Genomic DNA, 144,179 nt, shown 5'->3' on the forward strand with positions numbered 1-144,179 from the left:
GCCAGATGACCTGGCCTCCACAGTCACCGGACCTGAACCCAATCGAGATGGTTTGGGGTGAGCTGGACCGCAGAGTGAAGGCAAAAGGGCCAACAAGTGCTAAGCATCTCTGGGAACTCCTTCAAGACTGTTGGAAGACCATTTCAGGGGACGCCCTCTTGAAGCTCATCAAGAGAATGCCAAGAGTGTGCAAAGCAGTAATCAAAGCAAAAGGTGGCTACTTTGAAGAACCTAGAATATGACATATTTTCAGTTGTTTCACACTTGTTTGTTATGTATATAATTCCACGTGTTAATTCATAGTTTTGATGCCTTCATAGTCATGAAAATAAAGAAAACTCTTTGAATGAGAAGGTGTGTCCAAACTTTTGGTCTGTACTGTATGTATCAAATATGTTTTTTTTACACAATAAAAGCACACAGAGCTATGGGGACTGGATATTGCGGATGTGCTAGTGGCCATCTAGCAGCCCATGTCCTCAGCTCTATACACATAATCCCGGTGACAGGTTCCCTTTAAAGGGGTTGTCTCCCTAAAGCAAGTGGCATTTATCATGTAGATGCAGTTACTACGAGGCACTTACTATTGTATTGTAATTCTCCATATTGTCTCTTTTGCTGGCTGGATTCATTTTTCCATCACATTATACACGGCTCCTTTCCAGGGGTTATGACGAGGGATGTCCGAACCCGAAGTTTACAGGTTCGGGTTCGGTGTTCGGGCAGTGGAGGAAATCCGTTATGGATTCACTTATAACGGAATATAACAGAATTCTAAACGGAAGCCTTTAAGAAGTCTATGGGCAGCATGACGGATCCGTCCTGGTTTCCGTTATACAAGGCAGGAAACAATGTCCTGCATAACAGAAACCGGACGGATCTGTTATCCTTGGCCATGGATCATATTATGATGGTATCAAAATGGAATGCCTCTTAAAGGCCTCCCTTTTGAATGCCGTCTATGAATTTCGTTATATATTTTGTTATGCTGGAATCCATAACGGAATTCCTACACCTGTAAAGTTCGGGTTCGCTCATCCCTGCGGCACAGATACAAGGTGGCCACGGCAGGAGCTGCTGAGCATGCAGGTCTATGCACGCTCCCGGCCACCAGAGCGGGCGGCGCTTTATCCTATGATGTGTAAGCACGACCACTGCTGCTGGATTGCAGAGTGGTCGTAACTAGAGATGAACAAAGCTATGGAAAATTCAATTTGGCTGCTTTGCCGAACTTCACAAAGAAATTTGCCTCGTGATGAATTACTTCACCACGAAGTGCATTTCTTTGCATGTAGCAGGTACAATGACGGGGAATGACGATCGTGTTGCGCCCCCCCCCCCCCCCCCATCATTGAACCTCTCAGATGCTGCGTTCATAGCTGATTGTGGCATCTGAGGCCCCTTTCACATGGGTGAGTTTTCCGCGCGGATGCGATGCGTGAGATGAACGCATTGCACCCGCACTGAATCCCGAGACCCATTCATTTCTATGGGGCTGTGCACACGAGCGGTGATTTTCACGCATCACTTGTGCGTTGCGTGAAAATCGCAGCATGCTCTATATTGTGCGTTTTTCACGTAACCAGGCCCTATAGAAGTGAATGGGGTTGCGTGAAAATCGCAAGCATCCGCAAGCAAGTGTGAATGCGGTGCGATTTTCACGCACGGTTGCTAGGAGACGATCGGGATGGGGCCCCGATCATTATTATTTTCCCTTATAACATGGTTATAAGGGAAAATAATAGCATTTTGAATACAGAATGCATAGTAAAATAGCGCTGGAGGGGTTAATTTTTTTTTTTATAATTTAACTCCCCTTAATCCACTTGATCGCGCAGCCGGCATCGCTTCTGTCTTCTTTCTTTGCTGTGTGCAGGAAAAGGACCTGTGGTGACGTCACTCCGGTCATCACATGGTCCGTCACATGATCTTTTACCATGGTGATGGATCATGTGATGGACCATGTGATGACCGGAGTGACGTCACCACAGGTCCTTTTCCTGCACACAGCAAAGAAAGAAAACAGAAGCGATGCCGGGCCGCGATCAACTGGACTAAGGTGAGTTACATTTTATTTATTTTTTTTAACCCCTCCAGCGATGTTTTACTATGCATTCTGTATTCAGAATGCTATTATTTTCCCTTATAACCATGTTATAAGGGAAAATAATACAGAACACCGATCCCAAGCCCGAACTTCTGTGAAGAAGTTCGTGTTTGGGTACCAAACATGCGCGATTTTTCTCACGCGCGTGCAAAACACATTACAATGTTTTGCACTGGCGCGGAAAAATCGTGCATGTTCCCGCAACGTACCCGCACCTTTTCCCGCAACACCCGTCTGAAAGAGGCCTGAGGCTACCATTTAGGCCTTTCAGGGATTAATCAGGGTAAAAAAAAAAAAACTTATCTATTTAATCCCGTAGATGCCCTTGCGGACATCTTGATTGAAGACACCGCGTGAAATCTTGCGCAGTGACGTGAAGACGCCATCACGCTGGCTGGCGTGGTGACGTCATACGTCACCGTGCGTGAGATTTCACACTGTATTTTCAATCACGATGGCCGCAACGGCCTATTTGCGCATAAATGGACGAGGTGAGTTTGAACGTTTTTTGTTTTTTTCTGCCATTTCAGGGAAAATTTATTAATTACCACGAAGCCCAAGGAAATTTGGCTTTGCAGCAAATAACATTTTTCTTGAAATTCGGATCTAAGTCAATTAAGTTCGACTTCGATTCGCTCAACACTAGTCATAGCTCTTGGATACGAGCAGTGTATAATGTGATGGAAAAAATGAATCAGGCCAGTAAAGGAAGCAATATGGAGAATCACAATACATTAGTGAGCGCCTTGTAGTAACTGCATCTACATGATAAATGCCATTCCCTGAAGTGACACAAGCCCTTTAATCCTTCATTATCTAAGAGAACGGTTCTAACGTTAAATCATACAGTCTACACTTTCTTAATATACTTTGTGCTTCACTTCCTCACCACTTTCAAGATCTCTCTTTGCTGTCAGTGAATGATTCCTGTTTCCATTCTCCGGCAGTAATCCTGTCCATAGCTAGTCCTGCTTTCAGCTGAGAAGTGGATACAATTGTATCAGGTGTAGACAATGCTCTGTGACTCCAGACTGATACGTGGTAAGGCCTCATGCACTCCACCGTTGTGTGTTTTGCGGTCCAGCAAATTGCGGCTCCGCAAAACACGGATGGCGTCCGCGTGCGTTCGGCAATTTCAGCCATTGATATAACTGCCTATTCTTGTCCGCAAAACGGACAAGACTAGGACAGGTTATTTATTTTTTTGCGGACCACGGAACGGAGCAACGGTTGCGGACAGCACACGGATTGGCTGATGTCTTCAGCTCACAGAGCATTGTCCAGACCGGATACAGCTGAGAGCAGGACTAGTTACAGATGTAGCCAACGTTAACTGGCTACTCGATTAGGCCTCTGTTCACATTCCGCTTTTTGCGTTCTGTATACGGAACCATTCATTTCAATGGATCCGCAAAAAAATTGGAAGGTACTCCGTATGCCTTCCGTTTCCGTATTTCCGTTTTTCCGTTCAAAGATAGAACTTGTCCTATTATTGTCCACATAACGGACAAGGATAGTACTGTTCTATCAGGGACCAGCTGTTCCGTTCCGCAAAAAACAGAATGCACACGGACGTCATCCGTATTTTTTGCGGATCCGTTTTTTGCGGACTGCAAAATACTGAAAAAGCCATACGGTCGTGTGCAAGAGGCCTAACACACACAAAGTCCCATTGGGGTAATATAAAACATAAGTGACCATCCTGGTTCCCCTGGAGTCACGGTAGCGTTGGCTACATCTGTACGCACAGGTTTTCTGCCTCTGAATGTAAAGACGAGCGGTGCTCCTTTACTGACAGCAAGCAGAGATCTTGAAAATAGCGAGCAAAATTCTTGTGGGAGAACTTATTTAAACTGGAAAACTTCCAAAAGTACAAACTACCATGTTGTAGTCATAGTACCGGTAAAGGAACTTTAAGCATCAGGGCTGAGGTGTGACTGTTACTTCCAGGAGAGGACAGGGGCCCCTGTGCAAGAAGAGTATATGGGCTCCTAATTTCTACTTTGATGATGTATATGATATGCCCACCCTGAGTTTACCTGCCTCACCCCTAGTTGTGATGTCACAGTCGCCCACCCAACTAAATCCCACAATGCTTCCCTGGCTAAAACTAGCTCTGATGTCACAGTAGCAGCTCTATCTAAAACCTGATTGTGATGTCACAGCAGATGACCTGATGATTAATACACAGTTGTGATGTCACAGCGAATTACCTGATTAATACACAGTTGTGATGTCACAGCGAATGACCTGATTAATACACAGTTGTGATGTCACAGCGAATGACCTGATTAATACACAGTTGTGATGTCACAGCAGATGACCTGATTATTAATACACAGTTGTGATGTCACAGCAGATGACCTGATTAATACACAGTTGTGATGTCACAGCGAATAACCTGATTAATAAACAGTTGTGATGTCACAGCGATTAACCTGATTAATAAACAGTTGTGATGTCACAGCAGATGACCTGATAATTAATACACAGTTGTGATGTCACAGCGAATGACCTGATTAATACACAGTTGTGATGTCACAGCAGATGACCTGATGATTAATACACAGTTGTGATGTCACAGCAGATGACCTGATTATTAATACACAGTTGTGATGTCACAGCAGATGACCTGATTAATACACAGTTGTGATGTCACAGCGAATAACCTGATTAATAAACAGTTGTGATGTCACAGCGATTAACCTGATTAATAAACAGTTGTGATGTCACAGCAGATGACCTGATAATTAATACACAGTTGTGATGTCACAGCGAATGACCTGATTAATACACAGTTGTGATGTCACAGCAGATGACCTGATGATTAATACACAGTTGTGATGTCACAGCAGATGACCTGATTATTAATACACAGTTGTGATGTCACAGCAGATGACCTGATTAATACACAGTTGTGATGTCACAGCGAATAACCTGATTAATAAACAGTTGTGATGTCACAGCGATTAACCTGATTAATAAACAGTTGTGATGTCACAGCAGATGACCTGATAATTAATACACAGTTGTGATGTCACAGCGAATGACCTGATTAATACACAGTTGTGATGTCACAGCAGATGACCTGATGATTAATACACAGTTGTGATGTCACAGCGAATGACCTGATTAATACACAGTTGTGATGTCACAGCGAATGACCTGATGATTAATACACAGTTGTGATGTCACAGCGAATGACCTGATGATTAATACACAGTTGTGATGTCACAGCGAATGACCTGATGATTAATACACAGTTGTGATGTCACAGCGAATGACCTGATGATTAATACACAGTTGTGATGTCACAGCGAATGACCTGATGATTAATACACAGTTGTGATGTCACAGCGAATGACCTGATTAATACACACTTGTGATGTCACAGCAGTTGACCTAATTGAAACCACTTATGATGTCACAGCAGCTTATCTGTCAAAAAGGCTCTTGTGATATCACACTGGGTTCCCCAGGGGCAGATGCCAACAGCAGAGGGCAAGGGCAGCCCAACTTCTGGAGCAGTGGCACAACTTCAGTGGAGGCAAACCACCCAACTGCTATGGGGTCCAGGGGGGGAGAGGGGACTCGGTGATGAAGTCCTTCTTCTGGTCCCAACATGAAAACACTTCAGCTACCACTAGGTGGAGCACAGTGCAAAAGGATTATTGCAGCTTCCATTTCAGTCAATGGTAACTGTATACATTCCTATGCACTGAGCTCCTCCTAGTGGTGGCTTCAGACAGCCAGTTTTGAGTTTTGTAATTTATTACTGGTATGGGGGGCATAAAGCACATGGCAGCCTATTGATTTGAATCTGACATATAGTAATTATCTTTTCTTGCCCAAAGGCAGACACTGGGGTTGCCCTTACACCCCTTGGAGCGTTATCTGGTCCTCTTGATATCAGTGGAATCTAACAGTAGTTATCTAATGGTTATATCCAGGGAACGGCCTCATGCACATGACCGTTCCATTTTTTGCGGTCCGCAAACCGCGGATTCGCAAAAAACGGAAGCCGCCCGTGTGCCTTCTGCAATTTACGGAACGGGCGGCCCATTGTAGAAATGCCTATTCTTGTCCGCAAAACGGATAAGAATAGGACATGTTATATTTTTTTTGGTGGGGCCACGGAAACGGAGTTACGGATGCGGACAGCACACTTTGAAGTGAAGGTCCGCATCCGAGCCGCAAAAACGGCGGTCGTGTGCATGAGGCCTAAGTTAACCCAACATTAGCCAACCATGCTACTTCCCACCTACCATATCCATAGATTCACTGGCTCCATATTCATTATAAAATAAAATAAAAAAAACGGAAGAATTTAGGTTAAACGTTTATGGGAATGAAAGAGTTAACGCGACACAGGCAGAAACGCCTTTTCTAAAAGTTCAACTTTGTCAGCAACAGATAAAGCGAATATAATTTTAATTTCTCACTTTTGCGGAAATCTTACATATGGCAAAATATGCTTTGCCTCATTAGTTCATGCAGGGTAAACTATCCATATGTTAATTAACGTATTTGTGTTAATTGCTAATTTTAATATCTTCTTTTTTTTTTTTTTACAACAAAAGTGTAAATTGCGGCATCATCTGACCTCCGCTGCACGCGTGATAATACTTCGTTGCTACCAAGTTGTACAGCAGCTTCAATTAATTGCACCCCAGGGCTATCATATTCTGCATGAGCGGCTCTCCAAAGGAACGGCGATGTTAAACGGAGACAATATGGAAGAAAAAAGGCATTCAGATGCGCTCCCCTTCGATGCCGCCAGCTACATGACAATTGACATGATACCCAATTACCAGATCGCTAATTAGGGCTATCAAGCATGTCACCATTCTTAGCTTGTCAAACGATTATTAAGAATCTGGTTCAAAGAGCATCTTCAAAAGATTAGAAGAACATTCCCCGAGTGACCCTCGCCACGCATCAGTCAGCCGCAGTGGAAAGTTTGTATCTTTTTTTAAGAATCAATTTTGCAACAAATACTCCAAATAGGTAAATATATTATAGGGCTCGTTCACACGACCGTATGGCTCTTTCAGTGTTTTGCGGACCGTTTTTAACGGATCCGTTTCTCAGTTTTTTGTGTGTTTCCTGTTCCGTTCTGTTTTTCGGTATCGCATATACAGTATACAGTAATTACATAGAAACAATTGGGCTGGGCATAAAATCTTCAATAGATGGTTCATCAAAAACGGATACGGAGTACACTCTGTATGTCTTCCGTTTTTTTTGCGGACCCATTGACTTGAATGGAGCCACGGAATATTATTTGCGGGCAATAATAGGACATGTTCAATCTTTCAACGGAACGGAAATACGGAAACGGAATGCATACGGAGTACATTCCGATTTTTTTGCGGAACCATTGAAATAAATGGTTCCGTATACGGACCGTATATGGAACGCAAAAAACGGCCCGTATACGGAACGCAGAAAACGTTCGTGTGAACGAGCCCTAAGGCTCCATTCACACGTCCGTGTGTATTTTGCGGATCCACAGATCCGCGCACCCGCAAAACACGGACACCGGCAATGTGCGTTCCGCATTTTGCGGACCGCACATCGCCGGCGCTCAATAGAAAATGCCTATTCTTGTATACAAGAACAGGACATGTTCTATTTTTTTTCGGGATCAGAATTGCGGAAATGAATGGGTCCGCAATTCAGTTCCGCAAAATGCGGAACGGAATTGCGGACGTGTGAATGGAGGCTTAGCCTCATGCACGCAACCGTGGTTTTGGTTCACATCCATTCTGCATTTTTTGCGGATCGGATTCGCACGTCCGTACCGCGGCCCCGCAATTAAAATAGAACATGCCCTATTCTTTTCTGTTTTCCAGAAAGAATAGGCAGTTCTAACAGAGGGCAGGACCTATCGATCCACAAAATGAGGAACACGCATGGTCGGCATCCGTATTTTGAAGATCCGCAATTTGCAGACCACAAAAACAGCAATGGTGCATTAGGCCTTAATCTTAATCGGACCGTGCTAAAACACTAATGTCTGAATAGACACATTAAAATGAATGGGGATGTGCGCTGTCCGTGGAGAACGCATACAGCAATCGTCCGTGGAACACTGACATGTGAATGAGGCTTTAGAGAACATAGGCACATGTCCCTTTGACAAAGGGGAATGGTAAGACCCAGTTGGCAATTTATTCAAAAACTTCTAGTGGAATAACAGAGGGACAGAAGCAAAATGGTTTAGAACTAGTGTTGGGCGAGCATGCTCGGCCGAACACTTTTTTACTCGAGCATCGCGATGCTCGGCACATCGATGTGTTCGGCCGAGCACCATGTGTGTTCGAACACGTTGCTCGAGTCTCCTGCCCGCACGTTTGTTGGCTGCTACGCAGTGTTGGTTACTGGTAGGGTTGAGCGAACCCGAACTGTAAAGTTTGGGTTCGTATCGAACTTTAGGATTTTTGGACCCCGGACCCAAACTTTTCACCTAAATTTTGGGTTCGGTGTTCGGCGAGTTAATGGCGCTTTTTAAAAGGCTGTAGAGCAGCCAATCAACAAGCGTTTTACTCGTGTGCCCTTAGAAGCCATCACAGCCATGCCTACTAATAGCATGGCTGTGATTGGCCAGTGCAGCGTGTGACCCAGGCTCTATATAAGCTGGAGTCACGCAGCGCTGCACGTCACTCTGCTCTGATTAGTGTAGGGAGAGGATGCTGCTGCTGTGAGGGAGAGAATAGGACAGAATCTGTAATCAAAACTGGAATCTAACTCAGCGATCTACATAGATTTAGTTTTGTGGGTGAAGTGCACAATCTTTTTACCCTGCCCTGAGCCCAGCGACACAGAAAAATAACTTTTATCCGTCTGTTAGTTAGGTGGGCGGCGGGGGCCATTTTATGCAAGTTCAGTGCACCAGCACAGCATATGTGCATTTGTGACTGTGAAATACAAGCTTGAAATACTGCAATAATATTCTGGGTTAAAAAAAACCACCCATTTTTGGCAATACCCTACATCAGGGGGCTTTTCAGCATTTGTCAGTGTGAAATACAAGCTTGAAATACGGCCATAATATTATATTAAAAAAACACAAATTTTGGGCAAAATACTAAATTTGCGGCCTTTGCTTCATCTGTCAGTGTGAAATATACGCGTTAGATACTGCGGTTATATTCTGTAATTAAAAAAACACCCATTTTGGGCAAGATCCTACATTTGCAGAGAATGAGGAAAGCGTCAAATATGGGACGTGGCCCAGGTCGTGGTGCTGCTGGTGAAGCTCCTGTTGCAGGGAGAGGACGTGGTCGATCTGTGCCAGCTACACGCACAAGTGAAACCCCTTCCTCAGGTGAGAGTAGGCGACAAAACCTGCAGCGGTATTTGGTCGGGCCTAATGCTGCTCTACGAATGGTGAGGCCTGAACAAGTATAGACAATAGTAGATTGGGTTGCTGACAGTGGATCCAGTTCCTTCACATTGTCTCCCACCCAGTCTCCTGCTGAAAGATCAGAGTTGGCACCTGCAGCCGATGTCCATCAGACTTTCACCTCACCCCCTTGCAAATCAGCCAAGTAGTCTGAGCCCCAAGTCATGCAGCAGTCTCTTCTGCTTTTTGATGACTCTGTTAGCAGGGTTTCCCAGGGCCATCCACCTAGCCCTGCCCCAGAAGTGGAAGAGATTGAGTGCACCAATGCCCAACCACTTATGTTTCAAGATGAGTACATGGGAGGACCACCGCAGCACGACTCGGATAATGACGAAACACAGGTGCCATTTGCTGGGGCTTTCTGCAGTGTGCAGACCAACAAGGAGGGCAGGGGTGAAGACTGGGTGGAAGATGATGTGGAGGCTGATGAGGTCCTCGACCCCACATGGAATCAAGGTCATGCGAGTGACATGTGCAGTTTGGAGGAAGAGGCGGTGGTCGCACAGAGCCACCAGCACAGCAGAAGAGGGAGCAAGGTGCAAAAGCAGAGAGGCTGTCCCCTAGACAGTACGCCTGCTACTGCACACCGTAACAAGGGACCGAGCACACCAAAGCCAGCTCCAACGAGTTCCTTGGCGTGGCAGTTCTTCAGAAAATGTGCTGACGACAAGACACGAGTGGTTTGCATGCTGTGCAATCAGAACCTAAAGCGAGGCATAAACGTTCTCGGCCTGAGCACAACCTGCATGACCAGGCATCTAAGTGCAAAGCACGAGCTGCAGTGGAGTAGACACCTCAAAAACCAAGAAAGGTCTCTGGCTCCTCCTGCTTCCTCTTCTGCTGCAGACTCGGCCTCTTCATCCACCTCTGGAGTGACAGTGGCACCTGCCACCCGACAGAGGATCTGCCAGCAACACCACCACCTGGGTCACCAAGCATCTCCACAATGTCCCACGGAAGCGTTCAGCTCTCCATCTCCCAAACACTGGAGCGGAAGAGGAAGTAACCCCCTATCTACCCGCGATCCCTGGCCCTGAATGCCAGCATTTCAATTACTGGCTGTCACGGCTGAGGGTGGGGGAAACCCTCAGCCGTGCGGTGTCAATAATAAGTAGGCTGCTTGACCAGGACAACAGAATTAGGGAGCAGGTCACCTCCTAACGCATCCCTAAATCTGACCCTGACTCCTAGCTGTATGAGCCAACCCTGAAGGTAGGAGGACTCATACTCAGGAACCTCGGGTCCCTACTAGCCCTCAAGGGATCCCTGAACTAGGAGCTGGGTAAGACAACCTGTTCCTCCTTGACACGGACGAACAGGAGTCTAAACAGGCCAAACTGCAAGGAAGGGGAAACAAACAGCCTGTGGATATGGCAGGTAAGTAAAACCACTTCTACCTGTACCTGCCACAGACACACTGACTTGATCCTGTGCTTAAATGCTGATGTCCACACCAAACATAGAAAGGACACAGCACACACACACAAACACACAGGAACCCAGATCCATAGCTGCAGTAAGAATAGACACCACACACTCATAAAGTGACATTGTGACATAATATTTTTGACCACAAGGGTGGCCCTCACTGGCAGATGGTACAAGAGACCAGGAGGATGACTCCAGCTTGCAGCAAGGCTGGAGTACCCCTCAGCTACAGGTCTCAGCAGAGGCTAAATAGCCCAAGTGGCCACACCCACACAAACACACACTGGAAAGGGAATTAACCCTTCCAAGGCCAGACAGGGTAGTGAAGCCACTTAAAGGGAGAAGGACAAACAAGCATTCAACTGCACCTGTTACCACCGGCAACGGCATGGGTGGCAACCATGTCCTGGGGAACAGCCAGCAGGCCGAGACACTGCCACCACATGCATACAACACCACACGTTGCCGCGGACAACCGCAAGTGAAGGGAAGTGTCACAGTGCACACATACATAGACAGATTGTCAGGAGGAAACCGCATGCCCATAACAGCAAGCTGCCCAGCAACAGCTCAGGCCGCTATACTGCGAATAACATGATGTTGCCAGCGGCAACCACACGTGAGGCCACATACTTCAGCCCTCACCTGTGATTGATAAGAAGACCAGACCGCGGCAACAGCATGCGGGTCCAGGAGTCACGACCATGACCATGGTCGTGACACTGGCCTTTGAAATACTGTCATTCCGTCTGGTGGAGACGGAGAGTTTTAAAAGCCTTATGGCGGTGGCTGTCCCACAGTACATCGTGCCTGGCCTCCACTACTTTTCCAGGCGAGGCATCCCTTCCCTGCACAACCAAGTGGGGGAAAAAATCAGGTGTGCACTGCGCAATGCCATCTGTGGCAAGGTGCACCTGACTACGGATACCTGGACCAGTAAGCACGGTCAGGAACGTTATATCTCCCTAACAGCACACTGGGTAAATGCAGTGGCGGCTGGGCCTGAGGCTGATAGCAGTTTGGCGCACGTCCTTCCACCACCGAGGATTGCAGGGCACTTCAGTTTGCCTCCTGTTGCTTCCTCCTCCTACTCCGCTTCCTCATTCTCTACCGCCTCCTCATCCGGTCAGCGTAACACCTTCACCGCCAACTTCAGCACAGCCAGGGGGGAACGACAGCAGGCAGTTTTAAAACTTATCTGTTTGGGGGACAAACCCCACACCGCGCAGGAGCTGTGGACAGGCATGGAACAACAGACCGATGTGTCAGCGCTGCAGCGTAACTTCGGCCTTCCCGCTCACCGCCTCGTATTCGACATGCCCACCAGGTGGAACTCCACCTTGCACATGTTGGAGAGACTGTGCGAGCAGCAGCAGGTGATAGTGGAGTTTCAGCTGTTCTCAGCGTTACTATCCCACTTCTATGCCTCCTTGAAAAAACGCTTCGGGCGATGATGGAAGAGGATGTGGCACAGGAGGAGGAGGAGGAAGAGGGATCATTTCATAGGGTTTCAGGCCAGTCAGTCACAAGTGGTTCCTGCACCCACAAACGCAAGGTACACAATTGTCCAGCCAGGGCACAGTTCTGGAGGATGACGAAGTGGAGGATGAGGAGGAAGAGGAGATGGAGGAGAAGGAACTCTGCAGTGTCTCCGCAAAGACCGCCGAGTTGTCCACATTCTAATTTGTGCTGATTACTGGGTGGCCACGCTGCTGGATCCCCGTTACAAGGACAACGTACCGTCCTTAATTCTGTCACTGGAGCGTGATCGTAAGATGCGCGAGTACAAGCCCACGCTGGTAGACGCGCTGCTGGTGACATTCCCACCTGACAGCGAGGGCACAGTGGAAGCACAAGGCGAAGGCAGAGGAGGAGGAAGAGGTCGCCAACGCAGCTGGGGCACCACCAGCACCTCAGAAGGCAGGGTTAGCATCGCTGAAATGTGGAAAAGCTTTGTCAGCACGCCACAACCAGCACCACCAGCTGATATGGAATGTCTTAGCAGGAGGCAGCATTTCAGCAACATGGTGGAGCAGTATGTGTGCACACGCCTACACGTACTGAATGATGGGTCTGCCCCCTTAAACTTCTGGGTCTCGAAATTGGGCACATTGCCTGAGCTTGCCCTTTACCCCTTGGAGGTGCTGGCCTGCCCTGCAGCCAGTGTACTCTCTGAACGTGTATTTAGCACGGCAGGAGGCGTCATTACAGACAGACGCAGCCGCCTGTCCACAGCCAACATGGACAAGCTCACGTACATTAAAATGAACCAGGCATGGATCCCACAGGACTTGTCCGTACCTTGTGCAGCATAGACATGTATACCGGCCTTACCCAGCCATTGTTATACTACAGCGCAATTGCTCATTGTTGTATTTTTGATATTTCCCACTCTTTTGGGGTGTACCCTAATTTAAAATTTTTTAATTAAAATTAAAACCAGTGTTGGCTATCTCGTCCTCCTCTACCGCCGCTTCCACCTACACCGCTACATCCACCGCCTCATCAACCTCCTACTCTATATGGACCTCCACCTCATACATCAAGATTATTTTTTAAAATTTTTACGTTATTTTATTTTATGTAATTTCACTAATTTGTCTGTTACATTTTCGGTTGAAATTCACAAATTTTTGGCTGGGATATACCCCTGCTCTACCTAGTGGACAGGTTAATAAATTTCACAAATTTTTTTGTTACATAGTTGGGTGACATTCACCAATTTTTGGCTGTGATATACACCTGCTCTATCTAGTGGACAGGTTAATACATTTCATAAATTTTTCTGTTACATTGTCGGGTGACATTCAACAATTTTTGGCTGTGATATACCCCTGCTCTATCTAGTGGACAAGGAAATACATTTCACTAATTTCGTCTTTTACATTCTTGGGTGACATTTTACCATTTTTGCCGTGAATAAAGCCCTGCTCTGCATAGGTGACAGGGACCTAAATTTTTAAAAATCGTCTGTTCCATTGGTGGGTGACATTAACCCATTTTTGGTGATGAAAAACCCCTGCTCTGCATAGGTGACAGGGAATGAAATTTCAAAAATTCATCTTTAATTGACGTGCGCCCCCTCCTTTCATTCGATGCTTTAACTTTAACATCTTGTCCCACATTTCCGCTCGATCACATTGCAGCCATTGACCTCCTTTGGATGTGGTATCTCTTTCTCACGCTCCCTCTCCGGCGTGGAACCCTAATTCGCCATTAGCTATGATCAACATGGTAGGCGCAGAAAAGAACGTTAATAGAGAAGATATCCAAATGGATCGTGGACAACACGGGGACGTGCGATCAGGCAGAAGTTATCTAGAGTCAACAAAGCTGCAGCAGGGCCTCTCCTGTCTAACGTTTCCAAATCCAAAATACCCCAGTGACATTCCCTATAATTTTTTATTAATTATTCCAATAACATGGCATCTTAAAAGTCCTGTATTGTTATTTATCATCACTACCTCCCCGGGTCGGGAGTGGGAAATTGCTGCGCGCGCCCTCCTATACTTGTAAGCTTCAGCTTCAATAATTTGTCCCACATTTCTGCTCGATCACATTTAATTTCATACATTGACCTCCCTTGGATGTGGTCTCCCTTTCTAACGCTCCCTCTCCGGCGTGGAACCCTGATTCGCGGCTAACTGTCATCAACATCGTAGGCTCAGAAAAGAACATCAAAATTTGATAGAGCAGATATCCAATTGGATCGTTTACATCACAGGAGGAGCAGTATGTTTGCACACGCCTACACGTACTGACTGATGGGTCTGCCCCCTTCAACTTCTGGGTCTCCAAATTGGGCACATGGCCTGAGCTTGCCCTTTAACCCTTGGAGGTGCCCGTCTGCCCTGCAGCCAGTGTATTGCCTGAACATTTGTTTAGCACGGCTGGATGAGGTAATCACAGGTTATATTTCCCAATGTTTTCGGGTGTACCCTAATTTAAACCCCCAAAAAATAAAAAAATAAATTAAAACCAAAAACCAGTGTTGGCTACCCTCTCCTTCTCCACCGCCGCTTCCACCTACACCGCCACATCCACCACCTCCTTAACCTCCTACTCCATATGGGCCTCGTCCTCCTAGATCAAGATTATTATATTTCCCTATCCACATTTGTTTGCAGAACAGTTGTCATGCTCTTAACCACATTTGCCATTTGCAGCCCTCTATTCCTTTCCATGATTTTTTTAGAGCCATTTTAGTGCTTCAAAGTTCGAATCCCCATTGACTTCAATGGGGTTCGGGTCCGGGGACAAGTTCGGGTCAAGTTTGGGTCCCGAACTCAAACCTTTTTTGTGAAGTTCGGCCGAACCCGAACATCTAGATATCAGCTCAAGTAAGACTGTGCCTGTTGCCAGAGCACAAGATACACACTCATCCACGATACCCAGTATGCATGGCGGCGCAGGACACCACTCTCGAAGTCACACCAGTGCGACCAGGTGGTCGGTTGGATTGCAGCAGATAATGCTTCCAGTCGGTTAAGCACAACCCTGTCTTCCACAAAGTCCAGTCTCAGTAGCCAAGAGTCTGGTCAGCATAATCCTTACCCTGATACTCCCTCCCCCCACCATGGAGAGTCTTGGCAAACAAGTAATCCCACACTCGGATATTCCAAGGAGCTCTTTTCATCGCCATTCCTTATCCTTGATTTGGGCCACTCACCAAGCTCGCTTGAAGAGGGACATGAGGAGATCGTGTGCAATGATGCCCAAACACTTGAGCATCCACAGTCAAAAGAAGATGATGGTGGGGAATGGCACCCCCTTGGGGCAATCTCCCTTGCCAAGGGCTAGGTGTTCGGCAGTCTAGCGCTTTTTTGAGGAAAGTGCGGACGATAAAAGAATTGTCATTTGCAACCTGTGCCATACCAAAATAAGAAGGAGCAAGAACACTAGCAACCACACCACCACCAGCATGATCCGTCACATGGCATCAAAGCACCCTAATAGGTGGGATGAACGCCTGGGTCCACAATGAGTGTCTGCGGGTCACACCACTGCCTCCTCTTCCCCTGTGTTACGTGCTGGCCAATCCCCTGTCCAAGACGCAGGCCCGGATGCCTCCCGCCATGCACCTGGACCTTCGCAAGCACCATCAGCGACCACATCCACTTCCGTGTTACAGCGCAGCGTACAGATGTCCATACCCCAGGCCTTTGAACGAAAGCGCAAATACACAGCCACCCACAGGCCATAGCACTAAATGTGCACCTTTCCAAATTGCTGGCTCTGGAATTGTTGTCATGTAGGCTTGCGGACACCGAGGCTTTCCACAGCCTGATGGCGGCAGCCGTCCCTCGTTACTCAGACCCCAGCCGCCACTATTTTTCCCGGTGTGCCGTCCCCGCCTTACACCAGCATGTGTCCCGTAACATCACCCGTGCCATGACCAACGCAGTTATTGGGAAAGTCCACTTAACGACTGACACATGGACAAGTGCTTTTGGCCAGGTATGCTACATTTCCCTGACAGCACACTGGGTGAAAGTTGTGGAGGCCGGGAGCGAGTCGTACCCTGGGATGGCACAGGTGCTACTGACGCCAAGGATTGCGGGCCATACTTCCATCAGGATTTCCGCCACCACCTACATTAGTGGCTGCAACCCCCCTTCTCCTCCTCCACCTCCTCCTCCACTTCCACCTCTGAATTTTCCTCTTGCAGCACCAGTCAGACATCAGTCAGTAGCTGGAAGCAGTGTAGCACTGCAGTGGGGAAGCGGCAACAGGCCGTGCTGAAACTAATTTGCTTAGGTGACAAACAGCACACCGCCGCAGAGCTGTGACAGGGTATAAGGGACCAGACTGAGCTGTGGCTCTCGCCACTCAACCTAGAACCAGGCATGATTGTGTCTAATAATGACCGTAACTTGGTGGCGGTTTTGGAGCTTGGCAAGCTTACACACATACCATGCCTAGCCCACGTGTTCAACTTAGTAGTTCGGCGGTTTCTCAAAACCTACCACAATTTGCCTGAGCTACTGGTGAAGGTGCGCCGCGTGTGTGCCCATTTCCAAAAATTATCTACAGCTGCCACCGGTCTGGCAACGCTGCAGCAGTGCTTGCAATTGCCAGATCACTGACTGTTGTGCAACGTGAGCACGCGCTGGAAGTTCACTTTCCAGATGTTTTAGAGGTTCACCAGCAGGCCCTTGCCCATATTGTTTTAGAAGGTCAGATCAGCAGCAGGCCCTCGTCCCTTAATTTTTTAGATGGACAGTTCAGCAGCAGACCCTCACCCCTAATGTTTTAGAGAGTCACCAGCAGGCCCTCGCCCATTATGTTTTAGATGGACAGCTCAGCAGCAGACCCTCGCTCCTAATGTTTTAGAGGGTCATCTCTGCAGCAGACCCTCATCCCTTATGTTTTAGGGGGTCATCACAGCAGCAGGCCCTCGTCCCTAATCTTTTAGATGGTCAGCTCAGCAGTAGACCCTCACCCCTAATATTTTAGAGGGTCACCAGCAGGCCCACGCCCATAATGTTTTAGAGGGTCAGCTCAGCAGCAGACCCTCACCGCTAATGTTTTAGAGGGTCACCAGCATGCCCTCGCCCATAATGTTTTAGATGGTCAGATCAACAGCAGGCCCTCACCCCTAATGTTTTAGATGGTCAGAATAGCAGCAGGCCCTCGCCCCTAATCTTTTAGAGGGTCAACTCGGCAGCAGACCCTCACCCCTAATGTTTTTGAGGGTCACCAGCAGGCCATGAATCATAATTTTTCAAGGCTGTGTATGATGCCCTCCTTTATGTGTAATAAAGGGTGTATTGTAGTGCCGGTTCCTTGCAATTTTTGGCAGCCCTCTCCCTTAGTGCATAGTCTTTATGAGTGTAGGAGTCCCACTACCTGAACAATTGTACCACAATGTGAATAAGGCCCTCCTTTATGTGATATACAGGTTGTATCAGAGTGCCTCTTCCTTGTAATTTTTGGCAGCACTTGCACTTTATATACAAGTAAATGTACAGAAATGAATGTTTCCTAACAATTTTTTCTCTAAAATCGATTTTATCTTCAGTTTTGTGCGTATTATTGTCAGTCTGTAAAAGTGGCGTACTATTTGGACAACATCGCTCCCAGCAGCGACCTGGGAGTCCAAGATGCATCCAGACATCCTCCTCATGCTGTTTCTGAACCATTCAGTGGTGTCTCCATCAATTTCTGACCTTTTTATGTGAACCAGATACCCCCCCCCCCCTCTTCAGAGCAGTGGGTGCCTGGTTTAATGCTCGGGTTCTCCCATTGACTTCTATTGTGCCCGGGTGGTTGGTAGAGACCTGAGTATCCCAAAGTGTTCTACTCGAGCACCCGAGCACTTTGGTGCTCGATCAACACTATTCAGAACTGCTTGGAGAATACAAGTGTTTACTGAAACAGACATGATAGGAAAAGTGACAGATCTTCTTTAAAAGGGTATTCCCACTTTAGGCATTTACATCAGTAAGTACCAGTCTCATACAGAAGGTAGATCAAGATCAGCGGTGGATTATAATAGGGACGTTAGGGTCGGCAGCCCAGGGCCTGGCAATGCTGGGGGGTCCAACGCTCACATACTGCAGCGGTCCGAATGCTCACATACTGCAGCGGGGCACGGGAGCACATAGTTCCCTGCCCCACCGCCTATCACCACCATAGGCTTAAGGCTTAGTAGGCCTTATGACTATGTGGTAGTAAAAGCCTGGCGCAGGCATGTGTGATGATGTCATCACGTGCGATGGCGTCATTGCGCGCCTGTGCCGGGGAGCAGGGCTTTGATGTACGCGAGCTTGCCTTACCATCACCGACACAGATAAGTATTAGCCTTTAAGCAAATGATTACATGGGGGCAAATTACTTAATGGGGGCAGTGTGTTGGCAAAATACTTAATGAGGCAGTGTGGGGGAAAATTACTTAATGGGGAAAATCACTTAATGGGGACAGTGTGGGAGCAAATTACTTCATGGGGCAGTGTGGGGGACAAATTACTATGTGGGGGCAGTGTGAGAGAAATTACTATATGAGGCAGTGTGGGGGAAATTACTATGTGGTGTGGGGACATTGCTATTGGGGAGGCACTGTAGGGTCCATTCTATTACAGGACATATTGGGGGACATTATTTTTGGGGACACCATTCAGGCATTATTACCTGGAGTACAATATAGGATATTATTATTACTGGGGGCACTCTAGGGGACATTATAATTGCTGTAGACACTATAGGGATCTTTGGGATAGTTTATCAAACTGGTGTAAAATAGAACTGGCTTAGTTACCCATAGCAGCCAATCAGATCTCACCTTTCATTTTTGACAGCTCATTTGGAAAATGAAAGGTGGAATCTGATTGGCTGCTATGGGTAACTAATTTTAGTTCTACTTTACACCAGTTTGATAAATGACCACAATTATGTCTACTGGGGTCACTATTTTTTCAGCAGTATAGTACCTGGGACGTTGGGGAGCACAACAGGCACAGTATTGGGGGTGGCAGCAGGATGACACTGTGGGGACACCAGGATGAGGAGGTTGATGGAAAAACTGAGAAATCTAACGTGTCTGTGTAAGAAACTCTGTGGAGACGAGATGTGGCTGAAAGAATGTCTCATGATGGTCTGGGTCAAATGGAGGAGAAGAGGAAAGAGAAGGTCTACATGGCAGGAGATGTCCCTGGATGTAAGAAGTATGTGGTGCTGTATTCTCCTCCTTCAAGTCTTTTTTATTATAATCATATGTATTTTAAATTTGGCAAATTTGTAAAAGCCCAGATAACAGTGATAACTTTTTGTGTACAGATAACGTAGTAGATCTTCTCTGCAGTCCTATGTAACACCACACATAACACAATAATTCACTGTGTTATGTTGGGTGTTTATGCAGCACGCCAGACCTGCAGGGTATAGCAACAGTGAGGTCACGGTATGGGCAATCGAGGGTTACTCACTTTTCTGAGGAGAACCCTGGGCAGGCATGCAGCAGTGAAGGAGAGGTAGACACTAGTTCCTCTGGGGCACACTCGGTAGATGGGGACCAGACCTGATGATATGTGAGGTGCCCTGGATGTTGTAGGTGTTTTGAGTGCCTTAGGTAAGGTCCCTTTTAAGATTTGTGACGCCAGTGCCTGTAACGGTGGCACACCGATTTGTAGGAGGATTAATAGAGTACGCAGTTGGTGAACCAAACGTTGCTTTACTTGGTGAAACAGTCCAACTTTGTACATGTAGTTACAGTAGATGATAATGCAGTCCTTTACAGTACAAAATGCACAGCAGGTTTACTTCACAGCAGGTTTCAATCTTGCAAGATACTTGGAGGACACAACGGTTAATGCTTTGCAGTGCAATGCTGCTCTATCCCCACAGCTATTCTAGCTGGCTGGATCCCAAGGCCCGGATGCCTAAGTGCTGGCTTAAATCCTTGGTATAAAAATCCTTCCTCCAGTATTGGCACTTGCTTAAGGTTACAATACCTTCTTTTCCTAGCTGTCTTCAGTGCTGTACTTTCAAAGGTGGCTGCAGGTTTCTCCCAGGAGGTGCTGTCCTACTACTGGGGTATCTCAACTGAGCTATTCCTAGCCTCAGGCGCTTCAGGTAGACGAAGTGACTCCTCTAGTCCCCTGGAATGCACTGCCTCTCCCCTGTCTGGGCCGTCTTATATATAACTAGGGCTCTCTAGCTCCCTCTAACGTCTGGGAGGCTAAACTTCACCCTGATAGGCCTGCAATGCATAATACAGGGGAAACATTGCATGTAAAAACACATAGAAAAATACATAAAATGCATAGTTAAATATAATATTTCTGTCCCTTGTGAGCAGGAGTAACACGTCACCCAATTGACCCTTGTGTAGTGCCCACGCCTACCTAGTGGGACACTACATTACATAGGACACAAGGTAACATCTATGACATCTGTACTCATAGAGTTATGAGATGGTCGGGGTCCGACTCCCGGCACCCCCGACAATCAGCTGTTTGAGGAGACCGCGATGTTCCAGTGAGCGCCGCAGCCTCTTTGCTCCTTACCAAGCACAGCGCTGTCCATTTGATAGTACTGCGCTTGGTATTACAGATCAGACCCAATCACTCAGATGGGACAGAGCTGCACCAAGATCACGTGAACGATGTTATATGGCCTAGGAAGAGACTGTGGCGCTCATGAAGCACCGCAGCCTCTTCATACAGTTGGGTAGACAGCCCTGGGACTATCATGCACTTGATCCGCCCCTGATCAAGATGCACAGTCACTAGCTAATATGGCCGACCAGGGTGTCAGAAAGCTAATCCCTGCTTTAGAAACTGAAGGCAGGAGGAGTTTACGGACCCATTAAATACATCACATAAGGAGTAAGCAGCAGAGGCAACTTTTTTCTTTGACTGGAGATTACTTAACAGACGTAGTAAGGGGGTGATGGGGGGGCACCCAGAGTGCTTGCACCAGGCTCTGTTAGGTGAAGATGTGGAGCAAACACAGAACATGGATGTCTGCAAGTCCTGCCGGTCCCATTTCTCTTCTGTCTGTACTGGAGTAAGTTACAGCAGCCAGAGCTTCTTACCAGCTGTTGTAACTTGATCAAGACATCAGTTCTATCCAGACTGACAGAAGAGGGAGGGGAAGGGAGACTGTGGAGTCCAGCGCAGGCTCTGCTCACTACAGCTCATGTCCGCTGAAGGGATGTGACAGCTCTACAGGAAAAATAAGTTTGTTTATTGTGTGTAATGTGTATATAGGTGGACAATGTGTAATGTACATATTGTTTATATATGTGAGTGTAATGTACTGTATGTGTGTGGAATATGTATATGTTTAAAGTTTGTATGTACAGTACAGACCAAAAGTTTGGACACACCTTCTCATTCAAAGAGTTTCTTTATTTTCATGACTATGAAGGCATCAAAACTATGAATTAACACATGTGGAATTATATACATAACAAACAAGTGTGAAACAACTGAAAATATGTCATATTCTAGGTTCTTCAAAGTAGCCACCTTTTGCTTTGATTACTGCTTTGCACACTCTTGGCATTCTCTTGATGAGCTTCATAAGGTACTGCCCTGAAATGGTCTTCCAACAGTCTTGAAGGAGTTCCCAGAGATGCTTAGCACTTGTTGGCCCTTTTGCCTTCACTCTGCGGTCCAGCTCACCCCAAACCATCTTGATTTGGTTCAGGTCCGGTGACTGTGGAGGCCAGGTCATTCAGCTGACTGACTGACCTTCATTTCTTAAAGTAATGATGGCCACTAGTTTTTCTTTACTTAGCTGCTTTTTTCTTGCCATAATACAAATTCTAACAGTCTATTCAGTAGGACTATCAGCTGTGTATCCACCTGACTTCTCCTCAACGCAACTGATGGTCCCAACCCCATTTATAAGGCAAGAAATCCCACTTAATAAACCTGACAGGGCACACCTGTGAAGTGAAAACTATTTCAGGGGACTACCTCTTGAAGCTCATCAAGAGAATGCCAAGAGTGTGCAAAGCAATAATCAAAGCAAAAGGTGGTTACTTTGAAGAACCTAGAATATGACATATTTTCAGTTGTTTCACACTTGTTTGTTATGTATATAATTCCACATGTGTTAATTCATAGTTTTGATGCCTTCAGTGTGAATCTACAATTTTCATAGTCATGAAAATAAAGAAAACTCTTTGAATGAGAAGGTGTGTTCAAACTTTTGGTCTGTACTGTATGTATGTAATATGTGCCTACACTGTGTACAGTCGTGGCCAAAAGTTTTGAGAATGACACAAATATTCGTTTTCACAAAGTTTGCTGCTAAACTGCTTTTAGATCTTTGTTTCAGTTGTTTCTGTGATGTAGTGAAATATAATTCCACTTTCAAAGGCTTTTATCAACAATTACATGACATTTATGCAAAGAGTCAGTATTTTCAGTGTTGGCCCTTCTTTTTCAGGACCTCTGCAATCCGACTGGGCATGCTCTCAATCAACTTCTGGGCCAATTCCTGACTGATAACAACCCATTCTTTCATAATTACTTCTTGGAGTTTGTCAGAATTAGTGGGTTTTTGTTTGTCCACCCGCCTCTTGAGGATTGACCACAAGTTCTCAATGGGATTAAGATCTGGGGAGTTTCCAGGCCATGGACCCAAAATGTCAACGTTATGGTCCCCGAGCCACTTAGTTATCACTTTTGCCTTATGGCACGGTCAGGGCCGCTGATAGGCCAGTACAGCTGGCCCAGTTGTATACCGGGCCCGGCTGGCAGGGGGGCCCGGGCAGCCTCGACAATTAATGTTTTTTTAAAAAAAAAAAAAAAACCTCCACAGCCCTGACCGCTAGTCAACGTACCGCCCCCCCCCCCCCCCCCCCCCCCCCCCCCCGCTTTCTACGTTTTTTTTTTTTTTTTTTAAACCGCCGCTCAGTACTACCTGCCTGCTTGCTGTGCCAGTAGGGACTATTTCCTCTGTTTCGGGCGCGGAAGAGTATCTCTTCTCTTCTCTCTCCCGCGCCCGCTCCTCTGCTCTGCTCAGTCCCGGAATCAAGTCCCGGCCAGCTTGTCGGCTTTTTTTTTTACCGCCGCTTCCGGGTAGGTCTTCTGCGGGACTGGGCGTTCCTATTTGATTGACAGGCTTCCGACCGTCGCATACTGCGCGTCACGAGTTGCCAAAAGAAGCCGAAGACCGTGCAACATCGACTGTGTCAGGTGGGGGTCAGCGTCTGTGTCAGGTGAGGTGGCCAGGTGGGGTCAGCGTCTGTGTCAGGTGGGGGTCAGCGTCTGTGTCAGGTGGGGGTCAGCGTCTGTGTCAGGTGGGGGTCAGCGTCTGTGTCAGGTGGGGGTCAGCGTCTGTGTCAGGTGGGGGTCAGCGTCTGTGTCAGGTGGGGGTCAGCGTCTGTGTCAGGTGGGGCCCCCTGATCACCCCCCTGTCATTGATTACCCCCCTGTCATTGATCAACCCCCTGTAAAGCTCCATTCAGACGTCCGCATGATTTTTACGGATCCACTGATAGATGGATCGGATCCGCAAAACGCATCCGGACGTCTGAATGAAGCCTTACAGGGGCGTGATCAATGACTGTGGTGATCACCCCATATAGACTCCCTGATCACCCCCCTGTCATTGATTACCCCCCTGTCATTGATCAACCCCCTGTAAAGCTCCATTCAGACGTCCGCATGATTTTTACGGATCCACTGATAGATGGATCGGATCCGCAAAACGCATCCGGACGTCTGAATGAAGCCTTACAGGGGCATGATCAATGACTGTGGTGATCACCCCATATAGACTCCCTGATCACCCCCCTGTCATTGATTACCCCCCTGTCATTGATCAACCCCCTGTAAAGCTCCATTCAGACGTCCGCATGATTTTTACGGATCCACTGATAGATGGATCGGATCCGCAAAACGCATCCGGACGTCTGAATGAAGCCTTACAGTGGCGTGATCAATGACTGTGGTGATCACCCCATATAGACTCCCTGATCACCCCCCTGTCATTGATTACCCCCCTGTCATTGATCAACCCCCTGTAAAGCTCCATTCAGACGTCCGCATGATTTTTACGGATCCACTGATAGATGGATCGGATCCGCAAAACGCATCCGGACGTCTGAATGAAGCCTTACAGGGGCGTGATCAATGACTGTGGTGATCACCCCATATAGACTCCCTGATCACCCCCCTGTCATTGATTACCCCCCTGTCATTGATCAACCCCCTGTAAAGCTCCATTCAGACGTCCGCATGATTTTTACGGATCCACTGATAGATGGATCGGATCCGCAAAACGCATCCGGACGTCTGAATGAAGCCTTACAGGGGCGTGATCAATGACTGTGGTGATCACCCCATATAGACTCCCTGATCACCCCCCTGTCATTGATTACCCCCCTGTCATTGATCAACCCCCTGTAAAGCTCCATTCAGACGTCCGCATGATTTTTACGGATCCACTGATAGATGGATCGGATCCGCAAAACGCATCCGGACGTCTGAATGAAGCCTTACAGGGCTTACAGAAGGCGGCGTCTGGGGAGGGGCCAAGGGCGGGGCCAGGGGTGTGGCTGAAGGAGGGATCAGGGGGTGGAGCTGAAGGGGGCCCCGTCATGTATGCCGTACGGGGCCCCATGATTTCTATCAGCGGCCCTGGGCACGGTGCTCCATCGTGCTGGAAAATGCATTGTTCTTCACCAAACTGTTGTTGGATTGTTGGAAGAAGTTGCTGTTGGAGGGTGTTTTGGTACCATTCTTTATTCATGGCTGTGTTTTTGGGCAAAATTGTGAGTGAGCCCACTCCCTTGGATGAGAAGCAACCCCACACATGAATGGTCTCAGGATGCTTTACTGTTGGCATGACACAGGACTGATGGTAGCGCTCACCTTTTCTTCTCCGGACAAGCCTTTTTCCAGATGCCCCAAACAATCGGAAAGAGGCTTCACCTGAGAATATGACTTTGCCCCAGTCCTCAGCAGTCCATTCACCATACTTTCTGCAGAAGATCAATCTGTCCCTGATGTTTTTTTTGGAGAGAAGTGGCTTCTTTGCTGGCCTTCTTGACACCAGGCCATCTTCCAAAAGTCTTCGCCTCACTGTGCGTGCAGATGCGCTCACACCTGCCTGCTTCCATTCCTGAGCAAGCTCTGCACTGGTGGCACTCCGATCCCGCAGCTGAATCCTCTTTAGGAGACGATCCTGGCGCTTGCTGGACTTTCTTGGACGCCCTGAAGCCTTCTTAACAAGAATTGAACCTCTTTCCTTGAAGTTCTTGATGATCCTATAAATTGTTGATTGAGATGCATTCTTAGTAGCCACAATATCCTTGCCTGTGAAGTCATTTTTATGCAATGCAATGATGGCTGCACGCGTTTCTTTGCAGGTCACCATGGTTAACAATGGAAGAACAATGATTTCAAGCATCACCCTCCTTTTAACATGTCAAGTCTGCCATTTTAACCCAATCAGCCTGACATAATGATCTCCAAGCCTTGTGCTCGTCAACATTCTCACCTGAGTTAACAAGACGATTACTGAAATGATCTCAGTAGGTCCTTTAATGACAGCAATGAAATGCAGTGGAAAGGTTTTTTTTGGGATTAAGTTAATTTTCATGGCAAAGAAGGACTATGCAATTCATCTGATCACTCTTCATAACATTCTGGAGTATATGCAAATTGCTATTATAAAAACTTAAGTACCAACTTTTCCAATTTCCAATATTTATCTAATTCTCAAAACTTTTGGCCACGACTGTATGTATGTGTGTGTGTGATGAATTAATGTACCTGTGTGTCATTTAGTGCTACTATATATCTATACAATATCGCAATGTGTGCAGTATAGCAGTATGATGTATCTACGCAGTATAGTTGTACGACATATGCGTTACGTTATAACTACAGCTCTGCTTCTTCATCACCCCCAAAAACACTTACCAAAGTATAAAATCTATCCTGCAACATCTCAATATATGGATCTGCAAAATATTTACCGAAAATATTTTTACTTTACATAAGAAGTGCTAAAATTATTTATGGAAAAAGCTGTTTTTGGAGACAAATAAAGATACGACTAAGAACATTCACATGACGACGATGAGCTGAAACAGAGATGGTGGTGGGAAGGGGGGGGGGTGTTGCGGAAGGGGAGCGACCTGGTCTGTATCAATCCTCAGAGAAATCTCTGCATATTTCATAAAAGTCACTTGTCGTCACATGTGTACTGTGAAAAAAATATATATAAAATTAAAGAAAAAATCAGCTTTCTCAGCTGCTTGTATCTCAGCCATTGTGTGAATATGAATATTCTGATGAAAATCGGAGCGCTTGCTTCCTTACTGTTGATGTCTGCTACTTGGTGTTTCCAATCCTGGGATAACAGATGGTGCACCAACTGACTTTGAACAGTCTAATGTAACATTCATTGTGCTTCACAGGAAATCAGTGATCAAACCAAGTTGGAGAAGGTGAAACAGCACTTCATCAGCCAACAAAACAGTATGAGATAGTCAAGCATCGGAGAAGAAAGAGAACTCATGTGTATGATGGAAAATAGACAGTTCGAGTGGAGGCAACTTGTTAGAGCGAGCAGGACACACTATTTCCTACCTGTCATTCTGGGTTAAATCAACGTAGATTGATTTAAAAAAAAAAAAGAAAATCCTAATCATTTGGTGGATCTATCCCATTACAGGGTTTAATAATACTGACCTCATGCATTTTAATGAGAGCATGTGGGGGAGGGGGGAGGGTACAGAAACCAAGGCAGCGTAATTGATTTACCTTGTTAGATTAAGATCATTTATGTTAGGTTATGACTTGTATTTGTCTTGAGATGGAGAAATGTTTAATTCAATTAGGACTCAACTTTTTTTAAGCATTTTACGTTACCCTTCTCTACTGAAATTAAAAATTGTATTTTAGGGTGAAGTTTAAATATCCTTTTTTATTTATTTTTAATTTCCCTTAATTTTTCTAGCATTTAAAAAAATTGTTTGAAAATTAACACTTATGTATCGTTAAAGGAAATCTGTGTTTAATTTGTTTCATAAATAAGTATCTGCATCGTTTTTATATTCTTTTATTTTATTTATTTGTTTGTTTTTACCCCTTTCCCCTGTAGGCATTTTAGGGCTTATTGACCAAGCAATTTAATTTAAAATTTTATTTTGATCGTCCCCTTCCAAGAGCTATAACTTTTTTATTTTTTCATCGATGCAACCATATGAGGGCTCATTTTATGTGGGACAAGGTTTTTGAAGACCCCATTTGTGGAGTACACATAACTTACTGATTAAGGGATCATGCACACGACCGTATGTATTTTGCGGTCCGCAAAAAATGGATCCGCCAAAAATACGTCCATGGGCATTCCGTATTTTGCGGAACGGAACAGCTGGCCCCTAATAGAACAGTACTATCCTTGTCCGTAATGCGGACAACAGTGATGGTCAGTTCGCAGTGTTCGCCAGCGAACACATGCGGGCTGCCATCTTGACTCACCCGTCCGGCGATGCACAGATAAGCCCTTACCTGTGCCTGTGCCGGGAGCCGGTCTGAAATCAAATGCGGTCACCGGGTGCGGGCAGTTCCCAGAACAGCCCGATGAAGGCCCCCGGCGGCTGTTCTCGGAACTGCCTGCTCCTGGTGACCGCATTTGATTTCAGATCGGCTCCCGGAACAGGCACAGGTAAGGGCTTATCTGTGCATCGAGTCAAGATGGCAGCCCGCATGTGTTCATTGGCGAACACTGCGAACTGACCATCACTGGCGGACAATAATAGAACATGTTAAATTTTTTCGCAGAATGGAAATAAGGACATACGGAAACGGAATGCACACAGAGTAACTTCTGTTTTTTTTTGCGGACCCGTTGAAATGAATGGTTCTGCATACGGTCCGCAAAACGGAACAGACACTGAAAGAAAATACGTTTGTGTGCATGAGCCCTAAGGCCTCGTCCAGGTTTCTGTTTTTCACTGACGTGTGTTGTCCGCATTTTCCACGGACAGCACACGTACCCATTGATTTAAATGTGTCCGTTCACATTTCAGTATTTTTTTAATGACTGTGGGTCAGTAAAAACATCACGGAGACATGCACTACTTTGATCCGTGATGCGTACCAAGCACTCCCATTGAAGTCTATGGGTCCCTGAAAATCACTGACACACATCCGTGTTGTGTCTGCGTCGTTGCGTCCGCTTTTCATTGAAGACTATTAGGAGATTGTTTGGAAATAAATTTTCCGCTGAGCAACGTCAGTGAATTACGGATGAAACACAGGTAAAAAAAAACAGACACAAGAACCAACCACGGATCCTTCACGGACATCTTCACGGATGAAACACGTATGCTATTTTTCACGGACGTGTCACTGACACGGAAATGTGAACGACTTACTGTTATTAACTCTTTCTGGGAGGGCAGATGGTAAAAAACAGCAATACTGCTTCTGAGTTTTTATGTTGTAAATATTACGGCGTTCATTTTTCGGAATAAATAACATGATAACTTTATTCTCTGGGTCAGTATGATTACAGTGATACCAAATACATATAGTTTTTTTTGACTGTTTTAACTTTTACACAATAAAACTCCCATTTGTAAAAAAGTTTTTGCATTGATGGATCCCAAGACCCATAACTTTTTTATTTTTCTTTCCATGGAGCTGTGTGTACAATGGTAGTTTTCATTGGTATCATTTTGGGGTACATAACACTTTTTAATTGCTTTTTATTTCATTTTTTAGGGTGGCAAAAAACTGCATTTCTGGCAGTTTTTATTTTTGTTTTTTTTTATGGCGTTCACTGTACAGGATAATTTGCATAATAATTGTGCAGTGCGGGTTGTTACGGATGCAGCGATACCAAAAATGTGGAGGGAATTTTTTTTCCCGTGAAAAGCTTTTTTGCAAAAAAAAAAAAGTGTATATTTTTTTCAATATAATAAAACTTTAACTTTTTTAACCATTAACTAGTCCCACAAGGGGACTTTAATAAGATAATTTTTGAGTGCTTCTATAATACACTGGTAATCCTTGCAGTACAGTGTATTTTACTGTCAGTGCAGTACTGACAGGAACCATCAGGGTGTGCAAGAGACGTGCAGCCTGATGGGCATATACTTCAGGCAGACCTTTATTAGGCCCCAAGTTGCCATGTGAAGACATTGGCGCCCCCCAATCTTATTTGCAGGGTGCCGATGGGAGACAGAAGAAGCTCCCTCCCTCTAAACCACTTAAATGCCACATCAAAGGGGGTTAAACTGCCCAAATCCACACTTCTGCTGGTCCAGGCATTACAGCAGGCACCTGGCTGTCATGTGAGAGTTGAGCCCCTGATCTCTACTGCACGGGGAGATCAGTGTAGCTCCCCCCGCGAGCTGAAAAATAAAGTATAATAAAAATCTGAAAATCTGATTTAAATAATGTGTTTATATATTGTGACACAGTGAGGGGTTTTGTCTGGCAAGGCAGGTATTTTCCTCCCAGCATGTGCGGCTGGGCTGGTTTCCAGCCAGGTGAGGTCAAATACTTGACCGGAATTTGTGCCGGTCCCGGTTTTGGCAGCACCTGGCTGTCCTTAAATAGGCAGCTGGGCTCAGCAGAGATATCTCTGCTTTTGGGATCTGAGGCTTTGTGCCGTGCTGCAGGGCTGAGAGCCACATGCTGGGGAAACAGACCCCCTAAAGCCTGCTATGGACTACTGGAGGCAGAACTGCCAGCAAGGTGACTTGTGTTATATGAACTTTCCATTGTGTGTGACTTAGCACCAAGACTGCAAAGTTTACACGCTGTTTTGTGGAATTGCCTCAAGTGTGAATAAACACTGACATTTTGAGTTAAGAACTTGTATTTTGCCTCTGTACTGCGCCCGCGTTCCCTATCTACCAGAGCAAAACCCCACAATATGAAGATTAAATTCATATATTTTTCACGCCACAATACGCACTTTTTTCCCCCAAAAGTGGGAGGAAAATGGCAATGCGTTTTATGGGGTAAATAATAGAGTGAGGGAGTGGTGAATAAAGTGATCCTGGTACTGCCTGTACTTACCGCTCCCTGGTTTCCGGACGTTGCACTGTCCTGGGGTCTGTTCTGAGGTCTGATGGGGGTTTGAGGTCTAATAATAAATGGGGGTCTGATTTGGGGTTCTGATCTGAGGTTTGATCTGAGGTCTGATGTGGGTCTGAAATCTAATAATCAATAGGGATAGGATTTGGGTGTCCATCTGAGGTCTTATGGGGTCTGATCTCAGGTCTAATGAGGAATAGGGGTCTGATCTGAAATCTGATGGGGGTCTGATAAGGAATTGGGGGTCTGATAAGGAATGGGGGTCCTATCTGAGATCTGATGAGGTCCGATAAAGATTGGGGGTTTGATCCGAGGTCTCATGAAGATTGGACATGTGATTTGAGGTCTGATGAAGATTGGAGGTCTAATCTAAGGTCTGATGAATTTTTTTTTTTTTTAATTTTCATCCTCTAAACCCTAGACCTAGTGTGTTTTACGGAGCAAAAAATATGATAATTGCATTTACATATATACAAAATATTTGACAGTCTAATTGTAGGACCTTCATGGGGTTGTCCACCTGGTCAATAAAAAAAAAGTAGGGAAAAGTAATGCTAGCTTTATTCATCCTCTTCTTCCTCCATTCCAATACTTTCTGGATCGCCCACCAGTGTCTACTTCCTGGTGCCTCTTGACACAGATATGTGTGACTAAGGTGGGTCACCTGTGTTGAGTGGGCCCAGGAAGTAGAAACCACTAGGGATCTGGGAGCAGGAGCAGATTGGTGTGTTGATCAGAGGTGACCCTTTTCATTTTTTTTTTTCCACCTGGCCAAACAACTCCTTTAAATATATTGTATAAAGCCAAAGTCATACTGTAGAGGACTTTACAGGACAGTATAAAAAGGGACCTATAGCTCTGCTCATACTGAGCCCCTGATTAGTGTTGAGCGAACTTCTGTTTTAAGTTCGGCGTCTAAAGTTCGGCTTCCGGTTAGCGGAGAATCCCGATATGGATTCCGAATTCCGTTGTGGTCCGTGGTAGCGGAATCAATAATCGGCCATTATTGATTCCGCTACCACGGACCACAACGGAATTCGGAATCTATATCGGGATTCTCCGCTAACCGGAAGCCGAACTTTAGACGCCGAACTTAAAACAGAAGTTCGCTCAACACTACCCCTGATTCATGAAACAGTCCAATTAATAACCAGATTTAATGATTATGTATTTATTTATTTTTATACATTTTTACTTTTCATGATGGGAAGGGTGTTAAAGATACATCGGATAGCCTTATCTGTCATAGCAGGTGTTTGACATTTTACCAGTTGGTTTTAGTGTCTCTTTGTAATGTAATACACCGGTACTACAAGTGGAATAAACTCAAATACAAAAATCATAACCCGCAGCCACCCCTTCCCTTATAGCATTGAATAAAAACAGACTCAGGAACATTTATCCTTGGATGAAGTATTTCGCTCGTTTATGTTTATAGTTGATCATTTTTCATTTTGTTGTAAGTTTCCTCTCGAGTCTGTAAATGGAGCTGTTCCCAGTGAACATGTGTCATAATAACAAAAGCTCAGATATTACTGTGATTTATATCGATTTGACCGGCTTAAAAAACGCAACCAAAGAGCAGGGTTAAATATCCACATCACAAAACAGACAGACACAAAAATACTAGTACAGATGTAGTGGTGCTGTCCGCATCTTTTACGGCCCCATTGAAGTGAATGGACCCACATCTGAACCACACAAAAAAATGCGGCTCGGATGCAGAACCAAATAACGGTATCGTATGCATGAGGCCTTATGCATTATCTTAAAGGGTTTTTCTCATTTACATACTGTAATCATAGGATACATTTAAAAGTTCTGGAACTTTCTAATATAGTTATGGAATCAATTCTTCACTATGTTCAAGATATTTGCTTGCTGACACTGAATGAGAACACTCTTCAGAGACAGTTAAAATGTACATAGTTGTGTTGAGCGAATGTAAATTTCAGGGAAAATTCGATTCGCCGCAACGCCTAATTTCCTCATGCTTTGTGGGCCATGCAAGATTTCGTGTTAGATCTTCAATCAAGGCGGCGGCGGCCGGCTTATGATCAAATGGATGAGGTAAGTATGATCTTTTGTATATTTTTTTAAATTTTACACTGCGTTATTACTGTCAGATGCCGCGATCATGTATGAATGCGGCATCTGAGGAGTACAATGACAATCGCCACTGCCTGTCATTACACCCACCACTTACAAAGCAATACGCCTCGTGACAAAGTAATTTGTCACGAAGTACAAACCGGATTCCAAAAAAGTTGGGACACTATACAAATCGTGAAAAAAAACTGAATGCAATGATGTGGAGGTGCCAACTTCTAATATTTTATTCAGAATAGAACATAAATCACGGAACAAAAGTTTAAACTGAGAAAATTTACCATTTTAAGGGAAAAATATGTTGAATCAGAATTTCATGGTGTCAACAAATCCCCAAAAAGTTGGGACAAGGCCATTTTCACCACTGTGTGGCATCTCCCCTTCTTACAACACTCAACAGACGTCTGGGGACCGAGGAGACCAGTTTCTCAAGTTTAGAAATAGGAATTCTCTCCCATTCTTGTCTAATACAGGCCTCTAACTGTTCAATCGTCTTGGGCCTTCTTTGTTGCACCTTCCTCTTTATGATGCGCCAAATGTTCTCTATAGGTGAAAGATCTGGACTGCAGACTGGCCATTTCAGTACCCGGATCCTTCTCCTACGCAGCCATGATGTTGTGATTGATGCAGAATGTGGTCTGGCATTATCTTGTTGAAAAATGCAGGGTCTTCCCTGAAAGAGATGACGTCTGGATGGGAGCATATGTTGTTCTAGAACCTGAATATATTTTTCTGCATTGATGGTGCCTTTCCAGACATGCAAGCTGCCCATGCCACACGCACTCATGCAACCCCATACCATCAGAGATGCAGACTTCTGAACTGAGCGTTGATAAGAACTTGGGTTGTCTTAGTCCTCTTTGGTCCGGATGACATGGCGTCCCAGATTTCCAAAAAGAACTTTGAATCGTGACTCGTCTGACCACAGAACAGTCTTCCATTTTGCCACACTCCATTTTAAATGATCCCTGGCCCAGTGAAAACGCCTGAGCTTGTGGATCTTGCTTAGAAATGGCTTCTTCTTTGCACTGTAGAGTTTCAGCTGGCAACGGCGGATGGCACGGTGGATTGTGTTCACTGACAATGGTTTCTGGAAGTATTCCTGAGCCCATTCTGTGATTTCCTTTACAGTAGCATTCCTGTTTGTGGTGCAGTGTCGTTTAAGGGCCCGGAGATCACGGGCATCCAGTATGGTTTTACGGCCTTGACCCTTACGCACAGAGATTGTTCCAGATTCTCGGAATCTTCGGATGATGTTATGCACAGTTGATGATGATAGATGCAAAGTCTTTGCAATTTTTCGCTGGGTAACACCTTTCTGATATTGCTCCACTATCTTTCTGCGCAACATTGTGGGAATTGGTGATCCTCTACCCATCTTGGCTTCTGAGAGACACTGCCACTCTGAGAAGCTCTTTTTATACCCAATCATGTTGCCAATTGACCTAATTAGTGTTAATTGGTCTTCCAGCTCTTCGTTATGCTCAAATTTACTTTTTCCAGCCTCTTATTGCTACTTGTCCCAACTTTTTGGGGATTTGTTGACACTGTGAAAATTGGAATCAACGTATTTTTTCTTTAAAATGATACATTTACTCGGATTAAACGTTTGATCTGTCATCTACGTTCTATTACAAATAAAATATTGACATTTGCCATCTCCACATCATTGCATTCAGTTTTTATTCACAATTTGTTTAGTGTCCCAACTTTTTTGGAATCCGGTTTGTAAATTTTTATGTAAAATTCAGCAAAGCAGTCAAATAGAATTTCACTATATTTTTCTCTTCAATAATAACTAGTCCTGCTCTGAGCTGAGAAGTGGAGACAACTATATCCAGTGGATGCAACGTTCTGTGAGCGCAACACATCAGCAGCAAGGACCTATTCTCCAGCATGCGACTCCCAGCGTGCACACTTTCTTGGCTGTTCACAGACCTCCCATAGAAGTGAATGTAGCATGCTGGGAGTTATAGTCTAACAACAGCTGGAGTGCCGGAGGTTGCTGACCCCTGATCTAGTAGCTGCTACAATGTATCAATCTTGGGCCACACTGCTTACCTCACAGAGCATTGTCTAGGCTGGATACAAATGTTTCTACTTTTCAGCTGAGAGAAAGACTAAGGCTACATGCACACGACCGCATGCGTTTTGCGGTCCGCATAAAAAAAAAACGATGACATCCGTATGCCATCCGTTTTTTTTGCAGATCCATTATAACTATGCCTAAAATGGACAAGAATAGGACATGTTGTATTTTTTTTTTTTGCGAGGCTACGGAACAGACATACTGATGCGGACAGCACACGGTGTGCTGTCCGCATTTTTGTGGAACCCATTGAAATTAAAGGGGTCCGCATCCTATCCGCAAAAAAAAACGGAAACGGCCACGGAGACAAACAACGGTCGTGTGCATGTAGCCTAAGGCTAATTTTATTCCGGCCGCCTCTCAGCATGTTTGCCGTTCTGCCGCCGGAACTCCGTCCCGTCCCTATTATAGTTAATGGGGCCGGAGCGTACCTCTGGCGGCACACGTGCACTAGCGGCAGCACGGATCCGGCAGGCTGTTGACCCGCCGGAAAAGTCTGCTGGAGAAGTCTGCCGCTAGTGTGAAAGTAGCCTAAGGCCACTTTCGCATCTGCGCTTTCCCTTTCCGCTATTGAGATCCATCATAGGATCTCAAGAGCGGGCGAAAACGCTTCTGTTTTGTCCCCATTCGTTGTCAAAGGGGACAAAACTGAACTGAACGAAATGGAGTGCACCAGAATGCATTCTGTTCCTTTTGGTTGCGTCCCCATACCGGACAGAAGCAACGTTTTTCTGTCCGCGATGTGGTGCAGAGCAAGACGGATACGTCCTGACGCACAATGTAAGTCAATGGAGACGGATCAGTTTTCTCTGACACAAAAGAAAACGGATCCGTCCCCAATTGACTTACAATGTCAGGCTACTTTTACAGTGTGAAAGTAGCCTATGTACTGGTAGCCAAGAGTGCTCCCATTCACTGACAGAAAGCATTGAACTTTAAAATGGTCAGACATTAAAATACAAAGGGGGAGATTTACTAAGCTAAATGTGTTAGTATTCTGACATAATTAGCTTACACGTATTAGGTATTTTAGACATAGGTCACGCCCCTTCAATAAACGAGTTTGACTTAGGGCTCAGATGGCCACAATTTTGCGGAACGGGTGCGGACTCCTTCATTTCAATGAATGAAGATAGGTCATCAATATAAATTTCCGCACAACCTTTTTAAGTCTGGTACTTGGGGGGTGGTGCGTGACGCAGGGATTCAAGGAACACCCAAGACAGAATTCATGTGTTATGCTCCTCCCCAGAGGATTCTTCAAAAAAGGAGATCAAGAAAAACATACAGAGAAATAGAAAACCAGCATTAGGGACCACACACCAGCTATTACCTAGCACAAGAAATGTTTGTAGTCCTTGTTACACCAGTGTTGGTGTCATGTTACTATGTCTTAATCTGAAAATGAAAATAAACTATTTTAAAACTTAAAAAAAAAAAATGTTTGTAGTCCCAAGCAATGGCCTGAACATATAGCCAAAGGCAAACATATTTACACATGAAAAAAATCATTCTATGATAGAATAACTCCATCAATAGGGACTAAATAGACCTGAGCCATAGAGACTCCTATGGGTCATACATGCTACATGCATACAACTCTGAAATGTATGAGACTGTAAGGTCAGAAAGGTAATAAAAAGGTAACTAAAATTGTTATGAGAAGCACATTTTTTAAGTTTTTTATGTGTTTTTTCCCCTAATTTGACAACTGATCCTCAAAATAGTCAGACACTTCCCATTCTATAGAGATCACTTCTCAGCAGTCATCTCATTATCATAACAGGCTGTGGTTACAATGACAGGTAAAACCTCTATTATTAAACTGGAGATAAAGAAAAAATTATCCGTCATTGACAATAGATTATACAGCTCACCTTATTCTCTTCCCTGCACAATGACCTTTGCACAGGTCAAAGAGCATGCCCACAGCACTCTCCCATAGAAGACAATAACTCATCTCCAGACACATGTTTTCTATGGTCCATATGGCTGCTTTAAAGCATATACCTGATTGCTGTAAACGCATAGCAATATCTGGGTGTTAATTAATATGAAACATTAGTTGATTACATAATTACAATTAGAGATGAGCGAAGTTCTGAAAACTTTGATTCGGCTGCTTTGCCGAATTGCACAAAGAAATTTGCTTTCTGACGAATTAATGAAGCGCATTTCATTGGAAATAGTGTGTGCAATGAACGGTGATTATGCCGCATTCCCCTCCTTCCTCGTCATTGAACCCCTCAGATGCTGCGTTCATCGTTGATCGCGGCATCTGAGGTCTTTCAGGTGTTAAAAAAATATATAATACTCACCTCTTCCATTTAAGGCCTCATGCACACGACCGTTGTGTGCATCTGTGGCCGTTGTTCCGTTTTCCGTGATTTTCTGCGGACCCATTGACTTTCAATCAGTCTGTTGAAAGCTCTGAAAATGCACCGTTGTTCATCCGCGGCCGTGATCCGTGTTTCCTGTCCGTCAATAAAATAGGACCTGTCCTATTTTTTTGACGGACAACGGTTTACTGACCCACTCAAGTCAATGGGTCCGTGAAAAAACACGGATGCACACAAGAGTGGCATCCGCGTCCGTGGTCCGTGGCCGTAGGCTACTTTCACACAGGCGGATCCGCAGATCCGTCTGCATAAAAGCTTTTTCAGAGCTTAGTTTTCACTTTGTGAAAACTCAGATCCGACAGTATATTCTAACACAGAGGGTTCCCATAGTGACGGGGAGGCTTCAAGTTAGAATATACTACGAACTGTGTACATGACTGCCCCCTGCTGCCTGGCAGCACCCGATCTCTTACAGGGGGCTGTGATCCGCACAATCAACCCCTCAGGTGCCGCACCACAGGGGTTAATTGTGCATATCATAGCCCCCTGTAAGAGATCAGGTGCTGCCAGGCAGCACCTGATCTGTATTACTGTACATTCATTGGTGGCCAGTGGGCCCCCCTCCCTCCCCTGTATTACTGTACATTCATTGGTGGCCAGTGGGCCCCCCCTCCCTCCACTGTATTACTGTACATTCATTGGTGGCCAGTGGGGCCCCCCCTCCCTCCCCTGTATTACTGTAGATTCATTGGTGGCCAGTGCGGCCCCCCCTGCCTCCCCCTCCTAATTAAAATCCCCCCCATCATTGGTGGCAGCGGAGAGTTCCGATCGGAGTCCCAGTTTAATCGCTGGGGCTCCGATCGGTAACCATGGCAACCAGGAAGCTACTGCAGTCCTGGTTGCCATGGTTACTTAGCAAGTTTTAGAAGCATTATATTTACCTGCGAGCTGCGATGTCTGTGACCGGCCGGGCGCTCCTCCTACTGGTAAGTGACAGGTCTGTGCTATAAGCAATGCGCCGCACAGACCTTTCACTTACCAGTAGGAGGAGCGCCCAGCCGGTCACAGACATCACAGCTCGCAGGTAAGTATAATGCTTCTAAAAATTGCTAAGTAACCATAGCAACCAGGACTGCAGTAGCGTCCTGGTTGCCATGGTTACCGATCAGAGTCCCAGCGATTAAACTGGGACTCCGATCGGAACTCTCCGCTGCCACCAATGATGGGGGGAGGGATTTTAATAAGGAGGGGGAGGGAGGGGGGCCCACTGGCCACCAATGAATGTACAGTAATACAGGGGAGGGAGGGGGGCCAACTGGTCACCAATGAATGTACAGTAATACAGGGGAGGGAGGGGGGGCAGCACTGGCCACCAATGAATTTAAAACTGGGGAGGGAGGAGGGTGTGCCCCCTCCTGCCTGGCAGCACCTGATCTCTTACAGGGGGCTATGATACGCACAATTAACCCCTCAGGTGCGGCACCTGAGGGGTTAATTGTGCGGATCACACCCCCTGTAAGAGATCGGGTGCTGCCAGGCAGCAGGGGGCAGTCATGTACACAGTTCGTAGTATATTCTAACCTGAAGCGTCCCCATCACCATGGGAACGCCTCTGTGTTAGAATATACTGTCGGATATGAGTTTTCACGATCTAACTCAAATCCGATGGTATATTCTAACATAGAGGCGTTCCCATGGTGATGGGGACGCTTCAAGTTAAAATATACCATCGGATTGGAGAAAACTCTGATCCGATGGTATAAAAGGGACTCCTGACTTTACATTGAAAGTCAACGGGGGACGGATCCGTTTGCAATTGCACCATATTGTGAAACGGATCCGTCCCCATTGATCCGTCCCCATTGACTTGCATTGTAAGTCAGGGCGGATCCGTTTGGCTCCGCACGGCCAGGCGGACACCAAAATACATTTGATTCGTCTCAAAGCCAAATTTCCTTATGTTTTGTGTAAGCAAATTGATTTAACCTTAATGTATAAAAAAAACAAAAAAGTTAATTCTTACCTCCTCCATTTGCGCGCGATGGGACTCCATCTTGATTGAAGATCACGGCCGAAATCCCGTGCGTGGTGATGTATGACGTAACCACGTCAGCTGCTGTGATGATGTAATCTCATGCCGCGCGAGATTTCGCGCTAGATCTTCAAGCAAGATGGCGGCAGCCGGCCCGTCGCGAGCAAATGGATGCGGTAAGTTTGATAAAAAAAAAAATTCTGTTCATTTAACACTGTTTTTCCACTCAGATGCCGCGATCATGTATGAACGCGGCATCTGAGGGGTACAATGACGGGGGCGGCGCTATCGCAGCTCCCTGTCATTGCACCAACTACTTACAAAAAAATGTGCTTCATGATAATTAGTCACAAAGCTAATTTTTTTGTAAAATTCGGCGAATCGGCCGAATCGAACATTTGAAAAATTCGCTCATCTCTAATGATAACATCATCACGCTGGCCGACGAATGAGGTGGATGAGTATGTATTTTTCTTTTCATTACCACAAAGCACGAGGAAATTCAACTTTGCGTCAAATCACATTTTCCCTGAAATTCGGACCGAAGTCCACTTCGGATACGTTGATTCACTCAATACTAATTACAATGATAAACCTCATCTTTTATAAGAGCTTCCCATTTATGACGCTGTCCATACACGTCGGTAAGGTGATCCCAGCAGCATAAACAGTCAATTGTTCATACTGAACTTACAACCTGAGACGATTCTCCTCCAGACATTTTCCCAGTAGCTTTTATAAACACGCTCAGTACATCACCTCACATTCACAATGTAGAGTCAGGACATAATACCTGGCCCGGCCAACATCACTAAGTCTGTTTTACGTTGTTGATATTTGACTGTCCATTTCAGCTATAATAAACGGTTATTAGCGCTTCTTGCTTTTGTCAAAATCACAATTTTCACATAAATCGTAATGTTTCAGGTTTTTATAATTATGGATGTAATGGGAAAGAACAACTCTGCGTACAGAGCTATTTTATGTACTGACACTGCAAGTGCAAGCCTACGGTCACAGATTTAAAGGGGTTGTCTGGTTTTGAAAATTCAAGCTCATATACCGTATCTGAAAATTCTTAGTTACTGTAGGATGGTTTCTAAGCCAGAATCCTCATCTACAAACTAGAATAAAGAGAGGCCAGAAGGAGTATGTTTCAATCTGGAGGACCCAACACACCCTTGCATTACATGAAAAGAACACTGATTTACAGTACAGACCAAAAGTTTGGACACACCTTCTCATTCAAAGAGTTTTCTTTATTTTCATGACTATGAAAATTGTAGATTCACACTGAAGGCATCAAAACTATGAATTAACACATGTGGAATTATATACATAACAAACAAGTGTGAAACAACTGAAAATATGTCATATTCTAGGTTCTTCAAAGTAGCCACCTTTTGCTTTGACTACTGCTTTGCACACTCTTGGCATTCTCTTGATGAGCTTCAAGAGGTAGTCCCCTGAAATGGTTTTCACTTCACAGGTGTGCCCTGTCAGGTTTAATAAGTGGGATTTCTTGCCTGCCTTATAAATGGGGTTGGGACCATCAGTTGCGTTGAGGAGAAGTCAGGTGGATACACAGCTGATAGTCCTACTGAATAGACTGTTAGAATTTGTATTATGGCAAGAAAAAAGCAGCTAAGTAAAGAAAAACGAGTGGCCATCATTACTTTACTTACTTTGAAAGTAAGGGCTATTTGACCATGAAGGAGAGTGATGGGGTGCTGCGCCAGATGACCTGGCCTCCACAGTCACCGGACCTGAACCCAATCGAGATGGTTTGGGGTGAGCTGGACCGCAGAGTGAAGGCAAAAGGGCCAACAAGTGCTAAGCATCTCTGGGAACTCCTTCAAGACTGTTGGAAGACAATTTCAGGGGACTACCTCTTGAAGCTGATCAAGAGAATGCCAAGAGTGTGCAAAGCAGTAATCAAAGCAAAAGGTGGCTACTTTGAAGAACCTAGAATATGACATATTTTCAGTTGTTTCACACTTGTTTGTTATGTATGTAATTCCACATGTGTTAATTCATAGTTTTGATGCCTTCATAGTCATGAAAATAAAGAAAACTCTTTGAATGAGAAGGTGTGTCCAAACTTTTGGTCTGTACTGTACATGGAAGCTGTGAAATCTTCATTTTCGCTGTAGTGGTGCTGCAGGGAAATCGAACACTTTCTGCCCACTAGGATGGGACAGTGAAGACAGAGATGATGCAAGTGAAAGCCTTCTCTGGGGTTGCAAGGAGGAGCAGCAGGAGGGATGCTGTAACCCCTGGCTCCAAGACACAGTGTCAGACTCAGAGGGGACCTCCCCATTATTCTGCTCTGACTGAGATGACAATTGAGCCATCCAGTCTACAATCACATCTTCTTTAGCCTCAAAAATAATGTGACACCTACAGGAAGCCAGGGAGAGCTGTGGCCTACTCCTACTAGCTGGATGGCTGGTGCTACTTGCACTACAATTCACATTCTGACTCTTGGATGACAAGGCCGGGATCTTTTGTTTTCCACTTTTCTGTTTGCCAGACATTTTACTATGAGGACTATCTATGTAAAGTACCTGGATTGGTACACAGGTTATTAAATGGTGCTAGCAAAACTGCAAGTGTTTTTTTGTAATCTACAGACCAAGGCGCAATTAAATGTCTCTCTCTTTCTACAAACACACTGCACACTGGTATTGACAAGTTACAATGGTAATATAATGCACTGAATGAAGCTACTATACTACTATATGCAGTACAGTAAGTTTGCCATTATCACACATTACATTGATCTAATACAACACGTCCACTAAAGCAGGTATACTAATGCAGTTTTTCAAGTAAAATGCTTTTGCTGTAACTGAACGGTATCTTGAAGTAATGCAATATGTTCACTAAAACGAGTATATACATGCACTTCAGTGCACTTAAAATGTCCAATTACAAATTGTAATTTGAAGTTTTTTTTTTTTTTTTTTAAAGGGGTCAATTTCTGAGTGTTTGCAGAAGAATGTATGCTATTGGGGTGCTGCCAATAAGCCTGTGAACTGTAGAAAAAATAAAGTTTTGTTTTAATAAAAAAGCTGACTGACTGTCCTGGATTTTATAATGCAGAACTTGTCAGCAGCTATATGAAACACACAACTCTGAATAACCAGTCCCTCACTCTCTATGCTTTCCCTGATAAAACCCTAAATCTAACCAATTATATTCCTACACTCTCCTTATCATACTTTGATTACTGGCTTGGGTCTGCAACAGTTTTTTGGCAAAAACACATGCTTTCAGATTGCAAGCTGCACACAGAATGGCATTTTGCTCATTATGAGCAAAAAGACCTGCCTGAATCCTGGCTGATTGGCTGATCAGGATATCTGTCAACCTCTGAGCCACTCAGAGCAAGCCCCCACCTTTCCATTGTCTTGTGATCCTTCATCTTGATCCTCCCTCTTGTTTCCCCTGGCAAATTTACCAGTAAAATAGTACTTATGCTGTTTTTGTCTGAAATTTCAAATTCGTTTGGCAGACAAATTTTTGGGAACTTTATATTGAATTCAATTGGTTTAGAATCGTTTCCCTCATCTCTATTTCCTATCTTAGATTTTTACATAAGTATAAGCCATAAATGGCTGATAGACGCGAATCACACCTTTGGGACTTGCATCTATCACTATAGTATCCCACCAGTGAGATGGTCACTTGCCACGGCATCCAGGGTGAGAACAAATGGAGAGATGTGAGCAGCTCTTTCTATTTATGTCTATGGGAGTTGTGGGAACAGTCAAGAACAGCTGAGCTGGGTCTCCCATAGTGGTGAACTGGAGACACAGCTCTATTCACGTGGTGGGATCCACATCTATGGCATATCCTATGGATATACAACAAAAAGTCTGAGTTGGCACTATCCTTAAGATTTATTTTAACACAGTTTTATCATTGGGCTTAATAGGAGCCCTAGACATCTGTCTGTTTTGAGCTCACTCTAGTGGTGGCTGCAGGCAACTATAATTGTATATTTTCATTATAGATGTCTGAAGGTAGGCAGGAGATTTTGAGCTCTGTAACAAAAAATGGAGCACAGCTACCACCAGTAGATAAGTCCATGTTGACAGCTATATATCCATTAGGTTCTGTATCAATGTGCTAGGACAGGTGAACAGAATGCTATTCACGTTGGGCATTTTTATGTATTCCATTGTATTTGTTCTTTTTTGTTTTTTCTTTTTTGTAAGTAAGAAAAATAAACAGGAAATATAGAAGAAGGCATGGAAGTATTAGAAGTTGGCTACCATGTCAAGGCATATGGCTCAGAACGGCACTTGCTAGAGGTCAAGATTGGCCATGGTATTCCTCATACCCTATTTTATGGATGTATAAGCTGGTCTATAAAGAAGGTGGACAAGAAAGGTATTCATGCTTTGACCTCTATTTCTAGAGGAGACCTATCAGGGCTTCAGTTGGTAAACCGTCCACTTGAATGAGGACAAGACTGAAGCCTATGGTGATTCTCAATATATCATGAGACACAGCTCATTGGAACAAACTCATTATGTCACCCAGGCTCAAAATTGACTTGCTAGCAACAAAACCCTTAGGGTAACCCTATACTTTTGAGCCTGGTGCCCTGGTTTTCCAGGCTCACAGATGCCATTTTCTTTCTGTATCCTCAGCATGCCGATAGAATTAAATATCAGGGTGTGGAGTATTCTGTGCCCCAGTGAATCGACTTTTACAATCTCCATCTTCCAAACAATAATGTTTTTAGAATTTAAAGGGATTTTCTGTGAGTTTGATATTGATGACCTGTCCTCGGGGTATATCATCAATATCAGATAGGTCTAACTGCCCGCACCCCCACTGATCAGCTGTTTGAAGAAGCCACAATGCTCCAGTGAGCGCTGTGGGCTCTTCCTAGACTGGTGACATCATGTTCATTGGTCATATGGCCTACACACAGCTCAGTCTTATTTAATGGGCCTGGGCTGCTATACGTACCAAGCATAGGCACTATACAATGTGCAGCACTGTGCTTGGTATGCTTTGAGGAGTGCCACAACCTCTTTATGCAGTTGATCGGCAGGTGTCCTGGGAGTTGGACCCCCATTAATCTGATACTGGTGATCTTTCTCGAAGATAGGTCATCAGTAGGGATGAGCGAACCCGAACTGCAAGTCCGGGTTCGGTGTTTTGGTGATTTTATTATTTTCCGTTATAGCATGGTTATAGTGGAAAATAATAGTATTCTTAAGACAGAATGCAAAGAATATGGCCATTTAGGGGTAAAAACAAAATAAACTCACCTCATCCACTTGATCGCGCTACCACAGTGTCTTTTATCTTCTTTCAGCAGGACCTGCAAAAGGACCTGCGATGATGTCACCGCGCTCACCACATGGAGCGTGGTGACATCATCACATGTTCTTCTATCTTCATTCAGCAGGACCTGCCAAAGGACCTGTGATGACATCACCGCGCTCAGTACACGGTGAGCGCGGTGATGTCATCGCAGGTCCTTTGGCAGGTCCTGCTGAAAGAAGATAGAAGACACTGTGGCAGCGCAATCAAGTGGATGAGGTGAGTTGTTGATTTATTTATTTTTTTACGCCTAAATGACCATATTCTTTTGGATTCTGTCTTAAGAATTCTATTATTTTCAGCTATAACGGAAAATAATAAAGTGAAGTTTGGATCCCCATTGACTGGAATGGGATTCGGGGTCAAGTTCGCATCCTGAACCCGAACTTTGACCTGAAATTCGGCCGAACTCGGCGAACTTCCACGGGTTCGCTCATCCCTAGTCATCAGTATCAAACTGCTGGGAAACCCCTTTAACAAAATAATAAATCAATTTTTTTTTATTTTTATTTTAACAAATAAGGTGTCCCTGCCCTTCTCTACTTCCTGTTCCCTCTCATACAGGAAATGACCGTTCAGTCACCGATTGGCTGAGAAGTCATACACAGAAAGTAGAGACTAGTGTGAAACCGGGGAAAATCTAAATGGGAGGGGTATGAGATTAGTGAGGTAAAAGACACTTATTTTATTATTTTTCACCATTCTGGGCCTGTTTTAAAATATTTTAATCAGCAGAACGACCCCTTTTAAAGCATTTTTGCATTTCTATTTTTCCCAGCATGTGACCAGTTAATGTAACCTGTGTCTGGAGTTGCTCTTTAACTCACACAGTCACATCTCTGATATGGACAGAAAGGACCTCGGCCAACAGACAACCTTAAGAACATTTGTTCTCCATATTAGATCCAGCTGATCAACCTTGACCAAAGTGGGAAACTTTTTACAGTCCTTTTAAATACTGAAGGTGATTCACAATTGAGCGCTCTGACCTTTCGAAAGAAACACTGTACTTAATGCAAGCTATTTTGTGTTTCCCTTTTCAGGGCAAAGAAAAAAAAATTAAACAGCATAGAAAAAATAAATTCTATCGAGCCATACCACTTTAAAAATTGTTATTCAAATTACACAGGGAAAAACTACTTTGCAAATCATAATTTGGGAACTTGCAAGATGCTGGTCAATCACAAGCTACCTGCTGCTCTAGAAGGGAACCGAAAAAAAAGAAAATTGTTAAAAAGCATCTCAGCTAGCATGGTGCAAATTGTCAGCGAATGCAGGAACATTGTACGGCTGGAAAATGCAATGATTGTTTTTAAAGCTCCGTTCTCATATATGCTGATTAACGTCACGGGAAGACAAATTGTTCATATGATGAAAGGTATCTATTCATAAAGAGCACAAAAATAAGCATTTTAGTATTCTGAAAAGAAATTTTCTTCAGTTAAATGACTTTGCTAACTACTGCAAGGTTTGGAATAATGTATCCATTTAGTGCATTTAAAAAAAAAAATCTTTATTTTTTTCCCTTTTTTTTTTTACCATTACTTAAATATGAAATCCGAGCATGCAACATAATGAATTTGATAACAACTGCTTTAGATGTTGAAACTCTTTAAGTGTTGTTCTTCACTGCTTCAAAAAACTTGTTTTGCGCCCTCGTGGCAAATGATATTGGCCCGATATTTTAAAATATTACAAAAGGAAAAAAATAAATTTAAAAATATATATCATATTATTTAGGCCACAGTGTACTTTATTTTATTTTATTTTTTATTTTGTTGACTTTTTTTATTGTATTTTGTAGTCATGTTTCTAAAAATGAAAACAAAACCTGTGCTGAACTTTTGTGTTCATTTCTAGGCAGATGAAAATTCAGAGCAAAACTGAAAAATACAGTACATCCCTCAGTGGAACTGTGTATAGATTAACCCCTTCCTGGCAATTTTTTATTATTTTTTTCTCTTTTGTTCCCAAGATAAATAACTTTTATTTTTATTTTCCAATTGACACAGCCAGGCTTTGTTTTCTGCAGGACAAGTTGCACTCTTTAATAGCACCATGTTTCATAACTATAACTAAATTATTTGGGGGATTTAAAGGGGGAAAAAATTGCAATTCTGCCATGGTTTTCTTTTTACGGCGTTTGGTAAAAATGACATGTTAAGTTTGGCCTCTTTGGGTTATGTTGGCTATTTTTGAAAAATGATTTGTGTGTATATCCTGACATTTATAACTGTTTTATTTTTCCATCAAGGTGTGGTAATTTATGAAGTTATTGCGCAAAGTCTCACGAGACTTCGCAAAGCAATAACTTCGGCTCATCGGAGCCAATACATTCTAATACTGTACAGAGCTCCTGCTCCGTACAGTATTAGAACGAAGTTTTATGCGAATCGACTTCAGATGTTTCATCCGATGTCGATTTGCTCATCCCTATTTACTATGTTATATGTTATTTTGGAAAACTGATTGACTCTTGATTTTGAAAAGAATACAAATAATTATAAATTAAAAAATAAATGGGTTGACATTCACATTGTATGGCGTCACATGGTGTTCAAGATGTATAGCAATAGTCAGGTACATCTATTGAGCTGATCACGCTCATGATCACTCTACTCATGGCCACATCTCTGCATAGTGATCCTCAATAGCGTAGTACCTTCCCCTCAGGGATGGGGCAATGCCTCTGCATCAGTATGGCAGTATAGCTGAGAAGACTTCTTCTACAGGTGAAGTAAGAAAGGACTATATTGTCAACTGCCAGATAGGGAAGGAGGTTGATTTTGTTCAGTAGTACACATTAGTACCAACACCAAGGGGGACACATAAACAAATGATGAAAAATGTATATTTTTATGCAAAAAAAAAACTGGAATGTAGTTTAAAACATCTATTAAAAGCATCTTAGGACTATATTAAAATGATTCACGTGAAGGTGAACATTTGTAAATATCATTTGAAATGAGAAACGATTTAAAAATGGTGTTTTATAAAAACGTTTGCACCCAGCATGGCCCTTTTTCATGTATCCCTTAATTTTGTTGTTGTTTTTTTCCATTGTATTAGTGAGTTTTGTATATTACAAGGACAGTGACTTTAAAAGCAGGTGTATGGGAATAACATCATATTTGAAAGGTCATTTTTTATTTATTTTTTACAAATCAAATTAATGTCATTTTAAGAGGTCAGGAAAATCCTTTAGACTAGATCCTCCATATACAATGGGGGTGATGTATCATAACTGGTACAAAGGAAGAGTAATTGCCCATGACAACCAATCAGGACCCACCTCTCATTTTGTAGACGCCCTTGGGGAAATGAAAGCAGTAATGTGAATGGCTTCCATGGGCAACTGCTCCACTTTTTCTATGCACCAGTTTTGACACATCTTCTTCATTGTGTGGCATTTAGTGACATTTTACACCTATAGACCTCATTTTGACAACATTTTTACTAAAACTATTAGAAATGCATAAAAAAATAAAAAGAAGTCCTGCTCACCCCACCTATCCCCTGTCATCCCTTTTATAAGGCTTCCTGGGACCCCCAATGGTTTCTTCTTCTTACCCTTCTTAATACAAAGGAAATAACTACTCAGTCAGTCATCAAGGTGTGTCACCGCTGTGGCCATGATTGGTTGAGCACCAGGAAATAGACCAGGAATGGGCAGAATGGGAACAGCAGGGGATTGCTAAGATGAGTGCCACGTCTTGTATTTTTAATGCCATTCTGACCCTTTAAGGAAATGATGAACAACCCATTTAACCCCTTCCTGACATCTACAGGACATGTACAGTGGATGTTGGGTCTTTGAAGATGGCATCCGCTCAGGAGCTGAGTGGGGACCACAAGGTGCCTGCAATTATAAACCAACTATACTGATCAACCATCACTGATCAACGATAATGCTGATTGTGGACTTTTAACACTTCAGATGCCGCGATTCACAGCATCTGATCAGTCTTCTCCCAGTAAAATGGCTCCCCTGCAACAATATTGAGGGAGCTGTTTGACTGCTATAGCAGCTTCAGGCCTTCAGAAGGTTTTAAGACCTTTCATAGTGAAGTTTGTATCAGGTCCTTTGGAATCTATGAGAGAAGAGATCAGCTAATCGCATGTTAAAGTCCCCTAGGGGGACTTAAAGTAAGTGTACAAAAAACTTTAAAAAAATATATAAAATATAAAAATACAACTCACCCCCTTTAACCATTTTAAAAATAAAAATAAACAAAAAAAAATACAGATCATTGGTATTGCCGCATCTCAAAACACCCAAACTATAAAAATATACAGCAAAAGTATTTATCCTGTACAGTGAATAGCATAACGGTAAAAGAAATCAGTCTCCAATTTGCAGTTTTTTCATTGCTTCACATCCCAAAAAATTTAATAAAATAAAAATGAGCTCTCACACAGCTATCTATATATAAAAAAGTTTAAAGTTTATTTATTTGAAGTATTAAAACACAAGAAAATCTATAAAAACGTGGTATCTCTCTAATTGTACTAACCCAAAAAATGAAAGTAACAGGTCTGTTTTACCATATAGGAAACGCTGTTACTACAACTTGTCCAACAAGATACGAAGCTATGTGAACTGAAAAATCAAATGAAAATATGGCTCCCCGAAGGCAGAGAGCAAAAATTTAAAACAAAACAAAACAAAAAAAAACTGAAGGAAAGGGTTAAAGTGAGTCTTTACACTTTATCTACACTTTTTCTGATACAGAATTCCAAATCCCCTGCCCAGACACATATTGGAATGATAACATTTTGTCTGTCTGCACCCACCACTAGAGGGAGCTCAGGAACTTACTGCATACTGTTTATGCATTGAACTCATTAACAACTCAGTATACAGTGAGCCTCCCCTGGTGGTGGCTGCAGGGGTTCAACATTTTATCACTGTAATGTATATCTATGCAGGGGATTTGGAGCTTTGTATCAAAAGAACTGATCTCCAATGTTTATCAAGATATATTAAGAAATTAATCAGCACAGAATTTTACAGCAGGTGGAGCAGTAATACCACTACAAAGTCTTATTTCTGGAGTTTAGCCTGTTGCTCAGATGATTTTTAAAGCATGCTATTGCGAACCTCATCATATCCATAAAATAAAATGTAAAAGATCGGATCACATTTACAGCTCCTGCTCTTCATTACTGTCATGTTGCCACTTAATGAAAAGTATTATTTAAGATAAGCATGTGAGTTGCACGCAAGGAAATGTCTTTGAAGTTGTAGAGGGGATGGCACGCTCTATCTGTTCGTTTGTGGCATTGATGGACCATGTGTATAAAGCAGGACACTTCAAAGGAAACCTCCGATCATTTCTCTTCTTATTAATCCAATTTATGAACTAATATCTGGAAACTTTTGGAAATTCTGCACAACATCACGTCCTCGGTTGTGAGTTTAGATAATTATTTCATCAGAAGACATTGTCATGGAACGAGGGAATTCCTTCTGGAAGCTTCTTGAGCCTTTATCTCTTTCTGTCCTGTTCCAAAACCAATTGATTACAGAGGTTTTCCAGGACTGTAATATTGATATCTTGAGAATAGGTCATCAATAAATCATTGAAAGAATCAATTTTCGGTTCATCCTACTGATTAGCTTAATGAAGGAGCTGTAGAGAACCCCATCTTCTTCATTGATTTCCTAGGCACAGTGCTGTACATATGGTTGCAGCTGAGCTTAGTACTACAGCTCATAACAGCTCAGCTCACATTCAAGTTAAAAAGACTATGTTCTATAAGCGGCCTGTGATCACCACCTCCCAGCTTTTTCTGCCACTCTGCTCCCCTGTCTCTCCACTCCCGTGCTCCAGTGGTCCAGACCCCCCAGCTTTCCTTTAATCATTCTCAATGGGCCCAGCCACTGGAGCTCCTTAGCTGTTCTTTCTTGCAGGTCACTGCCTTCTTCTTGCCGGCAGTGCCTCACACTGCTTGTTCTTAAGGGGCCAGCCTATGGCCAACTACACAGAGGTATTAAAGTCACTTTCCCCTATGGCAGGATGCCTGAGCAATAGGTTCTAATCTACTAGTGTTCTGCAAAGCTGTGCTGTTGTACAGGGTGGGCCATTTATATGGATACACCTTAATAAAATGGGAATGGTTGGTGATATTAACTTCCTGTTTGTGGCACATTAGTATATGTGAGGGGGGAAACTTTTCAAGATGGGTGGTGACTATGGCGGCCATTTTGAAGTTGGCCATTTTGAATCCAACTTTAGTTATTTCAATAGGAAGAGGGTCATGTGACACATCAAACTTATTGGGAATTTCACAAGAAAAACAATGGTGTGCTTGGTTTTAACGTAACTTTATTCTTTCATGAGTTATTTACAAGTTTCTGACCACTTATAAAATGTGTTCAATGTGCTGCCCATTGTGTTGGATTGTCAATGCAACCCTCTTCTCCCACTCTTCACACACTGATAGCAACACCACAGGAGAAATGCTAGCACAGGCTTCCAGTATCCGTAGTTTCAGGTGCTGCACATCTCGTATCTTCACAGCATAGACGATTGCCTTCAGATACGAGATGTGCAGCACCTGAAACTACGGATACTGGAAGCCTGTGCTAGCATTTCTCCTGTGGTGTTGCTATCAGTGTGTGAAGAGTGGGAGAAGAGGGTTGCATTGACAATCCAACACAATGGGCAGCACATTGAACACATTTTATAAGTGGTCAGAAACTTGTAAATAACTCATGAAAGAATAAAGTTACGTTAAAACCAAGCACACCATTGTTTTTCTTGTGATATTTCCAATAAGTTTGATGTGTCACATGACCCTCTTCCTATTGAAAAAACTAACGTTGGATTCAAAATGGCCGACTTCAAAATGGCCGCCATGGTCACCACCCATCTTGAAAAGTTTCCCCCCTCACATATACTAATGTGCCACAAACAGGAAGTTAATATCACCAACCATTCCCATTTTATTAAGGTGTATCCATATAAATGGCCCACCCTGTATACTTGTTTGCTTATGTACCGACTTCTGTCTGTTTTCTGGGTTCAACCCTTTACTGCCGGACCTGACCTTTGCTGGATCTCTATAGAAACCCTGACTTGTTCTCCTTGATTTCAGACTGTTTGTCAGATTACCCTGCCTCTTCTGACCTTGGCCTGTCCCTGAGTAAAGTTCTGCCTCCCCTCGATGATCCACATCAATGTCTCTTGACCCCAGTGGGACAGTTGTTACTTGAACAGAGACTACTCCAAGAGGTATTAGCAGCCTGGTGGTTCCCCTGCATCAAAGTTAAAATACCTATATAGTGTTCACTCTTTAACCTCTATTTGCCTATATAGGGGTTAAAGGGTGAACACTGGGGGGGGGGGGGCACTAATTAGCCCCAAGCCAAATCTACTCGAGGGGCACATCAGATCCACATCTGCTTCACAACAGTGTGTAACACCAAAAAATGCTGCTGTAACATCTAACAGGACTAGTGAAGGAGATATAGCCTGAACTGAAAGTCGACAGGGTATATCTCTCCAGTGTGTACACGTTTGTGCAGAGACCAGGTGTTCAGCATAGTCAAAGCTGCAGCCTCTGTACCAGATAAGCCAGCTTGGAGAATAGGAGCCATGAGAGAAGTTACAGCCTTCTTGTCCTGTGCAGAGTACTGGTAGCAGAATGTCAGTTACCCCGGTACCGGAGCAGCAAGTAAAGTTTAAAGTAGTCTAGGAGTGTAGAAGAACTATCCTGGAGGGCACTGTTCCAGCACATATGACCACTGAGGCCAGTAATTGGCTGCACTGGTGACAAGATAAAGCCACTTACAGTCTGGTGGAATCAATGGCAGCAGGAAACAGGGGTCCCGGCACGAGAATAGCAGGACTGCATACGGGTGACTTTTTTGGGGGTTGGCCAGCCCCTAGTGAGGATAACACCTTTAAGTCTGTTTACCTCATTCTCTTCAGTAAAGCATTTTGGAAAGAGTTAATCACAACTCAATTTTAGATTGTTTGTTGCCCATTCAGTTGTACCTTATAGGTATGAGCTATAGTACTAGGCACTGCCATAACAACATGTATGGCACTGTGCATGGGTGAACAAGACAGAGCCAACGCTTCTTCAAGTAAAAGTACGGGACTGAAGGAGTCAGATTCTCACCAGTCAGATACTTGAGACCTCTCCTAAAGAACCCCATTAAAGGGTAGGGAGAACATTTACCAAAATTCACAATCTGGTTAATGATATAGTCTGGAGATATAATGTTTGATATGCAGAAAATAGCTGTTGGCCACATGCTGGCTAGGATGGACTTCTACCACCCTGTGAAAAACATCCCCAAGGGTTTGCAAAATATATTTAACCTATCTTCACACCATAAGAATAACTCTCCGAGCCCTTCATAAAAATTATTATATAGCAAGAAAATGTACCAAACATACTTCTGATATCTGGACCGTTAAAAAAAGGACTGAGGGGTGGAGCATGGCAAAAAGGCAACACAAATTAGTTTCAGACTGGCTCGTCAAAATACCAAAGGATCCTCTGGCGGGTCAAGGCTCTGACCCCATAGTGAGCCCCAAAGGTCCAAGAGAGCTGTCTTTGGAGGCAATAACTTGCCACTAGGGTCGATTTCTTTGAATCAAAACGTCTGAGACTTTATTGATGATATGGAGCTTGGGCCCTGAGGATAATTTCCTCCGATGGGTACAATGATCTCCAGTCTGACCCTGCCAAAGATAGTTGCTCATTCCCCATTAGGCTTAGCACCTGGTGTAACACAGTGTGCCATTTTTTTTCTGGTGTGGCCCTTTTAGCGTTTGTTGGTCTTGAACCTATGACATTGGATTTTTAAAATTTTACACCAATCTTATCTCAGTATAAAAAAAAATTACAAAAAGTTTTTTTTCATTATCAACTCATTTTGTAAGTTATTTAAGTAACTTTATATTATTTTATGTCCTAAAGGTGAGAGCATCAACACCAGCCCCGAGCATCTCTTCTCTTCAATATCTAATTTCACAGATTTCTTAACACAAAACACCAGCGATTTATCATATGTCACATCATATGGTGGCACATTATGCATTCCATGAGCCTTCTTAATAGTTTATCTGGATAACCATCAATCAAACATCCAAAACATAGCTAAAGCAGATCACAGAGGAGAGAAGACGTCTTTCTGACCTAATTGATTGTGTAACAGACATCGGCATCTTGAAACTGCACCTTCTGAATGAAAGCAGTAGGTTGGATAGACAAACAAACAATTAATGTTTCTTTCATGTGGCAAATGTGTATATTGCATATTCTATGCAAGAAATCTATATATCTCAATTAAATTCCTATTTCAAGGATGAAACTTTTACCACTTCGCTAGATGACAGTAAGCAAGCACAAAACCACTATAAGGCCTCTTTCACACGGGCGTTACGGATTGGTGCCGGACTGGATGCGGGTGCGTGGCAGGGAAATCGTGCGAGTAAGCAGACAATTTCAGTCAGTTTTAACTGCGATTGCGTTGCATGGTTCAGTTTTTTCCACGCGAGTGCAATGCGTTTTGCACGCACGTGAGAAAAAACTGAATGTGGTACCCAGACCCGGACTTCTTCAATGAAGTTCGGGTTTGGGTTAGTTGTAGTGTACATTTTATTATTTTCCCTTATAACATGGTTACAAGGGGAAATAATAGCATTCTTTAATACAGAATGCTTAGTAGAAAGTCAATTGAGGGTTAAAAAAAAGTAAAATAATTAACTCACCACCATAGCTGCCGGTCTCTGCTCTTTCTTCAGGACCTGTGGTGACGTCACTGAGCTCATCAAACGGTCCAATCACATGGTCCATCACCACGGTGATGGACCATGTGATAGGACCATGTGATGTGACGTCACCACAGGTCCTTTAGCCGGCAGCTCATGATTAAAGAATTAAGGAGAGATCGGCAACTACACGATCAAGAGGAGGAGGTGAGTTATTTTTATTTATTTTTATTCCCTCAATTCACATTTTACTAAGCATTCTGTATTGAGAATGCTATTATTTTCCCTTATAACAATGTTATAAGGGAAAATAATAAAGATCGGGTCCCCATCCCGATCGTCTCCTAGCAACCATGTGTGAAAATCGCACCGCATCCGCCTTGCTTGCGATTTTCACGCAGCCCCATTCACTTCTATGGGGCCTGCGTTGCGTGAAAAATGCACAAAATATAGCATGCTGCGATTTTCATGCAACGCACAAGTGATGCATGAAAATCACCGCTCATGTGCACAGCCCCTTAGAAATGAATGGATCTGGATTCAGTGCGGGTGCAATGCGTTCACCTCACGCATTGCACCCGCGTGGAAATCTCGCCCGTGGGAAAGAGGCCTAAAAGTGGTGACAAACTTATGGCACAGGTGCCAGAGGTGGCACTCATAGCCCTCCCTGTAGGCAGCTACGCCCTGGAAAAAGTCTACAGTGTACCAATATGCCTTAGACTTTTTCCTGCCATACATCAGCACAGGGAGCACTATGAACAGCACAGGCAGCGCATTGAATGTAGGCAGGATATTATAGCTAAATGATAAAGTAAACATGGACTATAAAGAATACACCACCGGTGCTAATTACACAAAATGAGCAGCAGTGTCCAAACAGCTCCGCAATGACTGTTTTCAGGGGCTAAACAAATCACTTGTATAAAAGTAAAAAGACACCACGCTCAGCCTATTAATCCTGACCCTCACTAACCTCTGGCTCTGACTGTGTAGAACCTGTCCACCTCAGTTTCAAACATCAAGATTACCTTGTTTCTGATATGTGGAATCAGGGGACCACCTTCTCCGGCGTTCCAATATACACAAATTCTTCTGCACAGCGTTAATAGCAGGTAAAACAGGCTGTATGGAGTTCACCCCGGCCGGTAGCGAGACTCCGCTTGTACTTACGCTCACGCTCGCAATGGGAGCTGGTGACGTCACCTCTTGAGCTACGGGCTGCTGTAAGCACCAAAACACCTTCCAATGCGTTACGAGCAGTACGCTGCTCTTCGTCAGGGAAGGTGTTTTGGTGCTTACAGCAGCCCGTAGCTCAAGAGGTGACGTCACCAGCTCCCATTGTGAGCGTGAACGTAATGAGGCTCAGTAGTGTGTGTGGCCTCCACGTGCCTGTATGACCTCCCTACAACGCCTGTGCATGCTCCTGATGAGGTGGCGGACGGTCTCCTGAGGGATCTCCTCCCAGACCTGGACTAAAGCATCTGCCAGCTCCTGGACAGTCTGTGGTGCAACGTGACGTTGGTGGATAGAGCGAGACATGATGTCCCAGATGTGCTCAATTTGATTCAGGTCTGGGGAACGGGCGGGCCAGTCCATAGCATCAATGCCTTCGTCTTGCAGGAACTGCTGACACACGCCAGTCTAGCATTGTCTTGCATTAGGGGGAACTCAGGGCCAACCGCACCAGCATATGGTCTCACAAGGGGTCTGAGGATCTCATCTCGGTACCTAATGGCAGTCAGGCTACCTCTGGTGAGCACATGGAGGGCTGTGCGGCCCTCCAAAGAAATGCCACCCCACACCATTACTTACCCAATGCCAAACCGGTCATGCTGGAGGATTTTGCAGGCAGCAGAACGTTCTCCACGGCGTCTCCAGACTCTGTCATGTCTGTCACATGTGCTCAGTGTGAACCTGCTATCATCTGTGAAGAGCACAGGGCGCCAGTGGCGAATTTGCCAATCTTGGTGTTCTCTGGCAAATGCCAAACGTCCTGCCCGGTGTTGGGCTGTAAGCACTACCCCCACCTGTGGACATCGGGCCCTCATATCACCCTCATGGAGTCTGTTTCTGACCGTTTGAGCAGACACATGCACATTTGTGGCCTGCTGGAGGTCATTTTGCAGGGCTCTGTTGGTGCTCCTGTTCCTCCTTGCACAAAGGCGGAGGTAGCGGTCCTGCTGCTAGGTTGTTGCCCTCCTACGGCCTCCTCAGTGTCTCCTGATGTACTGGCCTGTCTCCTGGTAGCGCCTCCATGCTCTGGACACTACGCTGACAGACACAGCAAACCTTCTTGCCACAGCTCGCATTGATGTGGCATCCTGGATAAGCTGCACTACCTGAGCCACTTGTGTGGGTTGTAGACTCCGTCTCATGCTACCATTAGAGTGAAAGCACCGCCAGCATTCAAAAGTGACCAAAACATCAGCCAGGCAGCATAGGAACTGAGAAGTGGTCGGTGGTCACCACCTGCAGAACCACTCCTTTATTGGGGGTGTCTTGCTAATTGCCTATAATTTCCACCTTTTGTCTATCCCATTTGCACAACAACATGTGAAATTGATTGTCACTCAGTGTTGCTTCCTAAGTGGACAGTTTGATTTCACCGAAGTGTGATTGACTTGGAGTTACATTGTGTTGTTTAAGTGTTCCCTTTATTTTTTTGAGCAGTGTACTATAATACTGCCCCTATGTACAAGAATATAACTACTATAATACTGCCTCCTATGTACAAGAATAAAACTACTATAATTCTATAAAAACTTCTATAATACTACACTTCTCTAATTGTAATATCAGACCAGAGTTACTCATTTAGTCATGTGAAGTGTAATCTTTGCCAGTGAATACCTCGTTCCTCTGCAGTTATATACCTCATCACAGCTGGATGGGCTTTATAACATCATACTGACATAGATCAATTACCAAACTAACTCAACAGTGTGACCTTAAGTAGGATTAGTCACCGGCATCAGCTCAGAATAGATATCCGCTCTTAGTTGATAATAGTCATTGGGTAAATTGTCCAGTGGTTGAAAATAGTACAGGACATAATAGTTTGTTGTGTATTATAACCGAGGAAATTAGAAATTACGTCAACCAACCACGCCAAGATCCTCATTATGCTCTGTTCACGTAACAAGTACAGTTGATACCAATGTAAAGTATACAAGCCAGCACGGTGACATTTCTTGGTTGTTTTTTTGAAGTTGCCAGATATCATCTGACCTGCCCTGGAATAATGGGGGGGTCTATACTGATCAATGGCCTATGGGCATTGATTGTCAGCTTGTTGTATGGCCCTCTGCCATATCCTACAACATGGTTTCCCAGCCTTGTGGTTGCTGTTCTTTGTTGTTATGGTCTTGTCCTAGGTGATGGTTAATACATTTTACCATTGCTGTGTTTAATGTTGAGGTATTTGGCTGGCCTCCTGTCCTTATGTGTCCTTGGCTGGTACCATGATTGATTCTTTGGATTACATTCAATGGGAGTCGAACCCAATACAATGGAGGATGGATGTACAGTCAAAGCCAAAAGTTCTGAGACTGACACAAATCTTATTTTTCACAAAGCTTCCTGCTTCAGTGTTTTTAGATTTTTTTGTTAGATGTTTCTTTGGTATATTGAAGTACAAGTATAAGTATTTCATAAGGTTCTTTTTAACTTTTAAATATATTCTAGAGAAGCTCCACCAGCAAACTACTGGAGCCCAGCCTATCAGTTACCAGCTGATCAAGGAGAAATAAATCAATAATAAATCAGAATGTGACCCAGCTTTCTGTGCGTTTTTTCCAATACTGCAAAAAGGACCATGCGATTATTCTATCGAATTTATTTTATCGAGGGTGGTGAGTCCAATACCGGCACTAAGGGACATCAGGTCAAAATACCACCACAGTCGATCTGCTTATGTCGGCATGTTCTATGTATCGTATTGATTTTGTTGCATGGAATTGAACTCTATACCAATCGAACTCTGCTTCATCGGCTTCCGTTATATCGATCAAACCAATCGGATTCTGCTATACTGGTTACATCACACAAAAGTGAACTTCGTATCCTATTTCGATCAGCAAATCCTTTCCCTGGCTAATCACGTGGGACGCCACGTAGATCGACACGAGGGAACGAGGCGGCAGTGAACAAGCACGGGCCGAAAGCGAGGTATCCACCATCTGGAAGCGCTGTTTGAGCGCGAATTTACACCATTTAAAATCGCAACAAGGACATTCCTTCGAACCATCTAGGTTCCAACCACTGGTAAAATCGCACAAAGCTATACGATTATTTTAGTAGTCAAATTTTTGCAGACAGGTAAAAATTGTTAATATTTGAAAGCAAAGAGGTCACATTTATTGGAGTACTCCAGTTATATAGATGTATGCGTGAGCTCTGCATTATATTTATCTATATGCAGGGCTTTTTTTCTCAGAAAAAAGGTGGTGGAACTCACCCCCCCTCCCCTGACCACGCCCCTACCCACCCCTAGGACCGCCCCCTAAAACCGCCCCTTTAGAGAACAGGGATGCAAGTAAAATTGCCAGTGACGGTCGTGACAGCCAGGCTGCCAGTGCCCGCGGCAGTGGCGACTCTAGGAACAATATATAGGGGGGAAGGGGGCACAAAGATACCACAGTCAAAAATGGGGGGGTAAAAACAAAATAAGTATATATAAATAAGATTACAAAATACGAGAGAATTGCGGTATGCAGGGATACATTTATAATAAAACAATTTACTTACAAAAGAAGCTATTCAGTCGTCTCCTGTGCCGTCCTCTGCTTGCTTCCGCTGATTATTTCCCCTTCTTTCTGTCTCTCGTCAGTGCCCAGGCGTACTGTTATGGGGGATCTGTGGAAGACACACTGTTATGGGGGCATCTGTGGATGACACATTATGCCTCTCATTAGCCCTCATTATGCCTCTCATCACTCCCATATCAGCCCCCATGCCTCTCATTAGCCCCCATATCAGCCCTTATGCCTTTATTAGCCCACATTATAAGCAATTATGCCTCATTAGCCCATATTATGCCTCTTATTAGCCCCCATTATAAGCCATTATGCCTCATTAGTCCACATTATGCCTCTTATTAGCCCCCATTATGTCTCTAATTAGCCCCCATTATGCCTCATTAGCCCCCATATGCCTCACTAGCCCCCATATGCCTCTAATAGTCTAATTAGCCCCCATTGTGTCTCTAATTAGCCCCCATGATGCCTCTCATTAGCCCCTATATGCCTCATTAGCCCCCATAGGCCTCCAATTAGCCCCCATATGCCTCGAATTAGCCCCATATGCCTCCAATTAGCCCCCATAGCCCCCATATGCCTCCAATTAGCCCCCATATGCCTCCAATTAGCCCCCATAGCCCCCATATGCCTCCAATTAGCCCCCATATGCCTCCAATTAGCCTTCCGTTCCGCCAGAAAAAAAGCCCTGTCTATATGTATATATGCTGATATGGAATAAGGTTATGTTTCAACATTTTAACATTTTTATGATCTTTTTAACTTTTATTGAAAAAACCATCATGTTTAAGCAAAGGCTCAATATTTCTAGTGTTCCCCCTTCTTTTTCAACACCTCTGCTGTTCACCCTGGCATGTTGGATATCAGCTTCTGGGCCAAATCCTGACGTATGGCAACCCATTCTTGTCTAATCAGTGCTTGGAGTTTATCACAATTTGTGTATTTTTGTTTGTCCACCTGCTTTTTGAGGATTAACCACAGGTTCTCAATGGGATTGAGATCTGGGGAGTTTCCTGGGCATGGACTCATGTTTTGTACACTGAGCCACTTAGTTCTCACTTTTACCTTGTGAGTCATGACAATATGCTCCATCATGCTGGAGACATCATTGTTCATCACCATATTGTTCCTGGATGGTTGGGAGAAGTTGCTCTTGGAGGTTTAACTCCATTCTTTATTTCATGGCAGTGTTCTTATATAAAAATGTGAGAGAGCCTACTCCCTTGGATGAGAAGCAATCCCACACATGATGGTCAGGACCAGGATGTGGTACAGCAAAGAATCCAAATAAAAATTAGTCAAGAAAGCCAGATAATAACAAAAAGGTGGAGCATGGGCAGGAACCATTTTAAGAAACTGCAAAGCCATCAGTGTTACTGGGAGGACTTCTACATTCCACAAGAACATGTCACCAATTTCTTTGATTATTTTCTTGCGTCACGTGTAGATGTGTCTTTCCTTATCTTTCTTCTCGGCTGGACATGTCCTGATATGTATTACAAGATTGCCAGCTTTTCAAAACAACATGAATTTGCAATATTTTGTCATGAATAGAGATGAGTTAATGAATTCTACACAAATTGAATCTTAGAATTAGCAAAAAATTTGTCTTCAGAGCAAATATAAAATTGTTGCAATTCGATTTGGGCGAATCTCTCTAAATGGCCTTTGCCATTTCACAGATCAGAAGACAGCAGAGCAGAGCAGGGAAGATGACGAAGGACCCATATGAGCTTGGCCATAATTTGTTGCAGTCAGCCTCAACCAATCAGGGGGAATGATATATGTGTCATAGGAAAAGCCCAAGCAGTGAATCCATGTGTATTCTGAGCTTATACATTGATGTGACAGGACATCTGTCAGAGAGACAGCAAAGAAAGCTTTATCTATAGACGCTAAAAGGTTCCTTTACACAGGACCAGGGGCGTTACTAGGTTAAAAAATGTGGGGCCTGGGCCCCTGATGTTTTGTCCCAGGCCCCAAATGTCCTGCCTGCCAGCTAGATACAACTGTATTGCTGTCCTCAGGACGGCAAGACAATTGAATCTAATGCACTGGAAGAGCTGAAGGACCTGTGATGACATCACAATCCATGGATCAGTACTAAAGGCAGTGGTTGAGAAGGACCTGCGATGATGTCACCATCATGTGACCAGTGCAGAAGAGGACGACAGTAAAGAGGAGAAGTCCTGGGGGAAGATGCTGTGATAAAGTCTGCTACATGAGGAGAGGTAAGTGAAGGGAGAGGCAGAGCAATGGTGGGAGTTATGGTTATTTAACTGGGACTGTATGTTGTTAGGGCTCAAGGGAGGGGTGTTATTTACATGGAACTGTGTATTTGGAGGTGGCTATGGCAGGGTGATGTTATTTACATAGGACTGTATGTTGAAGGTGGCTAGTGGGGGGGAATTGTTTATTACATGAGACTGAATGTTGAGGGGGTGATGTTCACATGGGACTGAATGTTGAAGGCGGCTGTGGAGGAGGTGATGTTATTTACATGGGACTGTAATTTGGAGGGGGCTGTAGATAGAGAGGGAAGTTATTTACATGAGACTGTATATTGGAGGGGGCTGGAGAGATGGTGTGATGTTATTTACATGGGACTGTATGTTAGAGGGGCTGAAGGAAAAGGAGTGATGTTATTTACATTGGACTGTATTTTGGAGGGGGCAGGAGAAATAGTGTGATGTTATTTACATGGGACTGTGTGGTGGAGGGAGGAATATAACTAAAGGGGGCACTGCAGGGGGCATTATGGGTTAATGTGTTATCTGGTAGGACAGGGGTAGAACTAGGGTTTCGCTGGCTGTATATAATTCTGGGGGGAGGAGGCACCTCCCACCGGCGTACAGTTTTATTCTGTCAAGTTTGCAGGTCAGTCGCATCATGGCATCTCTGGATGATTTATTGATGGCCGTGAGGGCAGCAGCAGAACGCCGAATCGGCGATGGTTCCGAATCGCTGCAGGATAGTCTGCGGGTGGCTTTGGCGGGTCCAGCCGGGCTTCCATCGGTGCCTGCAGTCAGAACTAGGGCCAGGAGATCGGTGCCACCCGAACGTTTGAGCCCAGAGGCGACCCCCCAGGTCCGGCGGCGCTTAAGGAGCCCCGTTCGGGACCCTCCGCTGCCGTCAGCTGGGGCCGAACCAGTTAACCCCTGGCGGCGCAGCGGCACCTGTTGACATGCCAGGGTGAACGTAGAGCTATCTTGCGTCCTTCGTCTTCAGCTCTACGTAGGGGGATGAATTCTAGGGCGGTGTTCCCCTCGCCAGTGCTTTCTGGTGTGGAGCGAGCCGGCGGACGGACCTTACCTGTTCAGCTGGCGGGTAGCGTCCGGTCCAGCAGAGCGGGGGAGCGTGCCGCCTCATCTGTGGACGGTGGGGTCCTTCCTGGGAGTGCAGCTGCGGTGGGGGAGCGTGTCGCGTCGTGGCCTGTATCCTCGGGCCGGCGGCGGTCTTCATCTGTTCGGCGAGGGAGCACGAAGCGTGGAACAGCGACGCCGGTGGAGAGAGGCGGTACTGCAGGTCAAGGTGCTTCAGTTCGTGCACTGGCTGTGGATGCAGGCTTGGCTGCACCGCTGTCTCCACACCCACAGTGCAGCGGGGGGGGAAGACAGCAGTGCCGGAGATTAATGCGGCTATCGGTTTCCAGGCCGAGGAGCCAGTGATTACGTGGATGTTTGAGGAAGGCAGGGGTGCGCAAGGTCAGCGGACATCTGGAGGTGGGCCTAGCTTCTTTGACAATTGTGATTTGCAACCGGGCCCGGATGACGCTGGCCGGGGTTCCCAGTACTACCAGGCCTTGGAAGAAGGTGAAGTGAGTCAAAATTAAGGGGAGGCGGACGGCGGCATTGAGGACGCGGCGGGAGCTGGTCCTTCCACATCATCGGCGCAGAGCGGATAGTGGACAGGAGTACTTACGGGGCGGTCGGCGGCTGCTGGGAGGACACCCCAGGGACAGCCAGGAGAGCGATCTTCGTGTCAGATTTGTGTTGGGTCGGGGTTGGGGGGTGACTTGGGGGGGCTGTCTGGGTCTGAAGGGTTAGCGCGGGAGTTTTTGTCGGGTATGCAGTCACTGTTGGCGCGTTTAGGTTCTGGTTCTGGGGCGTCCCCGGCGGTAGTGTGGGCACCTGCGCCAGTGGTGGGCACGCCGGCTGTCACGGCGGGCGCTTTGGCGGGTGAGGCGGCAGCATGTGAGGGTACCAGAGTCAGGACGGGGGAGGACGTCAGGCTGGCGGACTCTGCGAAAGGGGAGGTTTATGTCTGTTTTAAAGGGCTTTGGGGGTGCATTTGAAGGTTGAGGTCAGGGAAAGGATTTGGAGGGACGAGTATGTTGAGATATTCTCGTTGCTTCTGCTTGAAAAGTTTAATTTGGATAGTGAGAAGCCAGACAAAAGCAAAAAGGAGGAGGAGAAGAAGCGGCGGTATAGATTGATTCCGCTGTCATTTTTGAACTGGCTTCAGGCTTTCGCGATTTTTGCGAGTGTGGTGGGTGAGAAGGCGCCGGAGAATTGTTCTGCCTTATTTTGTTATATGAATGCGATTGGGAAAGCTTATAGGACTTATGGTGGGGTAGCATGACTCCGGTATGACGAACAGTTTAGACAGAGGAAAGCGGTGCGGTCGAGTATCAGGTGGGACCACAAGGACATCTGCTTATGGATGTGGCTGATGTCAGCTCCGAAGGGTGTTAGCCAGCCCTTTCGGTCTGGGGCCATGGGTTCCTCGGCGTCAGAGTTCAATAGCAGGAATAAAAAGGGGTGCTGTTGGCAGTATAACGAGGGTTACTGTAAATACCTTGCCGGTTCAAGCATGAATGTTGTGGGGGGTCCCACAGCTTGTCGCAGTGTTTTAAGCACGGAAAAGGCAGAGGGTTGGAGGCTGCGCACAAAGGGGGCGACTCTCGTGATGGTGAAAGAGATGGTACGTGACTAAAGACATACTGAAATAGGGAGGCTGCGGAGTTGTTGAGGGGTTTTAGGGACGGTTTTGTGATCCCATGTGTGTCAGTTCAGGTGGAGGTCGCTGCTCTCAATCTGGCTTCCGCCTTGCGACGGCCTGAAGTGGTTGCGGAGAAGATTGGAAAACAGGTTAATGCGGGGAGGATAGCGGGCCCGTTTGTTGAATGTCCTTTGCAGGATTTGTGGGTTTCCCCTCTGGGGCTGGTTCCTAAAAAGGAGCCGGTCAAGTTCAGGCTTATTTATCACCTGTCTTTTCCCGCGGGGTGTTCGGTTAATGATGGTATTAGCGATGAGTTATGTTCTGTGTCTTACACGTCTTTTGATGTGGCGGTCCGTTGGGTGCGTCGTTTTGGCCAGGGGGACTTGTTGGCAAAAACGGATATTGAGACAGCGTTCCGTTTACTGCCCATTCATCCGGATAGTTTTAATTTACTGGGTTTTAAGTGGGAGGGGCAGTATTATGTTGATTGTTGCTTACCGATGGGATGCGCTATTTTGTGTTCATTGTTTGAAACGTTTAGTTCTTTTTTGGAGTGGGTCGTGAAGCAGGAAGCGGGTTGGAATTCAGTGTTGAATTATTTTGATTATTTTTTTGTTTTTGGGACCGGCTGGATCAAGGGTTTGCTCGGTTTTGTTGTGAATGATGGAAAGGGTGGCGGCCAGGTTCCGATTAGATGGTTTAGTGAGGTCCTCGGATCGGGTGCGTTTTTGTTGCGATAATCTGGGGGTGGTGCAAGCAGTTAATAGTCAGTCTGCTAATTCCCCTCCAGTGTTGCGCCTGCTGCTTTGAGGTTGAACGCTTGTTTTGTGGCGGTTCATGTTTCTGGTGTTGACAATTCTATTGCTGACTCACTTTCTCGATTTCAGTGAGATCGTTTTTGCAGGCTGGTGCCGGACGTGGAGGTGAAGGGTCTGCCTTGTCCTCAGTGGCTCTGGAGCGTGGCCTTGGGGTCTCCTCAGATCTGATCGGGCAATCTGTGAGTAGGGGTACGTGGTCGGCTTATGCATCTGTGGGGACTCAGTGGGAGCAGTTAATTGAGCAGGTTATTGTATTATGTGGGGGTATCTTTCAGTTCGGGTGTGTCCTTTTCGGTAGCCTCCAAAAGGGTAGCGGCGGTAGCTTCTTGGTTGCAGTTGCGGGGTCTAAGAGTTTTTTGGTGTGCCAGGCCTTAAAAGGCTATCGTCGTAGTGTTATAAGGTGGGACTCTCGCCGGCCGGTCTCGTTTGCTGTGTTGCAGAAATTGTGGGAGCAAGCTAGTGTGGTGTGTTCGTCTGGGTTTGAGGTGAGTCTTAGAGCCGCTTTTTCTTTGGCCTTTTTTGGTGCCTTTCGGGTCTCGAAGTTGGTGGCTAGTAGTCGGTTTGGCGGGTGCGGATTGTTACGTGAGGACATTTCCTTTGGTGACGGGGGGGTGCGGTGTGTGTTGCGCAGGTCGAAGACTGACCAGGATGGCAAGGGGGTGAGTATTGTGTTGCGCGCTTTGAGTGGGTCGGTCTTGTGTCCAATCAGGAGTGTGGAGGAATTTTTGAGGGTTCGGCCTAATGTTCCAGGCTCGTTATTGATGCATCGGGATGGATCGGCGTTGTCCCGTTTTCAATTGGTGGCAGTATTTAGAAAATGCCTGTCTCCCGCAGGATACCCGGCTCAGGAGTTTGCGTCTCATTCTTTTAGGATTGGCGCTGCGACTGAGGCGGCTAGATGGGGTTTGGGCGAGCAAGCCATCAAGCGGATAGGGCATTGGGAATCAGCGTGTTATCGCTCGTACATTTGTCCTCACATGCTGTAATTCTGGGTTGTGATCGGTATTGCACTGTTCCCGTTGTTGGTAATATGCAGTTCAGCAGCTGTAATTGTTTGTTTTAGGTTCATCACCATGCTTGGCGTGGATTCTTGGACATTCCTACGTTCATTGGGGAGCTTTGCGTGCGGACGTGCGGAGAAACGGAAGGCAATTGGGTTTCCGACCCGATGAATTGCAAGTGCGATGGATTGGTTTGCGGGGGCTCTTATGGGAACGGGTGCTTCAGGAATTTCATGCCTCGGTTTCTTTTGACAGGGCACCGGATATTTTGGTGTTGCATGTAGGTGGTAACGATTTAGGGGTTTGTAGTTCTAGATAGGTGATTCGGGATATTAAACTGGACTTGTTGCGGTTATGGTGTGATTTTCCTGGGTTGTTGGTGGTGTGGTCGGAGGTGGTTGCTCGGAGAGCTTGGCGTTTCGCGTGGTCGGTGGACCGGATTAATAGGGCGAGGGCAAAGCTAAATAAGGAAGTGGGGCGCTTTGTGTGGCGTCATGGTGGAATAGTGGTGCGCCCTAGGGAATTGGAGGCTGCTTCGCATCAGTTCCTGAGGGATGACGGGGTTCATCTTAACGATGTGGGTACTGACATGTGGGCTTTGGGGCTTCAAGAGGGTTTGGAGACGGATCTGAGGGTGTGGCAGGACGCCCATAGGTAAGGTGTCACCTCTGGTCGTTGGTGGCATGTTAATAGAGGGTCCTGGAAGGCAATGCAAGGCTTAATAGGTGCATGACAATTTGGAGCGTGCATCGCATGAGGTTCGGTAAGCTGGTGGATGGGGCCCCTGTTTGGGCAAAATGGGCCCACAGGGGTAGATGGAACTATAATTTGGCGGATTTGGTGCCCTTGGGTCAGTGACCGCAGCCAAGGGTAAGGTGGTAAGACAAGTGGAAGGGAAGAGTGAAGAGAATGGCTTGCCTCGTTGCCTTCTAGGATCCTATTATTCTATTACTAGGTTCGAATGTTGTTACATTTTGATATGTTTTTGTGTTCATTATTATTATTGGAAAAGTTGGTGAATATGTACTGTTTAATAAATTGGGCCGTGAAGGCCTCTTTCTCCAAGAAAGTATCCTTGTGTCTTAATTTGGGTAGAAGGGTGGGGTAAGTAGGAAGGTACTGCGGATGACTTAAGGGATCTTCCATCCTAGTAAGTCATGAGAGCAACGGAGCGGGGCGCAGCATAGCGTAGTGTAGCCTGACTTAGGGGGAAGTTGAAGGCAGGAAGGGGTTAATGTGTTATCTGGTAGGACAGGGGTGGGACTAGGGTTTCGCGGGCTGTATATAATCCTGGGGGAAGGAGGCACCTCCCAGCGGCGTACAGTTTTATTCTGTCAAGTTTCCCACCCACCCTCTCTGTCAGTATGTTTTGAGGAGGGTATGTTCACGGGCATGTTAATGGAGGGTCCTGGAAGGCAATGCAAGGCTTAATAGGTGCATGACAAGTTGGAGCGTGCATTGCATGAGGTTCAGTAAGATGGTGGATGAGGCCCCTGTTTGGGCAAAATGGGCCCACAGGGGTAGATGGAACTATAATTTGGCGGATTTGGTGCCCTTGGGTCGGTTACCGCGGCCAAGGGTAAGGTGTTATGACAAGTGGAGGGGAAGAGTGAAGAGAATGGCTTGCCTCGTTGCCTTCTAGGATACTATTATTCTATTACTAGGTTCGAATGTTGTTACATTTTGATATGTTTCTGTGTTCATTATTATTATTGGAAAAGTTGGTGAATATGTACTGTTTAATAAATTGGGCCGTAAGGCCTCTTTCTCCAAGAAAGTATCCTTGTGTCTAAATTTGGGTAGAAGGGTGGGGTAAGTAGGAAGGTACTGTGGATGACTGAAGGGATCTTCCATCCTAGTAAGTCAGAAGCGCTCTCCTTTTACACCGTTGTCAGCTGATTACACATAGATGTCTACAAAACCTGTTCTATTAAACACTTATACAAGTAGAGCCCCCCTGACAGCGTTGAGAGGGTGTCAGCAGTAAGTTTGTGTTAAAGTCACTGATTATTTTGCCCATCCTCTGATCGGTCAGAACAATAACCCCCAAAAAAGGATCCTGTCTGTTTAGCATCCGCATTCACCCGCTCAGCATTTTGTCAGTAATCCATCAGTATTGGTAAAGCCCAAAAAAACAGGAGTGGATCCAAAAGAAAGATGACACATGAATGGAATATTTGCATGTCTTCTGTGTTTTGTACCCACTCCTGATTTTGGCTACCAAATCATAAGCCAATTCTGATGAGACCATATAGGCCTTACAGCTGCTACACAGACAGGACCCATTGTGCATCTAATTTATCCTTCCTTCTGACAGATCAGAAGAAGGATCAAATAAATGATGATGTCAACCAGGCCAAAAAGGCAAAATAGTGGCCCAGTCATGAAGTGAGGAGGGTCGAAACAGCATGAGAAGTCCACAAAGTGGCCCAATAACCTATTGGTGAGGTGACATCAGAATGAGGAGACCACAGAGTGGCCCAGTGACATAGTGGTGATGTGGCAGCAGCATGAGGAGACCACAGAGTGGTGAAGTGGCAGCAGCATGAGGAGACTGCAAAGTAGCCCAGAGACATAGTGGGTAGGTGGGGGGCAACACCAGTACCAGCTGAAGATGGTGCCTGATAGTAGGAGCACCTGGCAGCAGGTGTGCCATCAGGCGGATGGCAGCATCAGAATAGTAGCTGAAGCAGGTAGCCAGAAGAAACAGGTCTCTTTTGTCAAAGTGTTGGTGTGGCACCATGGATGATCTGGTCTGATGCATCAGGCATTGGTGTTTGAAAATCCAGGCTGATCCACGCCTGATTTATTTTCACAAAGGTCAGTTTCTCTACATTTTGCGTGGACTGGTGAGTTCTCCTTGGGGTAACTATGGCCCCCGCCGCACTAAACTCCTGCTCTGATGCCACACTGCTGGCTGGGCAGGAAAGCTTGTCCAGGGCAACCTCGGACAGTTGCGGCCACAAATCGAGTTTGGCTGCCTGTAGCCCAGGGGATCTTTGATGTGGGGTGGCAGGGTGCACTCCAAGTATGCCACAACCTGCTGGTTCAGGTTCTGCTCTATGTCTACCTGCTGCTGCTGGTGAATAGTTTCTTCAGTAGGCGGGTGAAGCGACTCTAGACTTAAGTTGATGCTGATGGAGCTGGTACTGCTCCTGCCCCCCCCCCACCCCCATCAGCCATGGCAGTGGAATGTCAGCGCAGATGGCCCCCCCCCGGTCAGACCTGCGTGAGGATGGGTGATGGCACACATAGGCAGCGGCCAACTGACTACATAGGATGTCTTGATAGTAGTTCAGTTCGTCCTCCCTCTCAGCGGGTGTGAAAAAGGCCCGCATTTTAGACAGGTAGCGAGGGTCTAACATGGTGGAGAGCCAGTAGTCATTCCTGTGGTGAATGGTGACAATTCGGCTGTCACTACATAAGCAAGTGAGCATGCATCAGGCCATTTGCGTAAGTGACTCGGAGGGACTCCCTGCCTCCATCTCCAATGCATACTGCCACTATGTGTCTGGGTCTCTGTCTTGTCTTGTCTTCCTCATCGTCCTATAGCTCCTATGGCTGCTCCTGCTCCTCCTCTCCTATCACCTGTGTAGAAAAACCACCCATTTCTCTATGCATTGCTTGTGCTCGAATGTCCTCCTCCTCCTCCTCCTCTAGGTCAGCCCCCACAGGGCTCTTGTGGCCGTGAGATGTAGTCACCACGTCTCCTGTCCTCTGGTCAGCCAGGTTTAGCAGCATCTGTTCCAGGACATGAATCAGTGGAATGACGTTGTTCATCTCGTAGTCCTGGAGACTGACAAATAGAGTGGCCTGCTCAAAGGGCCCGAGCAAACAGCAGGTGTCACGCATGACCTGCCACTGGCTAACATCGAAGTTACACAGGGGAGTACCTCTGTCCACCTGTATCATCAAGAAATCTTTTATGGCTTTTCTCTGTTTGTATAGTCGGTCCAACATATGGAGGGTGGAATTCCAACGGGTGGAAACGTCGCATATCAGCCTTTGTTGGGGGATGCCGTTCTGCCACTGTAGCTCAAGGAGGGTCTGCTTTGCTATGTACGAGTGGCTAAAGTGCATGCAAAGTTTCCTGGCCATTTTCAGGATGTCTTTCGGATGGGCAGAAGACTTCATGAACCACTTTACAACCAGATTGAACAAGTGCACCATGCAGAGTGCATGGCTCAGCCCTCCTTGACGCAGTGCTGACACCATGTTCTTCCCATTGTCGGTCACCGTGGTTCCGATTTTGAGTTGTCGAGGAGAAAGTCAAGATTCGATTTCTTGCTGAAGGACGCGTAGCAGTTCCTTCCCTGTGTGACTCCGTTCACCCAGGCAAACTAGATGCAGAACAGCGTGACACCGCCGTGCCCTGCACATGTGGTATGCTGGAGAGGCACTGTGAATTGTCCCTGCAGTGGAGTCTGAGGATACAGTGGAGGATGAGGAGGCAGAGGCAGACATTGTCGCAGGACCAACGGCATGAGAACGTGGAGGCGGAAGCGGCGTCATCTGGCCAAGTTGCTGATGTGGAACCACATTCACCCAGTGGACCGTAAAGGACATGTATTCTCCCTGACCGTAGTTACAGCTCTACACGTCGGCGCTGTCGTGCACTTTGGCAGAAACCGACAGGCTGAAGGACTGGCCCACCTTCTGTTCTAAATATGTGTGCAGGGCTGGTACTGCCTTTTTGGCAAATAAATGATGGCTTGGGACTCTCCACCTCAGCTCGGCACAAGTCATCAGTTCTCTTTAAGGTGCAGAGACCACCACTTGGAAAGGGAGGAACTGCAGCACCAGCAACTTGGCCAGAAGCACGTTCAGCTTCTGCGCCGTTGGATGAGTGCACGCATACTGTTGTTTCTTGGCAATCGCTTCAGTGATCTATTGATGATGGAATGACTGATGAGGAGTAGAAGGAGTAGAGGAGCAGGGCAGCCAATCAACAGGCGTTTAACTAGTGTGCCCTTAGAAGCCATCACAGTCATGTTTACTAATGGCATGGCTGTGATTGGCCAAGTGCAGCATGTGACCCAGCCTCTATATAAGCCTGAGTCACGTAGCGCCACGCGACACTCTGCTCTTACTAGTTGTAGGGATAGGATGCTGCTGCTGTGAGGGAGAGATTAGGAAAAACTCTGATATCTGCACTTGGTGTGAAGTCAGCAATCTACAGCGTTTTTTTGTTTTGGGGATGCAGTGCAACATTTTTTTACCCTGCCCTGAGCCCAGTGAGACTGAAAAAAAAGTTTTAATCCGTCTGTTAGTTAGGTGGGCGTCGGTGGACATTTTGTGCAACAGCAGTGCACCAGCACTGCATATGTGCCAGGGACAATCCTTTAATCCTGTTCTTGTAGTTCAGTGGACAACATATACCCATTTTTAAAGTGCACCTGCATTGCATACTGTATGTGCCAGGGGAAGGAAAAATAATACCGTCTGCGAGTTCAGGGACCCAGGGGGTGACATATTCCAATTTCTTTCTGTAATGTACCCCTGTGCTGCATTTCTGAGAGTGAAATATAATCAGTTAAATCCATCTGTTCCATTGTGGGGTGACATATTTACATTTTTTGTTGTAAAGTACCTCTGAGGCCTGCACTGCATATGTGACAGGCAGGCACATAAATTCAGCAAATCCATCTGTTCCATTGTAGGGCTGACATATCCACAATTTTTTAAGTAAAAATCCCATGTGCTTCGTCTGTGAGAGTGAAAGATAATCTCAGTTAAATCCATCTGTTTCATTTAGGGTTAAAAAAGTACCTTTTTGGGCAATAAAGGGCAATAAAGTACCTTTTTGTTGTGCTGCATTTCTAATAGTCCAATAAAACCACCAAATACTGCAGTTACATTTTTTGCTGAAAAATTCAAATTTTTGTTTGCTATAAAGTACATTTGCGGCCTACGCTGCGTTCCTGTCAATCAAATAAAACCAATAAATACCGCTGTTACATTTTTGGGTATCAAATTCCCATTTTTGGGTGTAAAGGCCTGCACATGTGACAGGCAGGCACATAAATTCAGCAAATCCATCTGTTACATTGTAGGGGTCACATATCCACCATTTTTATGTAAAAAACCCCTGTGCTTCATCTGTGAGAGTGAAATATAATCTCAGTTAAATCCATCTGTTAATTTTTTTTTGGGAGCAATAAAGTACCGTTTTGCCTTGTGCTGCATTTTTTTGGTAGTTGAGGAAATACAGTTAAATCCATCTGTTTCATTGTGTGTGAGAAAAAAACATTTTTTTTGGCAATAAAGTACTTTTGCTGCCTGCACTGCATAGCAACCGGGCAATAAGTTTAAAAAAAACTCGTCTGTTCCATTGTTGGGTGACATAAACCCATTTTGGCCGTCAAAAAAACCCTGCTCTGCATTGTTCACAAGGAACTTAATTTAGCAAAAATGTCTGTTACTTCGGTGGGTGGCCGCAAAAAATGAGGAGAGCGTCAAACAAGAAACGTGGCCCTAGTCATGGTGCTGCTGGTGTTGGTAGAGCTTCTGTTGCAGGTAGAGGACGTGGTCGATCTGTGCCAGCTACACGCCCAAGTGAAACACCTTCCTCAGGTGCGAGTAGGCGACAGACCCTTCAGCGTTATTTTGTAGGGGCGAATGCGGCTCTACGAATGGTGAGGCCAGAACAAGTACAGGTGATAGTAGATTGGGTTGCTGACAGTGGATCCAGTTCCTTCACATTTTCACCCACCCAGTTCCCTGCTGAAAGTTTAGAGTTGGCACTTGCAGCCCATGGCCATCAGCCTTTCAACTCACCCCCTTGCAAATCAGGCAAGCAGTCTAAACCCCAAGTCATGCAGCAGTCTCTTATGATTTTTGATGACTCTGCTGGCAGGGTTTCCGTGGGCCATCCACATAGCCCTGCCCCAGAAGTGGAAGAGATTGAGTGCACTGATGCCCAACCACTTATGTTTCAGGATGAGGACATGGGAAGACCACCGCAGCACGTCTCTGATGATGACGAAACACAGGTGCCAACTGCTGCGGCTTTCTGCAGTCTGCAGACCGACAAAGAGGCCAGGGGTTAAGACTGGGTAGAAGATTATGTGGAGGATGATGAGGTACTAGACCCCACATGGAATCAAGGTCATGCGAGTGACGTGTGCAGTTTGGAGGAAGAGGCGGTGGTCGCACAGAGGCACCAGCACAGCAAAAGAGGGAGCAGGGTGCAAAAACGTCTGTTACATTCTCGGGTGACATTTTACCATATACAAACCCCTGCTCTGCATAGGTGACAGGGACCTAAATTTCTAAAATTCCTCTGTTACATTGATGGTTGACATTAACCCATTTTTGCCGTATACAAACCCCTGCTCTGCACAGGTGACAGGGACCTAAATTTCTAAAATTCGTCTGTTACATTGATGGTTGACATTAACCCATTTTAGCCGGTGAAAAACCCCTGCTCTGCATCGCTGACAGGGAACTAGATTTAGTAAAAATGTCTGTTACTGATCGGAAGATGTGTGACTACCAGCACACGCTGGTAGACGCGCTGCTGATGGCATTCCCACCTGACAGCAAGGTCTCAGTGGAAGCACAAGGCGAAGGCTGAAGAGGAGGAAGAGGTAACCAATGCAGCTGGGGCACCGCCAGCACCTCAGAATGTAGTGAAGGCATTGCCGAAATGTAGAAAAGTTTGGTCAGCATGCCACAACAACCAGCACCACCAGCTGATATGGAACGTCTTAGCAGGAGGCAGCATTTCAGCAACATGGTGGAGCAGTATGTGTGCACACACCAACGCGTACTGAATGACGGGTCTTCCCCCTTTAACTTCTGGGTCTCCAAATTGGGCACATGGCCTGAGCTTGCCCTTTATGCCTTGGAGGTGCTGGCCTGCCCTGCAGCCAGTGTATTGTCTGAACATTTGTTTAGCACGGCAGGGGGTGTTATCACAGACAAGCGCTGTCGGCTGTCCACAGCCAATGTGGACAAGTTCACGTTCATTAAAATGAACCAGGCATGGATCCCACAGGACTTGTCTGTACCTTGTGCAGAATAGACATGAATACCGGGTTCACCCAGCCATTGTTGTACTCCAGCGCACTTTCTCTTTGTTTTATTTTTTATATTTCCCAATGTTTTGGGGTCTACCCAAATTTACAAAAAAATTATGAATAAATAAAATAAAATAAAAAAACAAAAAAACTGTGTTGGCTACCTCCTCCACCGCTTCCACCTACACCGTTATATCCACCGCCTCCTCAACCTCCTACTCCATATGGACCTCATCCTCCTAGATCAAGATTATTATTTTTTTCTTTTTATGTATTTTATGTTATTTTAAGTTTTTTCCCTTAGGGGGAACCACAATCTCAAGTGTGACTTCCTTCGCTAGCAGAAGTGCCACCCACATATCAGAGTCCTCAAGTACTTCAGCCAAAAGAAAGGAATTAGCTGAACAACTTGCTGTCAAGAGAGCAGAAATTGAGATGGATGCTGAAATTGAGGCCCAGCGCTATCAAATGGAGGCACAGAGCCATCAAATGGAAGCTGAAATGGAGGCATAGTGCCAACAGATGAAAAGTCTGCAAAGGCAGAAAGAAGTTAAGATCATAGAAGCCAGACTCAGAGTACACGAAGAGGATATGAATCAGAGTAGTCATAGGTTCAAATCTGTACCAAGTGAAGAAACAGACTCCTACTTTCCTTCATACGCCCAGGAGGATGGAAGGGAATCTCTAGAATGTAGTGAAGACATATATTATTATACTTCCATCCCTGCTCAGAAAAACATAGAGAGGCCTAGTCCAGTGTCAGGAAAAAGATAAAGATAGGGACTTACCTAATTCAGAACTAAGTGAGAAAATAGAACAGGATGCTTCTATTCCTAGATGTCACGGAAATGCTCAGGAGAGTGTTACAACCTCTGTCCCAGCAAGACAACAGAGAACAGTCCTAGCTAGACTTCTCTTTCTGGAACCTGCTGTATTTTCTGGAGACGTACTGAAGTTCATAGAGTGGAAGGCAAGTTTTGAAATGATCATTGAGTATCATTGCTTCAGTCCAGTTTACAAGTTATTCTAGCTTCAGAGATATGTTGGTGGGGAAGCAAAGGAAGTTCTTGAAGGTAACTTCTATAGAAGAGACGAAGAAGCCTACAAACAAGCTTGAGAAAAATTTAATGCAAGATATGGTCATCCTTTCTTAGTACAAAGAGCCTTTAGAAAGAAACTGAATAACTGGCCTAAAATAGGTCCTAAAGAACTCTTCAGACTCCAAAAGTATGGTGACTTCCTGCAAGCATGCAGCAATGCTATCCCACATGTTCAAGGACTGGAAGTACTGAACGACTATCTAGAAAACCACAGGATACTAAGCTACCTGAAGAAGTGGCTTCTAGATGGAATCGCTATGTGACTAAACAGTTAGATCTAGGTAAGAACTTCCCAAGTTTTAAAGAGTTCTCTGAGTTCGTCAATGAGGAAGCATGGATAGCATGTAATCCAGTAACATCATCTTATGTCTTAAAATTCTTAGAAGAAAGGTCTGCAAGAGAGAAAAGACGTGCAAGAGCAACTAGCTTTGCAACCAACACAGCAGCTAAAGGTCCAGATACCTACGAGAGCAAGTCCAAAGTCCCTACTGGGATCAGTAGAGAGACAAAACCGACAAATCTTCAGACTACCTTCAAGTGTATGTTCTGTGAAGAGAACCACTCCATACACAAGTGCCAACAATTGAAGCAGAAGTCACCAAAAGAAAAGAAAAAAAATGTACTGGATAACCAACTATGTTTCAGATGTCTAAGAAAGTGTCATGTTACTAAGGAGTGTAAGAAAAAGTCTACATGCAGCGTTTGCAAAGGACGCCATCCTACACCACTACATGAAGTACGTCCAAAGAAAGATAAATCCTCAATACCTAAAGATACTGAGGAAGGAAAGAAAGTATTGGTATTCTCTTGCAGAGTGAGGGAAGGACAAAGCGACGGCACATCAATGGTTGTACCAGTGGGCATTTCAAATCATAAAAGGAGAAACAAGAAAGTATATGCCTATGTGCTACTGGATGCCCAAGGTGATGTCACCTTCATTGATCAAGAAATCTGCAAGAAATTACAAGTGGCTACAGAACCTGTGAAGAACCAGTGAAGCTCAAGCTCACCACAATGACGGGGAGAGACACATTAGTAAACAGTCAAAGGGTCAAAGGACTGAGAGTTAGAGGACTTCATTCAAACTGCACATTAGATCTACCTCCAGCTTATACAAAAGATGATATACCTCTAGATCGAAATCGCATACCTACCTGTGAAACAGCCAATAAATGGGAGGACCTATCTGTCATATTTCATGAAATGTCCCCGCTGAAGGAGTTTGGTGTTGGACTGTTGATAGGTAACGATGGTCCCAAAGCCTTGGTACCACGAAAGGTAATAACAAGAGGAAAGGGTGAACCCTATGCTGTTCTAACTGATCTAGGATGGGGAGTTGTTGGAGGAAAACAGCAGATTGCAAACTGAAGACAGGTGACAGGATTGTATCATCGAATATCTGTTCCAGAGTTACTAACAAAAGTAATCAAGATCCTTGAATCCGACTTTGCAGATATAAGTTCTAAAGAAAAGAGTGTATTCCAAGAAGACATAAAGTTCGTACACACTCTGGAAGAAAGTATTCAGCAGAATCAACAAGGTAATCTTGAAATGCCCTTACCTTTTAGAAAATGACCTTGTCTGCCAAATAACAGAAATCTAGCCCTAGCAAGATTGAAATGTTTGAAGAAAAGGATGGGAAGAGATCCCAAACTCAAGAATGATTATTTGAATTTCATGGAAAGCATCCTCGAAGAAGGACATGCAGAGAAAGTAAATAACCAACCAAGGAGAAGTGTGGTACATCCCACATCAAGGTGTAGATAAGATTAGAGTGATGTTTGATTGCTCAGCAAAGTACGATGGTGTTGCATTGAACGATCATCTACTAAAAGGACCAGATCTTACAAACACTCTGCCAGGAGTACAGTCATGTGTGATGTTGAAAAGATGTTCCACCGGTTTCATGTGAAGAATGAAGATAGAGACTTCCTGAGGTTCCTATGGTGGGAGTACGGAGATACAGATTCAGAACCAGCAGAATACAGAATGAAAGTACACTTGTTTGGAGCAACATCATCTCCAGGTTGCGCCAATTATTGTATGAAGTACCTGGCCAATCAGAATGAAAAGGATTGCCCATCAGCAGCAAATTTTCTGAAGAAAAACTTTTATGTACAGTGCCTTGAAAAAGTATTCACCCCCTTGACTTTTTTCGTATTTTGTTACATTACAGCCTTAAGTTCAATGTTTTGTTAATCTGAATTGAATATGATTGATCAGAACACAATAGTCTAAGTTGGTGAAGTGAAATGAGGAAAATATATAAATAAAACTATTCTTTAGAAATAGAAAACAGAAAATTGGCATGTGCGTATGTATTCACCCCGTTTGTTAGGAAGCCCATAAAAAGCTTTGGTTCAACCAATTACCTTCAGAAGTCACATAATTAGTAAAATGATATCCACCTGTGTGCAATCTAAGTGTCACATGATCTGTCAATACATATACACACCTTTTTTGAAAAGCCCCAGAGGCTGCAACACCTAAGCAAGAGGCATCACTAACCAAACACTGCCATGAAGACCAAGGAACTCTCCAAACAAGTAAGGGACAATGTTGTTGAGAAATTCAAGTCAGGGTTAAGTTATAAAAAAATATCCAAATCTTTGATGATCCCCAGGAGCACCATCAAATCTATCATAACCAAATTGAAAGAACATGGCACAACAGCAAACCTGCCAAGAGACGGCCACCCACCAAAACCGGGCAAGGAGGGTATTATTCAGAGAGACAGCATAGAGACCTAAGGTAACCCTGGAGGAGCTGCAGAGTTCCACAGCAGTGACTGGAGAATCTGTACATAGGACGAAAATAAGCAATAAAATTGAACTTTTCGGCCATCAAAGAAAACGCTATGTCTGGCACAAAACCAATACATCACATCACCCAAAGAACACCATCTCCACAGTTAAACATGGTGGTGGCAGCATCATGCTGTGGGGATGTTTTTCAGCAGCCAGGACTGGGAAACTGATCAGAGTTGAGGCAAAGATGGATGGTGCTAAATACAGGGATATTCTTGAGCAAAACCTGTACCACTCTGTGCGTGATTTGAGGCTAGGACGGAGGTTCACCTTCCAGCAGGATAATGACCCCAAACACACGGCTAAAGCAACACTTGAATGGTTTAAGGGGAAACATGTAAATGTGTTGGAATGGCCTAGTCACAGCCCAGATCTCAATCCAATAGAAAATCTGTGGTCAGACTTAAAGATTGCTGTTCACAAGCGCAAACCATCCAACTTGAAGGAGCTGGGGCAATTTTGCAAGAAGGAATGGGCCAAAATCCCAGTGGTAAGATGTGGCAAGCTCATAGAGACTTATCCAAAGTGACTTTTAGCTGTGATTGCCGCAAAAGGTGGCTTTACAAAGTATTGACTTTAGGGGGTGAACAGTTATGCACATTGACTTTTTCTGTTATTTGTCCTATTTGTTGTTTGCTTCACAATAAAAAAAATAAATAAAATCTTCAAAGTTGTGGGCATGTTCTGTATATTAAATGATGCCAATCCTGAAACAATCCATGTTATATCCAGGTTGTGAGGCACCAAAATACGAAAAAAGTCAAGGGGGGTGAATACTTTTGCAAGGCACTGTAGATGATGGTCTTAAAAGTCCACAGAATCTGCAATTGAACTAGTGAAAGAAAGCCAAGAGTTATGCGCAAGAGGAAACCTGCGCCTTCACAAATTCATCTCAAACAACAGAGAGGTACTGGAATCCATTGGTGACTCTGAACGTGCATCAACAATGAAGAATGTAGATCTCAATTATGATCATTTTCCAGTTCAGAATGTACTTGGATTGGGATGGAATATAGAGAATGACAAGTTCTTCATTGAAGTATCTATCAAAGAGAAAGTTGCAACTAGATGCACCATTCTTTCCGCAAGGGCTTCTATATATGATCCTTCGGATTCTTGGCCCCAGTAATCCTCAGAGCAAAATAAATACTACAAGAATTATGCAGACAGAAGTTGGGATGGGACGAGCCCATACCTGAAAATTTCAGGCCAAGGTGGGAGAGTTAGATAAGACTTACAAAACTTGAGAGAAGTTTTTATACCCAGACATTTTTGTACCTCATGATTTTGGAAAGTACAAGAAAATAGAATTTCATCACTTTTCAGATGCCAGTACTTATGGTCATGGTCAGTGCTCCTACATCAGAGTGATAGGAGAAGAAAGGATACACTGTTCCCTGGTTATGGGAAAGTCCATAGTTGCTCCTACCAGTATTCAGAAAATACCACGACTTGAACTGACAGCAGGTGTAGGTTCAGCATCAGTAAGCAAGTTTCTGAGAGAAGAATTGGAATTAAAAATAGATGAAGAATATTTTTGGACAGACTCACAAGTTGTCCTAGGATAAATAAACAACGAAGCTCGAAGATTCCATATCTTTGTCGCCCACAGAGTTGAGAAAATTCGGAAAATAACAAATCCAGAACATTGGCATCACATTGACACAAAGCATAACCCAGCAGATCATGCTTCAAGAGGCCTGAATGTAACAGAATTGAAAAATTAAAACTGGTTCACCGGTCCAGAGTTCCTTTGGGAAAAGGAAATCACGCCCAGTAAAGGTTACACAGAATTGTCTATGGGTGATCCAGAAGTAAAAGTTGTACAAACATTGAGCACTTCTGCCAAGTGTCAAGATGACATACTTGAAAGACTAGCCAGATGTTCAAAATGGAATACAGTCATAAACGTAGTAGCTCGAATTCAATGTTTGGCAAAGGGACTCAAAAATAAGGAATTGTTGAATGTAGAAGAAATAATGAAAGCTGAAGAAACAGCTTCAAGTCATGACTCATTCAACAGAGATTTTACAGTGAAGAGTTGAAGAGACTTAGTCAAGAACCGAAAAGGCTTCCAAACAACCACCCATTGTACATGCTTAATCCTGTTCTGCAGGATGGTATACTGAAGGTGGGAGGGAGACTGGAAAATGCATCGTTACCTAGCAGAGTGAAGCATCCAGCAATTCTACCCAAAAATTCTACCTTCACAAGATTGATTATTGATCACTACCACAACAAATATTTGCATCAAGGAAGAAGTTTTACCCAAAGCTGTTTGAGAGAAGGTGGTTACTGGGTTGTGAAAGGAAGCAAAGTTATAGCAAAGTATATAAGTAAATGTGTAGTCTGCAGAAAGGCACGTAGACCTACTGAAGAACAAAGAATGGCATATTTACCGGCAGATCGTGTAAATCCATCACCACCATTTCTTTATAGCGGAATGGATTGTTTTGGCCCATTCATCACCAAACAGAACTGCAAGGAGTACAAAAGATATGGACTAATATTTACATGTCTAAGTGTAACATCCTGAAGTATGTCACTACACTTCTTTCACCCTGCTTCATAATGTTAAGTGTGAATGTATTGTCATCTAGTGTAACATAACTGTGGATTTGCCTTTATATGTATTTCTATGCCTGTTTTATATATATGCTGTAATTCTTAATGTGCACCAGCAGGTGGCAGCAGTATGCAGCAGGTGTCACGGCTGTATGTGAGCAACAATAGAAATACACAGTACAGAGCAACTGACTGGACCCGGAACTAGGGAGGATAAAGGGTGACCCCTGTCCGACCCTCAACGCTCTCCCTATTCTGCTAAAGCACATGCCCGGATCCCAATGGCGGAACGAGGCATGCCCACGTGCCTAAGACTAATGACCACTGTAACCCCTACAATAGTGGAAGGGGCACGGCCACCAGTGCCCTACTCAGTATATGGAGGGAACCGTGGCCACCTCAGATCCAGTCAGAAAACAAACAGGAACACAACAATGTCTGCAGACTTAGCTGAAGGTGTTGCAGCCACAGAGAAGACGGATCCAAGGACAGGCTTGCAATATCCGGAGTGCTAGCTGCAGCAGAACACAGGTCCAGTGAACTGATAGCTACAAGTGAAGAAACTAAAGCAAGAGCTACAACTGAAGTGAGAACTATAATCCACATCCTATCATAGGAGGAGGGGTGATATAAAGAGAGGGAAATCAAACACATGAAGAACAGCTGTGGTGAAAGAAACCAAAAGTAAACAGAGTGGTGAGAACTCCTCCCAGCTCTAGTAGTGACATCATCACAGGGGTGGAGAAACAGAGCTGTGAGAACGTCCCAAAGCTCTGGTAGTGACAGTACCCCCCCCCTCTACGGGTGGACTCCGGACACCCAGGACCCACCTTCTCAGGATGAGCCTTATGAAATGCCCTGATGAGGCGAGTGGCTTTAATGTCCGACACCGGAACCCACATGCTCTCCTCAGGACCATAACCCTTCCAATGAACGAGGTACTGAAGAGAACCGCGGACAATGCGAGAGTCCACAATTCTGGAAACCTCAAACTCCAGATTGCCATCAACCAAAATCGGAGGAGGAGGCAAAGAGGAGGGTACCGTGGGCTGGACATATGGTTTTAAGAGAGATCTGTGAAATACATTATGTATCTTCCAAACCCGTGGAAGATCAAGACGGAAGGCAACAGGATTGATGACTGACAAGATTTTATAAGGCCCAATAAACTTGGGACCCAATTTCCAGGAGGGAACCTTCAACTTAATGTTTCTAGTAGACAACCACACCAGATCACCCACATTCAGGTCCGGACCAGGCACACGTCTCTTATCAGCCACACGCTTATACTTCTCACTCATTTTTTTAAGATTACTCTGAATCTTTTGCCAAATGGTAGACAAAGACGAGGAAAATCTCTCCTCCTCAGGTAAACCAGAAAGAGCCCCTCCCGAGAATGTCCCAAACTGCGGATGGAACCCATATGCACCAAAGAATGGTGACTTATCAGAAGATTCCTGACGACGGTTGTTCAGAGCAAACTCAGCAAGAGGGAGAAATGAACACCAATCCTCCTGGTTCTCTGCCATAAAACAGCGCAAATATGTCTCCAGATTCTGATTGAGGCGCTCAGTCTGACCATTCGACTGCGGATGAAAAGCAGAAGAGAAGGACAGCCGAACCCCCAGGCGAGAACAGAAAGCCTTCCAGAACCTGGACACAAACTGCGTGCCTCTATCGGAAACAATATCAGAGGGAATGCCGTGCAATTTAACAATATGGTCGACAAAAGCTTGCGCCAACGTTTTAGCATTGGGTAAACCAGGGAAAGGTACGAAATGAGCCATCTTGCTAAAACGGTCCACCACCACCAGGATCACCGACTTCCCCGAGGAACGAGGAAGATCCGTGATAAAGTCCATGGACAGGTGTGTCCAAGGACGGGAAGGAATGGGTAACGGGAGAAGGGAACCTGAAGGCCGTGAACGAGGGACCTTAGCGCGAGCGCACGTCTCACAAGCAGCCACAAAACCCTCCACCGACTTACGAAGAGCCGGCCACCAAAATCTCCGAGCAATGAGATCTACCGTGGCTCTACTCCCGGGGTGACCAGCAAGAACCGTATCATGATGCTCCTTAAAGAGTTTGTGACGTAGCTCAGGAGGCACGAACAACTTCCCAGAAGGACAACGGGCAGGTGTCTCAGTCTGGGCAGCCTGGACCTCGGCCTCCAAATCGGAATAAAGAGCAGAAACAACTACCCCCTCCGCCAAAATGGGACCCGGGTCCTCGGAGTTTCCTCCTCCCGGAAAACAGCGAGAGAGAGCATCAGCCTTCACATTTTTTATCCCAGGTCGGAATGTAACAACAAAATTGAATCTGGAGAAGAACAGAGACCATCTGGCCTGTCTCGGATTCATACGCCTGGCCGACTCCAAGTATGCCAGATTCTTATGGTCGGTAAAAACGGTGATAGGGTGCCTGCCCCCCTCCAACCAATGGCGCCATTCCTCGAAAGCCAACTTGATGGCCAACAACTCCCTATCTCCCACATCATAGTTTCTCTCTGCCGGGGAGAGTTTTTTTAGAGAAAAAGGCACAGGGTCGCCACTTGGCAGGGGAAGGGCCCTGGGACAAAACCGCACCCACACCCACCTCGGAAGCATCCACCTCAACAATAAAAGGTAAGGAAACATCGGGATGCACCAAGACGGGAGCAGACGCAAAATTCTCTTTAATCTTAGAAAAGGCTGTAAGCGCCTCCTCCGACCAAGAGGAAAAATCCGCCCCCTTTTTTGTCATGTCAGTGAGGGGTTTGACAACAGAGGAATAATTCAAAATGAACTTTCTGTAATAGTTCGCAAAACCCAGAAAGCGCATCAATGCCTTCTGATTCTCAGGAAGCTCCCACTCAAGTACAGCACTGACCTTCTCGGGATCCATGCGAAAACCAGAAGCAGAGAGGAGAAAACCCAGAAATTGAATCTCCGATACCAAAAAAAGACATTTCTCCAGCTTGGCGTACAATTTATTTTCCCGCAGAATCTGCAGAACCTGAAAAAGATGATCCTGATGGGTCTGAACATCAGGGGAAAAAATCAAAATATCATCAAGATACACCAATACAAATTTCCCCATTAAATGATAGAAAATACTATTAACAAAATGCTGAAAGACGGCCGGAGCATTCATCAGGCCGAAAGGCATAACGAGATTCTCGAAATGCCCGTCAGGGGTATTAAAGGCCGTTTTCCATTCATCCCCCTCTCTGACCCTGACCAGGTTGTACGCGCCTCTCAAATCCAATTTGGAAAACACCTTGGCCCCAACAATTTGATTGAAGAGGTCCGGGATCAGAGGAAGGGGATAGGGATCGCGAATCGTGATACGGTTCAGCTCCCTAAAATCTAGGCAAGGTCTCAGAGAGCCATCTTTCTTTTTAACAAAAAAAAACCAGCGGCCACAGGTGACTTTGAGGGACGAATATGCCCCTTTTCGAGACTCTCGGAGATGTAAGTTCGCATAGCGATTCTTTCCGGTTGTGAGAGATTGTAGAGGCGTGCTTTTGGCAGCTTGGCGCCGGGAATGAGGTTAATGGGACAGTCAAACTCCCGGTGAGGAGGTAGCTCCTGAACACCGCTCTCGGAAAACACGTCCGAGAAATCAGAAAGAAATGATGGCACCGTTTTAGTAGACACCTCTGCAAAAGTCGCTGTGAGACAATTCTCTCTACAAAAATCACTCCACTCATTTATTTGCCTTCCTTGCCAATCAATAGTGGGGTTATGTCTAGTGAGCCAGGGTAACCCCAAAACTAGAGGAGACGGCAATCCATTAAGGACAAAACAAGATATATCCTCCACATGAGTGTCACCTACAGCTAGCCGGATATTGTGAACAATGCCCTTCAGAGATCTCTGTGAGAGTGGAGCAGAGTCAATAGCAAAAACAGGTATATCTTTATCTAATGTGCAAACCTGAAAACCATGCATGGCTACAAATTGAGTGTCAATAAGATTGACGGCCGCTCCACTATCGACAAAAATCTCACAAGAAATGACTTTGCTCTCTAGCGCCACCCTGGCAGACAGGAGAAAACGGGAACTGCAGGTCAGAGGAAAAGCATCAAATCCTACATCAACTTTGCCCAAAGTAGCAGATGAAGCAGAACCTGATGATTTACCTTTTGAGATTTTTCTCTTATTATCGCTCTTAGTACGGTTCAAGAATCTCCTAGACGGACAAACATTTGCCAAATGACCTATGCCCCCACAACAAAAACAGACCATACTCTGAGGACTAAATCCTCTTTTATCAGGGGCAAGTCGAGCTAGCTGCATGGGCTCCTCCTCAGAGGGGAGCGAGACAGGATGAGGCCCCTGCACACTGAATGAGTCCGCACCACTGCCCCTAGACTGACAATGGTTGGACAGAGAGGTCTCGTTTCTTTCTCTTAGACGCCTGTCAAGGCGTACCGCCAATGACATGGCAGACTCTAAGGACGTTGGTCTCTCATGGAAAGCAAACGCATCTTTTAATCTCTCCGAGAGACCATGACAGAACTGACTCCGGAGTGCAGCATCATTCCAACCCGAATCAGCTGCCCATCTCCGAAATTCAGAACAATAAAGCTCCGCAGACTGTTTGTTCTGGCATAAAACACGTAGGTTAGATTCGGCCAGAGCAACACGATCCGGGTCATCATAAATCTGCCCCAGGGCCACAAAAAATCCCTCCACGGATCGAAGGGAGGGATCCCCTGATGGCAGCGAAAAAGCCCAAGTCTGAGCATTACCCCTGAGCAGGGAAATGACAATCCTCACCCTCTGCTCCTGATTACCAGAAGAGTGAGAACACAAGCAAAAATGGAGTTTGCATGCCTCTCTGAAACGAACAAAATTCTCACTGCCCCCGGAGAACGTCTCCGGAAGTGAGACCTTTGGCTCGCAACAGACTCCATGAGCCGGAGCAGGGCCCAATGCTTGAAGCTGGGTCATAGATTGACGGAGATCCGCTACTTCCAAAGAAAGACCCTGCATGCGGTCAACCAGGTCAGAAAGCGGATCCATGTCAAAAAAGGACGGTTTTGGTGGATTATAATGTCACGGCTGTATGTGAGCAACAATAGAAATACACAGTACAGAGCAACTGACTGGACCCGGAACTAGGGAGGATAAAGGGTGACCCCTGTCCGACCCTCAACGCTCTCCCTATTCTGCTAAAGCACATGCCCAGATCCCAATGGCGGAACGAGGCATGCCCACGTGCCTAAGACTAATGACCACTGTAACGCCTACAATAGTGGAAGGGGCACGGCCACCAGTGCCCTACTCAGTATATGGAGGGAACCGTGGCCACCTCAGATCCAGTCAGAAAACAAACAGGAACACAACAATGTCTGCAGACTTAGCTGAAGGTGTTGCAGCCACAGAGAAGACGGATCCAAGGACAGGCTTGCAATATCCGGAGTGCTAGCTGCAGCAGAACACAGGTCCAGTAAACTGATAGCTACAAGTGAAGAAACTAAAGCAAGAGCTACAACTGAAGTGAGAACTATAATCCACATCCTATCATAGGAGGAGGGGTGATATAAAGAGAGGGAAATCAAACACATGAAGAACAGCTGTGGTGAAAGAAACCAAAAGTAAACAGAGTGGTGAGAACTCCTCCCAGCTCTAGTAGTGACATCACAGGGGTGGAGAAACAGAGCTGTGAGAACGTCCCAAAGCTCTGGTAGTGACAGCAGGACCATAGCCAGTTTAGTATTGCTAGACTGGAATAGTTCATTCCAGGCTAGCTCCCCCCTTTCTGAGGAGGAGTGGAATGTTCCCTCATCCTACTTCAGGGGGAGGAAGGAAAGTTCTAGGGAGTGTGTGAGCCACCCCCTGCTGGGATAGGCTGTGTTAGTAGGAGCTCCCAGAAACAGGGACCCCAACCTAGGATCCAAGCCTCGGCTGAGGCCCAAGATCAACCTCCCCAGCCTGAGTCCCCTACCTCAGCTGGTGGACAAGGAAAGCAGCTCTTCACAGACATATAGATCTCCAGGAAGACAACACCATTCCCTGCGAGCAGTTCTGTAAGTACAGATCCAAAGACAAAGAGAAGATAAGTACCTCATCAGCTAGTCAGACCCATATCAAGCAGACTAAAGACAGAGCAGAAGATAGATACCTGCCAGATTCTACTAGGCGTATGTATAAGAAGCAGAATACATATAAATTCTTGCCACATATTGCCACTACCTGCTGGGATCCTAGACTATTGCTGTGCCTGTATGGATCAAAGCTGCATACCACCAAGTAAAGACAAGTTGGACCCTATTATCTGTGTGGATTTCCATCATTCCTCAATTACTCCTATTAACAACATTCATTTTATTGCATGTGAGCCAGGATTCACGAGTCCAGCTGTACAAAGGTAGGATACACCGTTGACACTACCATACCTGCTATACAGAGACAATATCCCCCCTCTGGCATTCCTCAGCTGGTACGTGAGCCTATAACATCTTAAAGGACCCTGCTACAGTACCTGCGCAAGCTGCAATTGACGTCACGAACTATTAGACATATAAAACGACCCACTGCAAAGCATCCCCACTGACCAGTGTCCTGCTCCTTGCATAAGCTCCAGAGCAATTTACCTGGAAATGTTAGAAGATATGTCAATTGACGCATTCATCAACGCCTTAAGATGTTTCATAGCCATTAGAGGTACTGTTAGAGAGCTTAGATCTGACCAAGGATCTAATTTTGTCAGAGCAAAGAATGAATAGAAAAAAGCTCTAAAAGAGATCGATAAAGAAAAGGTAACTGAGTATTTGTTAGAGAAACAGTGTGATTTTCACATGAATGCTCCACATGCAAACCATACAGGAGGAGTTTGGGAAAGACAAATCCGAACTGTAAGAAATGTGTTAAGTTCAGTGTTGAAAAAAAACGCCGGAAGAATGGATGATGCTTCACTTAGGACCCTATTCTATGAAGCAATGTCTATTGTTAACAGTTGTCCACTTATAGTTGATAACATCAACGATTCAACAAGTTTGGACCCTTTAACTCCCAACCATCTAATTCACCTTAAGTCTGATTACATACAGCCACCATCTGGCAAGTTCACCAAAGAGGATTTATATGCTAAAAGGATGTGGCGAAGAGTTCAATATCTATCAGAACAGTTTTGGAATAGATGGAGAAAAGAGAACTTAGCAAATCTGATGCTAATAAGTAAAAGGCAAACACCCAGAAGAAATGTCCAAGTTGGTGACATAGTGTTAGTGAAAGAAGAAGATTTAACTAGAAGTCAATAGAAATTGGCCAAAGTTCTAGAAGTTTAAAAAGGATGAAGACAGACTAGTAAGAAGAGTGTTGTTACAAATAGGAGACTCAAAACTTGATAAAAAAGGAAAACGTCTCACTACTCCACTTATGTTGGAATGTCCTATATACACTCACCTAAAGAATTATTAGGAACACCTGTTTTATTTCTCATTAATGCAATTATCTAGTCAACCAATCACATGGCAGTTGCTTCAATGCATTTAGGGGTGTGGTCCTGGTCAAGACAATCTCCTGAACTCCAAACTGAATGTCAGAATGGGAAAGAAAGGTGATTTAAGCAATTTTGAGCGTGGCATGGTTGTTGGTGCCAGACGGGCCGGTCTGAGTATTTCACAATCTGCTCAGTTACTGGGATTTTCACGCACAACCATTTCTAGGGTTTACAAAGAATGGTGTGAAAAGGGAAAAACATCCAGTATGCGGCAGTCCTGTAGGCAAAAATGCCTTGTGGATGCTAGAGGTCAGAGGAGAATGGGCCGACTGATTCCAGCTGATAGAAGAGCAACGTTGACTGAAATAACCACTCGTTACAACCGAGGTATGCAGCAAAGCATTTGTGAAGCCACAACACGCACAACCTTGAGGCGGATGGGCTACAACAGCAGAAGACCCCACCAGGTACCACTCATCTCCACTACAAATAGGAAAAAGAGGCTACAATTTGCACAAGCTCACCAAAATTGGACTGTTGAAGACTGGAAAAATGTTGTCTGGTCTGATGAGTCTCGATTTCTGTTGAGACATTCAAATGGTAGAGTCCGAATTTGGCGTAAACAGAATGAGAACATGTATCCATCCTCTGATGGCTACTTCCAGCAGGATAATGCACCATGTCACAAAGCTCGAATCATTTCAAATTGGTTTCTTGAACATGACAATGAGTTCACTGTACTAAAATGGCCCCCACAGTCACCAGATCTCAACCCAATAGAGCATCTTTGGGATGTGGTGGAACGGGAGCTTCGTGCCCTGGATGTGCATCCCTCAATTCTCCATCAACTGCAAGATGATATCCTATCAATATGGGCCAACATTTCTAAAGAATGCTATCAGCACCTTGTTGAATCAATGCCACGTAGAATTAAGGCAGTTCTGAAGGCAAAAGGGGGTCCAACACCGTATTAGTATGGTGTTCCTAATAATTCTTTAGGTGAGTGTATAAGTTAGTGGTTCTACTTGAGAGTGATAAAAGACACTTGGAAGTTGAGAACCTGATGGAAAATTCCTCAAATTCATGTTTAAGTCCTACCACTGAGAACATAGAATTATAGGTAATTTTGGTGGGAGTGTAGCTGGCCAGTTAAGACCTGTCCTAGGTTGCTAATATAGCTTATATGTTTATACAGCTAGACCTGCCAATAACCTTAATACAGTTCCTATGTTTGTGTGTTAAAGACAAAAGCAGAGTTATTTACAGTGACTTCATGTTTGAATGTCATATTACTGTTATATTTTGTGTTCACAGAAGCAGAAAAGATAATATGCCTTTACGATTCATTATATGAATGTGAGGTAAGCTCAATGACACAGCATAGAGTTAAACTGTTGTTGCTGGGAAGGAGTCTAGACCAATCACAGCCAGCCTCACACACAGCAAGAGTTTTGACCAATTACAGCCAGCCTCACTCACAGCTTGTGTGGGAAATTCCTCTAGCAGGAGCTGCTGGAATCATTATTCACCAGAGAGAGGAGCTGAACAGACACACACTCCACTAAGAGCTGTGTTTTATGGAAGCAGAGAGGCCAAAATAGGTATTTAAAACAGTTATATAATGTTCCTACTGTTAATATAGTAATTAGAACGGTATACTGAACTGGTTATATGTATGTTTACTTACAGTTCCACCAAACCACAAATTCAATTGCAAACTACAAAGTTTACAATTGCAACCATTCAAATTCCATATTGCAATCCAAATTGCATACAACCATACCAGATCATACTCAACCAATCTGAAAATAGTTACTGCTAACTGCGACCAAATTCAGCAAGTAGAACTATTAGTTAGACCTCAGATATACCTCTCAGCGAGATCATTAAGTGCTTAAATAACTTAAAGTGAGAGTACAGATACTCAAGAGAGAAATGTATCCACCATTTTATGTTTAATGACAAGATTGAACAGTTGAACCACCATCTTATGCATGCCGCCATTTTATGACTCTTTATGCAGCACATGTTATGTACATGGACTATCTGCTGCGGAGGCAGCAGTGTTATATGAAGAAAATTTGAAGTTAATAAAGAAGTTATTTGAAGCATTTGGTGTGCTCTTTAAACCTACTGTTTCCATAGAACGGCGCTAGAGAATTTAAAGAGTAATAGACAGTCTGGTTAGACTAAAAGTCAGAGATATCAAAATTCTTCTAATACCATAGCGCAAAAGGCACTTCAAAGTGCTGCGCCTGCCACATGATGTCTGATCAATCACATAGCTGATAAAAGCACAAACGAGCCATTGGGTTCACTATAAGTAGTGTTGAGCGAATCGAAGCCAAACAAATTGACTTCAATCCGAATTTTAGTAAAAATTTGATTTGCCCCGAAGCCAAATTTTCAAATGCTTTGTGGTAACGAATCAATTTTTCCTGAAATAGCAGCAAAAAAAAAAACATACTTACCTCATTCATTTGCTTGCAGAGAGGCTGTCACATTACATCATCACGATGGCCCCGTCATCACTGCGCCAGGCCAGCATGGTCACATCACACATCACACTGCGCAAGATTTTGCATCGTGTCTTCAATCAAGATGGCTGCGACAGCCTTTCTGCGAGCAAATAGATGAGGTGAGTGTTTTCGGGGTTTTTTGCCGGCATTTCAGGAAAAATAGATTAGTTACCACAAAGCGCGAGGAAATGTGGTTTTGGCGTGAATCTAATTTTTCCTAAAATTCGGATCGAAGTCAATTCATTTGACTTTGATTCGCTAAACACTACTTATAGTGCACCTAAGGGCTCGTTTGTGGTTCTATCAGCCATATGATTGATCGGACACCACTTTGTCATCCCATCACAAACCCCCATATATGGCTAATGTGGAGTCCCTTTAAAAACAGAATAAAACAACACGGTTCAGTCATCCTCGCATTGATATTTTTCATTTACTCGGTTGTAATCTCTTGTATCTCACTACTGCCACCTAGTGGCTTAGTGTTTATAAAAAGAGCATTCTGCTGTCATGCATGCTGGAGATGTAGGGGGGGGGGGGGTAATATGACGGGCATTTCTGGCGGCACACTTAATAAAATCTCATTGGCATATGATGTGCCAAATGTATTAAGTGCCACTTGGAATTCCGTGTGCCAGATAGTGAGCTATACTCCATAAAACAGCTGCCAGTGCGCCAGTTTTCTGAGGAAACATGTTGTTAAATGTGTCAGGCCCACCAATGGCCTACACCCTCCCACTCATGCCCTGCCCACTTTTTGTAAAATTTACAGTTTCTGAAAAGTTGCAGATTTTGGCACCAAATTTTGTAACTTTTCTACCCCAGAAAACTGGCAAAGAACAATATATATGATGCATTTCCCTGTAAAGTTTACTACAAAAAACTACATCTCCCACAATGCAATGAGCTGTTATTTGAGAAAATTCTTCATTTTCAATCTGTATATTTCAATGTATTCATTTTCAATTTGTATATTATGAAAAGTAACTTTGCAAAAATTTTGCGCTCAGAATTCTGCTAGTTTACTAGTACCTCTTAATCTGCAGAGCCGATCATTTCAGTGGTGCCCCCTTCAGGTTCATTGTCTGCAAAAATGAATAACCTGCTGAGATTCTTCAACGGAAATGTATTTGGCATTTACGTAAAACAGGTACTGCACAGTAGTCTGGATTAGAGTGCAGTGCATTATACGTTGTCAGCTAAGATTAAAGAGTTGTATCAGCATACAGACGAGTTTTTACTGTACCTTTGAAGTGAGCAAATTAATTCTACCAAATTGGAATTCATCCCAAATTTCCAAAAAAGTTTCTAGAATCTAAAGTACCTAATTTTTTTGTGATTCGTTTTGGGTGAATGAAAGAGAGAAAGGGCTTTTTCATAATGCGATTTTCCCCTGGTGGTAGCCTCAAACTGTTCAATCAGTGTTTTTTTTTTCACAGTCCAATTTTCCCCTGGTGTAGCCTCAAACAGTTTAATCAATGCTTTTTCGTAATAGTAGAAAAAAAAAAATTGCTTGGCTGCCTTTTCATTTAAATGATCACCATGTAATACCACATTTCTCCTGTAGTGGTCGCCGTAGGAAAAAAAAGTGTGGCTGCACTGAGATCAGTTGGGTCAACCTGTTTTTAGGGCACAGGGAATGGTAACAAGGTGGTAACTGTGGTGGCATTGGTCTTTCCACATATTTTATGGCCACGTGCAATACTCCTGGACACTGCAGGAAAAGTGAGCCAACCACAGTCCTGCTTTGAATCAGTCATAACTCTCATATCAAAGGGGTTGCCTGTAATGGCTACTCCTTTAAGAGTCACCTATGTGCATATTCTTCTATCTTCTTAGAGATAGATCCTGGTTAGTGTTGAGTTAATCGAACTCCACGAAGTGGAATTCGATCTGAATTTCAGGGAAAATTTGATTCGCCCTAGAGCTGAATTTCCTCGTACTTTGTGGTAGTGAATCGATTTTCCCTTAATGGCGGTAAAAAAATAAAATAAACATCATACTTACCTCATCCTTTTGAGCATGAAGAGCCGACAAACGACATCTTGATTGAAGATCTCGCATGAAATCCCGTACTCGGTGATGTACAATGTCACCACGCCGACCAACATGATGACATCATCATGGGCCGCGTGAGATTTCACGCTAGATCTTCAATCAAAATGGCAGTTGCTGGCTCTTTGCGATCAAACGGATGAGATAAGTATGATTTTATTTAAAAAATAATAATAAATTTACACTGTATTATTGCTGTCAGATGCAGTGATCAGCTATGAACGTGTATCACGGTCGGCGTGACTATCACATACGTGACACAGAGGGAGGGAACAAGGAAGGCCCTGCCCAAGTGAGAGGGAAGGTGGTGACCCCTGACTCACCTAGCGGCTGGCACCTGGCTGCCCTGACGTCCCTAGACGGGTTCCTCACCCGTACGCCGATCACGTGCCTAAAGCCCTGGCTTTCCCTAAGCTGAGCCCTAGATAGTGAACAGGGCGGTGGGAACACTAGTCCGCACCACTAGCTCTAAAGGAAAACACCAAGGGAAGGACAGACAATACAAACTCAACATATAATCCCAGGTGGGCGACAACAGGAGACAACAAGAAGCCCAACAGGGATCCGGAGGGTAGCACTCTGGAACGACAACCAGGATACACAACTCCAGTGGGTCAGTATAGATGTCCAGGCAGGAAGCTCTATAACTGGCAACTAGAGAAGTGTGAGGGGAGAATATAAGGAGGTTGGGAGTGGCAGACAAGAAACAGCTGAGGAGGAGAAGCTACGGATCCCTGATTGAGACAAAAAGGATAGCAAGGCAAACACAGAAAACAATCACTAAGAAACAACGTGATCTTTAGATATAGAGCGCGCAGCCACCCGCTGTGACCTCCTGACCCCGGGTATAACGGAGTCAGACGTGGCTCTTGATACCCTCGTGACAACGTGGCATCGGAGCGGTACAATGACGGGGGATGGCGCAGTCACCGCTCCCTGTTATTGCACCCACTACTTAGAAAGAAATGCGCTTCGTGATGAAGTAATTTGTTACGAAGCAAATTTTTTTGTAAAATTCAGCGAAGCAGCCGAATCAAATTTTTCAATACTTCGCTCATCTCTAGTCCTGGTATTGGGACCACCACTAATCTCTAGGGTCAGGGGGTGCTGAGATCTTCATTGAAGTCAATGAGTTGGCTAGATACGGAAATCTCCGAGCCAATGAGGAACAGTGTTCAATAGAGAATGCCCTGTGGCCGTCCCAGGACCTGGCGTCCTCCCTTCCCCCGAATATCATCTTCTACCGCCCTGAACGATAGAAACGAATGCAAACCTTTTAAATTCCAAGAAGCTGCCAAATCCCACTGCAGAAATAATACTGGGAAACTACGTCAATTAAATTCTAATATTTGCACAGAAGCTTTTGCTCGGAGCGCAGCAAATCATAATTAGGGCGCGAAAAATCTTGTAAAAAAGAAATAAAAAATTCTGGCTATGAATTACAGCCTCAGCTCTGAAAGGTCGAGAAATGTTTTCTCAATATGTAATTATAATATGAGGAAAATTGGTGCATTGGGCTAGGTTATCGCTGGAGGTCAATTGAGCTAATAACTCAGCCAGGTGATTTTCATTTCATAGTAGCGCCATTTACTGTGAAGCTTCGGAGATGCTTCATACAAATAATTCAACTTAAGCAAACACCATTTGCTGCTAATGACGGAGAAAAGCAAACGCCCAGCGCACCTCTGAACAGCGACTCCCTTCTTGCTGGAAGCACATTTGCAATTCTCTTAACAATTGCGCCGCGGTCTCTGTTGTTTGCAAATGAATTAACTGAGGCTTTGGGAACAATCGTCAACCATCTGTCGAGAGGAACAAAAATAAAAATCTGGAAATCTGGGGCTCGTAGGGATGGTGACAACAGATCTTATGGCTCTTTCATGATGAAGAGCGTTCAGGAAGACCCCTGAAATGGGACGTGTCCTTTTATGTCTTGTTTTGTTTTTTTCTAAGAATTCCAATTTTTTTGATATTGTGAGATCAGGATAAACAATTCATTTTTGCATTGAAGAATGTGATAATTCCATGTTTCAAGGAAAAGCCAAGACATTTACTTCTCCTCCAGACTAGTGTTCTCCATCCTGTGGCTCTTCAGCTGCTGGGAAACTACAACTCCCATCATTCAGGGAGCCATGGGCATAAAAACCAGGGCAGCAGACTAAGGTGGTTTAACTCCATTGAAACATAAAATTAAGGTAGCGATTGCCTTGGAGAATGGAAAATTCAGTGTGGCGCCAATGTAGATGCTATGCACAGCACCGTCGTGTATGCTATCCCTTCTCCTCAGCGTGCCGCACCAGTCCTGTGTTGTGACATTATCTTTTCATTATACCTTCATGTGACATCACCATGAGCAAAGTGATTGGGCAACACGGTGGTTTGGACTGGTGCCTTGCAATGCTGGGGATCGAGGTTCGCAATTTGACCAAGGACAACATCTGCATGGAGGTTGTATGTTCTTCCCATGTTTGTGTGGCTTTTTTGTCCAAGTTCTCCGGTATCCTCCCACACTCCAAAAAAATACTCATAGGGAACGTAGATTGTCCCACTGGGGGACAGCGTGATGGTAATGTCTGTAAAGTGCTGCAGAATATGTCAGCTATATATAACTAATATAAATCATATGTGATTTACCACTAAACATGGTGACCTTTTTTATATGTATTATTCTAGTGCTATGATATCAAATTGTGTATTATCCTTGTAAAGTGTGGTGCGCAATGTTCCACTTTTGGGGAATCACTATGTGCATTATCCCTCTACTGTGACATCACTGAGTGTAATATCCCTGTACTATGACATCACTGTTTATTATCCCTGTACTTTGACTTCACTGTGTGTATTATACCTGTACTGTGACATCACTGTGTGTATTATATCTGTACTGTGACATCACTGTGTGTATTATATCTGTACTGTGACATCACTGTGTGTAATATCCCTGTACTGTGACATCACTGTGTGTATTATCCCTGTACTGTGACATCACTGTGTTTATTATCTCTGTACTGTGACATCACTGTGTTTATTATCCCTGTACTGTGACATCACTGTGTTTATTATCCCTGTACTGTGACATCACTGTGTGTATTATCCCTGTACTGTGACATCACTGTGTTTATTATCTCTGTACTGTGACATCACTGTGTGTATTATCCCTGCACTGTGACATCACTGTTTATTATCCCTGTACTGTGACATCACTGTGTGCATTATCTCTGTACTGTGACATCACTGTATTTATTATCTCTGTACTGTGACATCACTGTGTGTATTATCCCAAGTCAGAGATCTCACCTCCAAACTGAGCTGAGGGAGACGGCCACGTGTCAAGGCAAAGGTGTCACGAGTAACCCCCCCCCCCCCCTTCCACAATCAGTCATCCCACCTAATATAATGAAAAGTTATTCCGTTTTCTAATGTACTTTGTGTATAAACTTTGTACATTATGCATCTGTTGTGACATCACTGTGTGCATTATCCATATACTGTGATATCACTGTGTTTATTATCCCTGTACTGTGACATCACTGTGTTTATTATCTCTGTACTGTGACATCACTGTGTTTATTATCTCTGTACTGTGACATCACTGTGTATTATCTCTGTACTGTGACATCACTGTGTTTATTATCTCTGTCCTGTGACATCAGTGTGTGTATTATCCCTGTACTGTGACATCACTGTGTTTATTATCTCTGTACTGTGACATCACTGTGTTTATTATCCCTGTACTGTGACATCACTGTGTGTATTATCCCTGTACTGTGACATCACTGTGTTTATTATCTCTTTACTGTAATATCACTGTGTGTATTATCCCTGTACTGTGACATCATTGTGTGTATTATCCCTGTACTGTGACATCACTGTGTTTATTATCTCTGTACTGTGAGATCACTGTGTGTATTATCTCTGTACTGTGACATCACTGTGTGTATTATCCCTGTACTGTGACATCACTGTGTGTATTATCTCTGTACTGTGACATCACTGTGTGTATTATCCCTGTACTGTGACATTACTGTGTGTATTATCTCTGTACTGTGACATCACTGCGTTTATTATCTCTGTACTGTGATATCACTGTGTTTATTATCCCTGTACTATGACATCACTGTTTATTATCCCTGTACTTTGACTTCACTTTGTGTATTATCCCTGTACTGTGACATCACTGTGTGTATTATCCCTGTACTGTGACATCACTGTGTGTATTATCCCTGTACTGTGACATTACTGTGTTTATTATCCCTCTACTGTGACATCACTGTGTGTATTATCTCTGTACTGTGACATCACTGTGTTTATTATCCCTGTACTGTGACATCACTGTGTGTAATATCTCTGTACTGTGACATCACTGTGTGCATTATCCCTGCACTGTGACATCACTGTGTGTATTATCTCTGTACTGTGACATCACTGTGTTTATTATCTCTGTACTGTGACATCACTGTGTTTATTATCCCTGTACTGTGACATCACTGTGTTTATTATCTCTGTACTGTGACATCACTGTTTATTATCCCTGTACTGTGACATCGCTGTGTTTATTATCTCTGTACTGTGACATCACTGTGTTTATTATCCCTGTACTGTGACATCACTGTGTTTATTATCTCTGTACTGTGACATCACTGTGTGTATTATCTCTGTACTGTGACATCACTGTGGGCATTATCCCTGTACTGTGACATTACTGTGTTTATTATCCCTGTACTAACTAACTATCTAATGTGATTACACAGCAAAGCACAGAGCACAGCAATAACACTGCTCTCTCTCTCTCTCTCTCTCTCTCTCTCTCAGAACTGCAAAAAACTACAGAAAAAGGCTGCTGGGGAGGTTCTTATATAGTAAGGGGTAGGCAACTTTCCTATTGGTTGCTAGAGATGTTGCTAAGTTCAGACAAAGACATTGCAGCCTTCTCATTGGACCACAAGCAGGAAGCAGGAAGGGATCATGGGTTCAGATGAAAAAAAATCTACAATATTAGTGAATTCTCGAAGTGGCGATATTCACGATAAAGAGACAATTCACAGAGACAATTCACAGTGCCCCTCCAGAATACCACATGTGCAGGGCATGGCAGTGTCACGCTGTTCTACACCTCGTTTGCCTGGGTGAACGGAGTCACACAGGGGAGAAACTGCTCCGCGTCCTTCATCAAGAAATCGAATCCTGGCTTTCTCCGTGACAACTCAAAATCTGAACCATGGTGACCGACAACGGGAAGAACATGGTGTCGGCACTGCGTCAAAAAGGGCTGAGTAGTGATGGACGAACATTGGCCGGGATGTTTCGCGAACGCGCGTTCGCGATCATATGTTCACGAACCGCACATTTGCGGCGGGCCCCATTGACTTTAATGGCAGACGAACCTGAAAAACCTTCAGGTCATATTTGCAGCCACCAAATACTTATAAGAAGTGCAATAATTGTCCCACAACATGGACAGTGACATACCAGAGGGGAATCAATGGCAAAAATTCCCCCCAAAAATATGTATTTTAATCAGGGGCCATTTTTATGCATCTTAAAGGGAAATTCTCAGAAATGTGCCCTGCTGGAGCCTAGAAATTTTTTATTTTAGGCCATTGGAGTACGGTCCTTAAAAATTAAGCATTCACCTGACATAAAAGAAATTGTGACTATGTGGCTCGAGGTACATTATGCGGTCATTGGATATCAATTTTACTGCAGGCCAGTAGACTACAGGCCCCAAACATTAGACATTTACCGTACAGAAAAGAACAATTTATAATGTGGCTGGAGGTACATTAGGCGGTCACCATATATCAATTTTACTGTTCGCCAGTTAGATTACAGGCCCCAAAAATTATGCATTCAACGTACATAAATAATCAAGTGATTATGAGGCTGGAGGTATATTAGACGGTCATTGGATATCAATTTTGGTAAAATGCTGCCTCCTGCTAAGACGTTCCATATCAGCTGGTGGTGCTGGCTGTTGTGGCGTGCTGACAAAGCTTTTCCACATTTCGGCCATGCTAACCCTGCCTTCTGAGGTGCTGGTGGTGCCCCAGCTGCATTGGCGACCTCTTCATCGTCCTCTGCCTTCACCTTGTGCTTCCACTGTGCCCCCGCTGTCAGGTGGGAATGCCACCAGCAGCGCGTCTACCAGCGAGCGCTTGTACTCGCGCATCTTGCGATCACGCTCCTGTGAGGGAATTAAGGACGGTACGTTGTCCTTGTAACAGGGATCCAGCAGCGTGACCACCCAGTAATCAGCACAAATTAGAATGTGGGCAACTCGGCAGTCGTTGCGGAGACACTGCAGCATGTAATCGCTCATGTGTGCCAGGCTGCCCAGAGGCAACGAAAAGCAGTCCTCTGTGGGAGCTGTATCGTCTGTGTCCTCTGTATCCCCCCATCCACGCACCAGTGATGGCCATGAGCTGGTCTGGGTGCCACCCTGCTGTGAACATGGTTCCTCCTCCTCCATCTCCTCCTCGTCATCCTGCAGAACTGTGCCCTGGCTGAACAATTGTGAACCTGGCATTTGTGGGTGCAGAAACCCACCCTCGGAGCAACTTGTGAATGACTGTCCTGAAACTCTAAATGATCCCTCTTCCTCCTCCTCCTGTGCCATATCCTCTTCCATCATCGCCCGAGGCGTTTTTTCAAGGAGGCATAGAAGTGGGATAGTAACGCTGAGAACGGCGTCATCAGCACTGGCCATGTTGGTGGAGTACTCGAAACAGCGCAACAAGGCACACAGGTCTCGCATGGAGGCCCAGTCATTGGTGGTGAAGTGGTGCTGTTCCGCCGAGCGACTCACCCGTGCGTGCTGCAGCTGAAACTCCACTATGGCCTGCTGCTGCTCGCACAGTCTGTCCAGCATGTGCAAGGTGGAGATCCACCTTGTGGGCACGTCGCATATGAGGCGGTGAGCGGGAAGGCCGAAGTTACGCTGCAGCACTGACAGGCGAGCAGCAGCAGGGTGCGAACGCCAAAAACGCGCACACACGTCCCGCACTTTCTGCAGCAGCTCTGACATATTGGGGTAATTTTTAAGGAATGTATGCACCACCAAATTCAGCACATGCCCCAGGCAAGGGATGTGCATCAAACCGGCTAGTCCCAGAGCTGCTACAAGATTTTGCCCATTATCGCACAACACCAGGCCGGGCTTGAGGCTCACCGGCACAAACCACTCATCAGTCTGTTGTTCCATGCCTGTCCACAGCTCCTGCGCGGTGTGGGGTTTGTCCCCGAAACAGATACGTTTTAAAACTGCCTGCTGAGGTTTACCCCTGGCTGTGCTGAAGTTGGTGGTGAAGGTGTTACGCTGACCGGATGAGGAGCTGGTAGAGGATGAGAAAGCAGAGTAGGAGGGGGAAGCAACAGGAGGCAAAGAGAAATGCCCTTCAATCCTCGGTGGTGGAAGGACATGCGCCAAACAGCTCTCCGCCTCAGGCCCAGCCGCCACTGCATTTACCCAGTGTGCTGTTATGGAGATATAACGTCCCTGACTGTGCTTACTGGTCCACGTACACGTAGCTAGGTGGACCGTGCCACAGATCGCGTTGCGCAGTGCACACCTGATTTTGTCCCCCATTTGGTTGTGCAGGGAAGGGATGGCTCGTCTGGAAAAGTAGTGGCAGCTGGGCATGACGTACTGTGGGACAGCCACCACCATAAGGCCTTTAAAACTATCCGTCTCCACCAGATGGAATGACAGCATTTCAAAGTCCAGGAATTTTGAAATGCTGGCATTCAGGGCTAGGGATCGTGGGTGAGTAGGGGGTTACTTCCTCTTTCGCTCCAGTGTTTGGGAGATAGACAGCTAAATGCTTCAATGGGACATTGTGGAGATGCTTTGTTTTCCAGGTGGTGGTGTTGCTGGCACATCCTCTGTTTGCGGGGTGGCAGGTGCCACTGTCACTCCAGAGGGGGATGAAGAGGCCGAGACTGCAGCAGAAGAGGAAGCAGGAGAAGCCAGAGACCTTTGTTGGTTTTTGAGGTGTCTACTCCACTGCAGCTCGTGCTTTGCACTTAGATGCCTGGTCATGCAGGTTGTGCTCAGGTTGAGAACGTTTATGCCTCGCTTCAGGCTCTGATTGCACAGCGTGTAATCCACTCGTGTCTTGTCATCAGCACATTGTCTGAAGAACTGCCACGCCAGGGAACTCCTTGGAGCTGGCTTTGGTGTGCTCGGTCCCTTGCTGCGTTGGGTAGTAGCAGTCATACTGTCTAGGGGATGGCCGCTCCACTTTTGCTCCCTGCTCCCTCTTCTGCTGTGCTGGTGGCTCTGTGCGACCACCACCTCTTCCTCCGAACTACATAGGTCACTCGCATGACCTTGATTCCATGTGGGGTCGAGGACCTCATCGTCCTCCACATCATCTTCCACCCTTCCACCCGGTCTTCACCCCTGCCCTCCTTGTCGGTCTGCACACTGCAGAAAGCCCCAGCAGTTGTCACCTGTGTTTCGTCATCATCCGAGACGTGCTGCGGTGGTCCTCCCATGTTCTCATCCTGAAACATAAGTGGTTGGGCATCGGTGCACTCAATCTCTTCTACTTCTGTGGCAGGGCTAGGTGGACGGCCCTGGTAAACCCTGCTAGCAGAGTCATCAAAAAGCATAAGAGACTGCTGCATGACTTGGGGCTCAGACTGCTTGGCTGATTTGCAAGGGGGTGAGGTGAAAGATTGATGGACATCGGCTGCAGGTGCCAACTCTGATCTTTCAGCAGGAGACTGGGTGGGAGACAATGTGAAGGAACTGGAGCCACTGTCAGCCACCCAATCTACTATCGCCTGTACTTGTTCTGGCCTCACCATTCGTAGAGCCTGATTAGGCCCGACCAAATAACGCTGAAGGTTCTGTCGCCTACTCGCACCTGAGGAAGGTGTTTTACTTGTGCGTGTAGCTGGCACAGATTGACCACGTCCTTTCCCTGCAACAGGAGCTCCACTAACACCAGCAGCACCACGACCAGGGCCACGTCCCTTGTTTGACGCTTTCCTCATTCTTTGATTTCACCAACCAAACTGAGAGTAAGGCTGTGCCGGTGTCATAAAGAGGAAATATTTCTTGACTTCACACAACAGTGTGACAGGCGAATTTTATACAATTACTTCACGGTCACAAAAAATGTTAGTTTGACAACCAACAATGTAACAGCAGTATTGACTGATTGTATTAGACTGTCAGAAATGCAGCAAAGGCCCCAAATGTAGTGTCTTGCACAAAATGGGTGTTTTTTTTCAAACCAGAATATAACAGCAGTATTTAACACTTGTATTCGACTGTCACAAATGCAGCAAAGGCCGCAAATGTAGTATCTTGCACAAAATGGGTGTTTTTCGAAAACAAGAATATAACAGCACTATCTAACACTTGTATTGGACTGTCAGAAATGCAGCAAAGGCCGCAAATGTAGTATCTAGCACAAAACTGGTGTTTTTTTTTTAAACCAGAATATAACAGTGTTATTTAACGCTTGTATTGGACTGTCACAAATGCAGTGCAGGGCGCAAATTTACTTTTTAGCAAAGAAAATATATCATTTGTCCCCACAGAATCTAACAGATGGATTTACTTGGATTGTACTTTACAGAAAAAAATGTGAATATGTCACCCCCTGGGTCCCTGAACTCACAGACCAATTCCCTATATTATTTCCCTTCCCCTGGCACATATGCAGTGCAGGTGCACTTAAAAAATGGGTATATGTTGCCGACTGAACTAAAAGAACAGGGTTCAATTATTACCCCTGGCACATATGCAGTGCTGGTGAACTGAACTTGCACAAAATGGCCCACCTAACTAACAGACAGTTAAAACTTATTTTTCTGTGTCACTGGGCTCAGTGCAGGGTAAAAAAAAGTTGCATTGCACCCACAAAACAAAATCGCTGTAGATAGCAGAGTTAAAAAGTTCTGATAACAGATAGATTCTTCTTTCCTATTCTCTCCCTCACAGCAGCAGCATCCTATCCCTACACTAATCAGAGCAGAGTGACGTGCAGCGCTACGTGACTCCAGCTTATATAGAGGCTGGGTCACATGCTGCACTGGCCAATCACAGCCATGCCAATAGTAGGCATGGCTGTGATGGCTTCTAAGGGCACACGAGTAAAACGCTTGTTGATTGGCTGCTCTGCAGCCTTTCAAAAAGCGCCATTAAATCGGCGAACACCGAACTCGAACCCGAACTTTTACTGAATAGTTCGGGTCCGGGGTCCAAAAATCCTAAAGTTCGGTACAAACCCGAACTTTACAGTTCGGGTTCGCTCAACCCTAATCAGACTCATAGAGCAAGACTGCAAATAAGTGAAGCAAACCCTCAGCTGTCCAAAGTATTAGGTGTAAACAGGAATTCCGCCTTTGCATGTGAACAAGATTTTCCCCACCCTCTGACAGCAAGCAGACATTTTGAAAATAGCGAAAAAAGTAAACCTGATTAATATAATAAAGTTGCATTACTTTTGAGTTACACAGGTCCTCTAGAACCAGGCAGGTCAGCTGAAGATCTGAAGCAAGGACGGAAACCTAAGCCTGACACCCAGTAAGTGCCATTCACTTCATAGCTTCCATCATACTTCCGTTCTGCTGATTCCAGGACAGTATGAAGTTACCACCGTGACATATCAGTCATAGCACAGATTGATATGATGAGCTATCTATGTATTGATGCCATGCAGCTCGGGCCCCAGGAATAGAATCTGCACCTGTCCCTCGTATTAACGTTCCATATTCCTGTAAGAAGCAGTGAACGCGGGGGAACGTGTGTAAACAGCTCTGGGATCAGGGGGTGGGTCTGCGCCCGCCATTCATAAAAACAGGATAGAAATAGACGCCAAGTCAGAGATCTCACCTTCAAACTGGTCTGAGGGAGACGGCCACGTGTCAAGGCAAAGGTGTCATGATTACCCCCCCCCCCCCCTTCCACAATCAGTCATCCCATCTAATATAATGAAAAGTTATTCCGTTTTCCAATGTACTTTGTGTATAAACTTTGTACATTATGCATCTGTTGTGACATCACTGTGTGCATGATCCATATACTATGATATCACTGTGTTTATTATCCCTGTACTGTGACATCACTGTGTTTATTATCCCTGTACTGTGACATCACTGTGTTTATTATCCCTGTACTGTGACATCACAGTGTTTATTATCTCTGTACTGTGACATCACTGTGTTTATTATCCCTGTACTGTGACATCACTGTTTATTATCTCTGTACTGTGACATCACTGTGTATATTATCTCTGTACTGTGACATCACTATGTTTATTATTCCTATACTGTGACATCACTGTGTATATTATCCCTGTACTGTGACATCACTGTGTGTATTATCCCTGTACTGTGACATCACAGTGTTTATTATCCCCCTACTGTGACATCACTGTGTTTATTATCACTGTACTGTGACATCACTGTGTTTATTATCCCTGTACTGTGACATCACTGTGTTTATTATCTCTGTACTGTGACATCACTGTGTTTATTATCCCTGTACTGAGACATCACTGTGTTTATTATCTCTGTACTGTGACATCACTGTGTGTATTATCCCTGCACTGTGACATCACTGTGTTTATTATCTCTGTACTGTGACATCACTGTGTTTATTATCCCTGTACTGTGACATCACTGTGTTTATTATCTCTGTACTGTGACATCACTGTGTTTATTATCTCTGTACTGTGACATCACTGTGTTTATTATCCCCCTACTGTGACATCACTGTGTGTATTATCTCTGTACTGTGACATCACTGTGTTTATTATCACTGTACTGTGACATCACTGTGTGTTTTATCCCTGTACTGTGACATCACAGTGTTTATTATCCCCCTACTGTGACATCACTGTGTGTATTATCCCTGTACTGTGACATCACTGTGTTTATTATCTCTGTACTGTGACATCACTGTGTTTATTATCCCTGTACTGTGATATCACTGTGTTTATTATCTCTGTACTGTGACATCACAGTGTTTATTATCCCCGTACTGAGACATCACTGTGTTTATTATCTCTGTACTGTGACATCACTGTGTGTATTATCCCTGTACTGTGACATCACAGTGTTTATTATCCCCCTACTGTGACATCACTGTGTTTATTATCACTGTACTGTGACATCACTGTGTTTATTATCACTGTACTGTGACATCACTGTGTGTATTATCCCTGTACTGTGACATCACAGTGTTTATTATCCCCCTACTGTGACATCACTGTGTGTATTATCCCTGTACTGTGACATCACTGTGTTTATTATCTCTGCACTGTGACATCACTGTGTTTATTATCCCTGTACTGTGACATCACTGTGTTTATTATCTCTGTACTGTGACATCACTGTGTTTATTATCCCCGTACTGAGACATCAGTGTGTTTATTATCCCTGTACTGTGACATCACTGTGTGTATTATCTCTGTACTGTGACTTCACTGTGTTTATTATCTCTGTACTGTGACATCACTGTGTGCATTATCTCTGTACTGTAACATCACTGTGTGTATTATCCCTGTACTGTGACATCACTGTGTTTATTATCCCTGTACTGTGACATCACTGTGTGCATTATCTCTGTACTGTGACATCAGTGTGTATATTATCTCTGTACTGTGACATCACTGTGTTTATTATCTCTGTACTGTGACATCACTGTGTTTATTATCCCTGTACTGTGACATCACTGTGTGTATTATCTCTGCGCTGTGACATCACTGTGTTTATTATCCCCGTACTGTGACATCACTGTGTGTATTATCCCTGTACTGTGACATCACTGTGTGTATTATCCCTGTACTGTGACATCACTGTGTTTATTATCCCTGTACTGTGACATCACTGTGTGTATTATCTCTGTACTTTGACATCACTATGTACATCCTCCCTGTATTGTGACATTACTGTGTTTATTATCTCTGTACTGTGACATCACTGTGCTTATTATCTCTGTACTGTGACATAACTGTGTGCATTATCTCTGTATTGTGACATCACTGTGTGTATTATCCCTGTACTGTGACATCACTGTGTTTATTATCTCTGTACTGTGACATCACTGTGTTTATTATCCCTGTACTGTGACATCACTGTGTGTATTATCTCTGTACTGTGACATCACTGTGTGTATTATCCCTGTACTGTGACATCACTGTGTGTATTATCCCTGTACTGTGACATCACAGTGTTTATTATCCCCCTACTGTGACATCACTGTGTTTATTATCACTGTACTGTGACATCACTGTGTTTATTATCACTGTACTGTGACATCACTGTGTGTATTATCCCTGTACTGTGACATCACTGTGTTTATTATCTCTGTACTGTGACATCACTGTGTTTATTATCCCTGTACTGTGACATCACTGTGTTTATTATCTCTGTACTGTGACATCACTGTGTTTATTATCCCCGTACTGAGACATCACTGTGTGTATTATCTCTGTACTGTGACATCACTGTGTTTATTATCTCTGTACTGTGACTTCACTGTGTGTATTATCCCTGTACTGTGACATCACTGTGTTTATTATCTCTGTACTGTGACATCATTGTGTTTATTATCCCTGTACTGTGACATCACTGTGTTTATTATCTCTGTACTGTGACATCACTGTGTTTATTATCCCTGTACTGTGACATCACTGTGTTTATTATCCCCGTACTGTGACATCACTGTGTTTATTATCCCTGTACTGTGACATCACTGTGTTTATTATCCCTGTACTGTGACATCACTGTGTTTATTATCTCTGTACTGTGACTTCACTGTGTTTATTATCTCTGTACTGTGACATCACTGTGTGCATTATCTCTGTACTGTAACATCACTGTGTGTATTATCCCTGTACTGTGACATCACTGTGTTTATTATCTCTGTACTGTGACATCACTGTGTTTATTATCCCTGTACTGTGACATCACTGTGTGTATTATCTCTGTACTGTGACATCACTGTGTTTATTATCCCCGTACTGTGACATCACTGTGTGTATTATCCCTGTACTGTGACATCACTGTGTTTATTATCCCTGTACTGTGACATCACTGTATACACAGGTTAACATACACAAGAAAAACCCACATAAATGTTGGGCAAAATTGTCTGACCCTAAAGAAGCCAGCTCAGCATCATGAAGTAATCCTAAAAAAGCAAACTGAGAGTAAATAGGCTAAAATAATCAGCAATTTTATTAAACACATAAATATGACAAAATACACAAAAGTACATCAAAAGATAAGTGCAAGATAATGCACCTGGGGCGTAAAAACCCAAGAGCAGAATATAAAATCAGTGATACAGTCCTAACCACAGTATCTGAGGAAAGGGATTTAGGGGTCATTATTTCAGAAGACTTAAAGGTAGGCAGACCATGTCATAGAGCAGCAGGAAATGCTAGCAGAATGCTTGGGTGTATAGGGAGAGGCATTACCAGTAGAAAGAGGGGGGCGCTCATGCCGCTCTACAGAGCACTAGTGAGACCTCATTTGGAGTATTGTGGGCAGTACTGGAGACCATATCTCCAGAAGGATATTGATACTTTGGAGAGATTTCAGAGAAGAGCTACTAAACTGGTCCATGGATTGCAGGATAAAACTTACCAGGACAGATTAAAGGACTTTATCATGTATAGCTTGGAAGAAAGACGAGACAGAGGGGATATGATAGAAACTGCTAAATACATAAAGGGAATCAACAAGGTAAAAGAGGAGAGAATATTTAAAAGAAGAAAAACTACCACAAGAGGACATAGTTTTAAATTAGAGGGGCAAAGGTTTAAAAGTAATATCAGGAAGTATTACTTTACTGAGAGAGTAGTGGATGTATGGAATAGCCTTCCTGCAGAAGTGGTAGCTGCAAATACAGTGAAGGGGTTTAAGCATGCATGGGATAGGCATAAGGCCATCCTTCATATAAGATAGGGCCGGGGGCTATCCATAGTACTCAGTATATTGGGCAGACTAGATGGGCCAAATGGTTCTTATCTGCCGACACTTTCTATGTTTCTATGGTACGAATCACTCCTGAGGAATAGTATAACACAGATGTATATAAATGGAGGCTTGTAATAAAATGCTTAAACGTCCCTGGAGGTGGAAGGGAAGATAAGTGATCAGGTGGGGCTGCCATAAAAAAAAAAGCAAACACAATGCCCTCATATTACTGACAATAGAATCCCATAAACCTACCCATGAAGTAAGGGGGAGATGATTCCTCAGGAGAGCCGTACACCCCAACGCACATTTCAGCGTCTGCCTTCTTCCGGGGGCGCCCCCTTACTTCATGGGTAGGTTTATGGGATTCTATTGTCAGTAATATGAGGGCATTGTGTTTGCTTTTGCACTTTATCTCTGTTAGGAGGTTTGGGATGCATACATTGATAGTGAGTCACTGTGACTGACAGTTTATTGTTTGTTGTTTTTTTACTTTTTTGTATACAATTTAGGTAGTTGCATATACTTTTTGACATTTTCCCTTATTTTAGGGTCTAATATATACCTTACCTTCGTGTTGCACTACCTCTTTGTATTGCTACCTTGCGATTTAACACTAATAAGACAACTTCTGGTGCATTTTCTTCTTTTTTTTTTTTTTTTTGTGGCAGCCCCACCTGATCACTTATCTTCCCTTCCACCTCCAGGGACGTTTAAGCATTTTATTACAAGCCTCCATTTATATACATCTGTGTTATACTATTCCTCAGGAGTGATTCGTACCATAGAAACATAGAAACATAGAATGTGTCGGCAGATAAGAACCATTTGGCCCATCTAGTCTGCCCAATATACTGAATACTATGGATAGCCCCCGGCCCTATCTTATATGAAGGATGGCCTTATGCCTATCCCATGCATGCTTAAACCCCTTCACTGTATTTGCAGCTACCACTTCTGCAGGAAGGCTATTCCATGCATCCACTACTCTCTCAGTAAAGTAATACTTCCTTATATTACTTTTAAACCTTTGCCCCTCTAATTTAAAACTGTGTCCTCTTGTGGTAGTTTTTCTTCTTTTAAATATGCTCTCTTCCTTTACCTTGTTGATTCCCTTTATGTATTTAAAAGTTTCTATCATATCCCCTCTGTCTCGTCTTTCTTCCAAGCTATACATGTTAAGGTCCTTTAATCTTTCCTGGTAAGTTTTATCCTGCAATCCATGTACCAGTTTAGTAGCTCTTCTCTGAACTCTCTCCAAAGTATCAATATCCTTCTGGAGATATGGTCTCCAGTACTGAGCACAATACTCCAAATGAGGTCTCACTAGTGCTCTGTAGAGCGGCATGAGCACCTCCCTCTTTCTACTGGTAATGCCTCTCCCTATACACCCAAGCATTCTGCTAGCATTTCCTGCTGCTCTATGACATTGTCTGCCTACCTTTAAGTCTTCTGAAATAATGACCCCTAAATCCCTTTCCTCAGATACTGAGGTTAGGACTGTATCACTGATTGTATATTCTGCTCTTGGGTTTTTACGCCCCAGGTGCATTATTTTGCACTTATCTTTTGATGTACTTTTGTGTATTTTGTCATATTTATGTGTTTAATAAAATTACTGATTATTTTAGCCTGTTTAGTGTCAGTTTGCTTTTTTAGGATTACTTTGTGACATCACTGTGTGCATTATCCCTGTAATATGACATCACTGTATTCATTATCCCTGTACTGTGACATCACTGTGCTTATTATCTCTGTACTGTGACATCACTGTGTTTATTATCCCTATAATGTTACATTACTGTGTGTATTATCGCTATACTGTTACATCACTGTGTTTACTATCTCTGTACTGTGACATCACTGTGTTTATTATCCATGTACTGTGACATCACTGTGTGCATTATCCCTGTACTGTGACATTACTGTGTTTATTATCCCTGTACTGTGACATCGCTGTGTGTATTATCCTTGTACTGTGACATCACTGTGTTTATTATCCCTATAATGTTACATTACTGTGTGTATTATCGCTATACTGTGACATCACTGTGTTTATTATCTCTGTACTGTGACATCACTGTGTGCATTATCCTTTACTGTGGTATCGTTGTGTTTATTTTCCCTGTTCTGTGACATCACTGTGTTTATTATCTCTATACAGTGATATCACTGTGTACATTATTTCCATACTGTGATGTCACTGTGTGTAATATCTCTTCATTGTGTCATCACTATGTGCATTGTTCCTGTACTGTAAAATCACTGTGTGTATTATCTCTGTACTGTGACATCACTATGTATTAACTCTGGCTTATGACAGCACTGAGTGTGTTATTCCTATATTGCAACATCACTGTGTGCATTATTAACTTTCTTCAGGTTTCCTGGTCCCCTCACACATGGTGGTTTTTACACATTGGTAGGTCCAGTGCAAAAAAGTTATAAGTCGCCTTCCCCAACTAGGGTCCTGTCAACTTACAGAAATATAATGAAAGTTTAACCAATTTTGCCGTGAACTTTCTGTATCAATGATTCACTAAATTCAAGATCTCTGCTTGCTGTCCTTCAACAGCCAACTTGTTTACTTCCAGTTGATAAGAATCAGTTATGATGTGATGGGCACGTAGGTGCAGGGCTCATTACAGTCCACAGCTCTCCTACCTTCACTGTTACGAGTCCTGCAGCTGTAATGACTCTGGTGTTAATTCTGATAAATATGTAGAGCAAAGGAGGACCCACCGAACTCTGCTAAGCACCACCTACTTTTTAGGAAGAAAAAATCTAAATAAATGCAGAACTAATTTCCGGAATTTGAAACTTTTGTATGACAAAAGACTGGCTATAGATTTGATAAATCTCCCACTAGCACTTACATGTCAGAAGGCCTTCACAAAGTGTCAGAGGACAGGAAACAGCCGTTGGCCTGCTTACCTCGTATTATCTGCTGTGAAGGCAGACCACACAACAGAGGAAGAGGGGCTGGCACTGGACTGCTTCTCCTGTTCCCAACATAAAAAAACTGCCATGTCCAGCAGCCATCCCTAGGGGGAGCTCAGTACAAAGAAATGACTTGCAGCTTCCATTAATATTGATAGTAACTGTATAAATTACAGTGCAATGAGCTCCCCCTAGTGGTGGCTTCCAGCAGCCAGTTTTATAATACACTAGCAGAAGGACCCAGCTTCGCACTGTTTTTTTTTCCATCTATTTAATGTTTGTTTGAGCTTCGTAAGCTCAGAGCTCCGTTCCCCTAAAATGTGTCCTCCACAACACCCTGCCCCCTTAACAGTGACCTCTACAGCTCCCCACCCCTTAACCATGACCTCCATAGTGGACTGTCCCCTTAAATGTGACCTCTACCGTTTCCTGCCCCCTTAACAGAGATCTTCACAGCGCCCGCCCCTTTAACAATGACTGCCACAGTACCCTGCTGCCTTAAAAGTGACCCCCAGAGTGACTGCCCCTTTAATAGTCACCTCTACAGTCTCCTGCCCCCTTAACAGAGACCTCCACAGAGCCCGCCCCTTTAACATTGACCTCCACAGCATCCCGCCCCTATAACAGTGACCTCCACAGCGGCCTACTCCTTTAACAGTGACCTCCACATTGGCCGCCCCTTTATTAGTGACCTCCACAGTACCCCGTCTTAACAGTGATTTCCTTAACACCCCACCATCTTAACAGTGCTCAGTGGTCTACAGCAATCTGCTTGTTAAAGGGGTTCTAGAGGAATTAAGAAAATTAAAATATTACTTTATTATAAATATATTCCCAAATACCTTTCGTTAGTTATAATGGCTCATTTTGTCTGGGGAGCAATGATTAGGAGAAATAAAATGGCCGCTGTCCTATTAGTACAGATAAAACCTGTCCTAATCACACATGAGGACAAGTTGCTTCACAATATTGAGGTAAAGATCTGCCTCATCCTTCTCTCTGCTCTGCTCGTCAGGGGTTATGGTCCTGAATACAGTTTAATATGATCTTCAGCTGAATCTCTGTAGGAATGGAGTTCATGAGGAGACATAAAGTACAGAGAGGAGGGTGAGGATGTGGCTAATGTGCAGCTGCACTTCTATGCAGTCTCCATTACCTCACATTACCACTGTCTGGTCCTGTCTGTCCTCTCTGTACTTCATGTCTCCTCCATTCTTACAAAGATTCAGCTGGAGTTCTTATCATCTGTAATCAGGATCGTAATCCCTGACAAGCAGTGGAGGAGGATGAGGCAGCTCTTTACATCAGTGTTGTGAAGTAATTTGTCCTCATGTGTGATTAGGACAGTTTTTGTCTGTACTTATAGGACGGCGGCCATTTTGTTTCTCCCAATGATTGTTTACCAGACAAAACAAGCCATTATAACAAATTAAAGGTATTTGGGAATATATTTATAATAAAGAAATATTTCAGTATTTTAATTTTCTTAATTCCCGGAGAATCCTTTTAATACTGACCTCCATAGCAGACCAGCCCCTTAACTGTGACCTCCACAGCAGCCTACCCCCTTAACTGTGACCTTCACAGCACTCCGCTCCCTTAACAGTGTCATCCACAGCACCCTGCCCCTTTAAAGCTGACCTATAGCAGTGGGAAAAAAAATGGCTGGGTTGTTATGGAAACCTGGTGTAAAACTGTGTGTATGTGGAGACTAAGGGCCTGCGAGCTTCTATTGGCCGGTAAGGGTCATGTGACCGTGTGTATGTCAGTTGGGATATGAGGAGAAAGACCTGCAGGCTTCTATTGGCTAATGTAGGTCATGTGATGTGCTATATTTGCATTTTTTGGGAATATCTCAGGAACGGTACGTCCTAGAGAGCTGAGACCCGGTCTAAAACCTCCCCGGACACCTGATGTACCTCTGTGCCCAATATCTTGATTGTAAATGTGACGGTGCAGATTCCTTTAGTGGACATACATACACACACACATACATTCTGGGCCAATTCCTGACTGATAGCAACCCATTCTTTCATAATCATAATCACTTCTTGGAGTTTGTCAGAATTAGTGGGTTTTTGTTTGTCCACCCGCCTCTTGAGGATTGACCACAAGTTCTCAATGGGATTAAGATCTGGGGATTTTCCAGGCCATGGACCCAAAATGTCAACGTTTTGGTCCCCGAGCCACTTAGTTATCACTTTTGCCTTATGTGCTGGAAAATGCATTGTTCTTCACCAAACTGTTGTTGGATTGTTGGAAGAAGTTGCTGTTGAAGGGTGTTTTGGTACCATTCTTTATTCATGGCTGTGTTTTTGGGCAAAATTGTGAGTGAGCCCACTCCCTTGGATGAGAAGCAACCCCACACATGAATGGTCTCAGGATGCTTTACTGTTGGCATGACACAGGACTGATGGTAGCGCTCACCTTTTCTTCTCCGGACAAGCCTTTTTCCAGATGCCCCAAACAATCGGAAAGAGGCTTCATCAGAGAATATGACTTTGCCCCAGTCCTCAGCAGTCCATTCACCATACTTTCTGCAGAAGATCAATCTGTCCCTGATGTTTTTTTGGGAGAGAAGTGGCTTCTTTGCTGGCCTTCTTGACACCAGGCCATCTTCCAAAAGTCTTCGCCTCACTGTGAGTGCAGATGCGCTCACACCTGCCTGCTGCCATTCCTGAGCAAGCTCTGCACTGGTGGCACTCCGATCCCGCAGCTGAATCCTCTTTAGGAGACGATCCTGGCACTTGCTGGACTTTCTTGGACGCCCTGAAGCCTTCTTAACAAGAATTGAACCTCTTTCCATGAAGTTCTTGATGATCCTATAAATTGTTGATTTAGGTGCAATCTTAGTAGCCACAATATCCTTGCCTGTGAAGCCATTTTTATGCAACGCAATGATGGCTGCACGCGTTTCTTTGCAGGTCACCATGGTTAACAATGGAAGAACAATGATTTCAAGAATCACCCTCCTTTTAACATGTCAAGTCTGCCATTTTAACCCAATCAGCCTAACATAATGATCTCCAGCCTTGTGCTCGTCAACATTCTCACCTGAGTTAACAAGACGATTACTGAAATGATCTCAGCAGGTCCTTTAATGACAGCAATGAAATGCAGTGGAAAGGTTTTTTTGGGATTAAGTTAATTTTCATGGCAAAGAAGGACTATGCAATTCATCTGATCACTCTTCATAACATTCTGGAGTATATGCAAATTGCTATTATAAAAACTTAAGCAGCAACTTTTCTAATTTCCAATATTTATTTAATTCTCAAAACTTTTGGCCACTACTTTATATTTGCCATTCCTACATTCTGAAATATGATGGTCTGAATGAGGGTCATATTTATGAAACAACTGCCCCACTTTAACCCCTTCACTCGTCAAGGATTTTTTGTTTCCGCATTTTCATTTTTCACTCCCTGCCTTTCCGGGGCCATAATTTTTTTTATTTTTGCATTCACATAACAGTACGAGCGCTTGTTTTTTTTTCCAGGAACAAATTATGCTTTCCAATGGCACCATTTAATATTACATATGATGTAGTGGGAAGCTGGAAAAAATAATTCCAGATGGGATGAATTGGAAAAAAAAACGCAACCTCACCACAGTTTTATGGGTTTAGTTTTTACGGCATTCCCTATGTGATAAAAAAATTACCTGTTAGCTTCATTTTCCAGGTCAGTACGATTACGGCGATGCTACATTTGTATAATTAGTCTTGTGTCTTAAAACTGAAAAAAAATAAACTATTTCCAAAAATTATTGTATTCTTTTCTGATTTATACCATTTTGCAGTGTGTATAACTTTTTGATCGCTTTTTATTAAGGAGAAGAGACCAAAAAACATTAAATAGGCAATTAATTTTTTTTTTCTATTCCACCTTTATATGATGAACAGTACCGGCGTTTTTGAATGTGTTTATGCCCATGATGTTTATTTTTTTTTTTTATTGATTATCCATTTCGATTTGGGGGAAAAACTTATTTTTTACACTTTTTAAAGTTCCTATAGGGAACTTGAACATGCACCATACATGTATGGCACTGGGTGGAAAGGGGTTAAAGTGGGTGAGGTGAAGGGTCAAATTTTTTTTTTCCAATTTATTTTAAATTAAAATGTCTTCCATTTAATAGAAAAATAATACTTTTGGGAAATTAAGCTTTGAGGACCATGTTGTCTGTGAGTGGTTGATGCATGTGTACTGGGAAATTGAATAGGGAAGGGGTCCCATGCTAAATTTAGCTATAGGGCCCTATGAGATTTGTATGACATAACGCAAGCATGGCAGGAGGAAGTGTAAAAAAAAATAAAAAATATGTAAAAAAAATATATTGTGCACCAGAACACCAAACGTCTGCTGAGCCCTGTTCAAGGGTCCGGCCAGAGACATGGGGGTGTAATGAAAGCCTGTGCCGCCTGTGTCTGGATGGTGGACAATGAAAATGAGGGAGTTGTTCGTGCTTCTCAGTGGATCAAACAATCCTCTCTACTGGTGGTCTGCCTGGGCCATCTGGAGCCTTTTCTCCATGTGTGTACGAGCCCTCACATAGCGAATTTTCCAAATCTCTCCTAACAGATATTGTCAGAACAGTCTAGATGAAGGGCAATCCATCCAAACAACTATCCTGCTTCTCTAAGTCCAATCACTTGCCCCTCTCAAAGTCTGTCAGCTGGGCAAAATGTCTTTTAGTGCGTCATAGGGGCAAGTCAAGCAGTCACCAAGTGTACCAAGAGGTACACTACCCAAAAGTAACTTCTGAGAGCCTTTTTATAGGATAGCAGGGGAAGCATGTTTACGCCCTCTTGTGGCAAGACCCAGTGTCTAATCAGACAATGCCTGTAATCATTTACATATCTGCATGAGACATAACTGCAACCAGAGTTTTGCAGCAATCCGACATTTCTATCTGTGTGCGGAATTATTATTATTATTATCATAACTAGAACTGACTGGGCCCTAACAGTAAATTTTTGAAAGCCTCTTCCCCCCCGGTCCCCTTAATGCAGACCTCAGACCGGACCCCCCAAAAATACTGAACAATCTTCTACTTCTGCCGGTGCCTGTTCTTCATGCAGCACTACACCACTGTGCCCTGACACTGCACAGTGTACGGTCTTAATGCACTCCGACACACACTATGTCCTGTCCTGAAACTGTGCACTGCCAAGACCTAGTGCAATAAATACGCGAGAATAAAGTGAAGGTCAGTGGAGCCAATATACTAAAGACCTAGTGCAGCTAAGGCACTCAGAGAAGAAGAACAGGGAGCGGTGAGTAACACCAGTGCTAGGACTAGGAGCACCATACTCACCGCTTCCTGGGCCCTGAAAATAAATCCATTTGCCCTCCTCCTCAGCCCCTTCCTGAATTCAGGCCCCATAGCATTTGCTACCCCTGATTCCATGGCAGGTATGCCCCAGAGTATTATTTTTTTGTCAATGAGTGTATTTTGGGCAACCTGTTTAAACTGGAAAATTTCAATTTCATACAATCAGAAATTAAAAGAAAATGGTGGCATGTTCCATCAGACGTAGCTGTTCTCCCTTCCTGTAATGGAGATTGTAACATCACACAGCAGAGCACCATGTGGCGGGACATGGAGTATGGGGATTCTGTGCTGCCCCATAACCTCTTGCAAAAAGGTTTGCTATGCGCACCAGGTCCTCTAGTCCTGAGCTCACCACGGCCTCCTATTCTATTCTTGTCTATAAAGAACAACCTGACAAATACTAGCGGAGTCGCAGACAGAAATGTTCACAGCCTTTCAGACACAAGTGATTAGCAATAAACAAGAGCATCACTAAGTATGTCAATTAAGTGGAGGGCTAATTGATGTATAGGTGGCGGGAATTTATCAGATTGCTTAATTACTTATGCAAGGTGAGATCTAGGTGAGGACAGCAGGTGATAGATGTATCGGGAACATTGATCAACTAGCGGGAAAATGGTAAAGTACTAAATGAAACTTTTAAGTTAGTTACCGTAGTTGTTTAAGAAAAAAAAAAAAGGAAATATTTTATTTTTATTCCCCCTACCAGAAACAGTGCCACTCTCATTCAAAAGCCAAGTCTGGTATTGCACCTTGACCTCTTTAGTTGACCCAATATCATATTACTATGGAAGATTGCCTTCTAGAACTAGATCACCATGAAATTCCTTTAATGCAGTCCAGAAATTGAGATAATCCATCAAGGAACTGCAAAATCAAAAGATAAAGAATGAGCAGAGAGCAAAAAATAGACTTTTCTGACTCAAAAATGAATATAGCAATTTTATTAGCCTACATGAACATACAGACATTATTTAAAAATGTGGGGGATTCAATCAGCACAACCCTATATGTAGGTGCACATTGCTATGGCAAAATACATATACAAAGAAAAAGACACAAATGCAATGGCACTCTGCAACCAGCCTTCTGCCCTGCCTCTATGCTGGATGAGGCATTGGTGTACATTTTGGCCAAAGCGTAATAAGCCACTCACCATGTCAAGGTCGCCTCTATGGAGTGGTCCCTAACACTAGTTCCTACCTGTCCATGGGCCATGACAGCCACACAAAGTCCAGGGAATGCAGGTACAGCATGCACTCCAAGCACACTCTGCTTTTAACCCCGTCCGGTGCCATTACAGCTTTCATCGAATCCAGGGATGCAAGTACCAACATGCATGCTGAGCCCACTATATACTTCTCCTGGAGCCAAATAGCTACTGGTAGGTTCTATATAAGCAGACTCAGTTTTATACTGACTTCAAAACCAGCCTCCAGGACAGATTGACTGGTCAGTTGTGCATGACTGCATGGAGATCGCCACGCCTCCAATATATACTACAATATATACTACAAGGAAAAAATGTGGGGGATTCAATCAGCACAACCCTATATGTAGGTGCACATTGCTATGGCGAAATACATATACAAAGAAAAAGACACAAATGCAAGGGCACTCTGCAACCAGCATTCTGCCCTGCCTCTATGCTGGATGAGGCATTGGTGTACATTTTGGCCAAAGCGTAATAAGCCACTCACCACGTCAAGGTCGCCTCTATGGAGTGGTCCCTAACACTAGTTCCTACCTGTTTGTGGGCCATGACAGCCACACAAAGTCCAGGGAATGCAGGTGCAGCCATCTTGCGAAGGCGCACGGCCTGGGATGCCACGAACACACTACTGTTTCTCTTTCATACACAGGTGAATATTCTTAATTATTAGTCACTATTAATAACATAGGTATTTATAGGACACTGTCACATACAGATCTTTACCGGCGATACTTGTGGGGCGTTGTTCTATTGACTCAGGTCCATCCATATAGTCCGCGCCTTATACCTTATTACTTCATTCTTTTTAGGTGTCAATTCATGTTATTTGATGCTACATTATTATTTATTCATTGTTGATTCTTTATTTGATATTGCATTGTATTTCCTTTTGTCTCGGACTATACATGTTGTGTCCTTATTCGTGGACTTTGGTGGATGCTGCGTTTGTGTAATGTTTGGTTTTATTTTTACCGGCACATGGTTTATTCTACACAATTTTTAAATAATGTCTGTATGTCTATGTAGTCTAATAAAATCACTATATTCATTTTAAACATTGTGGATGTGCACATCATGACGGTTCTCTGGGCCTTGTGGCTTTTTTTGGCTGTCTCAGTATCATATTTGAACCGTTAGTGAACTCCTTTTCATTTGTAGTCTGCCCCCTACATTAATTGTTATGATTTTCTTACTCAAAAATGAAGGGGAAAGTTTTATATTTTCTGGTATTGTCGTTGTCTTCCTTGAAAGGTCCATTTTTGAATCAGATCCAGAATATTTGCATCTTTCATGCTTTTTAATTCTAGAATTAATGAGAATTTTAAGGATTAAGACGATAGTCGGACGCTCTATGGAAGGATATTGTAGAAGAGCGTCTCAAAGTTTACAGACTGAATACGAAAGTTACGGAGAATCCAGCAGAGGGAAGCAAAGACTGGATCAGAAAAGTTAAGAGATTCTCTGACAAAACTGTGCAACTTTTAGAAAAACGAAAAGATACATTTTAGAAATTCGACTTTTTTTTTTTGGAACAATTTGCAAAGGCAATTCCAGTCATTTCTCATAGTCATTTTAATGAAGCAATAATAATTAAAAAACAATAACAAAAAAAAACCTATTTTTCCCCCATTAAAATTTTCATTGTTTGTCCAGTATTTCATCCAGAAAGAGACAAGATTCTAAATTCCCTGGAAGATTTCTTCTTTGCTCATTGGCTCACAGGAGGGATAAAGCAACTGGTACAGAAGTGAAAACTGATCTCAGCACAATATTGAAAAAGAAAATCATTTGTAAAAGGAAACTGTCAGCAGTATTCACCAAGCAAAGTACTATCTGCTCCCTGCAACGACTTTACAGCTCATCCCTTCTGCTCTGAGTGATAGCAATAATATCCAACCGGCAGACTGCTATACCTGGGAGCGCAGGGCACTACATAGTGAAGCTCTGCCCACAGGGCGCTTAAAGGAAACCTGTGGCCACAAAAATCCAATCAAAGCTACAGACAGCATTGCAAACATCAGGAGGAGATGAACAGGTTGATATATAGTTTTATAGGAAAACATTAAATAAAACTTGTAATTTATTCCCTTAAACTCCTGCTCGTCCTAGGTTTGGAAGTCCAGGAGACAGTCCTATCAGTGATTGACAGCTATCTATATGCGCACAGTCATAGAGGGAAGGACCGCCTCCTTGATTTCGAAACCCAGAATGAGCAGAAATTTAAATAAAAAAATAATAATTTTACTGGATCTTTTTGACAAGTTCTCTTTAAGAAGCAGAATTAAGCAGACTAAAAATTATGTTTGTCCTGCGTTCACAGAAAAGAAGTTACAGAAGCAGCATAGATTGTTCTGCTACTCTCTTTGTGTAGCTCTGATTCACTGCAATGGGAGTTACGGAATCAGTGGAGAGCAGATCTACTTGGCTCTTTCCAAAAGGCTGGCCACCTAGGGCCGACACTTACTTCCATCTTGCTGTGCAAAAGGCAGGATAGGAAAATCGTTTTATACAAAAATATAAAATAAGAGATTCAATAGATGTTATAAATCAGAAATAATAAAAATATATGACTATAATACTGCCCCCATGTACCAGAATAAATTAACTATAGTACAGTCCCTATTCACAAGAATATAACTACTATAATACTGCTCCTATGTACAAGAATATAACTACTATAATACTGCTTCTATGTACAAGAATATAACTACTATAATACTGCTCCTATGTACAAGAATATAACTACTATAATACTGCTCCTATGTACAAGAATATAACTACTATAATACTGCTCCTATGTACAAGAATATAACTACTATAATACTGCTCCTATGTACAGGAATAAAACTACTATAATACTGCTCCTATGTACAAGAATATAACTACTATAATACTGCCTCCTATGTACAAGAATATAACTACTATAATACTGCTCCTATGTACAAGAATATAACTACTATAATACTGCTCCTATGTACAAGAATATAACTACTATAATACTGCTCCTATGTACAAGAATATAACTACTATAATACTGCTCCTATGTACAAGAATATATCTACTATAATACTGCCTCCTATGTACAAGAATATAACTACTATAATACTGTCTCCTATGTACAAGAATATAACTACTATAATACTGCTCCTATGTACAAGAATATAACTACTATAATACTGCTCCTATGTACAAGAATATAACTACTATAATACTGCTCCTATGTACAAGAATATAACTACTATAATACTGCCTCCTATGTACAAGAATATAACTACTATAATACTGCCTCCTATGTACAAGAATATAACTACTATAATACTGTTCCTATGTACAATAATATAACTACTATAATACTGCCTCTATGTACAAGAATATATCTACTATAATACTGCCTCCTATGTACAAGAATATAACTACTATAATACTGTCTCCTATGTACAAGAATATACCTACTATAATACTGCTCCTATGTACAAGAATATAACTACTCTAATACTGCTCCTATCTACAAGAATATAATTACTATAATACTGCCTCCTATGTACAAGAATATAACTACTATAATACTGCTCCTATGTACAAGAATATAACTACTATAATACTGCTCCTATGTACAAGAATATAACTACTATAATACTGTTTCTATGTACAAGAATATAACTACTATAATACTGCCTCCTATGTACAAGAATATAACTACTATAATACTGCTCCTATGTACAAGAATATAACTACTATAATACTGTTTCTATGTACAAGAATATAACTACTATAATACTACCTCCTATGTACAATAATATAACTACTATAATACTGTTCCTATGTACAAGAATATAACTACTATGGGGGCGGAGTCTGGCTGTGTAGCTTGATGGCTGCAGATCGCTGAGCTCCTCATCCTTACCGGCGAATTAACCCCTATATTAAGCTAACAGCACAGCTCTGATGGGCAAAACGGGCAAGGATCGATCCAGGGATCAAGCGGATCCTACTCCTGTGAAATCTAGACAGCCCGACATGGATCAATTCCTGCAAAGACATGCAAAGCTTCGGTCGGCTCAGACCCCCAAGATGGCGCCCGCTCCAGCCCAGGCATCTGACATGGAGGGAGACACAGATGGCGGCAGTGTCTCAGATGCTTCCACTTGTAAATCAAGGAGGCAGAGGGGCTTATTCACAAAAGCGGCACTCCTGGAGGTGCTTAACTCAGCTTTAGCTCCGATCAAGAGTGATTTATCAGAGATTAAAGAAGATCTCCGGAGCATGGGTCACCGGGTGTCAGACCTGGAGGGCGCGCAGGAGGCGGCTCTTCAGAGGGAAGAAAAAGCTTACAGAGCGATCAGCTCCCACACTGACCTGCTCAATGAAGCGCTCCTGAGGGTCGAGGACCAGGAGAATCGGAGCCGCAGGAGGAATCTGAGGATTCGCGGGCTCCCAGAATCCTTCGCCAGCGAAGCGCTGGAGAAAGTGGCGCAGGAGATATTCGCCGACCTGCTGGGCCCTGAGAGAGCGGAGAGAATAATTATTGAGAGGATTCACCGGGCGCTGAGGCCTAAGCCAAAGAATACAGAACCCCCACGGGATGTCATATGCGGCCTCCTCAGTTTCATCGATACCGCAGCGATCATGAGAGCCGGCAGAGAGAAGGAGCAGCTGCAGTATGGAGGTACGCAGATCATGTTTTTCCAGGATCTGGCCCCGTCCACGCTTGCTAAACGGCGCATCCTCAAGCCGCTCCTGGATGCCCTTAGAGCTGCAGCTACCCCGTTCCGGTGGCTATACCCGTTCGGGATTGCGGTCCTCAGAAACGGACGCCAGATTTCCATTCGGTCGCCAAAAGACCTGCATGCCAGCTGGGCTCAGCTGGGGATTTGCCCGATCGAAATTCCATCATGGATGCCGGCCGACATGGAGGATCCACCTCTCCCACCACCTCATGCTGCTGAATGGCGCCCTGTCTATAATAAAAGGTCGCCCAGGGCTAGGGCTGAAAAGTTTGATCACCCTCCTACCTGAGCATAGAAGATGTCTGAGGAGTTTTCCTTTCTGTTCCTGTTCCAAGCGATGTCCCTGGGACTGATTGCCTGGTGGTGATGTGAGCTGAAGTTTTTTCTGTTCCCTGAGGGCTTCAGGCCTGATCCCAGGCCAGTCATGTCCGCCTGTTGCGGAAATAATGTATTGGACTGCAGTTATGGTCTGACCCATTTACAGTTCTGGACCTTGCCTGTTCCCTGCTCGTTTCTTGATATGCAGGGGTTAACCCGGTCTTACCTGTGGGTCACCCCCTTTTCCTTGTGAGATGGCCAGTACTTGGCCCTCTGTAGCTCTGCGGGACCCCCCACCTGACAGACCCCGGCTGGTAGCCGTGAAGAGAAAGGGTCGTATGGTCAGGTGCTCAGTAGAGCTTTCTATGCAGAATGTATTTGCACTACTGTTTAATGTCTTACCTGTTTGTCTCCCCTCCTTTCCTCGTGTGTCTCCCCCCCCCTCCCCCTCCATCAGATGTCATATATTGTATTTCCAGATGCTGACTGTCTGTTTTCTATTTCAGAATGTCGTCTATTGTGATTTCTTCCTTTAACGCCCGGGGAATGAACGAGCCTTGCAAACGATCCCAAATCCTGGCCCTTTTACAGAGGGATAAAGTATCTATAGCATTCTTCCAGGAAACCCACTTCCGAGAGGGTAAGACCCCCAAATTGCCCCCCAAAAGATTTTCTCAATGGTTCCATAGCACGTATAGTTCGGCTAGCAGGGGTGTCAGCATAGCGATCCACAAGCAGCTCCCCTTTAAGCACTCTGCCGTCTCTGCAGACCCTGAGGGTCGTTACCTGTTTGTTAAGGGCACTATCGCTGACACTCCTGTTACCCTGGCAACTGTATATGCTCCCAACAGAGGGCAGGTTGCTTGGCTCGTTCAGACCCTAGGCCTATTGTCCTCCTTTAAGGAGGGAATGGTTATTTTAGGAGGTGATTTTAATGCTACCCTTGATCCTACACTAGATTCCTCAAATGGGAAGTCTGCCATTACACATGCCCGTTTGCGGCGCCTTAAACTGGCCCTACGGAGGTTGGGGGTCTTAGATGTCTGGCGCACCACAAATCCCACTGGTAGGGACTTTTCCTTTTATTCGGCTGCTAAACTATCTTACCATAGATTAGACTATCTATTTTTATCCAAATCCTGTACTAACAGAGTTATCAATTCCCACATAGGGAACATCACCCTGTCTGACCACGCTCCGGTATTTTTGAGTGTGTCCCTGCTGGACCTCCCAAAGAGGGAATGGAATTGGCGCATAAATGAGACCATTATCTCAGACCCCTCCCATGCTGCTAAACTATCTTCTATCATAACTAACTTCTTCACAACTAATACTTCAGGCCCTGACGCTCCCTCCCCTTCCATTATTTGGGAAACCCATAAAGCGGTCCTGAGAGGAGAACTAATAGCCTTAGGTGCCCATATTAAGAAACAACGGGATCAGGCTGTGGCGACACTTCTCTCCCAGATTCAGGCTCTAGAGCTAACGCACAAAGCCTCCCAGGCCCTTAACTGTGCCTTGGAGCTCTCGGAAGCCCGTACTAAGCTCAAGAACCTGCTAAATGTCACGTCAGCTAAGCTTTTACTTAGAGCCAAATTCCGCTCATATGCTCACGGGGACAAAGGGAATAGGTTAATGTCCGCTTTAGTGAAGAAACAAAAAACTGACTCCTTTATTGCTGCAGTTAAAGATGACAAAGGCGTCCTTCATAAAGGGACCCCAGACATTGCAAAGACCTTTTGTGCCTTCTATAGGGACCTATACAACCTTAAAACACCAGATAATATGTCGCCAGCTCAATTAGTTGAGGCAACTGAGAAGTTTCTCTCCTCCCTCCAGTTACCTACTATTACCCCAGCTCAGTCAGCCCAGCTCTTATCTCCTATCACAGACGATGAAATTGGTAAAGTTCTCTCCTCCATACCCTCAGGGAAAAGTCCAGGCCCTGATGGTTTTACCATCTCTTATTACAAAACCTTTAAGCAGACCCTAATTCCCCATTTTAATATCTTATGTAACCACTTACTCCAAGGGGGCTCCCTCCCTCCCCAATCGCTTTCAGCCCATATCACGGTAATCCACAAGGAAAATAAGGACCCCCTAAATTGCGGGAGTTACCGCCCTATCTCGCTTCTAAATACTGATGTGAAGTGGTGGGCCAAAATTTTGGCTCAACGGATTCAGTCGGTTCTCCCTGGCATTATCAACGAGGAGCAGGTGGGATTCGTCTCTGGCAGGCAGGGGAGTGAAAATACGGTCTGTGTCATACAATTGATCACGCATGCTCGCCAGCACTCAATACCCTTAGCTCTTCTCAGTACAGACGCAGAGAAGGCCTTTGACAGGATCAGCTGGCAATTTATGTCTCGGGCACTGTCGAAGTTCGGCCTTCCGGACCAGTTCATCCAATCCGTTTTCTCACTTTATTCGCTCCCCTCTGCCAGAATACGGATTAATGGGACACTCTCTCCAGCTTTTCCCATTACTAATGGGACGAGGCAGGGGTGCCCACTCTCACCTGCCCTCTTTGTTATTGTCATGGAGACCCTGCTGGCCAGGATCAGGCAAGATCCGGACATTAAGGGGATCACCTTGGGGTCGCATACCCACCTAACGGCCGCTTTTGCAGACGACCTTTTGGTCATAACGTCCAACCCTCTAACCTCTTTCCCCAGACTTCAAGCCCTTTTTGAAGAATATGGAGCGGTTTCAAATTTTAAGATCAACTATACTAAGTCACAGGCCCTGAATATTTCTTGCCCATCCGCTACGGTAGACACGCTTAAATGTTCCGCTGCTTTTTCGTGGGCCCCTAAGTCAATCCCTTTTCTAGGTACCCATATTTCAGCAAAACCAGAAGATCTTTTTGAGTTAAATTATGTCCCTTTACTGAAATCCATTAGATCACACTTACACTCTCTAAAACTTCCGTTTATCTCTTGGATTGGGCGGAAAAACTTCATTAAAGCTTTTATTGTCCCCAGACTGCTCTACCTCATCCAAACACTCCCTATCTGGCTACCCCATTCCTTCTTTGTGGAGGTCCGCAGGGTCATCTCAACCTTTGTTTGGTCTGGTAAGTCCCCCAGGTTGGCTTATGCCACTCTCACTCGGGAGAGGAGGTTGGGAGGCTTCGGCCTACCCGACATCTACCTCTACTATAAAGCATCAATGCTGAACAGAGCTTTGAGCCTCATCTCTTGGCGCCCTCTCGGCCTTGTCTCCCGACTGGAGTGTGATTTTCTTTCGTATAGGGACAAGTTAGTTCTATGGGGCTTACGCAAATGTACTGCTAATAATAAGTTTACCTCGCCCTTATGGAAGGGTCTGTTACTGGAATGGACTAAACTATATAGGTCCTCGACCCTTAGGTTCCCAAGCTTGAGTCTCCCCTTAGATCTGCTGCAGGCATATGTTCACCCTACCACCTCTGATGCAACAGGAATTTGGGCTTTACTAGCCAACTCTAAACTGAAAGACATCATAACTGTATCAGGTGCCTTAAACTTGAGTAAAATATATGAAATCCCTAGGGTTCAGGGAACCTCCTTCCTAGCGCTTATGGCTTTTAAGAAGGATTTGGCGCTTTTGGAATCTTTTCCCAGGCCTACGGTAGATCCCTCTTGGTTGGAGGGGAAAATCTCTAACGCCCTTCGCCCCAAGAAACCTCTCTCCACATTCTACAAGGAGCTACTCTCCTCCGCACCTCCAGATCTGTGGTTCCTTGCAGCCTGGGAGAAGGAGCTGTCCCTGTCCCTGTCAGAACCTGAAAAAGCGTTCATCCTCACACACTCACATGGTTTCAACCGTTGTATTAGAATACAGGCAAACTCTTATAAATTACTTACAAGATGGTATAAGACGCCGGAATTCCTTCATAAGCTCAATCCCGCTATCCCAAATAGCTGCTGGAGGTGTGGAGGAGACATTGGTTCTTTATCTCATATTTGGTGGAGCTGCGAGAAAATAAAACCGTTTTGGGTTGAAGTAGAAGCAGCTATAAACAGGATATGTAATAGCCAGATTACCTTAGATGCAAAACTCCTGCTGCTCTGGTGTCCAAATGGCACGCTAACCCCCTCAAAGTATAATCTACAAACCATGCTTATTACAGCAGCTCGACTGCTGATCCCTCTATTGTGGAAAAATGAATCAGCTCCCTCGTTCTTGATGTGGACGGAAAAAATTGACCAACTATATCGGTTTGAAGAATTAGCCCACTGGGAAAATCACTCTAGAGCAGTTTTTGTTAAACTATGGTCTCCTTGGAAGCTATACCGCAAATTCTAGGCTTAGATATGTCTTGACTTAAGATTTTGATTGACATCCAACTTTCCCCCTTCCCTCTCTCCCCCAGCTCACCTTCCTTTGTCTTGTTAGCCCCCCCCTCGTCAGATATTTGTTTACATGTGTCACTTTATTATTTGAAGTCGTGTATGCAATCATCTTGAATGTATTGTGTTTGCTGACTATGCACTTATCCAGCTGCGTCTGGACACAAGATGTATGACTCTCTACATGACTGTGTATTTTTCTCAAATAAAAAGAAATTTGATAAAGAATATAACTACTATAATACTGCTCCTATGTACAAGAATATAACTACTATAATACTGCTCCTATGTTCAAGAATATAACTACTATAATACTGCCCTTATGTACAAGAATGTAACTACTATAATACTGCCCCTATGTACAAGAATATATCCTATAATGGAGTAGAAGAATGGGAATAAAAATTCCGATGAGAACCTAGCCTTAGATAAGATGCTTGTCCTGCCAAAATTGTCAGGAGTGGCCAATATTTTACTTATGTGTATGGGAGCCTTAAGAAAAGGAAAGTTACCTGGAAGATTGTGACACATAATAGGACATTTAAAGTTCACTATTTCTTGTAAATGAGAGCCTGATAATTATTTTAAGTGCCATTTCGGAGCATGATTGCTTTTAAAGTTGTGTTTTTGTAACAATGTATACCATTAGGAATGCAGAAGAGGTAAATTAAAATGATAACAACTTCACGTTGCAAATCTGTAAATTGTAACATTTGGTTAAAAGCAAGTTGTAAAATTACATGTACAATATAATCGAGATAGAATAAATCAGGCACCAAGTGAGTGCAGAGGAGGAGACGACTCAGCCTTCAGTCTCTTCTGATTGCTTCAGAATGGAGAATCCCTCTCGTTGCTGTCTCTCAGCTCTTAATTATCAAGCCCATTACCTTTACACCCTTTCAGTAATTAATTCTTAAGGATAAGTCATTTGTCAAATTAAATCAGTTGCCAAATTTGTAGCTATCATTTCAGTGTATATTCTGAACGGGCCACATAGCAAAGAACAAAAAGGACTCCCACTCTTCTCAACTCGCTAAACAGCTTGGACTCGCCTTTCACCCGTCTTCCTCCAGTTGGACCGGGTCTGCTCTATACCTCCATACAGGTTGAAACCTGCTTTCCAACAATGACTCTACCCCAAGGGCCAGCTCGCTCACCCTAAACATCTCCATCCAATGGCGGGCAACCCTGGGGTGCTTATGTCACCTTCTACTGTGGGAGGTTTTATAGCATACTAATATTCTGCAAAGGTGTCTGTTCTGTTTTCTGCCCGTGTATCAGCTTTCTGCCTATTTATCGAATTCTAACAATCCACTGCCTGACCTTATCTGACTTGTGCTTGACTACAATATTGACCCTTGGCTGCCCAGCCTGAACTTGGACTATTTTTTTGTGTAGCATTTACTCCACTAGCCCTGACCTCAGCCTATCACTGACTACACATTTGCCTGATCCCCCAGTGTTTGGCACCAGTCTCTCTTACCCCCGTAGTTTAGCTGTCAATCAAACATAGGCTACTCCAGGAAGTAGTGGCCTAGTGGTTGCCCTGCAGTGAAGTCCAGATCCCTGTACAAGGGTTAAAGGGTGAAAACAAGGTGTTTACCAGGATAATGACCTTAGAAATGTTGGTTGACACAGTGGTTTTATAGCCACTGCCATAACATTCAGGTCTTGCAACATAGGACAAAATACCTTTGATTTTTCTTGCCTCACGATGCCCTTGGTTAATTCCTTAGATACTTGCAAATAATGTAGCTCATCTGGAGAGAAGACTCCTACACAGATTCATGCCACCCAGGATCATAGGAATTGGATTCAACTACAGCTGAATGCCTTCTATATAAGAACTCAATGGTAGTCATATGGTCTGCCTCTATGAAATGTATGACCTTTGATTGGTTTGGGTGGTTCCTTTAATATAGATTTCCCTGTGAAAAGCTAATTGTTAGAGTTGTTAATGCTTAAGCATAGTACAGCACATATTGTAACTAGTTGACTTATACAGTCCATTCAGACCCTTCAGTCAAGTTTACCTTCTTGTTACGGGATTTCCCTGTTTCCTCATTTTTTCCTGTTTACCAAAACAGTTACGGGGCAGTGACTATACAACTGCCTTACACCCGAATCTGAGTCAGATAATACTGCTCCTAAGTACAATAATATAACTACTATAATACTGCTCCTATGTACAAGAATATAACTACTATGGGGGGCGGAGTTTGGCCGCTGAGCTGCATGGCTGCTGGTGACTGAGCTCCTCTTCCTAATCGGCACAAACCCCCTTAAATAGCACTTTTCAGACGCTAAAAATGGGCAAAACGGGGAGAGATCGCCCCAGGGAACCTATCGACCCACCTGTGAACCGCTCCAAACAGCCTGACATGGAGCAATTTCTGAGGAAAGCTGCCAAGGGCACCGCTGCAGGGACGCCTAAGATGGCGCCGGCTCCCTCACTCCACTCTGATGCGGAAGACTGCTCAGAAGCGGGAAGTATTTCAGATGCTTCCGAATATAAAAACAGACGGCGGGGATCAAATCTCTCAAAAGCAATCCTTCGCGAAGTTATGGATTCTGCTCTGGCTCCCCTGAAGCAGGACTTGGCGGAAATAAAGACTGATCTCCGTTCCATCGGCCAGAGAGTCGCGGCATTGGAAAATTCGCAAGATGCGATTATTCGCTTTAGTGAAGAAACATGCTCTACCCTGGGTGCGCATAAAGATCTCATCAACGATGCCCTCCTGCGAATCGAAGACCAGGAAAATCGCAGCCGCAGACGTAATATTCGCATCCGAGGCATACCTGAAATATTCGCACCGGAAGCGCTCGAAAAAGTCGCGAAAGAAATATTTGCGAATCTTTTGAATCCAGAAAGAGCAGCGAATATTGTTATTGAACGCATACACCGCGCTCTTCGTCCCAAGCCAAAAGCTTCAGATCCTCCGAGAGATGTTATCTGCGGTATCCTCAGCTTTGTGGACACCGCGGCTCTTTTGAAGGCCAGTAGAGAGACAGACCGTCTAGAATATGAAGGCTCGCAGCTGCAGTTCTTTCAAGACCTGGCACCTTCCACGCTGACAAAAAGACGTATTTTGCGTCCACTTTTAGAAGCGCTTAGATCCTCCGGGACCCAGTTTCGCTGGTTTAACATATCTTTTAGTTGAGATCGCGCGACCGAAAGCTCCTCCGCGAGGCTTATCGCTTGGGATTGCTTATGGCTGAGCTCGAGAGTCTTCAAAAACGGCTTGGCAGTCTTCAAAAACGGAAGGCAGATCACCATACGCACACCCCAGGACTTGTCCGGGGCCTGGGTCTCACTGGGTATAGCCCCGATTGAAATCCCGTCCTGGATGCCAGCGGACCAGGGAGACCCTATACCCTCGCCTCCGACTGCAGAAACCTGGTCCCTTGTACCAGCCGGGAAGAAATCCCGTTCCAGCCTGGGTTTTCAAGCCTCCACTGCTGCGGAACGCTCTCCTCATCGCTGAAGCCTTTCTGCTGTGAAAATTGTCATCTCTTGCCGGCCATAGTTCCGGTGTTCTCCTGAAGATTTCTTCTGTTTGCTGTTCAGGACATGCATCAGGGCCGCCTAGTTTTTGATGAGGTCTTTCTGGATGTATTTAGGCCTTTGTTCACCTCCCTGTGGACCTTACCTTCCTGAGTTTATTCACCTCTCCCCTCCCACCCCTTCTGCGTAGGGGATTTGTTTGCCAATGTTTCCCTCATTGACTTCCTTGTTACCTGATGGCCTTTTCTTGGCCTATTCCGGCTCTACGAGACCCCCCGCCTGATGGATCCCGGCACCAGTCCGTGATGAGAAAGGATCCTCTGGTTCACAGGCGCTCCGTGGAGCTCTTAGAATTGCACTACGTGATTTTGAATTATTGTTTGCCGTTCTGTCTACCCTTTTTTGCCCTCATGTGTTTCCCCTCTTGTGTCCTCTTTTCCCACCTTAATGTTCTTGCTTGGTTCGCTCAGACCTTGATTGCTATGTGCTTTCCCACTGACTTAAAATGGCTTCTCTTGTAGTCTCATCCCTTAATGTCCGGGGCCTGAACGAGCCGTGCAAAAGATCCCAAGTGATTTCCTTACTACAGAAAGACAGAGTCTCGATCGCCTTTTTTCAAGAGACACATTTTCGGGCAGGTAAGATTCCTAATCTTCCTTCCAAAAAGTTCACTCAGTGGTACCACAGTGCGCAGACCTCTGCTAGCCGGGGTGTCAGTATTGCCATTCACAAGCAGGTGCCCTTTGCGGTTACAGCCTCCTCCTCGGATCCTGATGGCCGGTACTTATTTGTGAAGGGCTCTATAGCAGGCACACCGGTTACACTGGCCAATATTTACGCGCCTAATAGGGGACAGGTTGCATGGCTGGTTCAGACCCTCTCGGCGCTTGCTGCATTCAAACAGGGTATGGTAATACTAGGGGGAGATTTTAATGTAACTCTAGACCCACTCCTGGACTCCTCCTCGGGGAGATCGGCTATCACTCATGTCCGTCTTAGACGCCTGAGGGTGGCTCTACGTAAATTAGGTGTTATTGACACCTGGCGTACCCTGAACCCTACAGGTCGGGACTATTCATTCTACTCCCATGCCAAGTCCTCACACCACAGGTTAGACTATGTCTTTCTCTCCTCTGAACATGTCAAACAAATTGTAAACACCCGAATAGGCAGCATCACGTTGTCAGACCATGCCCCCGTCTTTCTGACGGTATCACTGTCCACCCTCCCTACACGGGAATGGAACTGGCGTCTCAATGAAACCATCATCCAGGACCAGGTGTCATCTGAGAAAATAGCCACCTCCCTACAGGAGTTTTTCAGTACTAACTCCGCAGGTCCCTCCCCTCCCTCCCCTGCTGTAATCTGGGAAACCCACAAGGCTGTGATCCGTGGAGAGCTTATCGCTCTCGGCTCCCATATTAAAAAACAAAGAGCCCAGGCCATGTCTACCCTCCTATCCCGTATCGCTACTCTCGAGCTCAGCCATAAGCAATCCCAAGCGATAAGCCTCGCGGAGGAGCTTTCGGTCGCGCGATCTCAACTAAAAGATATGTTAAACATTACCTCGGCTAAGTTGCTCCTACGTGCACGCTTTAAGTCATATGCACATGGTAACAGAGGGAACAAGCTTATGGCGGCGCTAACTAAACAACAATTTTCTGACTCCTTCATCCCGGCAATTAAAGATGCTGCGGGCAATCATCTTAAATCCACCCCTGACATAGCCAAAGCATTCTGTGCTTTTTATGAAGACCTATACAACCTCCCGGCCCCTCCTGGTTCATCTCCTTGCTCCATCGCGGAGGCCTCGAATAAGTTCCTCTCCTCCCTTCAGCTTCCCTCCATATCCCCAGACCAGTCCTCCCAACTAGTAGCTCCCATCTCCGGCCCAGAAGTCCTTAAAGTTCTAGCCACCATCCCCTCTGGACGTAGCCCTGGCCCTGATGGTTTCACCATCTCCTATTATAAAACTTTTAAATCTGTTCTAGTCCCTCACTTTAGCTCTTTATGTAATTACCTTCTGGAGGGTGGCCACCTTCCTCCCCAATCACTCACAGCCCATATCACCATTATTCATAAAGAGAATAAAGACCCGTTGCAATGTGGTAGCTACCGCCCTATCTCCCTACTTAATACGGACATTAAATGGTGGGCTAAGATCCTGGCTCAACGGATTCAAAAAGTTCTCCCGGATGTTATCCACAAGGAACAAGTTGGCTTTGTCTCTGGCAGACAGGGCAATGAGAATACCGTTCGCCTCCTTCATCTTATGAACTGGGCACGGACTACTTCAACTCCACTAGCTCTGCTGAGTACAGATGCAGAGAAGGCTTTTGACAGAGTGAGCTGGCAGTATATGTCACTGGCTTTGTCGAAATTTGGCTTTCCTGATCAACTTATTTCAGCTATTCTCTCCCTATACTCGGCCCCCTCTGCCAGGGTCAAAGTCAACGGCACTCTTTCACCCGCCTTTGCCATTACTAATGGCACTCGGCAGGGTTGCCCTCTCTCCCCCTCGCTATTCGTGATAGTCATGGAAACTCTCCTGTGCAAAATCAGGCAAGATCCCGATATTGAAGGTCTTCAGAAAGCTTCCCACACCCACCTTACGGCTGCGTTTGCAGACGATCTCCTTATTATGACCACCAACCCGGAGAAATCCTTCCCCCGGTTGCACTCTATTTTTGAAGAATTTGGTTGGGTCTCCAATTTCAAAATAAACTATAGCAAATCCCTTGCCCTGAATGTCACCTGTAAACCCGCTCTTGTTGCGTCGCTTAAACGCTCCACCCCCTTCACCTGGGCTGCACGGGACATCACATTTTTGGGGATTCACATCTCTGCTAACCTGAACGACCTTTACAGCCTTAACTACACCCCTATGCTTAATTCAATTACATCCCATCTACAGTCGGTTAAACTTCCTTTCATATCATGGATAGGCAGGAAGAATTATCTCAAGACCTTCATTGTTCCCAAACTCCTATACCTGCTGCAGACATTACCCATATGGCTCCCGCTTTCGTACTTTAGAGATCTACGTAGAAGATTTTCCCTTTTCCTCTGGACGAATAAACCATCTAGGATAGCTTACTCCACGTTGACGAGGGAAAAGAGGTTTGGTGGCTTCGGCCTTCCCGATGTCCACCTGTATTACACTGCAACACACCTGAATAGGTGCTTCTCTCTCCTCTCGCGAAGCTCACCAAACCTGTGCACAGCTCTAGAGCGTGGCCTAGTTACATATAAGGACACTCTCGTCCTATGGGGGTTCCGTAGCTGCACGCCCTCACATTCCTTTGCCTCCCCCATTTGGAAGGGCATGCTCGTTGAGTGGGCCAAATTATACAGATCTAAAGATCTAAGATTCCCCAATCCCCACCTCCCTCTGCACCTACTACAAAACTTAGCTCACCCTGAATCCACTACTCCTTCCGGGGTCTGGCGTCAGTTGTCTAATCACAAACTGCAGGACGTTGTATCTGCGGCTGGGGACTTGGCATGGGACACAATTTGGGCCTTACCGGAGGTTCAAAAGCAATCCTTCCTGGCTCTTGCGGCCTTTCGCAAAGACACGGCGAACATGAAACTCCCTCCCTTCTGCTCGGAGGAACCCACATGGCTAGAAAAGAAGATAGTTATGCCGATCCCCCCGAAGAAGCCCTTGTCGACTCTCTACAAGGAACTTCTCTCTTCCACACCCCCGGCGCTGACCTTTCTAACTGCCTGGGAAAAGGAGCTCTCGTTCCGCCTCTCAGAACCTGAAAAGGCATTTATCCTTTCCAATTCTCATGGATTCAGTCGTTGTATCAAAATACAGGAAAACTCCTTTAAGCTACTCACACGTTGGTACAAAACGCCTGAGTTCCTTCATAATCTCAATCAGGAAATACCCGATCGGTGCTGGAGGTGTGGAACAGAGAAGGGGTCACTTTCTCACATATGGTGGTCCTGCAGTCTAATCCGTCCCTTTTGGACACAGATTGAGAGCTTAATCAGGCACATCTGTGACCCCCATATAAGTCTAAATGCACAATTAGTTCTGCTTTGGTGCCCCAATATGTCCCTGACCCCTTCTAAGAACAACCTACCAACATTACTTCTAACTGCCGCCCGTCTGCTAATCCCTTTGCTATGGAAGAACGACTCTGCGCCTACGCTGCTGATGTGGCAAGAGAAAGTGGATCAGATATGTCGCTTTGAAGAGCTGGCTCACTGGGAATCTCACACTCGCCCTCGTTTCCTAGATATATGGAGCCCCTGGAAAGCATATCGTCACCTAACGCCTTGAACAACCTTATAGAGGTCTGATTGATACTGCCATCATTGTACCTACCCCCTTCCCTCCCCATCCCCCCCCCTTTTTCCTCCCCTCTTCTTGTTTGTGTTTTCGTTATCCCTATCTGTTGTCTTGTATGTCTATTTTTGTTTATTCCCCCCCCCCCTCATTTATTTGGCTGCGGTTATATATGATTGCACTAATTTGATGCCATCTGCGTATGGCGCATGCTGTACTGTTGCACTTTCTAACTATTTGCTGTATCAATAAAAAGAGATTTGGTTAAGAATATAACTACTATAATACTGCTCCTAAGTACAATAATATAACTACTATAATACTGCTCCTATGTACAAGAATATAACTACTATAATACTGCTCCTATGTACAAGAATATAACTACTATAATATTGCCTCCTGTGTACAATAATATAACTACTATAATACTGCTCCTATGTACAAGAATATAACTACTATAATACTGCTCCTATGTACAAGAATATAACTACTATAATACTGCTCCTATGTACAAGAATATAACTACTATAATACTGCTCCTATGTACAAGAATATAACTACTATAATGCTGCTCTTATGTAAAAGAATATAACTACTATAATACTACTCCTATATACAAGAATATAACTACTATAATACTGCTCCTATGTACAAGAATATAACTACTATAATACTGCCTCCTATGTACAAGAATGTAACTACTATAATACTGCCTCCTATGTACAAGAATATAACTACTATAAAACTGCCTCCTATGTACAAGAATGTAACTACTATAATTCTGCCTCCTATGTACAAGAATGTAACTACTATAATACTGCCTCCTATGTACAAGAATGTAACTACTATAATACTGCCTCCTATGTACAAGAATATAACTACTATAAAACTGCCTCCTATGTACAAGAATGTAACTACTATAATACTGCTCCTATGTACAAGAATATAACTACTATAATACTGCTCCTATGTACAAGAATATAACTACTATAATACTGCTCCTATGTACAAGAATATAACTACTATAATACTGCTCCTATGTACAAGAATATAACTACTATAATACTGCTCCTATGTACAAGAATATAACTACTAGGGGGGCGGAGTTTGGCCGCTGAGCTGCATGGCTGCTGGTGACTGAGCTCCTCTTCCTAACCGGCACAAACCCCCTTAAATAGCACTTTTCAGACGCTAAAAATGGGCAAAACGGGGAGAGATCGCCCCAGGGAACCTATTGACCCACCTGTGAACCGCTCCAAACAGCCTGACATGGAGCAATTTCTGAGGAAAGCTGCCAAGGGCACCGCTGCAGGGACGCCTAAGATGGCGCCGGCTCCCTCACTACATTCCGATGCAGAAGACTGCTCAGAAGCGGGAAGTATTTCGGATGCTTCCGAATATAAAAACAGACGGCGGGGACCAAATCTTTCAAAAGCGATCCTTCGCGAAGTTATGGATTCTGCTCTGGCTCCCCTGAAGCAGGACTTGGCGGAAATAAAGAACGATCTCCGTTCCATCGGCCAGAGAGTCGCGGCACTGGAAAATTCGCAAGATGCGATTATTCGCTTTAGCGAGGAAACATGCTCTACCCTAGGTGCGCATAAAGATCTCATTAACGATGCCCTCCTGCGAATCGAAGACCAGGAAAATCGCAGCCGCAGACGTAATATTCGCATCCGAGGCATACCTGAAATATTCGCACCGGAAGCGCTCGAAAAAGTCGCGAAAGAAATATTCGCAAATCTTTTGAATCCAGAAAGTGCAGCGAATATTGGTTTTGAACGCATACACCGCGCTCTTCGTCCCAAGCCAAAAGCTTCAGATCCTCCGAGAGATGTTATCTGTGGTATCCTCAGCTTTGTGGACACTGCGGCTCTTTTGAAGGCCAGTAGAGAGACAGACCGTCTAGAATATGAAGGCTCGCAGCTGCAGTTCTTTCAAGACCTGGCACCTTCCACGCTGACAAAAAGACGTATTTTGCGTCCACTTTTAGAAGCGCTTAGATCCTCTGGGACCCAGTTTCGCTGGTTGTTCCCCTTTGGCTTGGCCGTCTTCAAAAACGGAAGGCAGATCACCATACGCACACCCCAGGACTTGTCCGGGGCCTGGGTCTCACTGGAATAGCCCCGATTGAATTACCATCCTGGATGCCAGCGGACCAGGGAGACCCTATACCCTCGCCTCCGACTGCAGAAACCTGGTCCCTTGTACCGGCCGGGAAGAAATCCCGTTCCAGCCTGGGTTTTCAAGCCTCCACTGTTGCGGAACGCTCTCCTCATCGCTGAAGCCTTTCTGCTGTGAAAAAGTGTCATCTCTTGCCGGCCATAGTTCCGGTGTTCTCCTAAAGATTTCTTATGTTTTGCTGTTCAGGACATGCATCAGGGCCGCCTAGTTTTTTGATAAGGCCTTTCTGGATGTACTCAGGCCTTTGTTCACCTCCCTGTGGACCTTACCTTCCTGAGTTTTATTCACCTCTCCCCTCCCACCCCTTCTGCACAGGGGATTTGTTTGCCAATGTTTCCCTCATTGACTTCCTTGTTACCTGATGGCCTTTTCTTGGCCTATTCCGGCTCTACGAGACCCCCCCGCCTGATGGATCCCGGCACCAGTCCGTGATGAGAAAGGATCCTCTGGTTCACAGGCGCTCCGTGGAGCTCTTAAAATTGCATTATGTGGTTTTGAATTATTGTTTGCCGTTTTGTCTACCCTTTTTTGCCCTCATGTGTTTCCCCTCTTGTGTCCTCTTTTCCCACTTTAATGTTCTTGCTTGGTTCGCTCAGACCTTGATTGCAATGTGCTTTCCCACTGACTTAAAATGGCTTCTCTTGTAGTCTCATCCCTTAATGTCCGGGGCCTGAACGAGCCGTGCAAAAGATCCCAAGTGATTTCCTTGCTACAGAAAGACAAAGTCTCGATCGCCTTTTTTCAAGAGACACACTTTCGGCAGGTAAGATTCCTAATCTTCCTTCCAAAAAGTTCACTCAGTGGTTCCACAGTGCGCAGACCTCTGCTAGCCGAGGTGTCAGTATTGCCATTCACAAGCAGGTGCCCTTTGCGGTTACAGCCTCCTCCTCGGATCCTGATGGCCGGTACTTATTTGTGAAGGGCTCTATAGCAGGCACACCGGTTACACTGGCCAATATTTACGCGCCTAATAGGGGACAAGTTGCATGGCTGGTTCAGACCCTCTCGGCGCTTGCTGCATTCAAACAGGGTATGGTAATACTAGGGGGAGATTTTAATGTAACTCTAGACCCACTCCTGGAATCCTCCTCGGGGAGATCGGCTATCACTCATGTCCGTCTTAGATGCCTGAGGGTGGCTCTGAGTAAATTAGGTGTTATTGACACCTGGCGTACCCTGAACCCTACTGGTCGTGACTACTCATTCTACTCCCATGCCAGGTCCTCACACCACAGGTTAGACTATGTCTTTCTCTCCTCTGAACATGTCAAACAAATTGTAAACACCCGAATAGGCAGCATCACGTTGTCGGACCATGCCCCCGTCTTTTTGACGGTATCGCTGTCCGCCCTCCCTACACGGGAATGGAACTGGCGTCTTAATGAAACCATCATCCAGGACCAGGTATCATCTGAGAAAATAGCCACCTCCTTACAGGAGTTTTTCAGTACTAACTCCGCAGGTCCCTCCCCTCCCTCACCTGCTATAATCTGGGAAACCCACAAGGCTGTGATCCGTGGAGAGCTTATCGCTCTCGGCTCCCATATTAAAAAACAAAGAGCCCAGGCCATGTCCACCCTCCTATCCCGTATCGCTACTCTCGAGCTCAGCCATAAGCAATCCCAAGCGATAGACCTCGCGGAGGAGCTTTCGGTCGCGCGATCTCAACTAAAAGATATGTTAAACATTACTTCGGCTAAGTTGCTCCTACGTGCGCGCTTTAAGTCATATGCACATGGTGACAGAGGGAACAAGCTTATGGCGGCGCTAACTAAACAACAATTTTCTGACTCCTTCATCCCGGCAATTAAAGACGCGGCGGGCAATCATCTTAAATCCACCCCTCACATAGCCAAAGCATTCTGTGCTTTTTATGAAGACCTTTACAACCTCCCGGCACCTCCGGGATCATCTCCCTGCTCCATCGCGGAGGCCTCGAATAAGTTCCTCTCCTCCCTTCAGCTTCCCTCCATATTCCCAGACCAGTCCTCCCAACTAGTAGCTCCTATCTCTGGCCCAGAAGTCCTGAAAGTTCTAGCCACTATTCCCTCCGGACGTAGTCCTGGCCCTGATGGTTTCACCATCTCCTATTATAAAACTTTTAAATCTGTTCTAGTCCCTCACTTTAGCTCTTTATGTAATTACCTCCTGGAGGGTGGCCACCTTCCTCCCCAATCACTCACAGCCCATATCACCATTATTCATAAGGAGAATAAAGACCCGTTGCAATGTGGTAGCTACCGCCCTATCTCCCTACTTAATACGGACATTAAATGGTGGGCTAAGATCCTGGCCCAACGGATTCAAAAAGTTCTCCCGGATGTTATTCACAAGGAACAAGTTGGCTTTGTCTCTGGCAGACAGGGCAATGAGAATACCGTTCGCCTCCTTCATCTTATGAACTGGGCACGGACTACTTCAACTCCACTAGCTCTGCTGAGCACTGATGCAGAGAAGGCGTTTGACAGAGTGAGCTGGCAGTATATGTCACTGGCTTTGTCAAAATTTGGCTTTCCTGATCAACTTATTTCAGCTATTCTCTCTCTATACTCGGCCCCCTCTGCCAGGGTCAAAGTCAACGGCACTCTTTCACCTGCCTTTGCCATTACTAATGGCACTCGGCAGGGTTGCCCTCTCTCCCCCTCGCTATTTGTGATAGTCATGGAAACTCTCCTGTGCAAAATCAGGCAAGATCCCAATATTGAAGGTCTCCAGAAAGCTTCCCACACTCATCTTACGGCTGCGTTTGCAGACGATCTCCTTATTATGACCACCAACCCGGAGAAATCCTTCCCCCGGTTGCACTCTATTTTTGAAGAATTTGGTTGGGTCTCCAATTTCAAAATAAACTATAGCAAATCCCTTGCCCTGAATGTCACCTGTAAACCCGCTCTTGTTGCGTCGCTTAAACGCTCCACCCCCTTCACCTGGGCTGCACGGGACATCACATTTTTGGGGATTCACATCTCTGCCAACCTGAACGACCTTTACAGCCTTAACTACACCCCTATGCTTAACTCAATTACATCCCATCTACAGTTGGTAAAACTTCCTTTCATATCATGGATAGGCAGGAAGAATTATCTCAAGACCTTCATTGTTCCCAAGCTCCTATACCTGCTGCAGACATTACCCATATGGCTCCCGCTTTCGTACTTTAGAGAACTACGTAGAAGATTTTCCCTTTTCCTCTGGACGAATAAACCATCTAGGATAGCTTACTCCACGTTGACGAGGGAAAAGAGGTTTGGTGGCTTCGGCCTTCCCGATGTACACCTGTATTACACTGCAACACACCTGAATAGGTGCTTCTCTCTCCTTTCGCGAAGCTCCCCAAACCTGTGCACAGCTCTAGAGCGTGGCCTAGTTACATATAAGGACACTCTCGTCCTATGGGGGTTCCGTAGCTGCACGCCCTCACATTCCTTTGCCTCCCCCATTTGGAAGGGCATGCTCGTTGAGTGGGCCAAATTATACAGATCCAGAGATCTTAGATTCCCCAATCCCCACCTCCCTCTGCACCTACTACAAAACTTAGCTCACCCTGAATCCACTACTCCTACCGGGGTCTGGCGTCAGTTGTCTAATCACAAACTGCAGGACGTTGTATCTGCGGCTGGGGACTTGGCATGGGACACAATTTGGGCCTTACCGGAGGTTCAAAAGCAATCCTTCCTGGCTCTTGCGGCCTTTCGCAAAGATACTGCGAACCTGAAACTCCCTCCCTTCTGCTCGAAGGAGCCCACATGGCTAGAAAAGAAGATAGTTATGCCGATCCCCCCGAAGAAGCCCTTGTCGACTCTCTACAAGGAACTTCTCTCTTCCACACCCCCGGCACTGTCCTTCCTAACTGCCTGGGAAAAGGAGCTCTCGTTCCGCCTCTCAGAACCTGAAAAGGCATTTATCCTTTCCAATTCTCATGGATTCAGTCGTTGTATCAAAATACAGGAAAACTCCTTTAAGCTACTCACACGTTGGTACAAAACGCCTGAGTTCCTTCATAATCTCAATCAGGAAATACCCGATCGGTGCTGGAGGTGTGGAACAGAGAAGGGGTCGCTTTCTCACATATGGTTCCTGCAGTCTAATCCGTCCCTTTTGGACACAGATTGAGAGCTTAATCAGGCACATCTGTGACTCCCATATAAGTCTAAATGCACAATTAGTTCTGCTTTGGTGCCCCAATATGTCCCTTACTCCCTCTAAGAACAACCTACCAACATTACTTCTTACTGCTGCCCGTCTGCTAATCCCTTTGCTATGGAAGAACGACTCTGCGCCTACGCTGCTGATGTGGCAAGAGAAAGTGGATCAGATATGTCGCTTTGAAGAGCTGGCTCACTGGGAATCTCACACTCGCCCTCGTTTTCTAGATATATGGAGTCCCTGGAAAGCATATCGTCACCTAACGCCTTGAACAACCTTATAGGGGTCTGATTGATACTACCATCATTGTACCTACCCCCTTCCCTCCCCCCCCCCCCCCCCTTTTCCCTCCCCTCTTCTTGTTTGTGTTTTCGTTATCCCTATCCGGTGTCTTGTATGTCTATTTTTGTTTATTCCCCCCCCCCCCTCATTTATTTGGCTGCGGTTATATATGATTGCACTAATTTGATGCCATCTGCGTATGGCGTATGCTGTACTGTTGCACTTTCTAACTATTTGCTGTCTCAATAAAAAGGGATTTGGTTAAGAATATAACTACTATAATACTGCTCCTATGTAAAGAATATAACTACTATAATACTGCTCCTATGTACAAGAATATAACTACTATAATACTGTCTCCTATGTACAAGAATATAACTACTATAATACTGCTCCTATGTACAAGAATATAACTACTATAATACTGCTCCTATGTACAAGAATATAACTACTATAATACTACGCCTATGTACAGGAATATAACTACTATAATACTGCTCCTATGTACAAGAATATAACTACTATAATACTGCCTCCTATGTACAAGTATATAACTACTATAATACTGCCTCCTATGTACAAGAATATAACTTCTATTATACTGCTCCTATGTACAAGAATATAACTACTCTAATACTGCTACTATGTACAAGAATTTAACTACTATAATACTGCTCCTATGTACAAGAATATAACTACTATAATACTGCTCATATGTACAAGAATATAACTACTATTATACTGCTCCTATGTACAAGAATATAACTACTATAATACTGTCTCCTATGTGCAAGAATATAACTACTATAATACTGATCCTAAGTATAAGAATATAACTACTATAATACTGCTCCTATGTACAAGAATATAACTACTAAAATACTGATCCTATGTACAAGTATATAACTGCCATAATAGTACTACACTGCGTGCAGAATTATTAGGCAAATGAGTATTTTGACCACATCATCCTCTTTATGCATGTTGTCTTACTCCAAGCTGTATAGGCTCGAAAGCCTACTACCAATTAAGCATATTAGGTGATGTGCATCTCTGTAATGAGAAGGGGTGTGGTCTAATGACATCAACACCCTATATTAGGTGTGCATAATTATTAGGCAACTTCCTTTCCTTTGGCAAAATGGGTCAAAAGAAGGACTTGACAGGCTCAGAAAAGTCAAAAATAGTGAGATATCTTGCAGAGGGATGCAGCACTCTTAAAATTGCTAAGCTTCTGAAGCGTGATCATCGAACAATCAAGCGTTTCATTCAAAATAGTCAACAGGGTCGCAAGAAGCGTGTGGAAAAACCAAGGCGCAAAATAACTGCCCCTGAACTGAGAAAAGTCAAGCGTGCAGCTGCCAAGATGCCTCTTGCCACCAGTTTGGCCATATTTCAGAGCTGCAACATCACTGGAGTGCCCAAAAGCACAAGGTGTGCAATACTCAGAGACATGGCCAAGGTAAGAAAGGCTGAAAGACGACCACCACTGAACAAGACACACAAGCTGAAACGTCAAGACTGGGCCAAGAAATATCTCAAGACTGATTTTTCTAAGGTTTTATGGACTGATGAAATGAGAGTGAGTCTTGATGGGCCAGATGGATGGGCCCGTGGCTGGATTGGTAAAGGGCAGAGAGCTCCAGTCCGACTCAGACGCCAGCAAGGTGGAGGTGGAGTACTGGTTTGGGCTGGTATCAACAAAGTTGAGCTTGTGGGGCCTTTTCGGGTTGAGGATGGAGTCAAGCTCAACTCCCAGTCCTACTGCCAGTTTCTGGAAGACACCTTCTTCAAGCAGTGGTACAGGAAGAAGTCTGCATCCTTCAAGAAAAACATGATTTTCATGCAGGACAATGCTCCATCACACGCGTCCAAGTACTCCACAGCGTGGCTGGCAAGAAAGGGTATAAAAGAAGAAAATCTAATGACATGGCCTCCTTGTTCACCTGATCTGAACCCCATTGAGAACCTGTGGTCCATCATCAAATGTGAGATTTACAAGGAGGGAAAACAGTACACCTCTCTGAACAGTGTCTGGGAGGCTGTGGTTGCTGCTGCACGCAATGTTGATGGTGAACAGATCAAAACACTGACAGAATCAATGGATGGCAGGCTTTTGAGTGTCCTTGCAAAGAAAGGTGGCTATATTGGTCACTGATTTGTTTTTGTTTTGTTTTTGAATGTCAGAAATGTATATTTGTGAATGTTGAGATGTTATATTGGTTTCACTGGTAAAAATAAAAAATTGAAATGGGTACATATTTGTTTTTTGTTAAGTTGCCTAATAATTATGCACAGTAATAGTCACCTGCACACACAGATATCCCCCTAAAATAGCTAAAACTAAAAACAAACTAAAAACTACTTCCAAAAATATTCAGCTTTGATATTAATGAGTTTTTTGGGTTCATTGAGAACATGGTTGTTGTTCAATAATAAAATTAATCCTCAAAAATACAACTTGCCTAATAATTCTGCACTCCCTGTATAAACCTGCCTTGCTTAGCCTGGTTAATTTAAGAAAGAATGCTTGATTGGTTAGCTTTCCTTTAAATGTTTGTGCCTTTTGCCTTCATGGTTGCAGGGTATAGTGTATGCTCTGTGCATTTGTTTTCAGATTTCTTGCATTCCTGGTATCATTTTCAAGGTAATTTGTGTTGTGTCATTGTAGCCTGGGACCTGTCATCCTCCTGCCTTTCATTGCTGCCAACAGTTTGTTGTTAGTTGCTTCTTTGTGGATTTAGTTTATTTCCTGGTTTCTTTCTTTTTCTTTTACTGTCTTACTACAGTGGGTTAACATTGCAGAACAGGGTCACTTCTGTATTGTCTTCTTTTCTGTTCATTGTCATCCATCTCCCCTTAATCTTTATACCAGCACTGCTTCATTCTTTTGTCTGCGAGTGTTGATATATGCTTCCTAATATTATCCTTGCACCCAGGAGGTATCTGAGCACCAGGAGACACAATTAGTACATAGAAAAGGCAACTGTTGTAGGTGAAGTCCAGTTCTCCAGTCTTTGAAATAAGTGGAGTTGTTATATTCATTTCTATTGTTTGCAGTTAGAACCAACCAAGCTATGAAGTAATTCAAGATGGAAAGGGTATTCTGATCATAGGAAGTGATGTCATAGTACAGGTATACAGGTGCATCTCAATAAATTAGAATATCATTGAAAAGTTGATTTACTCTGTGTATAATGAATCAATAGAATATATGAAAGATCACTGTGTGTATAATAAATCTATAGAATATATGAGAGATCACTGTGTATAATGAATCTATAGAATATATGAGAGATCACTGTGTATAATGAATCTATAGAATATATGAGAGATCACTCTGTATAATGAATCTATAGAATATATGAGAGATCACTCTGTATAATGAATCTATAGAATATATGAGAGATCGCTCTGTGTATAATGAATCTATAGAATATATGAGATCCCTCTGTATATAATGAATCTATAGAATATATAAGAGATCACTCTGTATAATGAATCTATAGAATATATGAGAGATCACTCTGTATAATGAATCTATAGAATATATGAGAGATCGCTCTGTGTATAATGAATCTATAGAATATATGAGAGATCACTTTTTATGTATTGAATCAATATAATATATGAATGATCTCTCTGTGTATAATGAATTTATAGAATATATGAGATCACTCTGTATATAATGGATCTATAGAATATGAGAGATCACTGTATATAATGAATCTATAGAATATATGAGAGATCACTCTGTGTATATTGAATCTATAGAATATATGAGAGATCACTCTGTGTATAATTGGTGACTTGGAGCGGGCACACGCAG

The sequence above is a fragment of the Bufo bufo genome, chromosome 5 (assembly GCF_905171765.1).
Source record: "Bufo bufo chromosome 5, aBufBuf1.1, whole genome shotgun sequence".
NCBI lineage: Eukaryota > Metazoa > Chordata > Amphibia > Anura > Bufonidae > Bufo > Bufo bufo.